General features: G+C 47.8%; 1 long non-coding RNA gene and 2 pseudogenes across 1 annotated transcript; all 3 read left to right on the plus strand.

Moving 5' to 3' along the window:
* Positions 1–8168: 8168 nt before the first annotated feature.
* Positions 8169–9876, plus strand: LOC109945853 (uncharacterized; annotated as a pseudogene).
* A 2627-nt stretch (positions 9877–12503) lies between these two features.
* LOC103655650 (uncharacterized) lies at positions 12504–67608 on the plus strand (annotated as a pseudogene).
* A 12707-nt stretch (positions 67609–80315) lies between these two features.
* LOC103653983 (uncharacterized) lies at positions 80316–80865 on the plus strand. The gene is made up of 2 exons (XR_565847.4): positions 80316–80431; positions 80527–80865. It is a non-coding gene; the product is annotated as an uncharacterized lncRNA (long non-coding RNA).
* The last annotated feature ends 63314 nt before the right edge of the window (positions 80866–144179 follow it).

Consider the following 144179-nt stretch of genomic DNA (forward strand, 5'->3'; position numbering starts at 1 on the left):
GCGCAGAAGTCAGAATCGCCCATACCGGTGCACCGGACATCAAACAGTACATGTCCGGTGTGCACCGGACACCCAGGCGGGCCCACAAGTCAGAAGCTCCAACGGTCGGAATCCAACGGCAATGGTGACGTGGCAGAGGCACCGGACTGTCCGGTGTGCACCGGACTGTCCGGTGCGCCATCGAACAGAGGCTGCCAGCAACGGTCACTTTTGGTGGTTGGGGCTATAAATACCCCAACCACCCCACCATTCATTGCATCCAAGTTTTCCAACTTCTAACCACTTACAAGAGCTAGGCATTCAATTTTAGACACATACAAAGAGATCAAATCCTCTCCAATTCCACTCAAGCCTTTAGTGACTAGCGAGAGAGATTTGCCGTGTTCTTTTGAGCTCTTGCGCTTGGATCGCATTCTTTCTTTCTCTTGTGCTCTTGTGATCAACACTCGATTGTAACCGAGGCAAGAGGCACCAATTGTGTGGTGGCCCTTGCGGGGAAGTTTTGTTCCCGGTTGATTGAGAAGAAGGAAAGCTCACTCGGTCCGAGGGACCGTTTGAGAGAGGGAAGGGTTGAAAGAGACCCGGCCTTTGTGGCCTCCTCAACGGGGAGTAGGTTTGCGAGAACCGAACCTCGGTAAAACAAATCCGCGTGTCACTCTCCTTATTTGCTTGCGATTTGTTTTGCGCCCTCTCTCGCGGACTCGTTGATATTTCTAACGCTAACCCGGCTTGTAGTTGTGATTATTTTTGTAAATTTCAGTTTCGCCCTATTCACCCCCCCTCTAGGCGACTATCAACTGGGACCACAGCTAGCTCTCGCGGGATCTCAGCGCGAGACGCAGGCACAGGGGTGTTGTCATCTTCCGGCATGCCGAGGTGGTTGCCTTCGCCATGATCCCCCTGATCGATGTGGAAACACTTGCGGCTTGGGCCATAACCCTCGTCGTCGAGGCTGTGGTCATCGTCAGAGCAGCCAGAGAGGCAGTAGTCACATGCGGACATGAAGTCTCGCATGGCACTGGGATCACGGAGTCCGGAGAAATCCCAACCGAAGTTGGGGTCGTCGTCTTCCTCGGAACCCGCGGGTCCGGAGGTTGAGACGACCGTCAGTCGGTCCCAAGATGACCACATATGGTACCCTGGAAGGTCAGGATATGCCCTCGTGAAAGCGCTCACCGAAGCGGGGTCGCTTGGTGGATCGAAGCTGAATCTAAAAGGGACAGGGTGGAAAACGGACGGTACCTCTTGGTCGATGGACGGTGGTGAAGTCGCATCGGGGACAGAATGCACCGTTATCTCAGGTACGAGGCAAACACCCAACAAGTCCTTTGCGAGGGTGCTGGCGTCATCAGTCCGCTCGGGGTTGGCGCTTTGCGGGGAAGCGACACCTGTCGTTTTCTCAGGCGCGAGGACAACACCCGACATGTCCCCCGCAGGGGTGCCGGCGTCATCGACTCGCTCTGGCCCGACAGCCGACAAGGTGCCGCCTCCTGCATGGCCATGGTTGCCCCGTCTCCTCCTCCTCCAGCGAGGAGGGTGGCGGGGCAAACCCGGGTGTTCCTCTTCTACCACGGGGGGGAAGTCGTCGTCGAGTTCACCGCCACCGGGCGAGCCGACGACCGTTGTTGCTGTCGCGCTGCGAGGGGAGAAGTACCATGTCGTAGCTGCCGTCGCGGGACATGAACTCGAGACTCCTGAAGCGGAGCACCATCCCGGGCCGAAAAGGTTGCTGAAGGCTACCCATCTAGAACTCAACGGGAAAGTATTCGTTAACACGCAGCGAGCCCCTACCTGGCGTGCCAACTGTCGGCGTTTCGGACCTGCGAGGACCGTCAACCAACCAGTGAATTTGTTGCTGCGTGCCCCTGCCCAGATGGGTTGATGCAAGATGGAACACAAGAGGGGAAATGAGGCTTATGTTATCTTGCACCGGGGTGCTCGTAGTAGGGGTTACAAGCGTCGTGAGGTAGCGAGGGCGAGAGCGAGAGATAGAGAGAGTCCCTGTGTGCGTCCGTCTCTGCCTATCTCGTCTGCCTCTATGTCAACGTCTTTGTGTCAACGTCCCGCCTCCTCTCCTCCTCCTCCTTAGGAAGGCCCTGGACATCACCTTTTATAGATACAAGGAGATGCCCAGCTGTACAATGGGGTGTAGCTATGTGCTAACGTGGCTGGCGGAGAAGCGCCTTGAGCCCTGTACACGAGCTAACGTGGCCGTCGGAGAAGTGCCTTGAGCCCTGTAGAAGCACAACTGTCGGTGCGGAATGGATCCTGCTGACGTTGTCTTGCTTCCGTAGGGAGCTGAGAACCCTCGATGTCATGGATGCACGTGGGGAACCATCATTACCTGCTATCGGAGTAGTTTGATGTGACTCCGGTCTTGTTCCTTCGTAGCAAAGGATGACTAGCTAGCGGTAGGGTAATGATGTATCCCCTGTAGCGTAGTCGGTCCGAGGCCCAGGTTGGGCTAGGTTGAGACTTCTCCTGAGGCCGAGGTTGAGGTCGGACGAGGTTGTGACTCCTCCCGAGGCCGAGGCCTAGGGTTGGGCAAGGCGGAGACCTTCTCCCGAGGCCGAGGCTATGATTCTGAAGGTTCTGCTCTCGTGTACCAAGTGTCAGGGGTTCTCATCTACTTAACCTCTCGCAGAGGGAAGCTGAAGGAGAAAGGTCGCATGCGGCACGCCAGGAGACGAGCAGCTGAAGGACAAAGGTCTCGCATGCAGCTGACGAAGAGACATGCAACTGAAAGGTTTAACCCGGAGTTGAAACTCCCGCGGTTAATGAGTGCTAAAAATTAACACAACCACACCACACCCGCTCGCCTGTCTGTCTATCTGTCTGCCACGCCCGAGCCCGGCCGGCGGCGGCAGCGCGCGCGCGTGTGGCACACCCTTGTCCATTTCTTGACTTATCAAATTAAGTGGAATAATTCCCACCATAGAAGTCAAGCCAAAAGACCCTTAGACTTCCAATATGGTACTATTGGTATTCTCCACCATTACACACCATAGAGTTTATTTAATAAATGGGCCAAGCCCATAAAAGATCCAACAGGAGCGACATATTGGCTGTGGGTTGCGCGACGCGGCATCGTAATGTCGAGGCCTGGCGACGGTTGCGGCTCCTGGTATGGACGAAATGGTGTGCTTTCGAGCTATTGAGACACGAAGTAGCACCAATGTATAAAGAAATTGGTCAAGCTAAGGTGTTGTTTGGCTAGTCTGAAATGTTGTTTCTGTCAAAAAACGAGACAATCAGGCATCTTTTTTTTACTATCATTTTGCGAGACAAGTTTGGGACTTTATTTTTCTAGCTTTTGATATTTCTAGACCTTCTAATATCCACAATATGTTTGGTAATTAGATAGAAGGCTTCAGAAATGACCATAAAGGTCTAGCTCTACTTTGGGCAGCAACCGTATATTAGTCTATCTGCCTAGTTAGAAATGAGTTAATTTTTTAAAACAAATTTTTTTATCTCATTTGTAGGTCATTTTTACTGTAGCCGAGAGGCTTCACATATGTGTTGTGCTACAGAGGCAGGACTCATGCAATTATTTGGTAATGGCTACACAACATTTGACTCAAGTGGTCAAGGAGTTTTTTCCTCGAGAGTATGGTTGGCGGTCTAGTCTTCGGATTAATATGTCGCCAGGCCTCCTCTATTGGGCCATTACCAGGTCTAGTCTTCGGATTCATACACTAGTGTGTGATTCTATTGGGCTGTGTGGTCTTATACGCAGAGGCCGGAAGTGACTTTCAAGGACTTGTACCACCTCGATGTACTGTTCTTGAATGAATAAAACCCTTCCCTTTTCAAATTTTTTTATCACATTTTAGTTTCTAAATTTTCAAATATAGTATTAAAATAAAATTTTAGTTTCGTATTTTGACGATTTATGGCTTCAAATGTAATAAATGGACGATGGTCAAAAAATTGGTCCCTATAAACTAAACACCCGCTAAATATTGTAATTTCATAGTTACAAACTCTGTAGTTGCTCTAAAGGTCAATCTTACGTAACTTTTTGCGAATAAGTTTAGACAAGACATGACATCTTAGAAAACCAAACAAACCTTAAGTTTTATAGCAGCTATTCTAGGACAAAACGATAATGCACACTCTAAGGGGTTGTTTGGTTTCACCTCAGTTTAGTGACTTTTAATTCTTAAAATACCAAACTAGATGATTAAAATGGGTCTTTTAAATAGGATTTTTAGGGAATAAAATTTAGTCTCAAAAGTTTATAAGGGTGTTGAGCACTAAATTGAGCGGCGGACGATCCGGCCCTGAGGCCGGACGGTCCGCGGTCCGGACGGTTCGCACGTGCGCAGATCAGATTAGGGTTCCGAGTTTTGTGCTATGGTTGTTAGCTAGATTCGCGGAATTAGCTCAGAAATTAGTTTGTAAAGGGTCCATCCCCCTCCTCTATAAATAGAGAGGTATACGACCGATTTATATAATCAATCGAATCAATAATACTTCTACCTTGCATTTATTTCCTATGTAATTAGGAGTAGTTCTAGTCTAGTTCTAGTTTAGACTCTTAATCCCCAAATTCTCCGCTTCTCTTCGACTCTACGTCGATTAGAGGAGTCTAGGTCGGCCTGCCCAAACCTAGACAACTTCTAGGATCTCCTCGACGGGGTCTCTCCCGGGAGCGAGATCCAGGCGCCACCGGCGACCTTCCGCCGCCCCTGCGCACGTGCGGACCGTCCGGCCGTTAGGCAGGAAACCCTAGCCTCGCGCCAGGCCGCGGACCGTCCGCCCCTGCGTAGAGAGCACCGCCGCTGGTTCATGTTGCGTGATTGGCGCCCGAAAAAGGTGTCAACATACTTTTTAGCGACTCCGCTGGGGAACACACGTCTAGACCCATCAAATCGGTCCTCAATGGCCGGTTCAAGGGATAGCTCTGAAGTCTCCCCCAGCAACATTATAGAGCCGACTTGGGAAACCTTGCCGGCTGACGAACAGCTCCAGTTCGAGGAGCATAAGGAGCAGCTGATTCAAGAGGCGAGGGCGAAGTTCCTGGCCAACTTCAAGGTGGACAGGAACAATAAAGTCGTCAGACAACGGGCAACGGATCCGGCTTCGCTCCAACCCACACCAGATATCTCTAATGTAAGTAATACAAACGAGCTACAAACTCTTAAAATTATGTAGATGAACAGCGAGAACAAATGCAAAATATCATAGGGGGTATGCAAAACGATTATAGGAGACTAGTACGTGCATTTGATAAATCTAGTATTGCAAATTTTCCTTCGCACGAGGTTGAATTAGGGGGTAACACTGAGAGCACCTAGAGGGGGGTGAATAGGTGATCCTGTAGAAACTAAAAACTTATAGCCACAAAACTTGGTTAAGTGTTAGCACAATGGAATCAAGTGGCTAAGGACCGAGCTCTTGTGAAACACAATGGTCACAAAGAAAACAAGCACAAGAGACGCGGTAATTTATCCTGTGGTTCGGCCAAGTATAACACTTGCCTACTCCACGTTGTGGCGTCCCAATGGACGAGGGTTGCACTCAACCCCTCTCAAGTGATCCAACGATCAACTTGAATACCACAGTTGTTTTCTTTCTTATTCTCTTTCCCATTTGCGAGGAATCTCCACAACGTGGAGTCTCTCGCCCTTACAACAAATATCAAAGTGAAAGCACTAGAGTAAGGGAGGGAAGCAACACACACAAATCCGCAGCAATACGCACACACACAACCAAGACTTGAGCTCGAATGAATCGCAACAAGTTCACCACTAGAACGGAGCTCAAATCACTAAGAAAGTTAATCAAGTGTGCGGAGACGGAGTGTGAAAGATTTAAGGCATGTTTGGTTCGTTTCCTCAATTGCCACACTTTGCCTAACTTTTTTGCCTAAGGTTAGTTATTCAATTTAGATGACTAACCTTAGGCAAAGTGTGGCACATTTAGTCACAAACCAAACATGCCTTTAGAATACTCAAAGTATGCTTGGGTGACTCCTCCATGCGCCTAGGGGTCCCTTTTATAGCCCCAAGGCAGCTAGGAGCCGTTGGAGGCATTCTTGGAAGGCAATTCTTGCCTTCTGTCGGGTGGCGCACCGGACAGTCCGGTGCACCACCGGACATCCACTGTTCATGGTCCGGTGCGGATCTCCTTCCTAAAATGGCACAGCCGACTGTTGCAGAATTGTGGCAGTTGGCACACCGGACACTGTCCGGTGCCCCCTGGCGACCGTTGGTGCGCCCACGCGTCGCGCGCGGATTGCACGGCCGACCGTTGGCGCAGTCGACCGTTGGCTCATCGGACAGTCCGGTGCACCACCGGACAGCCCGGTGATTTTTAGCCGTACGCCGTTGAACATTTCCCGAGAACGATGACTTCGCCGCAGACGACTCATCGGATAGTCCGGTGCACCACCGGACAGTCCGGTGATTTATAGTTGTACGCCGCCGTCGAGTCCCGAGAGCGGACTTGTCGGGGACCATAATTAGGGGTACCCTCAAGGCTCCTAATTCTCAGCTGGTAACCCCCATCAGCATAAAGCTGCAAAGGCCTGATGGGTGCGATTAAGTCAGGATCAGTCCATTCGAGGGACTCGATCACGCCTCGCCCGAGCCTAGCCTCGGACAAGGGCAGCCGACCCCGGAGGATTTCCGTCTCGCCCGAGGCCCCCCTCCAGCGGCGAATATATTTCCGGCTCGCCCGAGGCCCTGTCTTCGCCAAGAAGCAACCCTGACCAAATCGCCGCACTGGACGACCAAATCACAGGAGCATTTAATGCAAAGGTGGCCTGACACCTTTATCCTGACGCGCGCCCCCCAGCCGGCTAAGCCGAAGTGACCGCCGTCACTTCACCGCTCCACTGACCGGCCTGACAGAAAGACAGCGCCGCCTGCGCCACTCCGACTGCGGTGCCACTTGACAGAGTGAGGCTGACAGGCAGTCAAGCATGGCCGCAGGCACCATAGGAAGCTCCGCTTCGCCCGACTCAGGGCTCGGACTCGGGCTAAGCCCCGGAAGACGGCGAACTCCGCTCCGCCCGACCCAGGGCTCGGACTCGGGCTAAGCCCCGGAAGACGGCGAACTCCGCTCCGCCCGACCCAGGGCTCGGACTTGGGCTAAGCCCCAGAAGACGACGAACTCCGCTCCGCCCGACCCAGGGCTCGGACTCGGGCTAAGCCCTGGAAGACGGCGAACTCCGCTCCGCCCGACCCAGGGCTCGGACTTGGGTTCAGCCCCAGAAGACGACGAACTCCGCTCCGCCCAACCCCAGGGCTCGGACTCCGCCCTGGCCTCCGCCGACGGCCTCTGCCTCACCCGAACCAGGGGCTCGGACTCGACCTCGGCCACGGAAGACAGACTCGACCTCGGCTTCGGAGGAGCTTCCACATCGCCCAACCTAGGGCGCAGACCAGCCACGTCAACAGGAAGAGCCATCATCACCCTACCCCGAGCTGACTCGGGCCACGGGGAACAAGACCGGCGTCCCATCTGGCTCGCTCCACCAGATGGGCAATGATGGCGCCCCGCATACTCTGTGACGACGGCGGCTCTCAGCCCCCTTACGGAAGCAAGGGGACGTCAGCAAGGACTCAACAGCTCCGACAGCTGTCCCTCCGCCAGGCTCCAGCACTCCTCTGACGGCCACGACATCACACCAGCTGGGTGCCAAAATCTCTCCGGCTGCCACAACGGCATGTACATAGGGCGCTAGCTCTCCTCCGCTAGACACGTAGCACTCTGCTACACCCTCCATTGTACACCTGGATCCTCTCCTTACGTCTATAAAAGGAAGGACCAGGGCCCTCTTAGGATGTGTTTGGTTGCGGGTCAGGACGGGATGGAACAGGACCATCCCACACACTAGAGTGTTTGGTTGTGAGTCAAGGCTGAGACGGGACCATCCCCACAAAAATACTATCACTAGAATATTGTCCCTATTCATCCCTCTGGATCGGACGGACAATTGCGTCCTCCCTGGGACAAAGCCCCTCACGAGCCCTTCTCATCCTCAGATCCAGCTCCTTCACCCCGCTGGCCGGCGAGCGGTGAACTCCAGGTGCAGAGCGGGACAAGGCCCCTCACGAGCGGTGAGTCCCCTTTCCCCTCTACTCTCCTCTTCCCCTCTGATCTCCTCTTCCTCCTCCATCCCTGGGCGTGGTGGCGACGTACCAGGCACCTGAGTTATGCTCTACTGCGGCGGTGTGGTGATAGCATCCGACGTGGAGAGCACGCCGCAGCTCTGCTTCTTCTTGCTCTGCTTCGCATCCGACGCTGCTTCTTCTGCTCCCTCTGCTCACGTCGCCTCGTGTCCCTCGCCTGAACGGTCGCCCGAACAGGAAAGCAGGCACCTGGAGGTCACGCTGCACCTGGAGTTCCAGATCCCGGGTGCCATGTCCATCCACGCTGCACCTAGAGTTCTAGATCTTGTAGTACTGTAGTCTAATTGATTTTTGGTGCTAGTCTGATTGATTTTTGGTGGACTGATATCACAAGTAGTACTGTAGTCTGTAGGTAGTAGGATTGATTCGCCACAACATTAGTAGTACTGTAGTCTGTAGTGGATTAATTTGCCATGTTATAGGTTCAGAGAATAATGTCTAATCTTCACATGGAAAAATAAGCTCAATTAAGAAGAGCGATATTCCATATCTAAGAAATGAAATCGTAGATTCATGCGTACTATAATGTCTATATAACTAAAAATAGGAAAAGATAAAAATGTATAACAAAAGTATGAAATATATAGGAGTAGATAAATTAAATTATAACAAACTTATATTTTGATAAATGTTCAGTAGAGAAAAAATATATAGGGAAGATAGGTTGTTCCTTTGTTACTGCTTCTTGGCAACTCTCTCATCTTCCTATTACACATATCTCAACTTTCAGACTTATGTACACATAATGCAGATTTATAATAATCCAAATGTAGGATCACAAGAATGATGCTGATTGTTTAAATAAGCCTCTTGAACACTTTGCTGAGATGCAAACAATATTTGGAAACACCATGGCCACAGGTAAGTTTGCAAAGGATTCTAGTGTAGCTTTAGGTGAAGATGATGAAGTTCAAAATGAAGAGGTGATGGCACATGCTTTCACTAAAAGGATGTCCAGTTGTGATGATAATGCCACAACATCTTCTACAAGCAAGACCAGGAAGAAGGCAAAAAACGTGATAGTGAAGAGGAGGGGTTGATTGCTGCATTCAAAAGTGTCGGGGATACCTTATCCAATGTTATTGAGAAGGTTGCCACAGGGGACACTGATGTGCCAGATGATCTTTTTGACAGTTTGATAAACCTTCCAGGTGTGTGTGCTTTATTCTTAACTTCAGATTTTGTAACCTATTTTCTATTGATCTATTTGTCCAATAAAAACTATTGTAACCTAAAACCTGAAAACTATTGTAACATATTTTTTGACAATTTGCAAAACTTTGCAGGTTTTGAGCAAAACCACATATCTCTGTATTTCAATTATCTGGTGGCGCACCCTCACATTGCTAGAACCTTCAACAAGTTGCCATTCGACCACAAGTTAATCTAGGCTCACAATTTCATCAGTGAAAAGTTCCCAGGAGTGTGAGGGCAATTGGTAGGTAGGCTTGGAGGGTTCTTTTGCTTGAACTACATCGAACAATGAATTGTGATCTATGTACGTATGGATTTTGTAGAAGCCTTGAACTTGATATTATGTGTACCCAGGAGTGTGAGGGCAGTTAGTAGATAGGCTTGGGCAGTTCTTTTGCTTGAACCACATCAAACAATGAAATGTGGTCTAAGTACGTGCAGATTTTGTGGAAACCTTAAACTTGGTATTATGTGTAATGCTAGAACACATTATTATGTATTGTGTGGAATTAATAATATGTGTGTTTTGTGGACTTAATATTAGTTGTAACATATCATGAGATGGGGGCAATGGCTGCAAGCATTTTGACTGAATTCTATTTTCTGTGAAGGACAAGTGTAACAGTTATCTCTCAAACCAAACAAAGGACAGGACCAATCCATCCCAGGTTATACCTCTAACCAAACAAAAAACAAGGACCATCTCATCCCTCTGACCAAACAATACCAGGAATCATTCCATCCCCCAACCCAGGGATCATTCTATTCCGTCCTCATTTGTCCCGCAACCAAACGCATCCTTAGAGAGGGTTGGCCGCGCGGGGACGAGGACGATATAGGCGCTCGCGCGAGGCCGCTCGCTCCCTCTCCCGCGTGGACGCTTGTAACCCCCTACTGCAAGCGCACCAGACCTGGGCGCGGGACGAACACGAAGGCCGCGGGATTTCCACCTCTCTCACGCCCATCTCCGGCCACCTCACTTCCCCCCTTCGTGCTCGGCCTCGCGCCGACCCATCTGGGCTGGGGCACGCGGCGACATTTCACACGTCGGCTTAGGGACCCCCCGGTCTCGAAACGTCGACAGGACTGTTCACCGAGACTGGTCCTGGCGCACCGGACACTGTCCGGTGCACCCAAACCGAGCTGCATTTAGCTGTACACAGCCAACTCTTTTCCAACACATTTTCTCCTGTTTCTAGCACTTAGACACAATACATTAGTCTTCAAATCAATGTACTAAGTCTAGAAACATACCTTGTACCTTGATTTGCACTTCTTGAGTCTTTGGCACAAATTAACACTTAAAGCATTTGTGTTGGGCACTTAATCACCAAAATACTCTAGAAATGGCCCAAGGGCACATTTCCCTTTCAAACACGCGTAATACATCGGCTATAGGTTGTCACGGCCAGTCACAACCCCTTTATGGGATGCTGATGGACACATACCCTGAGCAACCGCAAATCGGCAGTAAATCAGCCGATCTGCACATGCCCGGACCGTCTGAGCCAGCAACGGTCGGGCCCATTTTTAATGAGTTACCTAGACATGCACCCGAGCCACAACATATGGCACAAAATCTAAACTACCTAATCGGATGGTCCGCATACAACGACGGACGGTCCGCATATAATCACGGACGGTCCGGGCCAATGTCCGGACAGTCCGCGCATGACTTTTTTGAGGAGGATTGTTACTTGAATCCTCCCCTGTCCCAGCAACACTTCCCATCACACTATGCAATGCATCAGCCCATTAATACAAAATCTAGAGCCTAGGAAAGCTTTCCGGCCCTGCCTAGAAGGCCGGAAAGGAACGATCAATCCTATGAGCCATATAGGGCAAATGTCAATGCACCACATAGCTCAAACCAATCGGGGGGAAGACAACATGCCAATATCCAGCCAACCCCACCTATGTTTGACCAGAGAGTCGGTGGTCTCGCACCGGCTGCCATTGATATAGTGAGGGAGGAAATAGCTGGGGTGTTCCGAGATAAGCTCGGAGTAAGCATGGTCCCTGGGGGGCAATCATATCGGAAACCTTATGACAACCGATTTGATCACCACCCATACCCACAGGGAACCAGGATACCCGAATTCGCAAAATTTTCGGGTGACCAAGGAAAAAACACGTGCGAACACATAGGCCAGTTCTTAGCACAATTAGGAGAATTGGCTGACACAGAAGCATTTCGCGTGCGTTTATTTACATTGTCTTTAACAGGAACCGCGTTCGCATGGTACGCCACTTTACCTCCTAATTCTATTTTGTCATTGGGGGAGTTAGAACAAAAATTCCATGATCACTTCTTTTCCGGTGATTATGAATTAGATCTGGTAGACCTAGTAGCCCTGCGACAGGGGAAGGACGAATCAGTTAATGAATACATCCGGAGGTTCCGGGATACAAGAAATCGATGCTTCCAAATACACTTAGCTGAAAAACAGCTAGCATGATTGGCCTTTAATGGATTGTGATATTATTTAAAAGAAATATTAGAAGGCATCCAATTTTTCATGCTAGCACAATTACACCAGAGAGTTTTGACCTGTGAAAGTCGAAGCAAAGAGACTGCCAAAACCATTTGTCACAATGCCCATATAGTAGAGTGCGACCAAAGTAGCTCGGACGACGAATCAATAGAAGTATATGCTACTAAAATGGTTTAGCCAAAGCAGGCCAAATCTTCGGCTTGTTCCTCCTTGCAGCCGGTTCAAAAGAAACGGCAAGAGGAGGTTAAGTTTACATTTAATGTTGGTAAATGTGATAAAATATTTGATGAGTTACTCAAAAATGGCACCATTAAAATAAATCACACTGTTCCATCCACCGACGAGCTAAAATGTCGTGCATACTGCAAGTGGCATAACTCATTTTCTCATGCCACTAATGATTGTAATGTATTCCGTCGATAGATTCAATCGGCCATTAACAAAGTACGAATGAAATTTCAGGAAATGCAGGTGGACACAGAGCCCTTTCTGATGAACATGATCGATTTTGAGGGCAAGAGGATCCTGGTTCGGCCAAACACAGCCGATAAAGGCAAAGACAAAGAGATAATCATCGGCAACACAAGAGAGGCTGATGGGAATCATAAAATTTCTTGCAGGAAAGTGGTGGCCGAGAAGACTCCCGATGGAGGGGAGACTCTTAAGGCCGATGGGCATCACGACCTCCAGCGCTAGGGGGCAAGCGCAGACCAAGAAGCAGAAGCCCGTGCTACGCATCTCGGACGGTCCGACGCACAGGCGCAGACGGTCCAGGACCACACCGGACGGTCCGGAGTATTCCAGCGGACGGTCCGATCATACTCAAGACCCGCAACGACCGTGTACCTTCAAACCACGACGACCAGAGATAGGTACGTGCAAAACAAATACATTTAAAGCAGCTGGTCGGCTGGTCAAATCCGGCCCGACTTTCGATCAATTATTGTCCAAATATGTGAAAAAGAAGGCCGACCCCAGTGACCGGCCAACAAAGCGACCTCGCTCGCCCATTCGTGAGCAATATCAGGTAAGACCGATTGGACCACCTCACCAATCGGAAAAAATGGAAGGTCATACTGTCCAATTAAGACCTGACATACCTACATGGACACCTCCACCCCCATATCCACATATGCCATATCCATACGCATACATACCTCCACCATATGTACCAAATCAAATGTGGGGCATGCCACCATACCCGTTTGGGATGCCACAGTACCCCTCTTGGGGGCACCCCAAACATCTGTATTCAATAGGTTGGCACCACCAGTACAAGACCGATTGAGCGCCGCTCAATCCGGTCACCAGACATAGGCCCAACAAGATTGCCGAACTACTCGACCTCAAAGACCGACCAATCCGGCAGGGGGGCATATGCCTGCAGCAACTAAAAGAATGACAAAAAAGGACATAATTAAAATAGGTACAGCGGATGTCGTCATACAGAAAGAAAGTGAAGGGCCGATGATTTTTTGGTGAATCGGCCAACACAAACAAAACAGAAGATACGGCTGGCATAAAAATAGCCGATCCAAAATACTTCATGCCTCGATGGTGCCCAACAGGATTGACACGGTCCCAAAAGCAAAAATTACAGCGCCTAAGAGCAAAATAGAGCCAGGAAAAGGAGGCGGAAAAGATATTCAATGACACACATCCACAGTACCCGCCACCGAAAAAGAAATGGAGACCAGAGGCCATTGTGGAAAAGCAAACGGCTACAGAAATAGAAAAAACAACACTTGTGCAGCACCCTGCAGGTATGGCAGACAACCTGGCTAACAAGGCCAGACAATCTACACCAGGCGCGGACCGTCCGACCCCTGAGTCCGGACCGTCCGCACCACACCAGGACGCCTCCGACGATGTGCCAACACCAATGGAGGAGGAGGACCTACTGGGAGAAGACCTGATCGACTACGAAGCTTCTCTAGAGCGCCCAGGTATGGATGTAAATGTTATTACATTTTCCGCCGATTGTACTATAGTCGGCGACGATGAACCTGTTGTTGCCCAGTTTGATTTTGGTCCTAAAGAAGCTGCCTTTACTAAACCAAAGGAATCGGTAAATCATTTAAAGCCGCTCTTCGTGTGCGGTCACATTGATGGGATATCGATTGCTAAAATGTTGGTAGATGGAGGGGCGGTTGTAAATCTAATGCCTTATTCATTGTACAGAAAATTAGGTAAACAAGATGACGAACTTGTCAAGACCAACATTACCCTCAGCGGTGTTGGAACTTATAGTTCGATCAAAGCCAGGGGAGTCACGTCCGTTGAATTAACCATCAGGACTAAGACCCTTGATGTTGCATTCTTCGTCGCTGATGTAGAAGGAAACTACAGTCTAATCCTAGACAGAGATTGGATTCATGCCAACCAATGTATACCTTCTACATCACATCAAATGTTAATACAATGGGTAGGCGATGATATAGAACAAGTACATGCTGATGTATCGGCCTGTATCGCTGTGTCCGATGCCCCTGTACTCTGGACTTATGAGACTGCTACATGTCTCACAGGAGTAGATTTTTCTGATTACCAGTTCATAAGTATAGATAAGAAGGGTTTCATTCTTGTAATGCTAGAGCCGATGGAGAATCGGCTAAATCCTAAATAAAGTTTAAATGATGAGTACACACAAAATTCATGAGTCCTTGGTCACGGACAGTTCGGCTTCTAAGGCCGGATGGTTCGGTCTTTCACAAAACAGTTCATACTTTAAGACCAAACATCTACCACAGCGTAAAGACAATATTACAGATGATCCCGCCCCCGAGACTGGAGAGTCCGCCATCACACAAAGATCATCTGATTCCTCTGTGGGGGACATGATAGAGGAATTCAGAGATCTCGATAAACTAGGACAGTGGTTTACATCGGTCGATCCTTTGGAGGAGATCGACATAGGAGATGGTAAAACTCCAAGGCCGACTTTTGTAAACAAGACCCTAGAGACCGATCCTAGAAATGAGATGATCGGTCTATTGAAGGAATATTCGGATTGCTTTGCTTGGAATTACACTGAGATGCCGGGATTAAGCCGAGAGATCGTAGAGCATCGGCTGCCCATTAAGTCCGGTTTCAGACCTTTCAAGCAGAGAGCTAGAACATTTCGTCCTGATCTTCTCCCACAAATCAAGGACGAAATCCACCGGCTGCTAGAAGCTAATTTTATTAGACCTTGCACATACGCAGAGTGGGTCTCCAATATTGTGTCGGTGGAGAAGGAGCCAGGTAAGCTTAGAGTATGCATTGATTTTCGCAATTTAAATAGAGCAACTCCTAAAGATGAGTATCCCATGCCCATAGCCGACACATTAATCAATAATGCATCAGGAAATAGAATTATTAGCTTTCTTGATGGTAATGTCGGATATAATCATATTTTCATGGCCGAAGAAGATGTGTTTAAAATGGCCTTTATATGTCCAAGCTTCATTGGTTTATTTGAGTGGGTTGTCATGACATTTGGTCTAAAAATGTCGGTGCTACTTATCATAGGGCTATGAATTTGATCTTTCACGAGCTGTTGAGAAACACTGTGGAAGTCTACATTGATGATATTGTAGTAAAATCGGCTGAGTTTAGTTCTCATTTAGCTGATTTGCGCAAAGCCTTTGATAAGATGCGTTGGTATGGTTTGAAAATGAACCCACGTAAATGTGCTTTTGGAGTGTCGACTGGTAAGTTTTTAGGATTTGTCATCCATGAACATGGTATAGAGATAGACCCTGACTGAATCAAGTGAAAGCACTAGAGTAAGGGAGGGAAGCAACACACACAAATCCGCAGTAATACGCACACACAGCCAAGACTTGAGCTCAAATGAATAGCACAAAGTTCACCACTAGAACGGAGCTCAAATCACTAAGAAAGTCAATCGAGTGCGCGAAGATGGAGTGTGATTGACTAAGAATGCTCAAAGTATGCTTGGGTTACTCCTCCATGCGCCTAGGGGTCCCTTTTATAGCCCCAAGGCAGCTAGGAGCCGTTGGAGGCATTCTTGGAAGGCAATTCTGGCCTTCTGTCGGGTGGCACACCGGACATTCCCTGTTCACTGTCCGGTGCAGATCGCCTTCCTAAATTGGCACACCCGATCGTTGAAGACTTGGAGCCGTTGGCGCACCGGACACTGTCTGGTGCACACCGAACAGTCTGGTGCCCCCATCTGACCGTTGGCTCGGCCACGCGTCACGCGCGGATTGCGCGGCCGACCGTTGGCGCGGCCGACCATTGGCTCACCGGACAGTCTGGTGCACCACCGGACAGTCCGGTGAATTTTAGCCGTACGCCGCCGACGAATTTCCGAGAGCGGCCAGTTGACCAGATGCCAGCCTGGCGCACTGGACACTGTCCGATGCACCCAGACTGCGCAGAGTCTTGGCTGCTCCAGCAAAGTCTTTTTCCTTTTGTATTTTCTCTGATTCTAGCACTTAGACAAATATTTTAGTACACAAAAAACAATGTACTAAGTCTAGAATCATACCTTATTGATGATTTGCACTTCATCCACCATTTTGCACAATTTACACTTAAACCATTTGTGTTGGGCACTTAATCACCAAAATACTTAGAAATGGCCCAAGGGCACATTTCCCTTTCAATCTCCCCCTTTTTGGTGATTTATGCCAACACAACAAAAAGCAACTAAAAGAAGTGCAACAGTAATCCAATTTTGAACAAGAATTGTTTTTGATTCAAACTTGGCATATTTGGATCATCCTTTGCCACCACTTGGTTTGTTTTTGCAAATCAACTTTGATTTCCTATCTTTAAGTCAAACACACTTGTTGAGGCATAAAGAGAGGTATTCCAAGAGAAATTGATCAAAGATTCAAAAACTCCCCCTTTTTCCCATAATCAAACATTCTCCCCACAAGAGACCAACTTTTGACAAAAAAGAGACACTTAGAGTATTTTGACTAATCAAAAGTTCTAACTCTACTATTTTCAAAATTCTCAAGTGGTAGCTGATCCATTTGCTTTAGCCTTAATTTCTCCCCCTTTGGCATCAAGCACCAAAACGGGATCATTGTTGGCCCTTAAACCCCATTGCCTCACCAAAATCTTCAATTAAGAGTAAAAGGCAAAAAGAGCATGGAGATGAACTTGGAATAAGTTACTCTCTCCTCGGAGTGCAGTGGAAGTCTTTCATGGTCCAAGTCCACCTTTCCCTTTCAATCCACCTTTGAGACTAATTTAAGTACTCAAGTACACGGTTAGTCTCAAAGGGTCAAGTTGTAGCACATCTCCCCCTAAATATGTGCATTACTCACACATGGACTTTGAGGTCCGGGGATTGTATGCACAACTTGAGCACCATATATAAACAACAAAATGCATAAAAGAACATGATCAAAGGCATAAACACATATATGCTATAGATCAATCCAAGTTCTGCGAATCTAAGACATTTAGCTCACTACGCAGCCTGCAAAAGGTTGACTCATCTAGAGGCTTGGTAAAGATATCGGCTAGCTGGTTCTTGGTGCTAACATAAAACACTTCGATATCTCCCTTTTGCTGGTGGTCTCTCAAAAAGTTATGTCGGATGTCTATGTGCTTAGTGCAGCTGTGTTCAACAGGATTATCCGCCATGCGGATAGCACTCTCATTATCACATAGGAGTGGGACTTTGCTCAGATTGTAGCCAAAGTCCCGGAGGGTTTGCCTCATCCAAAGTAGTTGTGCGCAACACTGTCCTGCTGCAACGTACTCGGCCTCAGCGGTGGATAGGGCAACGAAAGTTTGTTTCTTAGAACTCCAAGACACCAGGGACCTTCCTAAGAATTGGCACGTCCCTGATGTACTCTTCCTATCAACCTTGCATCCAGCATAATCGGAGTCTGAATATCCAATTAAGTCAAAGGTTGACCCCTTTGGATACCAAATCCCGAAGCAAGGTGTAGCAACTAAATATCTAAGTATTCGCTTAACGGCCACAAGGTGACACTCCCTTGGGTTGGATTGAAATCTAGCACACATGCAGACGCTTAGCATGATATCCGGTCTACTAGCACATAAGTAAAGCAAAGAATCTATCATAGACCGGTATGCCTTTTGATCAACGGGCTTACCTCCTTTGTTGAGGTCGACATGTTCGTCGGTTCCCATTGGAGTCTTTGCGGGCTTGCCGTCCTTCATCCCAAACCGCTTGATCAAATCTTGCGTGTACTTTGTTTGAGAGATGAAGGTGCCGTCCTTTATTTGCTTCACTTGGAATCCAAGGAAGTAGTTCAACTCGCCCATCATCGACATCTCAAATTTTTGAGTCATCACTCTGCTAAACTCTTCACAAGACTTTTGGTTAGTAGAACCAAATATTATGTCATCGATATAAATTTGGCACACAAATAAGTCACCATCACAAGTCTTAGTGAATAAAGTTGGATCGGCTTTCCCAACCTTGAAAGCATTAGCAATTAGAAAGTCTCTAAGGTATTCATACCATGCTCTTGGGGCTTGCTTAAGTCCATAGAGCGCCTTAGAGAGCTTACACACGTGGTCGGGGTACCGTTCATCCTCAAAGCCAGAGGGTTGCTCTACGTACACCTCCTCCTTGATTGGCCTGTTGAGGAAAGCGCTCTTCACATCCATTTGGAACAACCTGAAAGAATGGTGAGTGGCATAGGCTAACAAAATACGAATAGACTCTAGCCTAGCCACAGGAGCAAAAGTCTCCTCAAAGTCCAAACCTGCGACTTGGGCATAACCTTTTGCCACAAGTCTAGCCTTGTTCCTTGTCACCACCCCGTGCTCGTCCTGTTTGTTGCGGAACACCCACTTGGTTCCCACAACGTTTTGCTTGAGACGTGGCACTAGTGTCCAAACTTCATTTCGCTTGAAGTTATTAAGCTCTTCCTGCATGGCCAACACCCAGTCCGGATCTAGCAAGGCTTCTTCTACCCTGAAAGGCTCAATAGAAGAGACAAAAGAGTAATGCTCACAAAAATTAGCTAATCTAGAGCGAGTAGTTACTCCCTTGCTTATATCACCCAATATCTGGTCGACGGGATGATTCCTTTGAATCATCGCTCGGACTTGAGTTGGAGGGGCCTGTGGTGCTTCTTCCTCCATAACTTGATCATCTTGTGCTCCCCCTTGATCACACGCCTCTTCTTGATGAACATGTTCATCGTCTTGGGTTGGGGGATGCACCATTGTTGAGGAAGAAGGTTGATCTTGCTCCTTTTGTTCCTGTGGTCGCACATCTCCAATCGCCATGGTGCGTATTGCGGCCGTTGGAACATCATCTTCATCTACATCAATAAGATCAACTTGCTCTCTTGGAGAGCCATTAGTCTCATCAAATACAACGTCACTAGAGACTTCAACCAAACCCGATGATTTGTTGAAGACCCTATACGCCTTTGTATTTGAGTCATAACCTAACAAAAACCCTTCTACAGCTTTGGGAGCAAATTTTGAATTCCTACCTTTCTTCACTAGAATGTAGCATTTACTCCCAAATACACGAAAGTATGACACGTTGGGTTTGTTACCGGTTAGAAGTTCGTACGACGTCTTCTTGAGGAGGCGATGAAGGTAGACCCGGTTTATGGCGTGGCAAGCCATGTTCACAGCTTCCGACCAAAACCGCTCGAGCGTCTTGAATTCTCCAAGCATCATCCTTGCCATGTGTAACATCCCAAAATCCCAACCTAGGTTTGAAACCCTAACCCCCCCTAATCTCCCCCCCTTGGTTTTATTCTTCTCCCTAACCCTACCCCTAGGTCACCCAATCATTTGCATATACTTAAAATGATTTGAAGCACCTCACATAGACCACATTTATCACCAAGTCATTTAGAGAATTTTTGTTAAGAGAAAAATAAACAAAATGACACAAAAAAATAGAAAAGAAAAAGGAAAGAATTAGAAAAAGAAAAGAAAAAGGAAATTCCTCTCCCCTCTCGCGGCTGGGCCGACTTCCAGCCCAGCTCGCGCGCGCCCGCCTCCCTCCCCTCCTTCCGGCCCAGGCGGCCCAAACCGCGCGCCACTCCCGCCCGCTGACAGCCCGACCCCGCCCGTCAGCGCCCCGCCCCTCTCTCTCTCGCGCGGACCTCTCCCGCTGACAGCCCGACCCCACTAGTCAGCTCCTTCTCCCTCGCCCATCCCTCACCGGCGCGATCGCCGCCGAGCACCCCTCGCCTCGTCGCCTCGCCATCAATGCTCGCCAGCCTCCGCGACAACCCCGCCACTGTGCCCGAGCCGTCCCCTCATCCTCAGCCTGCCCGAGCCGTCTCGTCGCCGTTTGCTCCATGCCCGCCATCATGGAAGCTCGTCGGAGCTCGCCGTCCTCTCCATCCCTCTCCCCCTCCCGGGCGCCTATAAAAGGGGCAGCCGAGCCCGAGCACTCCACACCAGCCCCGGCCTTCTCCTCCACCCCTCCCCGAGCTCAATTGAGCTAGCAGCGCCGCCGTGCTTCCCTCCACCGCTCCGGTAAGCTCCCCTCTCCCTCCCTGGCGACCTTCCGTTCAATTAAATAGTGCCAAGAGTTCCGCCACACTTCCACGTTCACGACACGCCACCTCCCCCACTCTATTTCGGCCGGAAAACTCACCGGCGGCTTTGCCGCCGCGGACACCCGCCACCGTGCCGCGGACCGGTCGCCCTAGGCCCCCGCAGGCGAAATTAGCCCCGCCCCTGTGATCCTCATCTACCACTCATGCTCCGCCACCGCTTCCCCGTCGCAAAACCGGACCGACGGCGGAGAACCGCCGCGGATCCCCACCGCCGGTCGAACCCCGGTCGAGCCCCTCCCCCCCTCCGTTGTCGCCAACGCCGTCAGCCCCCTCCTCTCTCCCTGGCTGGTGGGCCCGCGCCTCCACGCTGTCCCCCGCCGTCTCCCCCGCACAGCTGGGCCAGCTGGGCCGCCAGCCTCGCTCGCGCGAGCGCCCGCGCCCAAGTGGGCCGAAAATCCCCCCCCCCGGCCCACAGGGAAAGGAAATCCTTTTTCTTTTTCTTTTCCCATTTTCTTTTTCCCATTTTCCCATATATACTTATATGCTGATATTTTATGCACCAAAAATAATTTAAATAAATTATTAGGGCACAAAAATAATAAAGTATAATAATTTGCACACTCCACAAAGGTCACCATGTTTGATGTATTGTTTTTGGCTATGTTTAATTAGCGGAAGAGGGATCCGATCCTCCGGAACTCTTAGCTCCGGAAGAAGGGCAGGAACCCGACCCCTCCGAGATTAACCTTTTGTGCCAGGAAAGCTTCGACGAAGGCAAGTCCATCCTTCCCTTGATGCATTATTTACCTATTTCTCTCTACCACTGCCTATGCCTGGATTATGGGATGGGAATCGAATTGCATGGTAAGCATGAGAGAGCCCGCATTAACTATTATTTCGATTAAAAGATATGGGGCAAGTAAAAAGGGGTATAAGTGAAATGTTTTCCAAAAAGAGTGCGATGAAGGGTACTCACCCTCATCACCTAGTGAAGTAGGATGATCAGGGACTCCCTGGTTTAGGGGAGGGCCTAAGGTGTTGGCTCAGCTGGTTTAGGCGTGAGCAGAAGGATCGTCCTCTCATATAAGGACCGGTTTGTCATCTTTCATTACCTGTACTCTCAAAAAGTACAACCACTCGAGGCTGTGTGGGCAGCCACTCAATCTGAACTCGTACGGTCCCACCCCAGGGTTATGAAGGTTGGGGTAGCACCGGGAGGATAAGGAAGGGGAATGTTTTGTACGGTTTGGACATGGTGGTGGCCTGACTCCTTCCGGTATAACCATTAAGGTTCGGACGTACAAGGAAGGAAAGAGTTTCGGATTCGGGTCTCATTGGCCATGAGATCGCAGAGCTGGACTAGTGGGTAAAGTGTACCCCTGTGCGCAGAGTCTAAACCTATTCGAATAGTCCGTGTCCACTGGTATGGACGAGTCTGGTATGGTATGACAATTAGTGTTTCTACTACAACTGGGAACAGGGAAATGTGTGTGTATGTTCTGGAAAGAAAGTAGTACCACGGGAGCGGGAAGCTCAGTGGTGGTCAAGCAAGTGTTACTTCTATTGTTTTGGGAAAACCCTAACTATTGAGTACTGCCTTTCTCTAAAAAAGTATGAGTGACTTCAACTCCACCATAATAAGCATGTACAATATAGGTCACTTTCTCTTTACGGGAGCCGGGTGGGCTTGCGGAATACCTAGTGTATTCACCCAGATTTATTTATGTTTTTCAGCCGCTGAAGACTTCTTTTCTGCTATGCTTGATTGATGGGGCTGTGTCTTCACCCAGTTCTGCCTGTGGCCTGGGCTATTTTATCTTCCACTGCGCTTTATTTTGTTTCGGCTCACTTTCGAGCTTGTATCCCCGGTATTGTAATAACATTATTCAGACTCTGTAACTATTTTAAGTAATGAATGTGATTACTAGCCTCCTGGGACTAGTAATTGTATCACATTTGAGTCCCAAAGGATCGGGACGCTTCAGGTGGTATCAGAGCCTATAGGACTGGCCGTAGACCACAGCCCTGACCTTAAAAGTTGCCTTAACAAGAAAACACCTCTTACCTCCAAGAAACACTCTTTCCCCTTTTCCCCGATATTAATAGACCTTTCTTTTCGTCTACCAGATGGAAAACCCCTGGGTGATTAGGACTTCCTATTGCTCAGAGGAGGAAGGCTTTCCTCACCTTCTTCGAAGCTGCGCACTGCGCCTGGGGATCCGCAAGAAGCCCGAATATGTCTGGAAAGAGTACCGTGAAAATGGAATGGAAAAGTGCTCTATGGCGGTCTACTTTGGGGAAAGCCGGAACTACCCAAACCACCCTCCTTTCCAAATTACCTTCATCGGGCACCGCTTCCCAGACACATGCCAGAGCATCGCTCGAAAAGCCCTCAAACAACTGTGCCAAAACTATAGCCGAGAGATCTTTGAGACTCCCCTCCGATATTTCCCACCCAGCAACAAAAACACCCCAACCTGGAAGAAAAGACTCCAGGCTCTGTCAGGAGGAGATCCCATAGAAGATGATCCCACTATCGTCTACATGGCCGGATACCTCCACACCCTCGACAACCACTACGATGAGCTCTCCTCCCATTGTACCCACCTAAACTCCCGAGTGGAAAGCCTAGAGCAGCAAGTCAAAGAGCTTACGCAAGAGAAGGCATCTCTCCAGGAGAGTCTCAGCATAATGGAAGGCGAGGAAGCCAACACCCGTGAGGCCTATCGGACTTTGAAGACAGACTTTGACAAGAAGCTAAAGGCACTCGCCCCCAAAAAGAAGATCCAGAAGAAGACCACTAACCAAGGATGCCAGACAGAGAAGAAGAAGAAGAAGGCCCCTCTAGCCCTACCTCCCCCCAGAATCGATGACTGGTCCGACGAAGAGGATGTATCCCTAGCCAGCCTCGATGATCTTCTCAAGGCATTTGGGGACACCTTAGACAAGGAACTCGCTAGCACCTCGAAGAACGCCCTCGTGTAGTTTTCCCCTGTAGTAGTCTTATGCTTGTAATGTGATGGTGTAATGAATAAAATAACTTGGTTGAGAACAATTTTCATGTGCATAATAGTGACTCTCTTCCCTGGCAGATGGCTTCGGATAAAACCACGCCTACCGCCTCAGGGATTGGAGCAGGTTTCCCCCGAAGAGCTGAAGGGGAAGTCGTTAGAGAGGAAAGTGAAACCCACCTCCCCGCACCTCCACCCCTACCCTTAGACCTAGCCCAAGTTCTAGCCAATCAGACCCGACTCATCGAGGTCCTCACTCGAAATCTGGAAAATCAACGGCCAAATGGTTGAAGACCGCAAGACAGAATGGGGGACTTCCTGAGACTCAAACCTCCCACGTTCGCCGGATCAAGCAACCCCCTCGATGCAGACGATTGGATGCGAACGATCAAAAGGAAGCTGGAAGCCATTGGTTGCCCAGAAAATCAGCGTGTTCAACTGGCTGTCCACCAACTCTCTGGGATGGCCTTAGCCTGGTGGGACACCTTCAACGTCACCATCAGAGATGCTACCTGGGCGGAATTTGAAGCAGCTTTCCGGGAGCACCATGTGCCCCAAGGATTGGTACAGCTTAAGGAGGACGAGTTCCGAGAATTGACTCAAGACGGAAGATCTGTCAGCGAATATGTGCACAAGTTCACGGAGTTAGCCCGCTACGCGCCAGATGATGTCAATACTGAGAGCAAGAAGATGGCCCGTTTCCTCAAGGGACTCAGGCCAGAACTCAAGACAATTCTGGCCAGCCAAGACTTCCTCAACTTCTCTCACCTTTCCAACAAGGCCATGCAAGTTGAAAGAGCTAAAGAGGAAGAAAAAGGACACCTCAAACGGAAGTTCCAGGTTCTCCGGGCACAACAGCAGGACCGGCACCAGAAGACTCGATCATTTGGGTTTCCACCCAAGGGGCCCAACTTCAGTAGGCCAGCTGGACCCACTCCGTCACGATTCAGCCAGCAGAGTCAGAGCTCTTTTCATTCTCCCTCGGTGGCAAGCAACCAACCTCCAGCAACTGCATGTTGGCACTGTGGTGATCCAAGTCACTTCAAGAACAACTGCCCGCAGCTGAAGCCACAGGGACCCGCCTACTCCAACTCGGTGAATGGCCCAAAGAATACCTCGGCACCCGCCCCCAAGGCGCCCTCCGCCGTCAGCCAGCAGAACAAGACTCCGTACCAAGGAAGGGCACGTGTAAATCACGTCGATGCCCAGGAAGCTCAGCAGGCTCCGGGAGTTGTACTCGGTGAGTTCCTTGTTGAATTTACTCCCGCTACCGTACTTTTCGATTCTGGAGCATCCCACTCTTTCATAGCCACTAGCTTTGTGGAAAAATATGGCATTCCCTCTACTCCCCTAGAGATTCCTTTGGTCACCCGAACCCCAGGGTCCGACCTCTTATGCCAGCTGAAATGTTCCCAAGTCAGAATCCTTTTAAGTGGGGTAGTATTCCTGGCAGACTTAACCGTCTTGCCATCCAAGGGAGTTGATGTAATCCTAGGGATGGATTGGCTAACTAAACACAAAGGCATCATCAGTTGCGCAGACAAGACAGTCCTCCTCACCGACCAGCAGGGAAAGTCAGTCTCTTGCCAGGCACAGCCACCCGCCAGTGACCCAATGATGTTCAGTATAACAACAGAAAATATATCAGTAGTAGAAGAATTCATGGATGTGTTTCCCGAAGAATTGCCAGGAATGCCACCAGAAAGAGAAGTGGAGTTCTACATAGATCTAATTCCTGGAACTGCACCCATCGCAAAGAGACCATACCGCATGGCTCCAACTGAGTTAGCAGAACTGAAGCTTCAAATCTCAGATCTTCAGCAAAAAGGGTACATTCGTCCCAGCTCATCACCTTGGGGAGCACCAGTCCTGTTTGTCTCCAAGAAGGATGGAAGCATGAGAATGTGTATTGATTACCGATCGTTAAATGAAGTTACCATCAAGAACAAGTACCCACTTCCTCAGATTGACGACCTCTTCGATCAGCTTCAAGGAGCCAAGTACTTCTCCAAGATAGACCTAAGGTCTGGTTATCACCAATTGAGGATCAAGGAAGCGAACATCCAAAAGACTGCATTTGTCACCCGGTACGGGCAATATGAATTCACGGTAATGCCGTTCGGACTGACAAACGCACCCGCCTTTTTCATGAACCTCATGAATAAAGTGTTTATGGAAGAGCTAGATAAGTTTGTCGTAGTCTTCATCGACGACATCCTTATTTACTCCAAGAACCGCGAAGACCATAAGCGTCACCTTCGGATCGTCCTTGGAAAACTCAGAGCACACCAACTTTATGCCAAACTCAGTAAATGTGAATTCTGGTTGGAAAAGATAGCCTTCCTTGGGAATATCTTAACCGCAGAAGGGATAGAAGTGGACCCTTCCAAAGTAGAAGCAGTGTCAAAATGGAGGCAACCAACCAACGTCAGTGAAGTTCGAAGCTTCCTAGGAATGGCAGGGTATTACCGCCGCTTCATCAAAGGATTCTCCAGCATAGCAAGACCAATGACAGAGCTTCTCAAGAAAGACCATAAATTTGTGTGGACCCCAAGATGTGAAGAAAGTTTCCAAATCATAAAAGAGAAACTCACAACGGCACCCGTTCTATCACTGCCAGATATTCATCAAGATTTTGTCGTCTTCTGTGATGCCTCGAGGCAAGGCTTAGGGTGTGTGCTAATGCAGAACGAGAAAGTCATTGCTTACGCATCACGCCTGCTCAAGCCGCACGAGCAGAATTACCCCACCCATGATTTGGAATTGGCAGCCATAGTGCATGCCTCAAAGATATGGAGGCATTACCTAATCGGAAACAAATGCCACATTTTCACCGATCACAAGAGTCTGAGGTACATATTCACTCAACCTGATCTCAACCTCCGTCAGCGAAGATGGTTAGAGCTGATCAAGGATTATGACCTCGAAATTCACTATCACCCCGGGAAGGCCAATGTGGTAGCCGACGCTCTCAGTCGAAAACCATTCGGAATAAAAGGGACCAACTTTCTAGAAGACTGGAAGGAAGAATCAGCACAACTAAATGCATGTCTGGGAAACAACGACAGTCTCGAAGTCAAGCCAATGCTAGAAGACCTCATCTGCAAGGCTCAACATCTAGACCCAGAGACGGCAAGGCTTGTGGAGAAAGCCCGCAAGGAACAACTCCCGGACCTTAGGACAGATGACCAAGGAGCCCTTTGGTTCAAACACCGTCTGTGTGTACCAAAAGGGGAGGCCCGAGAAGTCCTACTCAAGGAGGCTCACGACTCGGCCTACTCCATCCACCCCGAAACTACCAAGATGTACCTGGACCTCAAGACCAGATACTGGTGGAAGGGGATGAAGAGAGAAATAGCTCAGTATGTGGCCCGATGTGACATCTGCCAACGGACGAAGACCGAACACCAAAAACCTGCTGGCCTATTACAACCCCTCCCGATACCTGAATGGAAGTGGGAAGAAATAGGCATGGACTTCGTAACCGGACTACCCCGGACGCAGAAAGGGAATGATTCCATCTGGGTAATAATAGAACGCCTCACTAAGGTAGCCCATTTCATTCCAGTGAAAACTACCTTTGGAGGAGCCACCCTTGCCCGAATTTACCTCAAGGAGATAGTCAGACTCCATGGCATACCAAGGAAGATAGTATCAGACAGAGGAACCCAGTTCACATCCAAATTCTGGACAAGCCTTCAGAAAGCTATGGGCACCAAGCTAGATTTCAGTACCGCTTATTGTCGGTGTTTTGGGTCCGACCGCACACCCGGGGTTACCCCTCAAGGTGTTTTTAGGAGTAGGACGGTGTCAACGACTGTAGCAAAATGGTTCGTGTCGATCGCACGAGGGACAGTGGGCAAGATTTGCAGGTTCGGGCCGCTTAGAGATGCGTAACACCCTACGTCCTGGTGAGTATTCGAGTGTGGTTACAAGGGGGGCTCTCTGGATTGAAGGCACAGAGAGTTTACGTGGGTGGCTAAGTAAAATAGGGTCGATCCATCTGAAGGGGTGCCCCCTAGGCCTTATATACTCGACCGTGGGGTAGTACACGTGGACATGATAACAACGAGTAGCTGAAAGATAGTGAACCTCTTGAGTTTATCCCTACGTAACCCTTGCCGACTTATCCTCGCATGGCTCTGTTGCATGGGGGCTTCAGCGCGGGAAAGTCGGGTCTCTGTTGCGATTTACTCGTTCGACGTTGTGGGCCGTCTGGGTTTGCTTCAGTCCAGTCTTACGTCTTCTCTGCTTTGTTGGTCGTTTCTCCTCAGGCCCACGAAGGAATGACCTTACGATTTATTGGGCTCTTGGGCCTTTCGTGAGGTCTTTTACTCCTTTAGTGGACCCGGGGGATATCTATCCCCCACAAGCCCCCGATCTTTGGGTTGATTTAGAGGTAATCAACCCAAAGATCCAAGGTCCAAAAAATGACTTCCTGCTGACTTCTCTTGCTCCGATCACTCGTTCGACCGAAGTTTAGTTCTGTGCTTGTGCCTTAGAGGTCGGCATTTTGACTCGTAGGATTCTGAACTTCATTGGGTGCACCGGAGGTGCACCCAATGGGTGTAGCCCCCGAACTTTGAGTAGATTTTGGAAAATAATCTACTCGAAGGTCTTCCCCAGAAATTATCTTCATGTGCGCTCCTGTACCTCGGTTGAGGATTGGTCTTTTCAATCTTGTCCCATGCCTTAGAAGTCGGCACTATATCGGTTTTAGAATGATAATCCATGGGGTGCACCGGAGGTGCACCCAATGGGTGTAGCCCCCGACCTTCAAATGGATTTTTTAAGGATAATCCATTCGAAGGTCTTCCTTTTGCTTGTGAAAATTGACGTGAAGCCATTCGCATTATGCTTTGGAGGTCAGCATTATGTCATCAAAATTTTGCTGCAGAGGTCAGCATATATTTTGTCTTTAGCAGCCGAGTTTGCAATCCCTCCATACCTTGCTAGGTAATGCAATTTATTTGCTTCTGCGACTTGATTGGACGTTTGATGGACGTTCTCTGTCTAGTCCTCACATCGCTTCTGTCGGCCATATCTTGTACTTTGCTGGCTATATTTGGCTTTCCTCTGATCCTTACTGATATCTCATTTTTGTCTTGAGGTATTTACTGCGTGCCCTGCACGGATGTGACCGTTTTGAAAAATATACTGATAATTCCTGGGCGTCCCCCCCCCCCCCAATGGGTGTGGGCAAGGGACGGCTTGGTACGCTGAGTGTTTTAGTCGGCTGCTTCTGAGTAGTAATGTGATGGGACGACTAGTGTAATCATATCCTTTGCGCTGTTTGACTGGAGTCCCAATGGGTGTGGTGTTGCATGAAACGGCGTCTGCCGTCTGACGTGTCTTCAGATGGGTGGGAGTGCTTATTGAATGCTTTGCGACTGTTCAGTGACCGCGGTTGGAAGTGAGCGGTTGCCTTTCCTTTCTATAAATAACGCCCTTGCTCCTCTGGTTTTTGTAGGATTACGGGGAGGCTACGCTAGAGCAAAACAAAATTTTTTCATCCCCATAATACCAAGAACTACTGCGGTTATAGGTCATGGAATTACCACTAGACGCGCAGAGCAGCGGAAGACGTCTCGATGTAGACGAACGCGTCGAGCAGTGCCGTGCAGTCGCCGGCGTCCTTCACGTCCTCCCACGGTTCGTCCAAGTGCTCCAGATGTAGCACCTCCGAGGTATCCACACGTACAGGGAGGAAGCGCCGCGTACCGAACTGCTAGGTTCGCGACGGCGGCTTGGCGAGGGCGAGAGGTGGGCGGCGGCTGTTAGTTCGCTGGTGGCGAATTAGGTTATCCTTAACCGCGCCCCCGCCCCTCATTATATAGGCGTTATGGTGGGCTTCTGACGCCGAGGCCCAACATTAACCCTAAAGCCCAGTCTAATTTCGGATCTAATCCGAATTAGGCTTCCTTCCCCTTAAGTGTGTGACCCTATAGGTTCACGTACAAATAGACATAGGCCGAGTACTCTTACTTGGCCCAATAATTGACAGCGGCCTCTAGCAAGACATGTCAACTCCTATGTGTACGTAAAGATCATATCAGACGAACCATTGCGACATTACGTACATGCTGTTCCCTTTGTCTCACGATATTTGGTCTGGCTCTAAGCTGACCTCTCTTTCTCGATACTGTGAATTGGAATCCTTTCAATGGTTAACTCTTAACCCTAGCACGGCCATGCATTTCTTGATCCAATCACTCGAGGGGCCCAGAGATATCTCTCTCACAAAGAGAGGGACAAATTCCATCTTGACTGACCATGCCTCATAGCATGCTTCCTGACAAACCCAAAACTACCTTTATAACTACCCAGTTACGGGATAGCGTTTGATAGTCCCTAAGTAAGTCAATTCACATCTTGAGAACATGCGACAATCTCAGGTCTAAGGATACAGTATTCATGTTGCAAGAAGAGAACTATATTACAATATCTCACGTGGGTCGGTCCAGCCTCATGTCATACATGCGCCCACATTATTAGTTTAACATCTCCATGTTCATGACTTGTGAAATGTAGTCATCAACTAATACATGTGCTAGTCATCGACTCTGACTAGGGACATCATTTAGAATAACCATATAAGTAAAGAATCTCACAAACAATTCACATAATTGCTAATCAATACAAGGTGCCTTCCATGGATATTCAATTAAGCAATATATATATCATGGATACAAAGAAATATGCTCATCTCTATGATTATCTCTAGGGCATATTTCTAACAGTCTCCCACTTGCACTAGAGTTAATCTAGAAGATATCTAATACCCATAGATGTCACGTGTGCCTCATGCTTAGGTTGTGGAAGAGGTTTTGTCAAAGGATCAGCAACATTCAAATCCGTATGTATTTTGCATATCTTTATCTCACCCCGCCTAATGAATTCCCGTATGAGGTGAAACTTCCGCAGTACGTGTTTGTTTTTCTGGTGGTTCCTTGGCTCCTTAGCTTGCGCAATAGCCCCATTGTTGTCACAGTAGAGGTTCAATGGGCTAGATGCATTAGGAAACACACCAAGCTCGATGAGGAACTTCCTTATCCAAACACCTTCCTTCGCAGATTCAGAAGCTGCAATGTACTCGGCTTCTGTTGTAGAATCAGTCACAGTCTCCTGTTTGGAACTCTTCCAACTAACAGCACCACCATTTATTGTGAACACAAAACCTGATTGCGATTTTAACTCGTCTGGGTCAGTTTGGAAGCTAGCATCGGTGTAACCAGTTACAACGAGCTCCTCCTTACCCCCATATACCAGGAACATATCTTTAGTCCTTCTTAAGTACTTAAGAATGCCTTTTACCGCTGTCCAGTGATCCTCACCTGGATCAGCCTGGTATCTACTCGTAGCACTTATAGCGTATGAAACATCTGGGCGTGTACTTATCATGGCATACATGATTGATCCAATCGCTGAGGCGTATGGTACCTTACTCATGCGCTCTCGCTCATTAGCCGTCGCAGGACATTGCATCTGGCTAAGGTGTTTACCATGTGACATAGGTATGAAACCTTTCTTGGACTGTTCCATGTTGAACCGTTTCAAAACCTTGTCAATGTACGTATCTTGACTTAATCCTATAAGCCTCTTCGACCTATCTCTATAGATCCTTATGCCCAAAATATATGCTGCTTCCCCTAAGTCCTTCATAGAAAAACTCTTTTTCAGTGAAGCCTTGACGGACTCCAGCATAGGAATGTCATTCCCAATCAATAATATGTCATCCACATACAAGATCAGAAATACAACAGCGCTCCCACTTTCCTTCTTGTAAACACAAGCTTCTTCTTCATTCTGATGAAAACCAAGCCCTTTGATCACTTCATCAAAACGAATGTTCCAACTCCGAGATGCTTGCTTCAACCCATAAATGGATTTCTGAAGTTTGCATATCTTTCCAGCATTGATCGGATCGACAAAACCCTCGGGCTGTATCATATACACGTCCTCATCTAGGTTTCCATTAAGGAAAGCTGTTTTGACATCCATCTGCCAAATCTCATAATCGAAATATGCGGCAATAGCTAGAATGATCCGAATAGATTTAAGCATCGCTACTGGCGAGAATGTCTCGTCATAGTCAACTCCTTGAACTTGTCGAAAACCCTTTGCAACAAGTCGAGCCTTATAGATGTGAACATTTCCATCCATGTCTTTCTTCTTCTTATAGATCCATTTGCATTCTATAGGTCTAACACCATCAGGCGGGTCAACCAAGTTCCAAACTTGATTTTCTCCCATGGAATCTATCTCGGATCTCATGGCGACACGCCATTTCTCGGAATCTGGGTCCATCATCGCTTCTGAATATGTTGCAGGTTCGTCGTTGTCTAACAACAACACTTCCCCATTGCCCAACAATAGCACTTCTCCTCGTGCCTCGCGAAGCCTTGCTGACCTTCGTGGTTGTGGTGGTGATTCTCTTGCCATAGACGTCTCAACTTGTTCTGCTACATTAGCATCACTTGTTGAATCTTGTCCCACTGGCTCATCCTGAACTTCTTCAAGATACACCTTTTGTTTACTTTTCTCTCTTTTGAGAAACTCTTTCTCTAAGAACACACCGTTCCGGGCGACAAACACTTTGCCCTCTGACCGGTGGTAAAAGTAATATCCTAAAGTTTCCTTTGGATAACCCATGAACATGCACTTGTCCGATTTTGGAGTGAGTTTATCCGACTGTAGTCGCTTGATGTAAACCTCACAACCCCAAATCTTCAGAAAAGACAAGCTGGGAGTCTTCCCAGTCCACATCTCATATGGTGTCTTAACTACGGACTTAGACGGTACCCTATTTAGTGTGAAAGCTGCTGTTTCTAGAGCGTATCCCCAAAACGACAAAGGTAGGTCCGACTGGCTCATCATTGATCGAACCATATCCAATAAAGTCCGATTACGTCGCTCAGACACGCCATTCCTCTGAGGCGTTCCAGGCGGCGTAAGCTGTGGAACAATTCCACAACTCTTTAGATGATTGCTAAACTCATGACTCAAATATTCACCACCACGATCTGATCGCAGTGCTTTAATTTTCTTGCCACGCTGATTTTCTACTTCATTCTGAAACTCTTTGAACTTTTCTAAGGATTCAGACTTGTGTTTCATTAAGTAGACATACCCATATCTACTAAAATCATCAGTGAAGGTTATGAAGTATTGGAATCCTCCCCTAGCTGTCGTACTCATTGGTCCGCACACATCAGTATGTATGAGTTCCAATAAATCTAACGTCCTCTCCGGTAAACCCGTGAAGGGCGCCTTGGTCATCTTACCAAGTAAGCAAGCTTCACATGTCTCGTATGATTCAAAATCAAACGAAGTTAAAAGCCCATCAGAATGAAGCTTCTTCATGCGATTCTCACTTATATGACCCAAACGACAGTGCCACATGTAGGTAGGACTTAAATCATTAGGCCGAGGCCTTTTAGCACTAATATTACAGATAGGTGCATCATCAAGATTTAAAATGAATAACCCATTCATAATGGATGCAAAAGCCACAAACATGCCATTCTTAGAGATCACACAACCATTGTTTTCACTCGCAAATGAATAACCATCCTTCATCAAACATGAAGGAGACATAATGTTTCGACTCATACTAGGAACTAGATAACAATTATTTAACTCCAAAATAAATCCTGATGGGAGGTGGAGTTGCATCGTCCCGACGGTCAACGCAGCAACTCTTGCATTATTGCCTACCCGGAAATCAACTTCTCCTCTTTTCACGCTTCTAGTTCTTATCATTCCCTGCATCGAATTGCAAATATGGGCAACCGATCCGGTATCAAATACCCAAGAATTAATATAAGAATCAGCAAGAAAAATTTCTGTAATGTGAATAGCAAGTGTACCTGCTGCGGCTGTACCCTTACCGCCGCGATCCTTAATAGAGGCCAAGTACTGCTTGCAATTCCTTTTCCAGTGACCAAGTTCTTTGCAATAAAAGCACTCTGCATCTGCAGCTGGTCCAGCCTTGGGCTTTTGATTGGGCTTGGATACTGTATCCTTTCCCTTGCCCTTCTTCTTTTGAGACTTACCCTTCTTCTTAAAGTTGGGTTTGTTTTGGACCGCCATCACATGGCCGCTGCTGCCAGCACTTTTCTTTATGTCCCCCTCTGCAGTTTTCAGCATGCCACATAGTTCATTGAGGCCCCTCTCCGCCCCATGCATATGGTAGTTCGTGATGAAGTTTCCATAGCTGGGCGGAAGAGATGCCAAAATGAAGTCAGTGGCCAACTCTTGGCTTATTGGGAAGCCTAGCTTCTCCAACCTCTGACTGTAACCAACCATTTTGATTACATGTGGCCCAACTGCTGCGCCTTCTGCTAGCTTGCATTCCAGAAAAGCTTTGGACACATTGAACCTTTCAGTCCTAGCCTGAGTCTGGAACATATCCTTGAGCGCCACGATCATATCGTACACCTCATGGTTTGTCTCAAACTGCATCTGGAGCTCAGGCTCCATGCAAGCAAGCATTAGGCAACTCACTTCAAGATTAGCATCCATTGCTTTCTTGTAAGCGGTTTTAGCTGCAGCAGTTGCATTTTCACCAGGATCCTCTGGCAGTGGGGTGTCTAGAACGTCTTCCTTTTTTTCAGCCCTGAGAACAATTCTCAGGTTACGGATCCAATCCGTATAGTTTGTTCCATTTAACTTATCCTTTTCAAGAATTGATCGCAAAGTAAATGTTGGTGTGCTAGGTGCCATCTACAACAAAATAATGCAAAATACTAAGACAAAAACATCCATGACAGAGTAAATCATATTAAACATTTAATAGTCTACTCCCACTAAAATCAATATCCCTCGATTGATACTTAGTGATTCAGAACCCACAACTAACAAGTCTACTAGTGAGCTTTAGCATCACCGCTAGAAGACAAGGTAGATCGGTAAGCAACTCCTTGCTAATCATATCATATATATGACTCCTGTTGTTGGGTGACATCTCTATGTCTCGGCTCCCAACCTTATGCCTCAAAGTCCTTAACCATTAAGCTGACTTTGTTTAAGTTAACCAACCCTTTCTGCAGTTCGTATCCGATACAAACCTATCTAGTCAAGGAAAACTGGTGGCACCCTAATTTCATAGACCCACCACCAATTGTACAAGACTTATGATAGTGCAAGGTTTGGAGAGGCATTAAAGCTTAAACATTTATGAGGGATCGTCCTACTTATAACATCGCACGCAAGGAATTATATGCAATATAAACAAGTAGAACAATAAGAATGGCATTCACACAACAGTTGTGATTCGGTATGGCTTGCTGTCACATGGTGATCCCCATCTCCAATAATCTGTCCATCACGATGATCTCCATCTCCATGATATAGGTATGCCATCCTCCAGGTGATGAGTCCTTCAAGACCTATCTAACGTATGCTGGTAAACAAATTACATATACGCTTTGGATCATCACATGTTGACACGCAGGTCATTACATTAAATTTGGACAATACATGTGGCTCCAGCCGTATTGCCCTGGTCACGACATGCAGGTCATGAATAATTTATTAACATGCATCACATACACATAATAGCCATACCGATCACATGTCCTGCAAAAACAGGTTAGACAAACACGTTTCTATACGTTCGCCACTGCAGCAGATAGCCACGGCGGTCCCGCCCCCCGCGGGTCTCAGGGCAGCGCCCTGAAAACCTCACAGGATTCCATGCATCGTATGTATGGAAATTCCACTGGAAATCTCATGCGGTTGATCAAATCAACCCAAATCATAACCCACAGGTCGCAGGATCGCAACTTGCCTCTGATACCACTGTAGGATTACGGGGAGGCTACGCTAGCGCAAAACAAAATTTTTTCATCCCCATAATACCAAGAACTACTGCGGTTATAGGTCATGGAATTACCACTAGACGCGCAGAGCAGCGGAAGACGTCTCGATGTAGACGAACGCGTCGAGCAGTGCCGTGCAGTCGCCGGCGTCCTTCACGTCCTCCCACGGTTCGTCCAAGTGCTCCAGATGTAGCACCTCCGAGGTATCCACACGTACAGGGAGGAAGCGCCGCGTACCGAACTGCTAGGTTCGCGACGGCGGCTTGGCGAGGGCGAGAGGTGGGCGGCGGCTGTTAGTTCGCTGGTGGCGAATTAGGTTATCCTTAACCGCGCCCCCGCCCCTCATTATATAGGCGTTATGGTGGGCTTCTGACGCCGAGGCCCAACATTAACCCTAAAGCCCAGTCTAATTTCGGATCTAATCCGAATTAGGCTTCCTTCCCCTTAAGTGTGTGACCCTATAGGTTCACGTACAAATAGACATAGGCCGAGTACTCTTACTTGGCCCAATAATTGACAGCGGCCTCTAGCAAGACATGTCAACTCCTATGTGTACGTAAAGATCATATCAGACGAACCATTGCGACATTACGTACATGCTATTCCCTTTGTCTCACGATATTTGGTCTGGCTCTAAGCTGACCTCTCTTTCTCGATACTGTGAATTGGAATCCTTTCAATGGTTAACTCTTAACCCTAGCACGGCCATGCATTTCTTGATCCAATCACTCGAGGGGCCCAGAGATATCTCTCTCACAAAGAGAGGGACAAATTCCATCTTGACTGACCATGCCTCATAGCATGCTTCCTGACAAACCCAAAACTACCTTTATAACTACCCAGTTACGGGATAGCGTTTGATAGTCCCTAAGTAAGTCAATTCACATCTTGAGAACATGCGACAATCTCAGGTCTAAGGATACAGTATTCATGTTGCAAGAAGAGAACTATATTACAATATCTCACGTGGGTCGGTCCAGCCTCATGTCATACATGCGCCCACATTATTAGTTTAACATCTCCATGTTCATGACTTGTGAAATGTAGTCATCAACTAATACATGTGCTAGTCATCGACTCTGACTAGGGACATCATTTAGAATAACCATATAAGTAAAGAATCTCACAAACAATTCACATAATTGCTAATCAATACAAGGTGCCTTCCATGGATATTCAATTAAGCAATATATATATCATGGATACAAAGAAATATGCTCATCTCTATGATTATCTCTAGGGCATATTTCTAACAGTTTTTTCACATCTCTTCGCTGTTCTTTACTGCGTCCTTCTTCTCCCCTCTGTCTGCTTCCACCATGGGCAAGGATACCAAGCGCAAGCGCGAGCCGACTCCTCCGTCGGAGGATTTCGGTGACTCGGAATACTCGGAGGAGGAGTTCTCCTCCGAGTCCGAGGGATCTCCGGCTCCCGTCTCTCCCCCGGCGTCGTCTGATGATTCAGACGACTCCCAGGGGATTGCCGTGGAGGTCTGGACGTACATCCGGGCCGTCGAGCGCTCCGGGCTCGAGGGCTCGGATGAGTCTGAGTTCTCCTCGGACGAGGAGGACTCGGACGGCGGCGAGGACGAAGATGACGACGATGACGGCGACGACGACGACGGTGGCGACGGCGACGGTGACGGCAGCAACGGCGGCGGGGGCAGCAGCGGCAAGGGCAGCACCAGAGGCGGCAGCAGTACGGGCAGCACCAGAGGCGGCAGCAGCAAGGGCAGCACCAAGGGCGGCGGCGGCAAGGGCAGCAGCAGCAAGGCCAGTGGCTAACCGCCACTGGTCTTTAGATATTAGTATAGTGTAGTTAGAATAATGTAGTAGTAATGTAGAGTAGTATGTGTAGTTTAGTAATAGTAGTAATGTAGAGTAGAAGTAGGGAAGCACCAACTCGCTAAGAGTTGGTTTGTAAACTTATTAACTTCCCCTTAATGAAGAATTGTCGTTGGCCCCTTCTCGATGACTCGCTTTCTCTGATTGTTGAACTGATTCTTTTGATATAGTAGATGAATAACTTGCGCATCGCCTTGACGCTTCCAGAAGTAGCTGCCGAGTAATATTGTAGTCGGTATCGGCGTTTTAGAAGCAACGCCGAGCGATTGGAGGTTGACATCAGCGTTTTAGAAGTAACACCGAGCAATCGAACGCGAGACCAGCGTTTTAGAAGCAACGCCGAGTCAGTGAAGGCTGACATCGGCATTTTAGAAGCGACACCGAGCGATTGAACACTCGATCGGCATTTTAGAGGCCACGCCGAGTGACTGAAGGTCGGCGTCGGCATTTTAGAAATAATGCCGAGCGATAGAATACAAATTCAGCGTTTGGGAGGCAACGCCGAGTGATTGAAGGTCGGCGTCGGCGTTTTAGAAGTAACGTCGAGCGATTGAACACGAGGTCGGCGTGTTAGAGGCCACGCCGAGTGACTGAAGGTCGGCTTCGGCATTTTAGAAGTAATGCCGAGCGATTGAATACGAGTTCAGCGTTTTAGAGGCAACGCCGAGTGATAGAAGGTCGGCGTTGGCATTTTAGAAGTAATGCCGAGCGATTGAATACGGGGTCAGCGTTTTAGAGGCAACGCTGAGTAATAGCCGGCCACGCGAGTTATTTTGAGGATAATAACAGAGTGATGAAGTGGCACGTCGGCTTTTTCGGAAATAACTGCCAGATGTCCACGTGGCATGCTGAGGTTTCAGAAATAACTGCCGGGTGATAACTGGGCACTTTTTGAAACGGTATCTGGCTCAAGAATATCCCATAAGAATTGCGCTTTTAGCCGCCTTTGCTTTCCGTGACCTAGTTCTTGCATTTCCGCATCTGAATCTTCTCTGCCACTCGCCTCCTACTCTGTTCGCCAGTGAGAAGCAAGATGGCGCCCAAGAGGAAAACTGCGAACTCGTCTGCTGTGGTGATCCCCGCAATCGACCCCAACAGTCAGTTACCCTTCGCAGGTAACCATATGTCCGTTATTTCCGAAGTTGAACTTCTCCGCCTCGTCTCCATCGGGGTTCTTCTTCCGCGGGAGCTCTGTTCTTGGCGGATTTGCCACGGGACAACTGTCCCAACAGAGGATACCCACGAGTCTGTAGTTTACGCCCCTTTTCTTCTCCGCGGCCTCGGCCTTCCCATCTCTCCTTTTTTCCGTGGCCTCCTTGACTTCTATCATATCAACTTGACCCATTTGAACCCTAATTCCATTCTCCAAATCTCCATTTTCGTTCACCTATGCGAAGCCTACCTCGGTGTGCTGCCGCATTTCGGTTTATGGAAGTATCTGTATCATTGTCGCCCTGGGATGGCCGGGGGGCAACATCAGCTGGTCGGAGGTGCCAGTTTGGAGATGCGTCGTGGGCGGAAGACCTAGTATCTTGAGATTCCCCTCAAAGATAGCATTAAAGGGTGGCGTCTAGAGTGGTTTATAGTTGATAATTATGGAAATTCTCTCCCCTCCCGGTCAGGAAGACAGCCAGACGTTCGCACTCCGAGTTGGACTGAGTCTCCCATAGATCAGGAAGTGGCCGAGGCAGGCGTGTTGCTTACTGAAGTCGGATTACTGAAAGAGAGAGGTCTGACTGCCGAAGCTGTGGTCACTGATTTTGTTTTCAAGAACATTCAGGCACTGAAAGACAGGGCCTATCCGGCATATCTGTATCGAGGGCTGGCCGACTCAACTCGGGTTACCAATAGGAGAATTCCTTCTGTTGACTTGGTAAGCCGACTTGAAATGATCCTCAGGGGTAAAGTTTCAAATGTTGGTGCTCCAGTGGCATACTCGGCTTGGAACCTACCTCCTCCCAAAGCTTTCACCCTTTTTGTGTCAAATCCGCCTGTGACTGATAGCAATTTGGGCCTTAGAGTGCGACCCTCTGCTGAAGAAGTCAGTACTTTGGTTGCTTCGCTCGGGGCGATTCCTGATGATGAACGGCAGGTTTATTTTGAAGTGCCTCTGAACCCTAGTGATGCAGACATAAATGACATGCTTGATCTGTTAGCTGAGGATTCGTCTGATGCTGCTCCTGATGGTACGTTGGCAGTGGTGCCCCTTCCAGAGGTTGATACAACTTTGGATGTCCCGAAACCTGTCAGTACTCGCCCGAGACGCCCTAGCCGAACCAGTCAGCCCGAGCCTTCTGCTGATGAGCAAAAGAAGAAGAGAAGACGCCTCCGGTGAGTATCCAGTTTTGATGAGGACGCCGGTACCTTAGCTCCTGCTGCTGAAGAAGTGCCTGCAACTGGTCTTACTGACACTGATCCCAATGGGTGTGCCCAAACTGTTGCTGATCCCAATGGGAGTGCTGCTTGCGTTGCCGCTGTGGAGGATGAAGAGGAAGAAGATGAAGCTCCTTTAACTCAGAAAAACAGTCGGCAGTTCATCGCCAGCGGTGGAAGTAGTGGAGTTCCTTCTCCTGCCTTGTCTGCCCTTATTGGTCTGCAAGAACTGTCCATGGCCAACTTTGATCAAACTCTAGAGGATATGGTCCCAGAGGATTTGCTTTCAGAGCCTGTGGATGTTGATGCAATAGAGACTTGTGCTGCCGTGCCCGATGCTGGGTTGAGGTCATCCCGTGCCTCGTCGACCTTAGAGCATGATCTCGAGGGTCGGGATGCTGACTTGGATTGTTCTGGTCCCATGGAAGTAGCTGAAGGCCCATCAACCTTAGAGGTGGTTACGGCAGAGAGCTTGGACCCCTTGAATAGTGCTGACACGTGCCCAGCCCCCGAGGATGTCGCCGGGGAAGACTTAGCTCGGGTGAAAAGTATAAGCCACTGCCCAGCCCCCGGGGGTGTTGCCGGGGATGATCCGGCTCAAGTGGCCAGTGCCAACCGTGACCCAGCCCCCGAGGGTGTCCGAGCAAGGTCTCCTTCCTGCACTTCCATGGATGTTCATGCGGGTTCACCTCCACATTCTGGCGGTATGGTGGTGGCCCAAACTCTGGATCAGGGAGTCGCTTTAGAGGGCAGCATCTCCGCTGGTCTGGCGTTAGGCTCTGTTGAATGTACTGAGCTCGTTCCTGCTGGTCTGTTGCAAGCTGCTTCGGGTGGTGGTCTGGCACCTGGTTATCAGCTGATTTCTCCTGACTTGTTGATCCCTTCGTTCTTTTCCAACCTCCAGGTAATGTGCTGCACTTTAGCTTGATCTTTACGTTGCATGAATTTTTGTCATTATGTTCATCCACTCTTCTCGTCAGGCTTTGGTGGATGGGATGGCCAGCCAGCTGAGATCGCAGGGTGCTTCCATCCCAGAAGTGGCTTCTTCTCTTGAGCGTTGGAATCCGGTGTCGCTTCATCGTCGTGTATCCGAGTTGGAGGCAACTAATGCTGGTTAGTGCCCTTCTTCTTCTTCCTTGCCTTTATTCATGGATTGTTTTACCTTCTGAGCTCATTTCGTTTGATTACCTCTTGATAGGAATGACTCGGCAGATTGCAGTTCTTGAGGAAAAACATTCCCGAGATCAAGCTGAAATGGCTCAACGGTGTGCTGACTTCGAGGAGAAGTATTCTCAGAGCCAGACTGAACTGAATCAGGTCTCCGTTGCTTTGGATGACGCCAACGCTCTGAGTTCTTCTCTTCATGCTCAGCTTGACTCTGAAAAGGTAACTTACAAAACCGTGCCTTGCCTTGCTATGCTCTTATTACTTGCTTGGATTCTGAAGGAGTTGATTTTTGTTTGTAGGAAGAAAAACGTATCCTTGCTGCTTCTCGCGACAATCTGGACAGATTGTATCGAGATTCTAACAACTCGCTGACCATCTTAGAGAGGAGTCACCGCTTCACAATGGAGGAACTGGACAATCAGCGTTGTAGGTTGCAAGAATCTGTGGATGAAGTGACCAGCCTTAGGCGATTGCTATCAGCGAAGGATGCCACCATCAAAGAACTCCGAGCTTCCAAGAAAACCATTGCCCAGGAGTTAGAGGCCGCTCGGCTGACTGCTAAGGTTGCCGAAGAGACTGCAGCTACTCTCAAAGCTCAGCGTGATAAAGCCATGGACAAGGCTATTCGGGCGGGACGAATCTTGATGAGAAGACCCGGCGTGGTTGTCCCTGAAGACATAAAAGCCGATGTGAATGCTGCCCCCGATTCTTCGAATCGCCCTTCTTCGTCAATCGTTCCTGAGAAAGACATTGGAAAATAGAGAAACATTTCGCGTGCTATGAGCGCGCGGTTAGCATGATCAAGTACTCGTTAGGGGTTATCAGCTTATCATTCGAATGATACGATCACTCTCTTATTGTATCAGAATTTATTAATTCGCAAGTTTGTGGTAATGCTGCATGATGATTATGAAGTTTGTTTTCGGGATATGGAAGTCATCCCCTGAATTGCATAAGCGCGAGTATGTTGCATCGGCTTAAGCCATCGCTGACTTTTAGCCGATAGCTCCGTTGGTAGGGCATAGTGGTCGCCCTGGGTTAAGTAAGCGTGAGCATGTTGCACCGGCTTAAGTCGTTGCCGACTTAAGTCGATTGCTCCGTTTGTAGGGCATAGTGGTCACCCCTAGTTAAGTAAGCGTGAGCATGTTGCATCGCCTTAAGTCGTTGCCGACTTAAGTCGATTGCTCCGTTTGTAGGGCATAGTGGTCACCCCGAGTTAAGTAAGCGTGAGCATGTTGCACCGCCTTAAGTCGTTGCCGACTTAAGTCGATTGCCGTTTGTAGGGCATAGTGGTCACCCCGAATTAAGTAAGCGTGAGCATGTTGCACCGCCTTAAGTCGTTGCCGACTTAAGTCGATTGCTCCGTTTGTAGGGCATAGTGGTCACCCCGAGTTAAGTAAGCGTGAGCATGTTGCACCGCCTTAAGTCGTTGCCGACTTAAGTCGATTGCTCCGTTTGTAGGGCATAGTGGTCACCCCGAATTAAGTAAGCGTGAGCATGTTGCACCGCCTTAAGTCGTTGCCGACTTAAGTCGATTGCTCCGTTTGTAGGGCATAGTGGTCACCCCGAGTTAAGTAAGAATGCAAGTCAATCGTAAACGAGCCGAGTATCTTTGAAATCTCTCTTTATTGATGACGTATTTCCATTTTACAAAATACATGGTCGCCCCAGCTGTTTTGAAATACAGCTAGGGGTAAAACTTTCTGAGGTGCTCTATGTTCCAGGAGTTCCCAACTTCTGTGCCATCCATCTGGGTGAGGCGATACGATCCGGGCCGAGTGACCTCTGCTACTATGAAAGGCCCTTCCCATAAGGGTGATAACTTGTGCCGTCCCTCCCCCGTTAGAATTCGGCGGAGGACGAGGTCTCCTATCGAAAAGAAACGTTGCCGCACAGCCTTGTCGTGATAGCGCCTTAGAGTCTGCTGGTACCGTGCTGATTGGATTACTGCATTCAGTCGTTCTTCCTCAAGTATATCAATATCCTCCAGCCTGGTGGCCTCGGCTTCTGCTATGCTTTCAAAGATCAATCTTGGCGCCCCAAACTTGAGATCAGCAGGTAGCACTGCCTCCGACCCATAGACCATGAAGAAAGGAGTGTTTCCATGCAGGGCTCGGCTAGGTTGGGTTCTCAAGCTCCAAACGACATAAGGCAGTTCTCTTATCCATTTTCCTGCGAATTTTTCATTCTTATCGAAGACCCTTTTCCTGAGTGCCTCCAATATCATTCCGTTGGCTCGCTCAACCTGCCCGTTGGCTCTTGGATGTGCTACAGATGCGTACTTGATCTGAATGCTCTTTTGCTCGCAGAAGTCAAAGAATTCTGAACTGGTGAAGTTGGATCCCAAGTCAGTGATGATACTGTTGGGTATCCCGAATCTGAATATTATGCTTTGTATGAATTCCACGGCTTTAGCAGAGGTTAAAGAAGCAACGGGCTGGAACTCTATCCATTTAGTGAATTTGTCAATCGCCACCAATACATGGGTATATCCTCCTTGAGCTTTCTTGAAAGGTCCAATCATATCCAGTCCCCAGCATGCGAAAGGCCAAGTTACTGGTATGGTCTATAGCTGCTGTGCTGGCATGTGCTGTTGCTTTGACAGGTATTGGCAAGCTTCGCATCTCTGAACTAACTCGGCTGCATCGTTCTTCGCCGTCGGCCAATAGAATCCTGACCTGAAAACCTTCCCGACTAGTGTCCTGGATGCTGCATGTACTCCACACTGCCCTGCATGGACTTCCTCCAGAAGTTGCTTCCCGGTGGACGGGAGAACGCACTTCATGAGGACGCCTGACGCGCCCCTCCTGTACAATACCTCCCCAATGAGTGTATAGTGAGCTGATTGTCTGGCAATGCGCTCTGCCGAGTTCTTGTCATCTGGTTCTTCTTCATTCTTTATATACTTAATAATCGGTCGTCTCCAGTCATCAGAGTCTGACTCGGGTTGATCTATGATGTTGCATTCTTCTGTTTGATCCATTGAGATACTCGGCTGGAGAATTTCTTGCACGAAGACCCCGGGCGGGACCTGAGTCCGACCGGATCCGAGCTTGGACAGTACATCGGTCGCCGTGTTCCGATCTCTTTCTATATGATGAAACTCCAGACCCTCGAATTTATCTTCCAGCTTTCGGACGGCAGCGCAGTATTTTCCCATTGAATCACTTGAACAATCCCATTCCTTGTTTATCTGGCTGATGACTACCAGAGAATCTCCATATACCATCAATCTCTTGACGCCCAGTGACGTGGCGATGTTTAATCCGTGTATCAAAGCTTCATACTCGGCTGCATTGTTAGAGGCCGGGAATAGCAACTGGAGAGCATACTTGAGGTGTTCGCCTCCAGGTGCAGTGAAGAGAATCCCTGCTCCTGCTCCCTGCAGCTTCAGCGAGCCATCAAAATACATTCGTCATACTTCTGCCGTTTCTGGATTGTCTGGTACTTGCTGTTCTGTCCATTCTGATACGAAATCAACTAGTGCTTGAGTTTTGATGGCCGTGCGAGGTCGGAACTCGATATCATGGGATCCCAACTCGCAAGCCCACTTGGCTATTCGGCCAATGGCTTCCTTGTTGTGAAGAATGTCCCCTATTGGAAAACCAGTAACTACTATGACTTTGTGGTCGTCAAAGTAGTGACGCAGCTTGCGGGCAGTTAGAAGTACTGCATATAATAGCTTCTGAACCTGAGGATACTTTTTTTCGAGGGGCCTAGAACTTCACTGATGAAGTAAACAGGATGTTGTACTGGGTAGGCATGCCCTTCTTCTACTCGCTCGACTACCAACGCAGTGCTTACCACGTGAGTCGTGCAAGAGATATACAGCAACAAATCTTCAGCCGGTTGAGTCGGCGTAGCTCGCCGGGGTGGTTTCAGTACTGGTGGTGTTGTCAAGAATTTCTTCAGTGCATCTAGAGCGTCTTGTGCTTCTGAAGTCCATTGAAACTTATCCACCTTCTTGAGTAGCTTGTAAAACGGCAAACCTTTTTCTCCCAGCCTGGATATAAATCTGCTCAGAGCTGCCATACATCCAGTGAGTCGTTGAACCTTCTTTTGTGACCGAGGAGCTTCCATCTTCATGATAGCTTCAATTTTATCTGGATTAGCTTCAATTCCCCGGTGGCTGACGATAAACCCGAGCAACTTTCCTGCTGGTACCCCAAAAACACATTTCTCAGGATTGAGCTTCCATCTATATCTTCTCAGGCTGTTGAAAACCAGCTGTAAATCTTCGATGAAATTTTCCGGATTCTCTGTTTTGATCACCACATCATCTACGTAAGCCTCCACACGCTTGCCCCAGTGATCGGCTAAGCATGTTTGAATGGCTCTCTGATAAGTCGCTCCAGCGTTTTTGAGGCCGAACGGCATGGAGGTATAACAGAAAGCACCAAACGGAGTGATGAACGCCGTTTTTTTCCTCGTCTTCCTTTGCCAAACTAATCTGATGATACCCGGAGTAGCAATCTAAGAAAGACAGCACAGAACACCCAGCGGTGGAATCCACCACCTGATCTATCCTCGGGAGCCCGAAGGGATCCTTCGGACAGTGTTTGTTGAGATCAGTATAGTCGACGCACATGCGCCAATCCACTTTATTCTTTTTGAGTACAAGAACAGGGTTGGCTAACCACTCGGGGTGTAATACCTCTCTAATAAATCCAGCCGCGACCAAGCGAGCTAACTCAGCACGGATGGCCTCTCTCTTGTCGGGCGTGAAACGACGTAGCTTTTGCCGGATCGGCCTCGCCTGAGGATAGACCTTCAATTTGTGCTCGGCCAGTTCTCTTGGGACTCCCGGCATATCCGCAGGTTGCCATGCGAATACGTCTCGGTTATCTTGTAGGAACTGGACGAGCGCGCTTTCCTATTTGTCGTTCAAACTGGAGCTGATGATGGCCGTCTTGCGCTCATCAGCAAACCCCAGGTTGATTCGTTTGGTTTCTTCAGTCGGCCGCATAGAGGTCGTGGCCTGAGCTTCGTTTGCCAATACTGCAAGGTCCTCCTCAGGCTTAGAGTTCGCCAGTGTAGAAGGAACCGTTGACGGCTTGGTGGTGAGGGCTGCTTGGATGGCCACTCGGAAACATTCTGCGGCGCCTTGGAAGTCAGCGCGCACAGTTATGATTCCTTGCGGTCCTGGCATCTTCAGTACCATGTATGTATAGTGCGGAATGGCCATGAATTTGGCCAGTCCCGGCCTCCCGATGATGGCGTTGTACCCGCAGTCGAAGTTCGCCACCTCGAACCTCAGGAACTCGGTTATGTAATTCTCCGGAGTTCCGAAGGTGACCGGCATGTAGATGTGGCCCAGCGGGTATTCCCCTTCCGTCGGCACGATGCCAAAGAAAGGAGTGTCTGACTCGTGGAGCTCTTTGAGGTGAACTCCCAAGCCTTGGAGTGTCCAGGGGAAAGTGACGTTGATGCTGCTCCCCCCGTCCACTAGCACCTTCTTTACCCGGCTCTCTCGGATCACCGGATCGACAAGGAGCGGGTATTTGCCTGGATGGTCGAAGTTGAGCCATTGATCCTCCCGAGTGAAAGTAATTGGGTGCTCCGACCACCGGTATGGGGCGGGAGGGCCGGTGGTCGCCACCAGTATCTGGCGATCGTTGAGCTTTTGTTGTCTTTTGTTCTCCTGCGACCCATGTCCGCCGAAGATGACGTTGACCTCCCTATCAACGCGTGGGAAAGCTCCTCCTCCCCCCTCCTCCTGCTGATGGGGCTGTCGTGGTTCATCTGGTCCTCCCCTGGGCGGAGGAGGCGGTAGAGGTTGGAAGGGTCGGCCGTGCCCGACGGAGTGCTTGAAGTCCCGACAGTTACGAAGAGTGTGGCGCATGTCCTTGTGGTACGGGCACTGGGCGTCGAGGATGTCGTCCAGCGTGCGCTCGCCTCCACGAGGTCCTCCTCGGGCGCGAGAGGCGGGTGGTCCGGCGGCGTGTACTTCCTCACGAGGCCTCTTCTCCCAGCGTTTGTCGGATGGTTGGTTCGCGTCACGTCGCAGTGCTGCTGGTGTAGGCTTTGCTCCCCCGATGAGATCCTGGGCCCGCTCGTCGGCGGTGATGTATAGGTCGGCTTCCCGGAACAGCTCCTCGGAGGTAGTCGACGCCTTTTGTAGTATGGCTCGGACGAAAGCCGAGTCATTGGATCCTCTGTAGAAGTCCTCGATCACGGCCGCCTCCGTGACCTCGGGGATACGGTTTCTCATGGTCTGGAACCTTTTGAGGTACGACCGGAGAGTCTCGTCCCCCCAGCGCTTGATGGATTTGAGGTCCCATGGTTGCGCTGGTTTGTCGGAGAGGGACTGGAAGTTGGCGGTGAAACGTCGACTGAAGTCTCCCCAGTCGTCGATGCAGTGTCGGGGTAGATGTCGTAGCCACTGCAGCGCATCTTGCCCAAGGACGATGGGCAGATACGCGGTCATGACGTCCTCAGATGCCCCGGCAGCCCGAGCGGCGGTGGTGTAGACGGCTAGCCAACCCCCTGGATCCTGCTTAGGCTCATATTTATCGACATTGGATACCTTGAAGTTGGGAGGCCATTGGATGGCCCTAAGGCGCGGAGTAAGAGCGGATACTCCGCACGTGTCCTCCTGTCGGCGGGGACGACGTCTGTCCCGGGGAGGGGAGTGGTGGTTGTGGTTCCTCGACCGTCCCCGGGTGGTACCGCCAGTTGAAGCTGTTGCCGACTCAGTCCTGGTGGCCTGGCTTTGAGTCGAGAAACCATGATCTCGGTCATACTCCTCCCGACGGCGAATTTCGTTTTCATGCCGCCGTTCGCGCGAAGCGTTGATAAAGCTTCGCGCGTCTCGGCGACTGTTGATGGCGTGTCGTAGGTCGTTCGGCGGGTGAGCGAGCGGTAGAAGATGGTTGGCCGCCTGAGTGAATAGTCGTCGGTATCCTTCGGCGTCGGGAGTCCGAGGAAGTCCATCAGCTATCCGAGCTAGTACGCCTTCGACTTCGCTTGGCGTGTTCATAGCTCGGGCGAAGTCGGGGTTCAGGTTGCGCCCGAAGAGCGGATTCTCCCGGCGTTGCCTCGCATCTTGCTCGGCTTGCTCCTGAGTCCGTCGGCGATCACGTCGTCGGGAGTTCCTTCGTTCTCTGAAGACGCGTTCCTCCGGAGTTTCTCCTATCTCTGAGACCTCGTCTCGCGAGACAGGCTGCTCCGGATCCCGTTCTCCGGCCGCGTGATGTCGTCGAACGTTTCTGTGTCGGTTCCTCCGTCGGCGGGATTCTCGTTGAGGTGGTTCTTCTCCAGGCACGGTTGGTTCGTCGTCAGAGACGGCGGGCGACTCCACTCTCCCGATGAAGAGGACGTCGGGGTAGAATGGTGCTGCTGTCGCGGCGACTTTCTTTCCGTTCTCCTTTGAGGCCGGAGGAACGGGAAGAACGACTTGCCTTTCCTTGATCTCCTTCTTCCTCGCGATCCGTGTCCATTCTTTCGTCGGGGAAGTAGACAGCGGAGTCTTCCGGGTTAGCGAGCTTCCAGCTCCAGCCTTTCCGGAGACGATCTTCTTCCGAAGAGCTGGAGGTAGCGTCTTTCCAGCATTTTTGGAGTTCGTTGGAGGAGACTTCTTTTCCGGCAGATCTGCGATGCGGTGTAGAATTCCCTCTTCATCCGCTACAGATGAGATTGTCCCGAAGCAGAATACAGATCCGGGACGCACGGTGATCTTGCTGCGGAAGGTGACGGCCATTGAGCTAGCTTGGATCGTCGACACACCCCCTACCTGGCGCGCCAGCTGTCGGTGTTTTGGGTCCGACCGCACACCCGGGGTTACCCCTCAAGGTGTTTTTAGGAGTAGGACGGTGTCAACGACTGTAGCAAAATGGTTCGTGTCGATCGCACGAGGGACAGTGGACAAGATTTGCAGGTTCGGGCCGCTTAGAGATGCGTAACACCCTACGTCCTGGTGAGTATTCGAGTGTGGTTACAAGGGGGGCTCTCTGGATTGAAGGCACAGAGAGTTTACGTGGGTGGCTAAGTAAAATAGGGTCGATCCATCTGAAGGGGTGCCCCCTAGGCCTTATATACTCGACCGTGGGGTAGTACACGTGGACATGATAACAACGAGTAGCTGAAAGATAGTGAACCTCTTGAGTTTATCCCTACGTAACCCTTGCCGACTTATCCTCGCATGGCTCTGTTGCATGGGGGCTTCAGCGCGGGAAAGTCGGGTCTCTGTTGCGATTTACTCGTTCGACGTTGTGGGCCGTCTGGGTTTGCTTCAGTCCAGTCTTACGTCTTCTCTGCTTTGTTGGTCGTTTCTCCTCAGGCCCACGAAGGAATGACCTTACGATTTATTGGGCTCTTGGGCCTTTCGTGAGGTCTTTTACTCCTTTAGTGGACCCGGGGGATATCTATCCCCCACACTTATCACCCTCAGACAGATGGGCAGACAGAGAGAGTCAACAAAGTCCTTGAAGATCTCTTAAGAGCATGTGTGTTAGCTTTTGATAGAAGTTGGGAGTCCAGTCTACCCTACGCAGAGTTCTCCTACAACAATAGCTATCAGTCCAGCATCAAGATGTCACCATTCGAAGCACTGTATGGACGAAAATGCTAGACCCCTCTCATGTGGTCCAACGTGGGGGAAAAAGCACTAGAAGGACCTGCCTTTGTCAAGGAGGCAGAGGAGAAAGTTGCACTAATCCGCAGAAGGTTGCTTGAAGCTCAGAGTCGACAGAAGAGTTACGCGGACAATAGGCAGAGGGAACTCCGATTTGAGGAAGGAGACTTCGTCTACCTTAAGGTTTCTCCAATGCGTGGTGTCAGGAGGTTCCAAGTCAAAGGGAAGCTAGCCCCACGTTTTGTAGGTCCCTATCCCATCATTGGCAAGGTAGGACCCGCCGCATACCGCCTGGAACTACCAGAATCCATGTCCGACATCCACAATGTATTCCACGTGTCCCAGCTCCGCAAATGCCTGCAAGCACCAGAAAGTCACCTCGAGGAAGAGACAGTGCAGATTCAGAAAGACCTTCAATATCGTGAGAAACCAGTGAAGATTCTTGATTCGGCAGTCAGAAAGACCCGCACCTCAGAAGTAAAGCTCTGTAAAGTTCAGTGGAGCAGAGAAGGAGAAGAGGAAGCCACCTGGGAGAGTGAGGACTTCTTGAGGAGGGAATACCCTTACCTTTTCCCAAATCCAGTCTAAATCTCGAGGGTGAGATTCCTTTAAGTGGGGTAGGTTTGTAACATCCCAAAATCCCAACCCAGGTTTGAAACCCTAACCCCCCCTAATCTCCCCCCCTTGGTTTTATTCTTCTCCCTAACCCTACCCCTAGGTCACCCAATCATTTGCATATACTTAAAATGATTTGAAGCACCTCACATAGACCACATTTATCACCAAGTCATTTAGAGAATTTTTGTTAAGAGAAAAAGAAACAAAATGACACAAAAAATAGAAAAGAAAAAGGAAAGAATTAGAAAAAGAAAAGAAAAAGGAAATTCCTCTCCCCTCTCGCGGCTGGGCCGACTTCCAGCCCAGCTCGCGCGCGCCCGCCTCCCTCCCCTCTCCTTCCGGCCCAGGCGGCCCAAACCGCGCGCCACTCCCGCCCGCTGACAGCCCGACCCCGCCCGTCAGCGCCCCGCCCCTCTCTCTCTCGCGCGGACCTCTCCCGCTGACAGCCCGACCCCACTAGTCAGCTCCTTCTCCCTCGCCCATCCCTCACCGGCGCGATCGCCGCCGAGCACCCCTCGCCTTGTCGCCTCGCCATCAATGCTCGCCAGCCTCCGCGACAACCCCGCCACTGTGCCCGAGCCGTCCCCTCATCCTCAGCCTGCCCGAGCCGTCTCGTCGCCGTTTGCTCCATGCCCGCCATCATGGAAGCTCGTCGGAGCTCGCCGTCCTCTCCATCCCTCTCCCCCTCCCAGGCGCCTATAAAAGGGGCAGCCGAGCCCGAGCACTCCACACCAGCCCCGGCCTTCTCCTCCACCCCTCCCCGAGCTCAATTGAGCTAGCAGCGCCGCCGTGCTTCCCTCCACCGCTCCGGTAAGCTCCCCTCTCCCTCCCTGGCGACCTTCCGTTCAATTAAATAGTGCCAAGAGTTCCGCCACACTTCCACGTTCACGACACGCCACCTCCCCCACTCTATTTCGGCTGGAAAACTCACCGGCGGCTTCGCCGCCGCGGACCGGCCGCCCTAGGCCCCTGCAGGCGAAATTAGCCCCGCCCCTGTGATCCTCATCTACCACTCATGCTCCGCCACCGCTTCCCCGTCGCAAAACCGGACCGACGGCGGAGAACCGCCGCGGATCCCCACCGCCGGTCGAACCCCGGTCGAGCCCCTCCCCCCCCCCCTCCATTGTCGCCAACGCCGTCAGCCCCCTCCTCTCTCCCTGGCTGGTGGGCCCGCGCCTCCACGCCGTCCCCCGCCGTCTCCCCCGCACAGCTGGGCCAGCTGGGCCGCCAGCCTCGCTCGCGCGAGCGCCCGCGCCCAAGTGGGCCGAAAATCCCCCCCGGCCCACAGGGAAAGGAAATCCTTTTTCTTTTTCTTTTCCCATTTTCTTTTTCCCATTTTCCCATATATACTTATATGCTGATATTTTATGCACCAAAAATAGTTTAAATAAATTATTAGGGCACAAAAATAATAAAGTATAACAATTTGCACACTCCACAAAGGTCACCATGTTTGATGTATTGTTTTTGGCTATGTTTAATTAGCGGAAGAGGGATCCGATCCTCCGGAACTCTTAGCTCCAGAAGAAGGGCAGGAACCCGACCCCTCCGAGATTAACCTTTTGTGCCAGGAAAGCTTCGACGAAGGCAAGTCCATCCTTCCCTTGATGCATTATTTACCTATTTCTCTCTACCACTGCCTATGCCTGGATTATGGGATGGGAATCGAATTGCATGGTAAGCATGAGAGAGCCCGCATTAACTATTATTTCGATTAAAAGATATGGGGCAAGTAAAAAGGGGTATAAGTGAAATGTTTTCCAAAAAGAGTGCGATGAAGGGTACTCACCCTCATCACCTAGTGAAGTAGGATGATCAGGGACTCCCTGGTTTAGGGGAGGGCCTAAGGTGTTGGCTCAGCTGGTTTAGGCGTGAGCAGAAGGATCGTCCTCTCATATAAGGACCGGTTTGTCATCTTTCATTACTTGTACTCTCAAAAAGTACAACCACTTGAGGCTCTGTGGGCAGCCACTCAATCTGAACTCGTACGGTCCCACCCCAGGGTTATGAAGGCTGGGGTAGCACCGGGAGGATAAGGAAGGGGAATGTTTTGTCCGGTTTGGACATGGTGGTGGCCTGACTCCTTCCGGTATAACCATTAAGGTTCGGACGTACAAGGAAGGAAAGAGTTTCGGATTCGGGTCTCATTGGCCATGAGATCGCAGAGCCGGACTAGTGGGTAAAGTGTACCCCTCTGCGCAAAGTCTAAACCTATTCGAATAGTCCGTGTCCACTAGTATGGACGAGTCTGGTATGGTATGACAATTAGTGTTTCTACTACAACTGGGAACAGGGAAATGTGTGTGTATGTTCTGGAAAGAAAGTAGTACCACGGGAGCGGGAAGCTCAGTGGTGGTCAAGCAAGTGTTACTTCTATTGTTTTGGGAAAACCCTAACTATTGAGTACTGCCTTTCTCTAAAAAAGTATGACTTCAACTCCACCATAATAAGCATGTACAATATAGGTCACTTTCTCTTTACGGGAGCCGGGTGGGCTTGCGGAATACCTAGTGTATTCACCCAGATTTATTTATGTTTTTCAGCCGCTGAAGACTTCTTTTCTGCTATGCTTGATTGATGGGGTTGTGTCTTCACCCAGTTCTGCCTGTGGCCTGGGCTATTTTATCTTCCACTGCGCTTTATTTTGTTTCGGCTCACTTTCGAGCTTGTATCCCCGGTATTGTAATAACATTATTCAGACTCTGTAACTATTTGAAGTAATGAATGTGATTACTAGCCTCCTAGGACTAGTAATTGTATCACATTTGAGTCCCAAAGGATCGGGACGCTTCACCATGTCTATGAGGGTCATGTTCTTCCTCTCTACCACACCATTTTGATGTGGTGTGTAGGGAGCGGAGAACTCGTGCTTGATTCCTTCTTCCTCAAGGTACTCCTCCACTTGAAGGTTCTTGAACTCGGACCCGTTGTCGCTTCTTATCTTTTTCACCTTGAGCTCAAACTCATTTTGAGCTCTCCTTAGGAACGCTTAAGGGTCCCTTGGGTTTCTGTTTTATCCTGCAAAAAGAATACCCAAGTGAAGCGGGAAAAATCATCAACTATAGCAAGACCATACTTACTTCCCCCGATGCTGAGTTAGGCGACGGGTCCGAAGAGGTCCATATGAAGTAGCTCCAGAGGTCTTGATGTGGTCATTACATTCTTGTTGTGATGAGCATTTCCCACTTGTTTACCTGCTTGACAAGCTACACAAGGTCTATCTTTTTCGAAAGTTACATTTGTTAGACCTAACACATGTTCTCCCTTTAGAAGTTTGTGAAGGTTCTTCATCCCCACATGTGCTAGACGGCGATGCCACAGCCAGCCCATGCTAGTCTTAGCGATTAAGCATGCATCTAGATTGGCCTCCTCCTTCGAAAAATCAACTAAATAGAGTTTGCCGTCTAGTACACCCTTAAAAGCTAATGAACCATCACTCCTTCTAAAGATAGACACATCTACATTTGTAAATAAGCAATTGTAACCCATATTACATAATTGACTAACGGACAACAAGTTATACCCAAGCGACTCAACTAGAAACACATTAGATATGGAATGCTCGGATGAAATAGCTATCTTTCCTAGTCCTTTAACCTTGCCTTGATTCCCATCACCGAATATGATTGAATCTTGGGGATCTTTGTTCTTGACGTAGGAGGAGAACATCTTCTTCTCCCCCGTCATGTGGTTTGTGCATCCGCTGTCGATAATCCAGCTTGAGCCTTCGGATGCATAAACCTGCAAGGCAAATTAGGCTTGGGTTTTAGGTACCCAACTCTTGTTGGGTCCTACAAGGTTAGTTATATCGTCTTTGGGACCCAAATGCAAGTCTTGTCTCCCTTGCACTTGGCCCCCAACTTCCTAGCAATCACTTTCTTATTCTTACTACAAATTGCAAAGGAAGCATTACAAGCATGGTAAATTGTAGACGGTTCATTACTTACTTTCCTAGGCATATGAACAACATTTTTCCTAGGCATATTTCTACCATGCACAACGGAGGAACTAGAAGCAGTCATAGCATGTGAATCATAAGCATAGTTCCTATAAGCATTTCTAGAGAATTTTTTATCACTATAAATGAAAGCATGATTCTTTTGACCACTATTAGCCATAGGGGCCTTCCCTTTCTCCTTGGCGGAGATGGGAGCCTAATGACTTGTTAAGTTCTTGGCTTCCCTTCGAAAGCCAAGTCCATCCTTAATAGAGGGGTGTCTACCAATAGTGTAGACACCCTTGCAAATTTTAGTTTATCAAAGTCATTTTTGCTAGTCTTAAGTTGGGCATTAAGACTAGCCACTTCACTATTTAATTTCGCAATAGAAGTAAGGTGCTCAACACATGCATCAACATTAAAGTCCTTACACCTATTACAAATTACTACATGTTCAATACATGAGCTAGATTTATTAGATACTTCTAACTTAGCATTTAAGTCATCATTGATAATCTTTAGACTAGAAATAAACTCATGACAAGTAGATAATTCACATGAAAGCATTTCATTTCTTTTAACTTCTAAAGCAAGAGACTTTTGCACACTTACAAATTTATCATGCTCTTCATATTAAAGATCCTCTTGCTTTTCTAACAATCTATTCTTCTCATTCAAAGCATCAATTAATTCATTGATCTTATCAATTTTAGTTCTATATAAACCTTTGAATAAACTTGTGTAGTCTACTTCATCATCACTAGATTCATCATCACATGAAGAAGCATATGTAATAGTATTTCGAGTGCTTACCTTCTTCTCCTTTGCCATGAGGCAGGTGTGATGCTCGTTGGGCAAGAGAGACGATTTGTTGAAGGCCGTGGCGGCGAGTCCTTCGTCGTCGGAGTCGGACGAAGAACAATCCGAGTCCCACTCTTTTCCAAGGTGTGCCTCGCCCTTAGCCTTCTTGTAAACCTTCTTGTTCTCTCTCTTCCCATTCTTTCCTTGTTCTTGGTCACTATCATTATCGGGACAGTTAGCAATAAAGTGACCAATCTTACCACACTTGAAGCAGGAGCGCTTTCCCTTTGTCTTGCTCTTGTTGGGATGCTCCTTGCGACCTTTGAGCGCCGTTTTGAAGCGCTTGATGATGAGGGTCATTTCATCCTCATTTAGCCTGGCCGCCTCAACTTGCGCCACCTTGCTAGGTAGTGCCTCCCTGCTACTTGTTGCTTTGAGAGCAACGGTTTGAGGCTCGTGGATCGACATTGGGCCATTCAACACCTCATCAACATATCTTGCCTCCTTGATCATCATTCGCCCGCTTACAAACTTTCTGAGTATTTCCGCGGGCGTCATCTTGGTGTACCTAGGATTTTCACGAATAGAGTTTACAAGATGAGGATCAAGGATAGTGAAGGACCTTAGCATAAGCCAGACGACGTCGTGGTCCGTCCATCTCGTGCTTTCATAGCTCCTGATTTTGTTGACCAGGGTCTTGAGCCTGTTTTATGTTTGGGTTGGCTCCTCCCCCCTGATCATTGCGAACCTTCCCAGTTCGCCCTCCACCAACTCCATCTTGGTGATCATGGTGGCATCATTCCCCTCATGCGAGATCTTGAGGGTGTCCCAAATCTGCTTGGCGTTATCCAAGCCGCTCACCTTATGGTACTCTTTCCTGCACAAGGATGCTAATAGAACAGTGGTAGCTTGTGCATTTTTGTGAATTTGTTCATTGATAAACATGGGATTATCTGTACTATCTATTTGCATTCCATTCTCTACTATCTCCCATATACTTGGATGAAGAGAGAACAAGTGGCTACGCATTTTGTGACTCCAAAATCCGTAGTCCTCTCCATCAAAGTGTGGGGGTTTGCCAAGAGGAATGGAAAGCAAATGAGCATTCAAATTATGCGGAATGCGAGAATAATCAAAAGAGAAGTTTGAGTTGATCGTTTTCTTTTTCTCGTCGTCATTGTATCTTTGGGAAGAGGAAGACTCGTCGCTGTTGTAGTAGACTATCTTCTTGATGCGTCTCTTCTTCCCATCCTTCTTCTTTTGACTCGAGCCGGAGTCATTGGCTTTGTCGTCCCTCGGCTCGTTGAAGATGGACTCCTCCTTATCGTTGACCACCATCCCCTTTCCCTTAGGATCCATCTCTTCGGGCGATTAGTCCCTTTTGTGAAGAGAACGACTCTGATACCAATTGAGAGCACCTAGAGGGGGGTGAATAGGTGATCCAGTAAAAACTTAAAACTTAAGGCCACAAAACTTGATTAAGTGTTAGCACAATGAAATCAAGTGGCTAAGGACCGAACTCTTGTGAAACACAATAGACACAGTGAGAACAAACACAAGAGACACGATGATTTATCCCGTGGTTCGGCCAAGTATAACACTTGCCTACTCCATGTTGTGGCGTCCCAATGGACGAGAGTTGCACTCAACTCCTCTCAAGCGATCCAATGATCAACTTGAATACCACGGTGTTCTTCTTTCTTTACTCTTTCCCATTTGCGAGGAATCTCCACAACTTGGAGTCTCTCGCCCTTACAATAAGGATCAAAGTGAAAGCACTAGAGTAAGGGAGGGAAGCAACACACAGAAATCCGCAGTAATACGCACACACACAGCCAAGACTTGAGCTCAAATGAATAGCACAAAGTTCACCACTAGAACGGGGCTCAAATCACTAAGAAAGTCAATCGAGTGCGCGAAGACGGAGTGTGAATGACTAAGAATGCTCAAAGTATGCTTGGGTTACTCCTCCATGCGCCTAGGGGTCCCTTTTATATCCCCAAGGCAGCTAGGAGTCGTTGGAGGCATTCTTGGAAGGCAATTCTTGCCTTCTGTCGAGTGGCGCACCGGACAGTCCGGTGCACCACCGGACATCCCCTGTTCACTGTCCGGTGCAGATCGCCTTCCTAAATTGGCACAGCCGACCGTTGAAGACTTCGAGTCGTTGGCGCACCGAACACAGTCCGGTGCACACCGGACAGTCCGGTGCCCCCATCTGACCGTTGGCTCGGCCACGCGTCACGCACAGATTGCGCGGCCGACCGTTGGCTCACCGGACAGTCCGGTTAATTTTAGTCGTACGCCGCCGACGAATTTCCGAGAGCGGCCAGTTGACCAGATGCCAGCCTGGCGCACCGGACACTGTCCGGTGCACCACCGGACAGTCCGGTGCACCCAGACTGCGCAGAGTCTTGGCTGCTCCAGCCAAGTCTTTTCCCTTTTGTATTTTCTCCGATTCTAGCACTTAGACAAATATGTTAGTACACAAAAAACAATGTATTAAGTCTAGAATCATACCTTATTGATGATTTGCACTTCATCCACCATTTTGCACAATTTACACTTAAACCATTTGTGTTGGGCACTTAATCACCAAAATACTTAGAAATGGCCCAAGGGCACATTTCCCTTTCAGTAGCGGATTTTATTGTAGAACATCGGATTAATGATACTCATAAACTAGACATGTCATACCTCACTATTACTCCTTGGACTTTATATTTTGATGGATCGGTTTGCAATGAAGGGCAAGGAATTAACATCGTACTTGTTTCGCCAAGTGATGTCTCCTTCGACTTCTCTAACCGATTGAAAACTTATTGCACTAACAATCAAGCCTAATATGAGGCCCTTTTGTTCGGCTTGGAACCTTTAAATTGTATGGGAGTAAAACATGTGAAGGCATTTGGTGATTCTCAGCTGGTCGTCCAACAGGTGTTAGAAGAATATCAATGTTTTGATGGTACTCTAAATAGTTACCTTGAAAAATGTTGGGGCATAATTCATTCTTTTGACGAATTCAATATTCGGCATATCTCTAGAGTTGAGAATCATAGAGCTAACAATTTGGCACAAGATGCATCAGGTTATCGGATAAAGCGAGGGAGATTTCACAACACTGAAAAATTGATAACCAGTGCAGGGCCAATTCCCTAGGTTGCAGACCGTCCGAGTAGAGACTCCGGACTGTACGGGGTTACCAAGAAAGTTCTCCTAATTGATTCGGCTGATAATGAAGCTTATGTAAGTGATTAAAGGACGCCCATAACTAATTGTTTACAAAATCCCAATATCAGGACAGATAAGAACATTCGGCGTACAACTTTCAAGTATGTTTTGATGAGTGATGAACTCTACCGCCGAACAGTCAACGACGTCCTGCTTAAGTGCTTGGGCCCAGATGATGCTATATTAGCCATGGCCGAAGTACATGAAGGAATTTGTGGTACCCATCAATCGGCTCCAAAGATGAAGTGGTTGTTGCGAAGGTCTGGTTTTTATTGGCCTAACATGATAGCTGATTGTTTCAAGTACTACAAAGGATGCCAAGTGTGTCCAAAATTCGGCGACCTACAGTTGGTCCCTGCAGCCGAATTACATCCTATCATCAAGCCTTGGCCTTTCAGAGGATGGGGATTAGACTTTATAGGAGAAATTCATCCTTCATCATCAAAGGGGCATCGGTTCGTGTTAGTTGCCACTGACTACTTTACCAAATGGACTGAAGCTGTTGCTTTGAAGAACATGACACACAAGGAGGTAATTGAGTTCATAACTGAGCATATTATTCATAGATTCGGCATTCCCCAGACTTTGACTACAAATCAAGGAACTTCTTTTATGTCAAAAGAGGTACGTGAATTTGCTAAATTATATAGAATTAAGTTGCTTAATTCATCTCCGTATTATGCTCAGGCCAATGGACAGGCCGAGTCTAGTAATAGGACAATTATTAACTTGATAAAAAAGAAAATATCTGATAATCCTAAGCATTGGCATAAGATTTTGTCCGAAGCTTTATTGGCTCACAGAATATCTAAACATAGTGCTACTAAAGTATCTCCTTTTGAGCTTGTCTATGGGCAGGAAGCAGTGTTGCCTGTGGAAATAAGTTTGAATGTTTTAGGTTCGCCAGACAAAATGATCTAACCGTCATTGATTATTATAATTCAATGATGGATAATATTGATGAGGTGACCGACAAGAGGGTGATAGCTTTGGGAGCAATAGAAAAGGACAAGATCATGGTAGCCAGGGCCTACAACAAGAAGGTCAAAGCAAAGTCATTTCAACTAGGGGATCTGGTGTGGAAGACCATCCTGCCTCTAAGGAATAAAGACCGGAAGTTTGGGAAATGGTCGCCAAGCTGGGAGGGTCCTTATAAAGTAAAACAGGTAATGTCTGGTAATGCCTATTTACTACAAACATTACAAGGCAAGGATTTACCCAAGGCTTTGAATGGGTGTTTCCTCAAACAGTACCATCCTAGTATGTGGCAAGATGCCTAAGATAACCGATGTAATCACATCGAGTTAGTTGCTTTTGGTTTGCTCAGCTCCACCAAAAAGACAGGGGGCATATGTTGAGCACTAAATTGAGCGGCGGACGGTCTGGCCCTGAGGCCGTACGGTCCGCGCGTGCACATAGCAGATTGGGGTTCCGAGTTTTGTGCTACGGTTATTAGCTAGATTCGCGGAATTAGCTCGAAAATTAGTTTGTAAAGGGTCCAGCCCCCCTCGTCTATAAATAGAGAGGTATACGACCGATTTATATAATCAATCAAATCAATAATACTTCTATCTCGCATTTATTTCCTGTACAATTAGTAGTAGTTCTAGTCTAGTTCTAGTTTAGCCTCTCAATCCCCAAATTCTCTGCTTCTCTTCGACTCTACGTCGATTAGAGGAGTCTAGGTCGGCCTGCCCGAGCCTAGACAACTCCTAGGATCTCTCTTCCCCGACGGGGTCCCTCCCGGGAGCGAGATCCAGGCGCCACCGGCGACCTTCCGCCGCCCCTGCGCACGTGCGGACCGTCCGGTCGTCAGGCAGGAAACCCTAGCCTCGCGTCAGGCCGCGGATCGTCTGGCCCCGGGCCACGGACCGTTCGTCCCTGCGCAGAGAGCACCGCCGCTAGTTCGTGTTGAGTGATTGGCGCCCGAAAAAGGTGTCAACAAAGGGTGACTAAAGAAACCAAACATCCTGCAAAGTACAAAAATTAAGCTGTCCTGCCACTATTTAGTCATTTTATTTAAAAAGAATTTTTGATACCCTGCTTTCGAAGGTCCATTTGTGGTTTTGCTTCTGCAAAGCAGGGTTGAAAATATCATTCTCCTAAAATGAATAAGGAGATGTTTGTTTGAAATTATAATCTATCCATATTCAAAATTTGTTGGATTATATATTCCAAACAAACATTTTCCTCATTCACTGCTGTTGGAACTTGCTTAATCCGAGGACAGCAAAATCCAATAGGAAGAAAAGAGAGTAGTTTGATGCCTCTGAACACAAGGCATTAGGGCAACAACATTTTTTCTTTCCGTCCCCCCGCATTGACACAGTTCGGGGGTATTTATAGGTAACTGAGGGACCGCCTGACCCTGTCAAGGATAATTAGACCCTCAGTTACCTAGTTTATCACCGGAATATTCCCTCACGGGGTGGTTACTGCATGTTATTATATCATACTTTATTACAGACGTGGCCAACCCACTCTGCACATACGGCGACCTGCGTGCAGGGCCATACAATATGGGCCGGATTGTTAGGGCTGGAAATGAGCCGAGCCGAGCCGGTGCAGCTCGGTGGCTGACCGAGCTCGGCTCGGCTCGGCCATTTCATGAGCTGAGAAACCAAGCTCGGTTCGGCTCGGCTCGAAGGCGGCTCGCGAGCCACACCCTGATATTATATAATTGCATTATATAGTGAATTATTAGTATATAAATATGAAATATAAAGATATCATTCATTAGTATGAGCAATCTAAATTATTAATTATCATATATCTATCACGAAACGCTAAGGAACAAACTGACAATCTATAAAATTAGCCAATATCCATCATTATTCTACATATTAAGTAATTTGACGGAGCTCGCGAGTCGTCTGGGCTCGGCTCGCTACGGGAACGAGCCTAAAAGACAGGCTCGGCTCGGCTCGCTTGAGGCTCGCGAGCCGCTCCGAGCTCGAGCCGGCTCGCGAGCCTCGAGCTTATTTTCCAGCCCTACAGATTGTACATGGGCCCCTTCCTGCTTTAAGGGGGACAAAGCCTTGAGGTCTTCGTGGTTTCGGTCATCCGGTCCCTGCAGTCTTTGATGGTCTTCGCCTCGGCTCGTCAGAGCGAAGAGGGCGCTTGGGCCTTCGCATGGGCGATGTCTGCGGCCCTGGCTAGCAAAGCTTGTTGACGGGGCCTTCGATTTGTGATACGTTGATGTGGAAATCCAGCGAGCGAGGGGGGTGTGTTCGCCTTCGCCCCAACAACTGCCGATTATACTAAAAGGAAGGGAAAACCAAACTAGGAAAAACAACAAAGTTGCAATAACAACGATGACGAAACCATGGATGAGAATATCACATAGTTAGGGCTAGTTTGAGAACTTCATTTTCCCAATGAATTTCTATTTTTCCAAGAAAAAATGAACTAATTTTTTTTTGGGAAAATGAGGTTTTCAAACTAGTTCTTAGAGTTAAAAAAATATACGCGAAGACCATGGTCCCACTCCAAACACATCATAATGTTACATAAGGCCACGCAGGCTGAGTATAAGAACACTACAAAAGCGAACAAAGGAGCAAAGCATGTGCGTTCAACATTCAGCGAATCAACTTTGACTAGAGAAAACCATCGACGGTACAGCGAAAAACCATTGACGGTACAGCGAATTGCATGCATGTGTCGGTATCACAATTCTAGCACACACAAAAAAAAGGCAGCATTCAGTACACCTTGCAACATGGCCAGAGACAGCATTCACACCAACTTCATCATCAAATCCTCTTGTGTAGCATCAGCAAGTAGCCGATTTGTTGTGCTGTACCTGTACGCCACCTAACCTCTCAGGACATAACGACTAACGAGTGCCAGTACTCAGTAACGACAGGGCTTGGTTGGGTTTGAGTCCAGCGGCCAATGCAGCACAAGGGCAATTCCGGTTTTTGTATTAAGTTTGTTGTTTGTAAATTCTGATTATATGAAAGTCGATGTCAATTTCTAGTTAAACGACGAGCGCAAAATGCTGAAGGAATCGTACTCAGTAACGACCAGCTTGGTTAGACAAAAAGGCAGGACGTGCGTCACCGACCCCAACAGACAGAGACGAGATAAACATGCTCTCTAGCGCTAATTAAGCACTGGATTAAAATTGATTTCATATGGTTATGCGATAATGGTGTTCAATAGCCTAGCTCCGTATCAGAGACCAGAGGTACACAGCTCGGTGCTGCACCACCGTTGTGCTGGCCGAACATGGCGGGACTGGACAGTACAGATAAACAATGATTAGTTCCGAAAGGAGACAAATCAGCAATGATCGATCAGAGAGGTGGGACAGGACAGGAGAGGTGACCGACGTGCAGCTGCAGCCGGACCGGGGGAGAAGTGTCCGGTTAGGCTTGTTCGGTTAATCCCGTTACCCATGGATTGGATGAGATTAGAAAAAAATTAAAAAAGGGTTTGACTTAGTTGGGATTTAAATTCACCCAATCTCACTCAATCCATGTGGATTGGGAGCTAACCGAACAAGCCCTTATATGTCCAGCGGTCTTTCTCATTTTATTTTAGTTGTAAATTCCACACCATAAATAATACGACAAATAAAAAACGAAGTAAATATTATCATACATTATAAAATAGTGTAAACAATGCTTTGCATGGTCATGTTGGAATTGATCTCCACTAGTTAACCCAACGGTGAAGTGGGCCCTTGACCTCTCGTACGTACTAATCAGGGGTATTCAGTCCAAGATGAGATTGGTGGGTCTCTATTGTGCAGCCTATAAATAGAGAGATGAGGTTGCAAGCTTATTATCACGAGGTTCGCAGCGCAGACGACATCTTAAGTTCCATTTAAACTCACGATCCGAAGTTGGAGAGTAAACATAGATGCCATCGTCGAACACGAGCTTGATAGGGTTGAGCGCACACAGCTCCCTATTTTTTTATTTTAGTTTTTATATAAAAAAATCCCGTTTAAACTCACACGTGTTGTACTTTTTTTCAATCTTGGGTTTAATGTTGAGGTAATAGGTCTCGCTATCACAAGCAACGGCGTCGAGCTGCATAACATTGCTGAGAGATGTAGCGTCAATATAACAATTAGCTCGTTGTCATAGTTTATGACACCAAACTCAGCGCTACAAGTCATAACACGGAGCTCGATGCTATGATTCATTGTGCCGATCTTAGCTCCAAATTTTGGTGGATTCGGGCTGGAAAAACTGATAATATGGGCTCTGATGGGGCGCCTGGGCCTTCGCATGGGAGATGTCTGCGGCCCTGGCTAGCAAAGCTTGCCGACGGGGCCTTCGATCTATGATACGTTGATGTGGAAATCCAGGCGAGCGAGAGGGGGTGTATTTGCCTTCACCCCAACAACTGTCGATTATACTAAAAGGAAGGGAAAACCAAACTAGAAAAAACAACAAAGTTGCAATAACAACGATGATGAAACAATGGATGAGAATATCACATAGTTAGGGTTAGTTTGAGAACTTCATTTTTTCAATAAATTTCTATTTTTCTAAGAAAAAATGAACTAATTTGTTTTTAGGAAATGAGGTTTTCAAACTAGTTCTTAGAGTTAAAAAAAATATACGCGAAGACCATGGTCCCACTCCCAACACATGATAATGTTACATAAGGCCACGTAGGCTGAGTATAAGAACACTACAAAAGCGAACAAAGGAGCAAAGCATGTGCGTTCAACATTCAGCGAATCAACTTTGACTAGAGAAAACCATTGACGGTACAGCGAAAAACCATTGACGGTACAGCGAATTGCGTGCATGTGTCGGTATCACAATTCTAGCCGACACAAGAAAAAAAAGGCAGCATTCAGTACACCTTGCAACATGACCAGAGACAGCATTCACACCAACTTCATCATCAAATCCTCTTGTGTAGCTTCAGCAAGTAGCCGATTTGTTGTGCTGTACCTGTACGCCACCTAACCTCGCAGGACATAACGACTAACGAGTGCCAGTACTCAGTAACGACAGGGCGCGGTTGGGTTTGAGTCCAGTGGCCAATGCAGCACAAGGGCAATTCCGGTTTTTGTACAAGTCTGTTGTTTTGTAAATTCTGATCATATGAAAGTTGATGTCAGTTTCTCTAGTAGTTAAAACGACGAGCGCAAAACGCTGAAGGAATCGTAGTCGCAAAGGCTTGGTTAGGTTAGACAAAAAGGCAGGACGTGCGTGCGTCACCGACCCCAACAGACAGAGACAAGATAAACATGCTCTCTAGCGCTAATTAAGCACTGGATTAAAATTGATTTCATATGGTTATGCGATAATTGTGCTGGCCGAACAAGGCGGGACTGGGCAGGGCAGTACAGATAAACAATGATTAGTTCCGAAAGGAGACAGATCAGCAATGATCGATCAGAGAGGTGGGACAGGAGAGGAGACCGACGTGCAGCTGCAGCCGGACCGGGGGGAGAAAAGCGTCCGGTTATATTATACTAGGCGAGTGTCCGTGCGTTGCAACGGAAACATATATAATACTAAGATAACTTATGTGCGAATATGTGTTATACTGTTATGAGAAAATGTTTCGTAATCCATTTGTGATCCTAACCAAACATAATTTTTGTTCTTTTAATCTAGTTGTTTCACCACTACATTATAACCATCATACCATGCAGACTTCTATACTTGATTTTAATAATGTCATGTCAATTGCATCATTTAAATGCTAAGACTATCACAATAAATTACAAACTTATACAAATCTTCAGAAAATATCACAAAGTCTTACAACTCAAACGGATACTCATTGATGCTAAGACTATCACAATAAATTACAAACTCATTGATGTCACGGACGCGCCTTACATGGAGAGCCGGGGCGGCGATCTGCGGCGTGGTCGTGGGGTATTCGAGATTCGCGGCTCGGCCACCACGCGCCGTAGATCCTCCAATATGGGTGCGCTTCCGAATTTAGTCAAATTCCCCCGTTGTAGCTATAGGCTTGGCGTTGCTGCTCGATCACGCTCCTGTCTAGATCTAGGGGCAATACCCCTTATCAATTACAACTCTCGCATGTCACTATCAACCATTTTGCACAAGGGAAATTCCACAATCATACTGCAAGAGATTGAGCAGAATGCTACTTACGAACAATGAAACTATTTTACAAGCGATTGGGCAGACTATTACTTTATGAATAATGTATGCACCTCAACACAGCAAGTGAAGCACTTATGAAATACAAGTACTTAGGAAACCTTCATTTTGTAAGTGAAGACATGTTGAAACACAATGTTATTAAGAGCATTTTTCTGCTTGGCTCTTGAACTGAAATAAGAATGCGTATACACAATTTGTTGTAGACACGTTTCGTTTTGAAGCTCGTGTCCCAGGAGCAATTCTATTAATTGTATAGACATGTTTCTTTTTTAAGCTTGTTTTACAGAAGCAACCTTGTTACTATTTCCTAGAAGAAAATATGTGCTTAGGAGATATCTTTTTCTTTGGTTCAAATTTAAATGTCAAGTAAGCTGTTTATTGTAGAAGTGAGTATCCCCATTTAAGAATAAAAAAGTTCGCATTAAGTTCAATGTATATGCTGGTTGACCGAACCAAGCTGAAGATATATAGTTGTCTAATTTAAAAGTAATCAGTCTAGGTAGCTATTGTAGAACCTTGCTTGCTTGTAGCCAACAGACTGAATTACAACAGATCAAGAGATGCACACGTAGACTAATCACCAACATTTGTATGCCAACTAAACACCTGAATTCAGGGCAAACTCCACACATCCACACCAACTGCGGGGACGACACGATATTGCTTTTCTCTCCATTGTTCCATGCAAGGACAATATTGGACTGCTCCTAGTTCTGCTCCAGACCAGCATTATTTCAGTATGTTGGCATCTATAGCCGTCTCCACCCGCCGGCCTCAGTGCCTTCACTCATAAATCAAGCATTTTCTGTTTGGGATCAATTGCCAAGTTCATGTTTGTTTCACAAAGATTGAAAGTTTGAGCATTATGAAGGATGTTGTGCTATGTTTGGTTGGTGCCTTGGTGGTCGTCAAGCCCAATATTGTCCTTTTGTTGCTGAACTAACCATTTTGATTTTTTGGCCCCCTTGTCTCTACCTAGGGAGACCAAACGCATAGGCTGGGGCGCTGGGCACTACTGATATGGTGCAACACTTTCTTTTCTTGTCAAATGTATAAGGAAAGATTAGATACTCAATTTGGTCGTCACATTTTTCTACAGTTCTATATTTGGTGGGAGCTGCTTTTGGCTTGTTTGCAGTATTATTTTGCACATATTTGTGGATACCATTTTTTCTTATATGTAAAAGTAGTACTCTGATGATATGCCTTTTTACCACAAGATCCAATTAAATATTTAGCAAGTGGAACACATGATCTTAATAGAATTCTAACTCTAAAAATGATGGTATTATTAAATTCAAGTCTTTTACAAATATATATTACTCACAGATTGCGTTATAGATTGGGCACGTCCGATGTTATGAGGGAATAAAGTGGCGTTGTAGACATTGTTATTACCATGAACATCATCGATTCCATTAATCAATTGAATTCATTCCTAGACGTGTTGACAAGGCACCTTTCTGGAATTCATTGACCATGTTCACCCAAATTGCAGGACTGGCCTAGGGAGAAGGAACGCTTCCACCACCACTTAAGATGCTTCCTTTAGAACAACCTGAAAGTTTGACATTAGAAATTGCATAACAACATATTTGGGTAGGACAATAACACAACGACAACCTTTTATAGAAGAATACAACAGTGGTAGCTATAGTTGTGGAGTACCATATGCTTCATTTGTTTTTATCACCCAAAAACAAGCCATGTGAAATAAGACCTTCTAGACTTATATTGAACTTACCAAGTATTGTTTCATGACACTTGCAGATGTAACCCGGTGTTCTATCTATGTCATTTTGCCAATTTTTAAGCAAGGGTCATCCTACCAATAAGATCCCTGTTCTAGAGTTAATAGGTTGTTTTGGATCCTTGTACTTCATGTACTCTGCTTCTGCCATCAAAACAAAACATAGTAGTAGAATGAATGTCCAGGAAATATTGGAGTATCTCATGTCTGAAATTTTCTTTGGAATAGTTTGGCCTGATGATCCTGATCCCTGAACCATGAACACAATTCAAGAGGCCCTAAATGAATCATTAGAGATTTGATAATATTAGAGATTTGAGGGTTGTGTTGCTGTGACTCGACCAACTTGGTGCTCTCCTGCCGCGCTCGACTCGCGTCGCCCTCGGACGCGCGCACACAGTCGAGGAGCACGCGCTCCTTGTCACCCCAGGTCGCCGCCCACTCGTCGCCCTCGAGCCTATAGCGGTCGCGCTCGTCGGACGCGGCGTGCAGCGCCGCGCGCAACCGGACGGCCTCCGCGTTGGCGGCCTCTAGCTCGCCCTGCGCCTCGGATAGCTAGGCCTTGACCTGCCTGGCCTCCACGGTCACGTCCGAGAGCGCGGCGGAGAGGTCCAGCGCATTGCGGCTCCTCTCCTCGCCCTGCACCGCCGCCCGAAGCTCCGCTCGCAGGACCATGATCTCCTCGTTCGCGCCGCCGAACATGAGGTCCCTGACGCTCCTTTGCTCCAGCACGCCGCTGCGCCGGGCGGACGCGAGGCTCTTGCTCGCCTGCTGTTGCTACTGTAGCGTGACCATCTCCAGCTTAGCCTCCTCGAGCGACATCTTGGTCTGCTCCAGCTGCTTGGTCTGGTATATCAGCAATAGTGGAGGCGTCGATCTGGGGGCGAGGAGAGCGGGGCGGCGAGGATTACGGCCGCGGGCAAGATCTGGGGGCGAGGAGAGCCGGAGCGGCGGGGATTGCGGCCTCGGCGCAGGGAGAGGAGAGCCGGGGCGGGGGGATTGCTGCGATGTAAGGTGGAGCCGTGGTGAAGCCGTGGTGGACGCCCTCGTTGCGTCCTTATAAAGTAGTAGAGATATGACCGATAGAATATCGTAACGCCATTAAATCTTAAAATAATCTTAGAGAAATACAAGGGTCCCAAATAGATGATCAGATAGTTTTCAACAAAAAAAAAACTTACAAAACATTTGTACCGTCCCACTGAACTACAAAGGCTCAGAATAAAAGAAAAGAGAATAGGACCCTCCCCCACCCAATGTCCGAGACTTGTCGGAGGGTTATCACTTATCAATTCGGTGACGTCTATTTTTCCCGTTTTCGGTAGTAGACGATATGAAAAATCATATATTTCAGTTCCAAAATTTAAAAAAAATATAAATGTCAAACTTTAGTAAAAAACGAAACTGTAAAGTGTAAATCCCACGGCGTCTGATCTTGTATGTATCTTGAAGGAATCAACTTCAAACTTGTCATGATTCGACTCACTGCTTTAACTATTGAATGGGACATCGATACATCGTTGTCATCTTAAGTACGCGCGTACTAATTCTGAAAATGTAATGCTGAAAATGTAGTGGGCAAAATGCACACGGCTTCTCTAGCTGTGTCCATCGCGTCGCACACGTATATTTAACATACTAGTCGATTGTCCGTACGTTGCGACGGCTTACAAACCCACGTAAACTATCCATCAAAAAGATTTCAAGATTTTTTATTGATTGTCTCCGCTTTCCGTATAATATTTTTTGATTTGGCTAACTGATGTTATTGTTTACTCCATGCAATATATCTTGGTACAACACGGCCAATAAAGTGAGCGATTAGAAGATAGTTCACAATGACTGATTGAACAAACAGAGATTATAAAATGACATAATTCCACCATACAGAGACTAAATAAGAGAAAGTTTGTGAGCTCAAGTTTCTAACATAAGTCATATAAACTCAAACTTATAAAAAAGATAGATCAAAATATAGAGTGATTGCTAAAATCAGCCATTAATAAAAATTGGATGCGCTCCATATAAATTATGATACTTCGTAGCAATTACTAACGTTTAAAACCAATAAATAACCTTTCATCTTATTGTTAGTGTGACAAATCATTTTTGCTCCATCCAATTCAGCAACCTCAAATACCGTGGAGCCCATTGCGCCAATGTGGTCTCAGAAACGACCTAATGCTTGCAAGAGCCAAGAACGCTGTGCTGTGCTTGGGCTGTAGACTCGGCCCGTAGTGCTGGCCCGGCCCAACACGATTATTTTTTATTTTATAAAAAACGTATATACATATATACAATTATATTCAATATTAAAAACATCTGAGCGTAATGTTCTACTGGTTAGACAGCTTCACGCAGTGTCTCTCGCCTTTCTTTCATCAGAGCATAGGTTTGAACCCCACCTAATACACCATTTTTAACATTTTACTTTTATTTAATCAAATGGGCCGACGGGCTAACGGACTGGTCCGGCACAATCAGCAGGCCGGCATAACGTGTCTGGGCCAGAGTTGTGGCCCGTGGGCGTCTGGCCCATGCCGGGCCGCCGTTTGGCCATCTATAGCCGTGCAACAGATTAATTTGAAATAGTTGTAAGGGGTTATTTGTAAAAAGATGACGCGTGACGACCGTTGAAACTGGTGCTTTAAATATAGTATAGATATAGATATCCAGCGGTCTTTCTTATTTCGTAAATTCCACCCTATAAATAATAATTCTCGGATATTTATCGCATGTTAGTGTATTTTTAAACTAAACTGTGACAAATAATAATTTTTGGATATTTATCGAAACTTTGGGGGATTCCGTCTGGAAAAACCGATAATATGGGCTCTGATGGGCGCGAGAGGCCCATAGAGTAATCATAGACCTCCTTCCCTCGTTGAGGGCCTTATCTAAAATTCCAACGATAATGGCATCACGGCCCATGCCCATGAGTTCAATAGCAAACAGTTCAGGTATTTCTATATATTAAGCACGGAAGGAAAGATCGCGCCATATTAGTCCACATCATCACTTTTCTTAAGACCGTTGGATCGTTGTCGAACGGACACCGATCAAGCTTTCGACGGCTCCCAGCAACAACGTTTCTAGGCTCTTCTTCCTTCCACGAATCATTTCTAGGCTCTTCTTCCTCCCATAAATTGGCCAGCGCCTCTCTCCCACATTCCCACCGCTCTATGAAATCCTTCAGCTCCCGCCGCCTAGCTCCCGCCTGCTCGCCCATGGTCGCCGCCGAAACTTGTGCCACCCGCTCGTGGTTCCACCTCTTTCCCCTACTTCCTTCTCCCACTGCAACCCACGTCTCTCCAGCCATCCTTGTCTCCACTTTCGATTGTTGTAGATCGCAAACATGTGAGCGCGCGACATCGTCCTGGTGCTCCTCGCCGCCATGCTGCTCCAGGTCCTCATCCCCGTGTCGACAATGGAGAGCCTTGTGTGGCTCGCACGGAAGAAGTAATCCGTTCAATAGATTAATCGCGCCACCACGTGCCGGTCACCGAGGAGGCTGCGCCTCCCCCGTAGTGCATCATCACGTTGGGGGTCTAGATTTCCATGGCTTTTGGCTGGGTCCGGGCGATGCTGGCCGGCGGCACGTCGCCTAGGTGCGTGTGTTCGGTTTGGATGGCTTGCCGCAGTTCCGGGAACTGGAAGCAGCCAGCGTATCGATTGTGGTGAACTTCAGTCAGACTGCTCTGGCTCGGTAAGAAGGGGAGCTCAACGGCTTGGAAGATAGATTTAGTTAAATATATATATATATACATATATATATATCCGTGTCCATTGCAACATTATGCTCCTGGAAATTCGCGGCCATGAATTTGTTGACAAGTTTAAAAGTTATTTCGTGCTTCAGTCTCTCCCGGTAGCTTCTAGACTCAGCTCGACGAATCCCACGCCTCCGCCCTCAAGCACCGCCCGGGTGATTCGTCGACGCACGCCGGCAGGCAGGAACTTCATCCTCCTTCCCCTCACCCCCCATCACCGTCGTATTTACCTCAAACGCTTCCTCGCTTGCTCGAGTGCCCCCCGAGATGTTGCGTCCCTTCGCTGCAACGCGCGCCGCCCGACAGGAACTGCCTCCTCCCCCCTCTTCAGATGTCGCTGCGGTGGTAATGGGCCGCGTCGTCACCACGGGTCGATACTCTTCCAAAAATAAGTTGAACGGGCGCGCAGTCAAAAAGGGGAATCCGGCGAGCCGTCGTCTTCTTGATCCATGGTGCCGACCCTGGTTGCCGTTCGCGCCCCGCTGCCTCTCCTTCCCAGCACGTCCACGCTCCTACCCACGCCATGGATGTCCTCCAGTAAGCAGAAGCGCAGCTGACAACGGGAGAAAGGGGAAGCGTCGTGGTCTCCATAGGCAAGAGCGTCTTGACGGTCCCCACACCGTGCACCCTTCACCTCCGCGTGTTTGCCGGCCCGCAGTCCATCTGCTCTCCTCCCAGCGCTCCCATTCCCAATCATGTCGCTGCCTAACGCAGGCACAAAATCCAACTCCCATCAGCCCATCCCCAAACGCAGATTCCACATTTATGTATCTCCTTGGTGTTAGTGTTGACCTCTACCTTGTCGCTATAGGCGCTCCCACACCATTAGTGCTCAACTGCTCATCGACGACGAGGGACAGTGAGAACACACGCGTTCGCATCGCTCCCTGCCCCCCAATGTATAGTTTACTTCCCACTACAGAGCTTCGTTCTGATAAATTTCTGTAAATCGCTAAGCATCGAGCATGTTGTAGGTTATTGCTTCCCCGTTGCACATATGGAGCACAATTAATTGGTCCGTAATCGTTCGATTTACACCGCCTATCAATGTGCAAATCTGTTTTTTCTTTTCGTTTCCTTCTTCTTCTGTATCTATACGCACAAGACATCAACTTTACAAATCAGTTAACTCATCGTCATTATGTTGCTACTTGCTGCTAACTGAATTGCTCATGAACTACAATATTTTTTGGTTTTATCGTCTAGCGCCTGCAAATGCTATTAAAAAAAGTTTGCATTTTTTAAGTATATGGCCAATTTTGTTTGATGTAATTTCATAAAAAAGAATATCGCTGCAGATGTTCGATGCCGCAAGTCTTTATTCAATAGTTTCTAGATAACATATGTGTGCCAACGCTATTGATCTAAAAAGAACCACTGTGACATGTTCATTGCAACTAATAAAACAAACTTATTCAAAATATATAGTAACTATGTTGAATTGAAAAATGGTCATCATGCATTCACTGATCACCATAAGGTGTTATCTCTTTTAGTGTACATTCATAATATGTTTATGTGCTCTATTTATCTTCTTAACTGTAGGTGCACTTTGTAATTAATCGCATTGTATAATAACATTGTCAACATTTCATATCTCTAAGTTTGACTTGCAAACTTTTGAACAAATAATACTATGTTCTTTGTTTTGACATCAAACCAAATAGGAACAAAGAATAAAAGAAAAAAAAATTCGTACTAATCGTTTCTTTTGTATAAATTTGCATTGTTTCGTTAGTACTGATATATTATCTATTGTTTGCTTTCCCTATTAGTATCATGTTTCAATTTTTATCCAGTTCTATAACTTTCTGTTCGCTGCTTACGTGAATGATTTATGCTATAGAAGTTCTTGAGTGATACCTCTATATTTGTTATATAGATAGTTACACGCGCTCCTCCATGTGTATTTGTATGAGTTTTTTTCTTTTCGGTTGTCTAGCCATATTAGCTATTAATTCATAGGATGACGTGCCTCGAGCTAAAGAAAACCCTGACAAAATTGCCTCTAAAGTTCCTCTCCGCCTTTACTTTAGAAAGAAAATTGTATACCATTTTACATGTATAAATACCTATTAAATCAATTTCTATCACTCATCTAAGTAATTCTATTATTATTTAAAACACAAATAAGAACGCGCGCTAGCGCGCGCCAGTTACTAGTAAGTATATATAACGTTGAACCCGGCCGCAGCTCAGGATAAGCCATACCAGACGTGCCCTAATCTACCTCTCGATCACCGTGTGAGCGAGGAGCTAGTGTTTCTGCCGAGTCACGTTTTCTGGAAATGGAAGTTCCAGCATCTCTAATCCTAAAGCCGCATCCCTTGTGTAGTTCTGTGTGCATGCAATGGCCTCCGGCGCCTTCAGGGCAGTGGCTTCTCGTGCAGTATACACTGTAGGTCACATTTCAGTATCCCATGGCCACCACGTGCCGAAAGAAACACTTACGTGGAGTATAATGCTACTTGTTAGTTTTGCATCAACAAGCTTTGGTCGGACGAACAGCAACCCACCCCAACGAACGAACGGCGGAACGGGCAAACGTGGCGCCACCACCGCGCAGTTGGCCACGCTTCTCCTCCTTTTTTTTGTTGTTGTACGTCCCCGGCTCCGAGAAGGCGTGTCCCCTTCACACGGGGAACGACGACGCGCGCGGTCGTAGGTGAGCGGCGACACGCGCGGTCGTGCCGGGCCGAGAGATCCCGGCCCGGCGCAGCGCCTGGGAAGCCGCGCGACCCCGAGAGAGAGGAACTCCCGTGCGTGACGCGTCGCGAATTCCTCGCGCTCGCCTGCTCCAGCGTTGGGCGCCATGCGTTCCAGCCACTACAGTAAAACTATAAAATTCCGACGGTCGTCTTATGTCCGACGGCCCCGTAGGCAACCGTCGGACATAAGGTTATGTCCGACGGCCAGCAGCGGCCGTCGAAAATAGCAATATATAGCCGACGGCTGTACGACTGGCCGTCGGACAAACGCTTATGTCCGACGGTTCGCCCCCTGGCCGTCGGACATAAGCGTATGTCCGACGGCCTCGTACCGAGCCGTCGGACATAAGCCTTTTTAACGCGCGGATCCGACCCGCGCGGCTTCAGTTTCACCCGACCGCGCGTCTCTGTCTTCTCTGCCGCCGCCGCCGAGCAAGCCTCCGCCGTCCGAGGAGCAAGCCGCCGTCGCCGCCACGCTCGTCGCCGCCACGCTCGTCGCCGTCCCGCCCGGTCGCCGTACCGCCCGCCCCCACTGCTCGTGCTCCGGCCGCCGCCGCCCCACCGCCCCGAGCTCGTGCTCCGGCCACCGCCACGCCCGTGCTCTGGCCACCACCGCCACGCTCGTGCCACCGCCACGCCCGTGCTCCGGCCACCACCGCCCCGAGCTCGTGCTCCGGCCACCGCCACGCCCGTGCTCCGGCCGCCGCCGCCGCCCCGTTCGCCGGTCGCCGCCGCCCCGTGCTCCGGCCAACGGCCCCGTGCGCCCGCCGCCCGCCCGTGCGCCCATCGCCGGCCGGCTCTCCACACCCGCTAAGTGAGTATACTTAATTAGCAATTTTGTTTATTAAAATTGTATGCTTGTATTAATGTATTTGATTAGAATTGTATGTTTGTATTAATGTATTTGATTAGAAGTGTATGTATGAATGTATTTGATTGTTTAGTTTGTTATGTCCGACGGCCAAAATTTGATTACGTAATTAAAGTAGCTTGTTTTAGTTTATTTAGTGGTACTTTAGATAATTTAAATTTTTAATTTCCGAGGGTAATTATTATGCCCTCGGAAATAAGGTCATTTTATATGATTTGTCATTTATAACAATGTTATTTCGTATGTAATATTGTATTGTGGTTTATTAGTGTAATTATTTAATAATGCACGATGATTATAGTTAATCATAGTGTATCGTAGTGTGAACAAATGAAACCTAGGCGTCACCCGTTTCGGCCCAACACACCTTACAAGCGACGCATGTGAGGTATGTTGGGCCGGAATTGTCCCTTTATTGGACAGCCTTGGTGTGACCGACAGAGTCCGTGTTTATGACAAAAGCATGTGCTCCTGCTTAGTTACGGCAGCATAACCTCTCTGTTCTCCAATTGCACCATTTTTAGGCGTGCGATTGGAGAACAGCGGGGTTATGCTGCCGAAATTTCGCACGACCACATGTTTTGTCATAAACACGGCCTCGTCGGTCACTCCTGGGTGGGTTTAGGACCTATCCTTTCCTACAGATGTAGGGGCGTGATTTCTTCGTAAAAACGGATGGTCCGTGCATTACTTATCTAATTAAGTTAACGTCTCGTATCTAGTATGGAGGAGAATCGTCGATGGATGTATGAAGGTTGGAAGAAAAGAGGTGCTCTATCAAGTGAGTGGGTGGCCAAGACTGATGCTTTTCTCGACCATGCTTTTGCTCGGTCAGAGACTGGAACCGATGTTAGGTGCCCTTGTAGCAAGTGTCGGAACATTAATTTCCTTGACAGGAGGTCTATGTCGATACATATTTGCAAGAACGGTTATATGCCAGGCTATGAGGTGTGGGTGCACCACGGTGAGGACCCACCTCCTCGTATTGTATCGGAAGTTCAGTCACATGAAGAGGAGGACTACGATAGGATGGAAGAGATGCTTGACGATGTACGCCATGAGTTTCTAACCGTCGATTCGGAGAACCCCGGTCAACCCACAGAGTTTGAGGATCCAGCTACACCTGAGGTTCAGAAGTTCTTCGAGCTCCTTAAAGCTGCCGAAGAGCCGTTGCATGAGCACACAAAAGTGACCGTCCTTGTATTTGTGACTCGACTTATGGCTATTAAGTCTAAGTTTGCATTCTCAAACAACTGTTACAAGGAACTTTTGAACTTGATAAGTGATGTACTTCCGGAGAATCACAAGATGCCAAAGGACATGTATCAGTCTAAAAAACTGTTATATGGCCTCGGTATGGACTACGAAAAAATCGATGTCTGTGAAAATAATTGTATGCTTTTCTGGAAGGAGACCGCAGGTGAGAAGAAGTGTACTGTATGTGGTGAGCGTAGATTCGTTGAGGTTGAAAACGACGATGGTTTGACCGTGACTACGAAGATTGCACGTAAGCAGCTTCGTTACATGCCTCTCATACCTCGGTTGAAACGTTTGTTCATCTCCAAGAATACAGCCAGACACATGAGGTGGCACAAAGAAGGGGTACGTGAGAATCCAAATGTCATGGTGCACCCAGCTGATACAGATGCATGGAAGGCACTAGATGCTTTTGATTCCAGCTTTGCTGATGAAGTGCGGAATGTCCGCTTCGGTTTGGCAACAGATGGTTTCTCGCCATTCAATGTAACTGCAACGTCGTACTCATGTTGGCCCGTCTTTGCTGTTCCATACAACCTTCCACCAGCTCTTTGCATGAAATATGAATTTATTTTCTTGTGTCTTATAATACCTGGTCCAGATCATCCTGGAACAAAGATCGATGTGATGATGAGACCCCTGATTGAAGAATTGAAAATTTTGTGGGAAGGAGTCGAGGCGTACGATTGTTACAAGAAACAGAAGTTCAACTTGAGAGCCGCGTTTTTATGGTCTATTCATGATTTTATGGCTTATGGTATCTTTGCTGGATGGAGTTGTCATGGGATTTTGACATGTCCTATATGCGTTGAAGACACTTTATGCTTTCGACTAAAGTTTGGTGGAAAGATATGTTACTTCGATTGTCATAGATGTTTTTTGCCAGAGGATCACCCGTTCAGGTTCGATAGGAACGCTTTTAAAAAGGACACGATTGTGACGAGGGGACCACCCAAGCGTCTAAGTGGTCCAGAGATTCTCGCGAGACTTAATGATTTGAAACTAAACGAACATGGAAATCGTTTTGAAGGTTATGGAACCGAGCATAATTGGACTCACAAATGTGGTCTATGGGAACTCCCTTATATGAAAGCCTTGATTCTAATGCATAACATTGATGTCATGCACCAGGAACGAAATATGGGTGAAAGCATTATCAGCACTTGCATGAATATCACCGACAAAACAAAAGACAACCCTAAGGCAAGGAAAGACTTGGCCTTAATCTGTAGAAGACCAACTATGGAGATAGGAGAGAATCAGAAGAAGCCACGTGCTCCTTTCAGTATTAAACCTAAAAGGAAGAAACAATTGATGAAATGGTTGAAAAATTTAAAGTTCCCAGATGGTTACGCCGCGGGCTTTAGAAGGTCTGTGAATTTGAAGACGGGCAAGTTTTCTGGGTTGAAGAGTCATGACTACCACATAATAATGGAAAGACTCCTTCCTGTTATGTTTCGTGGTTTTGTAAAAAATGATGTCTGGAAAGCATTAGCGGAGCTAAGCTACTTTTATAGACATCTTTGTGCCAAAGAAATAAAGAAAGAGATGATGGAGAAGCTTGAGCAAGAAATACCGATTTTGGTATGCAAACTTGAAAAAATATTTCCACCAGGTTTCTTCAATCCGATGCAACATCTACTTGTTCACCTACCATACGAAGCTAAGGTAGGAGGTCCTGTGCAATATAGATGGATGTATCACATCGAAAGGACACTAAAGAAGCTACGTGCAATGGTTGGTAATAAGAGACGAGTTGAAGGGTGCATCGCTGAAGAATTCAAATACAAAGAGATAGCATCGTTCACGGGCCTGTACTTTGCAGAGGAACACAATGTCAATGCCCATACGTTGCGGTATCATGTCGACGAGCCCCCTATTAGTGATATTGAAATTTTTCAATGGAGGGGCAAAACTGTAGGACCCAGCACAACATACTGTTTCACCAACGACGAATGGAAGACTGCTTTACTCTACATGTATAACAACATGGAAGAGATGAGTCAGTTTCTCCTGTAAGTGTAAACTTTATTTTAGTCATTGGCGCTAGAATTTGTGTTGTGATACTAAAAGGTTTGTTTCCTTGTACTAACAGGGAATTTGATTCTCAAAATTGCATCTCTGGTTGTGAACGTGACCAGATTCGTCGAGAGGGAAAAGATGGGGGACTTAATTTCTTGTGTTGGTTTCGAGATTATGTAGATAAAAATGACAATATACACCCGGACCTTCGACAATTATACCTAGGAGCAATAACTGGCAGACGTTATGGTCGGTATGATGTCAATGGTTTTAGATTCCGTTCCACAAGGTTCGAAGATGATCATCCTCTAGCAGCCACGACAAACTCCGGAGTTGTAACTAGAGCTGTCGATGATGAAGGGAAGGTGACTAATTATTATGGAGTCATTAATGATATAATCGAGTACAAGTTTTTTGGAGATAAACAACTCAAAGTGGTGTTCTTCGATTGTGATTGGTTTTCTCCAAATACAACGCGAGAAAATCAATATGGCATGGTGGAAGTCAAACACAACGATAGATTAAAAGGCCACGACACTATAATCCTTGCCCACCAATGCGAGCAGGTGTATTATATGACATATCCATCTAAGAAAAACGGTTTGGTTGATTGGAGGGTAGTGTACAAAGTTAATCCTCATGAACGACTATATGCTCCTGGTGATGCTGGTTATGTTGAAAGTCAAATCGAGCAGGAAGTGGGGGCTGCTGAGATTTTCCAAGACGAAGAACTTACAAGCACGTTTAATGTACAAACTGAAATGTTGGAAGAATCTTTATTAGGCGATCAAAATGATGTAGAGGTTCCTCCAAAAAGAAAACGAGTGACGAGAAAGAAGAAAGCTACTTGGCGTCCATTACATCGACGAAAGCAACTAGATCCTGATTTTGATTACGATTACGATTGACGAGTATGGATCATGATTTTATTGCATATTTTATGAATTTATTGCATATTTTATTATTTTATTGTCGATTTATGTACTAACTTGTTTTTGTTAAAATAGGATGTCAAAGAAAATGAAGTCTTTAGCTCGTAGTTTGCTTGGGTCGAGGAGTAGCTCGAGGAGCAGCTCGAGGGGTGAGGATTCAGTTTTTCAGGGCACAGGTTCTACCATGAGCAGACGGAGAGCGCTGGCAGAACATTTGCCTCCACAAGATGTAAGTTAGTTGTTAAATTACATTATTTGAGTTACTTAATATTGTATGATGTAAGTTATTTGTTTCATAGGATGCTGAAATTGAGGAACCAGTGGTAGAGGATCATGCAAGAGATGATGATGAAGATGATGGTGGAGATAATGTGGGAGATGATGCTGGAGACGACGCTGGTGGAGATTCTGGGGCTGGGGATTCTGGGGCTGGTGGAGATTCTGCAGCTGGGTCTGGAACTTCTCGAGTTAAGAGAACGAGGAAGCTACATTTTGTTGGACCACCTCCAGAGCTTCCACCGGAATCTCGGGTTGTGATAAAGCCTAGTGGAAAGTGAGTGACATATCTTTGCTTAAATGTTATTGAAAGTTATGTTTTAATTTCTACATTGGTTTCTGTTTGCAGGACTTGGATCGACGACTCGTTCACAGGCACAGGACACTACAGGCAGGTGAACATGGTTCTTGGTAATCTTGTTCGTCTGCATTGGCCTGGTCTTGTGACTTTGCCTACTGGCGAGTCTGTCCCCGCCACCACTTGGGAGCATTATCGCTATGGTGTCTGTAGAACGTTTGGCAACACACAAGCACTAGTTTGGGATGCATTCTGGGTATGACTTGTTTATACTATTTTAGTTATTCCATATATGTTTGCTTTTATGATAACACTATGGTTTTTGCAGAAACGGTACAAGTTGCCGGACGATGGATCATATGATATGAACGCTCGTTACGTGTTTGAGTATAACGCGAACGATGTCGTTGCAGATGCAATGTACTATGCACGAATTCAGGCTATAAAGGCATGGTACAGAGCAAATGCTGATGATCGACCGATGCCAAATACAAAGGCCGAGTGGTCATCAATTTACTTGACGGAGGAGCAATACCTAGAGGTAAACAGGTTGTTGCCTCTCATATCGCACGAAGCCATGTATTTGCTTGCTTTATTTAAAAAATTTCATGTAGGTGTCGGTGCCATGGATGGCCACCCGATCAGACGGTTATCGGGCATTGTGCAGATGGTGGGGTTCCCCTGATTTTCGTGCCATTTCCGAAAGGAACAGGGGAAACCGTGGAACTGAGTCGTTCCACAACTACGGTGGTGATGGTCATGTGCGCTTGGCTAAGCGAATGGTAAGTCTCAGTTTGTCGTAACTTTGAATTACATAGAAATGTGTCAATATAACTTTTATGTACAGGAAGTCAAATCCGGCCGTACGCCCACGGATGTTGAGGTGTATATGCAAGGCCATAGGGGTTCTGATCCTCAGAATCCTGATGTGTTATGCACTCAGACGGCCACCGACCGTCTAGTGAGTTTTTGATACTCTATTATGTGTTTGATATTGTTTGCAATGGCATAGGGGTTATGCACTTATATTTGATATTGTTTGCCTCCAGGCTTCGTATGGGCAGGAGATGGTTCAACGCCATGGGGAGGAGTACGATTGGAGGAGCCAGCCAATCGACCCTCAGGCAGCATATGCTAGTGCAGGAGGACAAGCCCATGGACGGTGAGATTATTTGATTTGGTTTTCAAAATTGTCATCATATGCTTGCGATTCAACTAAGGCATGAGTTACTATACTAAGTGCATGGTTCACTCTTGTAGGTTGGGTATTTTTGATTCTACGATTGATTCCAGAGAGCTGAGACGCCGTGGACGACAATCCACATCGTCGTCTTCACAGTCGTCCCGTTCACGATCAGCAGCCCATGAGATAGAGCTTGCAGTGTTGCGTCAACAGGCAGAGTACCATCAATCAGTCTTGAGGGATCAATTGGAGTACCAGAGGCAACAATCTGAATACCAGAGACAACAAGCCGAGTACCAGAAGAAGAGGGACGAGTATTATGCAAGCCTCCAGGCCCAAAATCAAGCTCTTCTCTCGGTAAGTTGAACTAACATTTTGTAGCTTATTTTGCAAAACACTTGATGTGTATCTTGTTTGCTCAACAATGACTTGTATATAATTTGTAGCAACTAGCCCAACAAGCGGGCGTCCCGATGCCGACATATGGGATGCCGCCTCCGGACTTTGCACTGCCAATGCCAATGTTGGCGCCTCCACCACCGCCTCCGCCTCCGTCACAATTCCCTATGGTATGTACACATATGCGTGTGTGACATGTTCATAGATGTCTTATGTGTTTAAATGAACAACTGAGTGGTTACTATTTCATGTGCTTGTGTTATAGGGATTTCAGACACCACCCGCTTCAGTTGCCGCACCTGGAGATGGGTCTGGTCAGGACGACACAACACATTCGTGGGTGAACAATCTTTTCAGCACGCATAGTCCAGCCGGAGGAGGTGGCGATGGATATGAGTGATACTGATGTAAAACACTTGTTGAAACCTTTCATGTGAAAGCCTACCCGTCGAAATAATGTTCATTTTGGAGTTTGGACAACTATGTTTATGTAAACACTTATTGCAACCATTTGGAACTATGTTGTTATGTTAAATTTTGTGAATGTGAATGCTTATGTGATTATATTTGTGAATGTGTATACTTATGTGAGTATATTTGTTAATGTGAATGTGTATATGTGTATGAATTCTGTTTTGTATTTGAAAATGTCAGATTTTTTAAAATTCAGATTTTTGTGCAATTTCTGAAAAACGTTATGTCTGACGGCATAGCGCAGGCCGTCGGACATAAGTTTTGTGTTATGTCCGACGGCTTAAAGCCGTCGGACATAACATATAGAATATGTCCGACGGCTTTAAGCCGTCGGACGTAGTATTTGTGGGCCCAGGCAACGGTTAAAACGGTTACTCCGTCTTATCTCCGACGGTTGGATAGGGCCGTCGGACATATCTTATGTCCGACGGCAGCCGTCGGACATAACGCTATTTCCGACGCGTTAACTCCGACGGCTTAAAACCGTCGGAGATAAGTTAATGCCGTCGGACATAGCTTATCTCCGACGGCTTAGTTCTTATGTCCGACGGTTTTAGCCGTCGGAAATGTCCTCGTTTACTGTAGTGAGCGTCGCGGCACCTGCCCGTCGCCGTCTCGCGAGCAAGCGAGCGGCCGACCACGCATGCTGGCTGGTGCGGGCGCGACGACGACCGTGGTGGCCTGGCCCTGCCTCCCCCGTAGTGCATCATCACGTTGGGGGTCTCAATTTCCATGGCTTTTGGCTGGGTCCGGGCGATGCTGGCCGGCGGCACGTCGCCTAGGTGCGTGTGTTCGGTTTGGATGGCTTGCCGCAGTTCCGGGAACTGGAAGCAGCCAGCGTATCGATTGTGGTGAACTTCAGTCAGACTGCTCTGGCTCGGTAAGAAGGGGAGCTCAACGGCTTGGAAGATAGATTTAGTTAAATATATATATACATATATATATCCGTGTCCATTGCAACATTATGCTCCTGGAAATTCGCGGCCATGAATTTGTTGACAAGTTTAAAAGTTATTTCGTGCTTCAGTCTCTCCCGGTAGCTTCTAGACTCAGCTCGACGAATCCCACGCCTCCGCCCTCAAGCACCGCCCGGGTGATTCGTCGACGCACGCCGGCAGGCAGGAACTTCATCCTCCTTCCCCTCACCCCCCATCACAGTCGTATTTACCTCAAACGCTTCCTCGCTTGCTCGAGTGCCCCCCGAGATGTTGCGTCCCTTCGCTGCAACGCGCGCCGCCCGACAGGAACTGCCTCCTCCCCCCTCTTCAGATGTCGCTGCGGTGGTAATGGGCCGCGTCGTCACCACGGGTCGATACTCTTCCAAAAATAAGTTGAACGGGCGCGCAGTCAAAAAGGGGTATCCGGCGAGCCGTCGTCTTCTTGATCCATGGTGCCGACCCTGGTTGCCGTTCGCGCCCCGCTGCCTCTCCTTCCCAGCACGTCCACGCTCCTACCCACGCCATGGATGTCCTCCAGTAAGCAGAAGCGCAGCTGACAACGGGAGAAAGGGGAAGCGTCGTGGTCTCCATAGGCAAGAGCGTCTTGACGGTCCCCACACCGTGCACCCTTCACCTCCGCGTGTTTGCCGGCCCGCAGTCCATCTGCTCTCCTCCCAGCGCTCCCATTCCCAATCATGTCGCTGCCTAACGCAGGCACAAAATCCAACTCCCATCAGCCCATCCCCAAACGCAGATTCCACATTTATGTATCTCCTTGGTGTTAGTGTTGACCTCTACCTTGTCGCTATAGGCGCTCCCACACCATTAGTGCTCAACTGCTCATCGACGACGAGGGACAGTGAGAACACACGCGTTCGCATCGCTCCCTGCCCCCCAATGTATAGTTTACTTCCCACTACAGAGCTTCGTTCTGATAAATTTCCGTAAATCGCTAAGCATCGAGCATGTTGTAGGTTATTGCTTCCCCGTTGCACATATGGAGCACAATTAATTGGTCCGTAATCGTTCGATTTACACCGCCTATCAATGTGCAAATCTGTTTTTTCTTTTCGTTTCCTTCTTCTTCTGTATCTATACGCACAAGACATCAACTTTACAAATCAGTTAACTCATCGTCATTATGTTGCTACTTGCTGCTAACTGAATTGCTCATGAACTACAATATTTTTTGGTTTTATCGTCTAGCGCCTGCAAATGCTATTAAAAAAAGTTTGCATTTTTTAAGTATATGGCCAATTTTGTTTGATGTAATTTCATAAAAAAGAATATCGCTGCAGATGTTCGATGCCGCAAGTCTTTATTCAATAGTTTCTAGATAACATATGTGTGCCAACGCTATTGATCTAAAAAGAACCACTGTGACATGTTCATTGCAACTAATAAAACAAACTTATTCAAAATATATAGTAACTATGTTGAATTGAAAAATGGTCATCATGCATTCACTGATCACCATAAGGTGTTATCTCTTTTAGTGTACATTCATAATATGTTTATGTGCTCTATTTATCTTCTTAACTGTAGGTGCACTTTGTAATTAATCGCATTGTATAATAACATTGTCAACATTTCATATCTCTAAGTTTGACTTGCAAACTTTTGAACAAATAATACTATGTTCTTTGTTTTGACATCAAACCAAATAGGAACAAAGAATAAAAGAAAAAAAATTCGTACTAATCGTTTCTTTTGTATAAATTTGCATTGTTTCGTTAGTACTGATATATTATCTATTGTTTGCTTTCCCTATTAGTATCATGTTTCAATTTTTATCCAGTTCTATAACTTTCTGTTCGCTGCTTACGTGAATGATTTATGCTATAGAAGTTCTTGAGTGATACCTCTATATTTGTTATATAGATAGTTACACGCGCTCCTCCATGTGTATTTGTATGAGTTTTTTTCTTTTCGGTTGTCTAGCCATATTAGCTATTAATTCATAGGATGACGTGCCTCGAGCTAAAGAAAACCCTGACAAAATTGCCTCTAAAGTTCCTCTCCGCCTTTACTTTAGAAAGAAAATTGTATACCATTTTACATGTATAAATACCTATTAAATCAATTTCTATCACTCATCTAAGTAATTCTATTATTATTTAAAACACAAATAAGAACGCGCGCTAGCGCGTGCCAGTTACTAGTAAGTATATATAACGTTGAACCCGGCCGCAGCTCAGGATAAGCCATACCAGACGTGCCCTAATCTACCTCTCGATCACCGTGTGAGCGAGGAGCTAGTGTTTCTGCCGAGTCACGTTTTCTGGAAATGGAAGTTCCAGCATCTCTAATCCTAAAGCCGCATCCCTTGTGTAGTTCTGTGTGCATGCAATGGCCTCCGGCGCCTTCAGGGCAGTGGCTTCTCGTGCAGTATACACTGTAGGTCACATTTCAGTATCCCATGGCCACCACGTGCCGAAAGAAACACTTACGTGGAGTATAATGCTACTTGTTAGTTTTGCATCAACAAGCTTTGGTCGGACGAACAGCAACCCACCCCAACGAACGAACGGCGGAACGGGCAAACGTGGCGCCACCACCGCGCAGTTGGCCACGCTTCTCCTCCTTTTTTTGTTGTTGTACGTCCCCGGCTCCGAGAAGGTGTGTCCCCTTCACACGGGGAACGACGACGCGCGCGGTCGTAGGTGAGCGGCGACACGCGCGGTCGTGCCGGGCCGAGAGATCCCGGCCCGGCGCAGCGCCTGGGAAGCCGCGCGACCCCGAGAGAGAGGAACTCCCGTGCGTGACGCGTCGCGAATTCCTCGCGCTCGCCTGCTCCAGCGTTGGGCGCCATGCGTTCCAGCGTCGCGGCACCTGCCCGTCGCCGTCTCGCGAGCAAGCGAGCGGCCGGCCACGCATGCTGGCTGGTGCGGGCGCGACGACGACCGTGGTGGCCTGGCCCTGCCGTCACCTCACTGTTAGTAAAGAGACGGTGGAAGATGGGCCAAGACATGAGATAACAGATGGGCCAAGGCGCAGTAAAAGGGCTCGAGCTGAGAATGTTCGTCTGAAAGGTCCAGAGTGGATGTCGTAGGCTGTAGCTGCCTAGCTTGGGTATGTAACGCTGTGAGAATCAGAGAGGGGACATGAACATTGTAATAACTGAATTCTTCTGTCTCAAGTAACACCGCCGCCTGGCTGCCGCTGCTGCCGGGCTCCTCCTCGTATCCAGTTCCTAGCCTGTTCTTCTACTTCTCTACCCCTTCCTAGCTATTCTGTTAACATCTGGTATCAGATTCACCGATCCTCAAGGGCATCTTCGATCTGGCGACGGATCCACCGCACGACTACTACACCCGCCTCCAGCGACATCGCGGAGCGATGGACGCCAACACCAAGCTGATCCTCGACGAATTCGAGAAAAAGTTCGGCGCCATGGACGCCAAGTGGGAGTCCAAGTTTGCGGATCTGCAAGTAGCCAAGGAGGAGCGTCTCCTCGCGCTCGAGCAAGGTCAAGCGGACCTCGGATCATGGCGTCCTCGATTGGAATCGGCCATGGAAGACATCAAGTTGGAGCTTTCTATATATTAAGCACGGAAGGAAAGATCGCGCCATATTAGTCCACATCATCACTTTTCTTAAGACCGTTGGATCGTTGTCGAACGGACACCGATCAAGCTTTCGACGGCTCCCAGCAACAACGTTTCTAGGCTCTTCTTCCTTCCACGAATCATTTCTAGGCTCTTCTTCCTCCCATAAATTGGCCAGCGCCTCTCTCCCACATTCCCACCGCTCTATGAAATCCTTTAGCTCCCGCTGCCTAGCTCCCGCCTGCTCGCCCATGGTCGTCGCCGAAACTTGTGCCACCCGCTCGTGGTTCCACCTCTTTCCCCTACTTCCTTCTCCCACTGCAACCCACGTCTCTCCAGCCATCCTTGTCTCCACTTTCGATTGTTGTAGATCGCAAACATGTGAGCGCGCGACATCGTCCTGGTGCTCCTCGCCGCCATGCTGCTCCAGGTCCTCATCCCCGTGTCGACAATGGAGAGCCTTGTGTGGCTCGCACGGAAGAAGTAATCCGTTCAATAGATTAATCGCGCCACCACGTGCCGGTCACCGAGGAGGCTGCGCCTCCCCCGTAGTGCATCATCACGTTGGGGGTCTCAATTTCCATGGCTTTTGGCTGGGTCCGGGCGATGCTGGCCGGCGGCACGTCGCCTAGGTGCGTGTGTTCGGTTTGGATGGCTTGCCGCAGTTCCGGGAACTGGAAGCAGCCAGCGTATCGATTGTGGTGAACTTCAGTCAGACTGCTCTGGCTCGGTAAGAAGGGGAGCTCAACGGCTTGGAAGATAGATTTAGTTAAATATATATATACATATATATATCCGTGTCCATTGCAACATTATGCTCCTGGAAATTCGCGGCCATGAATTTGTTGACAAGTTTAAAAGTTATTTCGTGCTTCAGTCTCTCCCGGTAGCTTCTAGACTCAGCTCGACGAATCCCACGCCTCCGCCCTCAAGCACCGCCCGGGTGATTCGTCGACGCACGCCGGCAGGCAGGAACTTCATCCTCCTTCCCCTCACCCCCCATCACCGTCGTATTTACCTCAAACGCTTCCTCGCTTGCTCGAGTGCCCCCCGAGATGTTGCGTCCCTTCGCTGCAACGCGCGCCGCCCGACAGGAACTGCCTCCTCCCCCCTCTTCAGATGTCGCTGCGGTGGTAATGGGCCGCGTCGTCACCACGGGTCGATACTCTTCCAAAAATAAGTTGAACGGGCGCGCAGTCAAAAAGGGGAATCCGGCGAGCCGTCGTCTTCTTGATCCATGGTGCCGACCCTGGTTGCCGTTCGCGCCCCGCTGCCTCTCCTTCCCAGCACGTCCACGCTCCTACCCACGCCATGGATGTCCTCCAGTAAGCAGAAGCGCAGCTGACAACGGGAGAAAGGGGAAGCGTCGTGGTCTCCATAGGCAAGAGCGTCTTGACGGTCCCCACACCGTGCACCCTTCACCTCCGCGTGTTTGCCGGCCCGCAGTCCATCTGCTCTCCTCCCAGCGCTCCCATTCCCAATCATGTCGCTGCCTAACGCAGGCACAAAATCCAACTCCCATCAGCCCATCCCCAAACGCAGATTCCACATTTATGTATCTCCTTGGTGTTAGTGTTGACCTCTACCTTGTCGCTATAGGCGCTCCCACACCATTAGTGCTCAACTGCTCATCGACGACGAGGGACAGTGAGAACACACGCGTTCGCATCGCTCCCTGCCCCCCAATGTATAGTTTACTTCCCACTACAGAGCTTCGTTCTGATAAATTTCCGTAAATCGCTAAGCATCGAGCATGTTGTAGGTTATTGCTTCCCCGTTGCACATATGGAGCACAATTAATTGGTCCGTAATCGTTCGATTTACACCGCCTATCAATGTGCAAATCTGTTTTTTCTTTTCGTTTCCTTCTTCTTCTGTATCTATACGCACAAGACATCAACTTTACAAATCAGTTAACTCATCATCATTATGTTGCTACTTGCTGCTAACTGAATTGCTCATGAACTACAATATTTTTTGGTTTTATCGTCTAGCGCCTGCAAATGCTATTAAAAAAAGTTTGCATTTTTTAAGTATATGGCCAATTTTGTTTGATGTAATTTCATAAAAAAGAATATCGCTGCAGATGTTCGATGCCACAAGTCTTTATTCAATAGTTTCTAGATAACATATGTGTGCCAACGCTATTGATCTAAAAAGAACCACTGTGACATGTTCATTGCAACTAATAAAACAAACTTATTCAAAATATATAGTAACTATGTTGAATTGAAAAATGGTCATCATGCATTCACTGATCACCATAAGGTGTTATCTCTTTTAGTGTACATTCATAATATGTTTATGTGCTCTATTTATCTTCTTAACTGTAGGTGCACTTTGTAATTAATCGCATTGTATAATAACATTGTCAACATTTCATATCTCTAAGTTTGACTTGCAAACTTTTGAACAAATAATACTATGTTCTTTGTTTTGACATCAAACCAAATAGGAACAAAGAATAAAAGAAAAAAAATTCGTACTAATCGTTTCTTTTGTATAAATTTGCATTGTTTCGTTAGTACTGATATATTATCTATTGTTTGCTTTCCCTATTAGTATCATGTTTCAATTTTTATCCAGTTCTATAACTTTCTGTTCGCTGCTTACGTGAATGATTTATGCTATAGAAGTTCTTGAGTGATACCTCTATATTTGTTATATAGATAGTTACACGTGCTCCTCCATGTGTATTTGTATGAGTTTTTTTCTTTTCGGTTGTCTAGCCATATTAGCTATTAATTCATAGGATGACGTGCCTCGAGCTAAAGAAAACCCTGACAAAATTGCCTCTAAAGTTCCTCTCCGCCTTTACTTTAGAAAGAAAATTGTATACCATTTTACATGTATAAATACCTATTAAATCAATTTCTATCACTCATCTAAGTAATTCTATTATTATTTAAAACACAAATAAGAACGCGCGCTAGCGCGCGCCAGTTACTAGTAAGTATATATAACGTTGAACCCGGCCGCAGCTCAGGATAAGCCATACCAGACGTGCCCTAATCTACCTCTCGATCACCGTGTGAGCGAGGAGCTAGTGTTTCTGCCGAGTCACGTTTTCTGGAAATGGAAGTTCCAGCATCTCTAATCCTAAAGCCGCATCCCTTGTGTAGTTCTGTGTGCATGCAATGGCCTCCGGCGCCTTCAGGGCAGTGGCTTCTCGTGCAGTATACACTGTAGGTCACATTTCAGTATCCCATGGCCACCACGTGCCGAAAGAAACACTTACGTGGAGTATAATGCTACTTGTTAGTTTTGCATCAACAAGCTTTGGTCGGACGAACAGCAACCCACCCCAATGAACGAACGGCGGAACGGGCAAACGTGGCGCCACCACCGCGCAGTTGGCCACGCTTCTCCTTCTTTTTTTTTGTTGTTGTACGTCCCCGGCTCCGAGAAGGCGTGTCCCCTTCACACGGGGAACGACGACGCGCGCGGTCGTAGGTGAGCGGCGACACGCGCGGTCGTGCCGGGCCGAGAGATCCCAGCCCGGCGCAGCGCCTGGGAAGCCGCGCGACCCCGAGAGAGAGGAACTCCCGTGCGTGACGCATCGCGAATTCCTCGCGCTCGCCTGCTCCAGCGTTGGGCGCCATGCGTTCCAGCGTCGCGGCACCTGCCCGTCGCCGTCTCGCGAGCAAGCGAGCGGCCGGCCACGCATGCTGGCTGGTGCGGGCGCGACGACGACCGTGGTGGCCTGGCCCTGCCGTCACCTCACTGTTAGTAAAGAGACGGTGGAAGATGGGCCAAGACATGAGATAACAGATGGGCCAAGGCGCAGTAAAAGGGCTCGAGCTGAGAATGTTCGTCTGAAAGGTCTAGAGTGGATGTCGTAGGCTGTAGCTGCCTAGCTTGGGTATGTAACGCTGTGAGAATCAGAGAGGGGACATGAACATTGTAATAACTGAATTCTTCTGTCTCAAGTAACACCGCCGCCTGGCTGCCGCTGCTGCCGGGCTCCTCCTCGTATCCAGTTCCTAGCCTGTTCTTCTACTTCTCTACCCCTTCCTAGCTATTCTGTTAACATCTGGTATCAGATTCACCGATCCTCAAGGGCATCTTCGATCTGGCGACGGATCCACCGCACGACTACTACACCCGCCTCCAGCGACATCGCGGAGCGATGGACGCCAACACCAAGCTGATCCTCGACGAATTCGAGAAAAAGTTCGGCGCCATGGACGCCAAGTGGGAGTCCAAGTTTGCGGATCTGCAAGTAGCCAAGGAGGAGCGTCTCCTCGCGCTCGAGCAAGGTCAAGCGGACCTCGGATCATGGCGTCCTCGATTGGAATCGGCCATGGAAGACATCAAGTTGGAGCTCCGCAAGTTGAACAAGCAGTGGGACCGATCGTCTCTCGAGCTCGCTGGATCCGATGCAGGGCTGCTCCAGCGACCTGAACCCGGTGTTCCTCGTGCACCGATTGGTCCACTACCTGCTGGCCCAATGGGGCACCGCGTGGATTCTCATCCCCGGGATCAGGGTTATGGGTCGGTCATGACCTACCTCCCTGACCCGGTCAAGGGTACGCACTCAATTCCCCATCCTTCGGATGCTCTTAAGTATTCAGGGTCATTGTTTGATTCTCATCAGCACCACGCACCATGCTCTGAATTTCAGTCTAGGCTATTTGGCAAACTCCCAAAGTTGGATTTCCCAGCCTTTGATGGCGAAAATCCGAAATTATGGATTTCTCGCTGTGAAACGTACTTTGACATGTATCAAGTAGACCCGGAGGTGTGGGTGTGAATTGCGTCGATGCACTTGTCTCCCACTATCGCCTGCTGGTTTCAGTCAGTAGAGCGCAAGTTTCCTACTCTGCACTGGCCTCTTCTCTGTCAGTTGCTAGTTGAGCGCTATGGCAAGGATCAATATCAATCCCTGTTGCGTCAACTGTTTCGTATTCGGCAAACTAGTTCTGTATCAGAATATGTAGACCGCTTTTCGACCCTGGTTGACCGTCTTGCTGCTTATGGAACTATCACTGATCCTCTGTATTTTACTACTCGATTTGTGGATGGCTTGCGTGCTGATATTAGAGCAGTCATTCTTATTCAGCGTCCACTCGATCTCGATTCTGCCTGCTCCCTTGCATTGTTACAGGAAGAGGTCATGGAGCCGATGCATCGTAAGGAATATCGTAAGGCGGAATTCGTTCCCTGGAGTTCTGCGGCATCGACAAATCCACATCTGTTGCTGCATTCCCCGTCTCCAGCCAAAGGGGCACTCCCTACTGTCCCTATCGAAGCGAAGCCAGTACCAGTGGCCTGAACTCCTACCGACTGCATGGGTGCCTTGCGTGCATATCGCCGTGCTCGTGGCCTATGTGATCGTTGTGTAGAGAAATGGCACCGTGGGCATACCTGTGCTGCCACGGTTCAGCTTCACGCCATCCAAGAGGTGTGGGAGTTGTTTCCTGCTGATGACTCAATGCCAGTGGAGGATGCAATTTCACCAGCTGAAGAGCAGCTATTCTTGGCCCTATCGACTGCAGCCTTACTGGGAACACAGTCAAAGCGAACTATGCAATTTGTGGGGGTGTATGCAACAGCAGGATATGCTCATTCTGGTTGATTCGGGCAGCACTCACTCTTTTATCAGTCAACAATTTGTCTCTAAACTGACTAAGGTTACTTTGGTGTCAGTTAGTGTTCAGGTGCAAGTGGGTAATGGCAACATTATGCCATGTTCCTAGGCCTTGTCTCAAGCAACTTGGCAGATTCAAGGGTACCAGTTCTCTCAAGACCTCAAGTTGCTGCCTCTCCAACATTATGATTTGATTCTGGGTATTGATTGGCTAGAGCAGTTCAGCCCCATGCACATCCATTGGAAACAAAAGTGGATGGTTATACCATATCAAAAAGTGCCAGTCGTCTTGCATGGTATTAACTCGGAGCCTCCGGATGATATCCTTATACAATTATCTTCTGTATCTGTGGCAGACAATAGCTCTGAGGCTCCTGTGATTCCAGAAATTCAAGTCCTCCTTGACAGGTTTCAACACTTGTTCGCTACCCAGTTGTCCTTGCCACCTGCTCGACCTTGTGACCACAGTATTCCTTTGGTTCCCGGCGCTCAACCTGTGCAAGTGCGTCCCTATCGCTATCCCCCATTACTGAAGGATGAAATTGAAAGACAAGTAACCGACATGCTGAAACTAGGAATTATCAGGCCAAGTGCATCGCCATTTAGCTCACCTGTGCTGCTAGTTAAAAAGAAAGATGGAACCTTCCGGTTTTGTGTGGATTATAGATACCTCAATGCCCTCACCCTCAAAACCAAGTTTCCAATTCCTGTGTTTGACCAGCTGTCGGTGTTTTGGGTCCGACCGCACACCCGGGGTTGCCCCTCGAGGTGTTTTTAGGAGTAGGGTGGTGTCGCCGAGTGCAGCAAAATGGTTCGTGCCAGATGCACGAGAGATAAGATGCAATGTTTACAGGTTCGGGCCGCTTAGAGATGCATAACACCCTACGTCCTGGCGAAGATGCTTTGTGTAATGGATTACAAGGTGATTCTCTAGGGCGAGGATGTGGAAAGTGTAGGTAGATGGCTGGATAGTGTGTTCGATCGTTCTGAAGGGGAGCCCCCTGGGCCTTATATATTCGGCCGTGGGGCGATACATGTGGATATGATGACAACATGCGCCTAAAGGATAGTGAACTGTTTGAGTCTATCTCCCTATGATTCAGCCGACCTATCCTCGCCTGGTTCTACTGCATGGTGCTCCAGCGCGGGAAAGTCGGATCTTCTGTTGTGATTTCTCGCTCAACGCTGTGGGGCCTATCTGGACTTGCGTCGATCTGGCTTTACATCGGTTTGCTTTGCTGATTGTCCTCCCCTCAGGCCCATGAAGAAATGACCTTACGATTTATTGGGCCCTTGGGCCTTTCGTGAGGTCTTTTACTCTGCTAGTGGACCCGGGGGATATCTGTCCCCCACAAGCCCCCGATCTTTGGGTTGATTTTGGGATAATCGGCCTAAAGATCCTAGGCCCAACTTGCAGGTTTTGTTTACAAGAAATGCTTCTCGGACAGTCTGGTGAAAATGATTTCTTACTGTCTTCTTCTGCTTTGCTTCACTCGAAATCTGTAGTTTTGCCTCACACTTGTGCCTTAGAGGTCGGCTTCTCATTTTGTAAAACCTTGAATTTCATTGGGTGCACCAGAGGTGCACCCAATGGGTGTAGCCCCCGAGCTTCGAGTAGATTTTAGAAGATAATCTACTCGAAGGTCTTCATCAGAAATCGTTTTTGTTTTCTTCTCGTGTTCTGGTTGAGGTCCAGCCTTGTCTTTTAATCTTGTCTTATGCCTTAGAAGTCGGCACTACCTTGGCTTTGAAATGGTGATCCATGGGGTGCACTGAAGGTGCACCCAATGGGTGTAGCCCCTGAGCTTTGAGTGGATTTTTGAAAATAATCCTCTCAAAGGTCTTTACCTTGTGTCCTTTTACCGAGAGCCATACTTTCTCTCCTTTTTCGTTTTTTGGATGCCTTAGAAGTCGACATTATGTCATCCATATTATGCTTTAGAGGTCAGCATTATGTCATCACTATTATGCATCTGAGGTCAGCATGTATTTTGTCTTTTGCAGCCGAGTTCGAGATCTGCCCATATCTTGCTAAGTGGTGCAATTTATTTGCTCTGTGACTGATTGGACATTTGATGGACGTTCCCTGGCTAGTCTTCACGTCGCTTCCATCGGTCCGATTTTGTACTTCACCGGCTATATTTGGCTTTCCTCTGATCCTTACTGATATCTCATTTTTGTCTTGGGATGTTCATTGCACGCCCTGCACGGATGTGACAGTTTTTTGAAAAATATACTGATAATTCCTAGGCGCCCCCCCCCCCAATGGGTGTGGGTAAGAGACGGCTTGGTACGCTGAGTGTTTTTGAAAGGGAAATGTGCCCTTGGGCCATTTCTAAGTGTTTTGGTGATTTAGTGTCCAACACAAGTGTCTAAGTGTAAAAAGGTGGACAAAGTACAAATCAAGGATAAAGGTATGTTTCTCAGACTTAGTACATTGTTTTGTGGACTAATGTATTGTCTAAGTGCTGGAAACAGGAAAAATCCGATTGGAAATGTCTTGGCTCGAGCAGCCAAGAATCTGCTGAGTCTGGGTGCACCAGGCTGGCTCGAGCGAAGTGGCCGCTCTCGGGAATTCACCGGCGACGTACGGCTAAAATTCACCGGACTGTCCGGTGTGCACCGGACTGTCCGGTGAGCCAACGGTCGGCCGGGCCAACGGTCGGCCGCGCAATCTGCGCGAGACACGTGGCTGAGCCAACGGCTAGAAGATGACACCGGACTGTCCGGTGTGCACCGAACATGTCCGGTGCACCAACGGCTCCAAGTCTGCCAACGGTCGGCTTCGCTAATTAAGGAAGGAAATCGGGCACCGGACAGTGTCCGGTGTGCACCGGACTGTCCGGTGCCCCCGACGACAGAAGGCAAGAATGGCCTTCCAGATTTGTGCTCAACGGCTCCTAGCTGCCTTGGGGCTATAAAAGGGACCCCTAGGCGCATGGAGGAGCGGACCAAGCATCCTTTGAGCATCATTGATCACTCACACTTCATTCTTGCGCACTTGTTCGACATTCTAGTGATTTGAGCTCCGTTCTAGTGTGCTAGTCTCTTGAGCTCAAGTCTGGGTTTTGCGTGTGCGTATTCGCTGTGATCTTTGTGTCGTGTGTGAGTTGCTAATCCCTCCCTTGCTCTGTGATTCTTCGTGAACATCTTGTGTAAGGGCGAGAGGCTCCAAGCTGTGGAGATTCCTCGCAAACGGGATTAAGAGAAGCAAAGCAACACCGTGGTATTCAAGTTGGTCTTTGGACCGCTTGAGAGGGGTTGATTGCAACCCTCGTCCGTTGGGACGCCACAACGTGGAGTAGGCAAGCGTTGGTCTTGGCCGAACCACGGGATAACCACTGTGCCATCTCTGTGATTGATATCTCTTGGTTATTGTGTTGTGTTGAGATCCTTCTCTAGCCACTTGGCAAATTACTGTGCTAACAAGTAACCAAGTTTTGTGGCTTAAGTTTTTGAAGTGTTACAGGATCACCTATTCACCCCCCCTCTAGGTGCTCTCAATTGGTATCGGAGCCATTCTCTTCAAGAAAGGGACTAACCGCCCGAAGAGATGGATCCTAAGGGCAAGGGGATGGTGATCAACGACAAGGAGAAGGAGACCTTCGTCAACGAGCCCAATGATGACAGGCCCACCGACTCAGGCTCGGGCCACAAAAGAAAAGACGGGAGGAAGAAGAAGACAAGGCGCATCAAGGAAATTGTCTACTACGACAGCGACGAATCTTCCTCCTCCCAAAAGGACGACGACGACCACGATAGACAAAAGACGGTTAACTCAAACTTTTCTTTCGATTATTCGCGCATCCCGCATAGTTCAAATGCTCAATTGCTCCCCATTCCACTTGGCAAGCCCCCTCACTTTGATGGAGAGGACTACGGATTTTGGAGCCACAAAATGCGTACTCACCTGTTTTCTCTCCATCCAAGCATTTGGGAGATTGTGGAAAGTGGAATGAAATTTGATAGCTCGGATAGCCCTATGTTTATTAATGAATAGATTCATAAAAATGCACAAGCTACTACTGTGTTGCTAGCCTCTTTGTGCAGGGACGAGTATCACAAGGTGAGCGGCTTGGACAATGCCAAGCAGATCTGGGACACCCTCAAGATCTCTCATGAGGGTAACGACGTCACCTTGCTCACCAAAATGGAGTTGGTGGAAGGCGAGCTTGGACGGTTTGCGATGATAAGGGGCGAGGAGCCGACACAAACATACAACCGGCTCAAGACCCTTATCAACAAAATAAGGAGCTACGGGAGCACGCGATGGACGGACCACGACGTCGTCCGCCTAATGCTAAGGTCATTTACCGTTCTTGATCCTCATTTGGTGAACAATATTCGTGAAAATCCCAGGTACACCAAGATGTCGCCCGAAGAAGTTCTTGGGAAATTCGTTAGCGGGCGAATGATGATCAAGGAGGCGAGGTACGTGGACGACGCCTTGAATGGTCCGATCAACGAGCCGCAACCCCTTGCTCTCAAGGCAACACGAAGCAAGGAGGCGCTACCTAGCAAGGTGGCACAGATTGAGGCGGCCGGACTAAATGATGAAGAGATGGCTCTCATCATCAAAAGATTCAAGACGGTGCTTAAAGGTCGCAAGGGACAGCCAAGCAAGACCAAAGCCAAGGGGAAGCGCTCATGCTTCAAGTGCGGTAAGCTTGGTCATTTTATTGCTAACTGTCCCGACAATGATAGTGATCAGGATCAAGGGAACAAGAGGGAGAAAAAGAAGAACTATAAGAAGGCAAAGGGCGAGGCTCATCTTGGCAAGGAGTGGGATTCGGACTGCTCCTCGTCCGACTCCGACAATGAGGGACTCGCCGCCACTGCCTTCAACAAGTCATCCCTCTTCCCCAACGAGCGTCACACTTGCCTCATGGCAAGAGAGAAGAAAGTAAGCACCCCTAATACTAGTACTTATGCTTCTTCAAGTGAGGATGAGTCTAGTGATGATGAGATAGATTACTCATGCTTATTCAAGGGATTAGATAGAACTAAGGTAGACAAAATTAATGAATTGATTGATGCCTTGAATGATAGGAATATACTTTTAGAAAAGCAAGAGGATTTATTGTATGAAGAACATGATAAATTTGTAGAAGCTCAGAAATCTCTTGCTCTAGAAATTAAGAGGAATGAAATGCTCTCTAGTGAATTATCTTCTTGTCATGAAACTATTGCTAAGTTAAAAAGTTTTAATGATGATTTAAATGCTAAACTAGAAGTAGCTAGTAAATCCAATTCTTGTGTAGAAATTGTTGAAACTTGTAATAGGTGTAAAGATATTGACATTGATGCTTGTAATGATCATTTAGCTTCAATTTCTAAATTAAATGAGGAATTAGCTAGTCTTAATGCCCAACTTAAGACTAGCAAGAATGAATTTGACAAGCTAAAATTTGCAAGGGATGCCTACACGATTGGTAGCCACCCCTCAATTAAGGATGGACTTGGCTACAAAAGGGAAGCCAAGAACTTGACAAGCCATAAGGCTCCCATCTCCGCCAAGGAAAAAGGGAAGGCCCCTATGGCTAGTAGTGTGCAAAAGAACCATGCTTTTATGTACCATGATAGGAGACAATCTAGAAATGCTTATAGGAGTTGTAATGTGTCTAATGCCTTTGATTCTCATGCCATGTTTGCTTCTAGTTCTTCTTATGTGCATGATAGAAATGTTGGTAGGAGAAATGCTGTTCATAATGTTCCTAGGAAAGTAAATGAACCGTCTACAATATATCATGCTTTAAATGCTTCTTTTGCTATTTGTAGAAAGGATAGGAAGATAGTTGCTAGCAAATTAGGGGCAAGATGCAAGGGAGACAAAACTTGCATTTAGGTCCCTAAGGATATTTGTGCTAACCTTGCAGGACCCAACATGAGTTGGGTACCTAAGACCCAAGCCTAAATTTGCCTTGCAGGTTTATGCATCCGGGGGTTCAAGCTGGATTATTGACAGCGGATGCACAAACCATATGACGGGGGAGAAGAAGATGTTCACCTCCTACGTCAAGAATAAAGATTCCCAAGATTCAATAATATTCGGTGATGGAAATCAAGGCAAGGTAAAAGGGTTAGGTAAAATTGCAATCTCAAATGAGCACTCTATCTCTAATGTGTTTTTAGTAGAGTCTCTTGGATATAATTTGCTATCTGTTAGTCAATTATGCAATATGGGATATAACTGTTTGTTTACAAATGTTGATGTGTCTGTCTTTAGAAGATGTGATGGTTCACTAGCTTTTAAGGGTGTACTAGACGGCAAGCTTTACTTAGTTGATTTTGCAAAAGAAGAGGCCGGTCTAGATGCATGCTTAATGGCTAAGACTTGCATGGGCTGGCTGTGGCATCGCCGCTTAGCACATGTGGGGATGAAGAACCTCCACAAGCTTCTAAAGGGAGAACACGTGATAGGTCTAACCAATGTTCATTTCGAAAAAGATAGACCTTGTGCAGCTTGTCAAGCAGGGAAACAGGTGGGAGGCTCTCATCACACCAAAAATGTGATGACAACATCAAGACCCCTGGAGCTGCTACATATGGACCTCTTCGGACCCGTCGCCTATCTGAGCATAGGAGGTGTTGGGGACTTGTTCTCAAATGCTATGAGTTAAGAACAAGGCAACACAGAAAATGTTAATTTATAATGTCCTTCGTCCTTCGGAACATTATTTCCCTTAGGATATAATGACTTTTGAACGAAGGTTATGAAGGACATACCTTCATAAACATAGCAAACGATGATGAAGAATGGATTATAAGGAATATAAATGATAACATAGACAATTATATATTATTATTGTGAGGAAACAGAAATAACATTGAATTACAAATGTACCTTCGGCTTGGGAGTATATAAAAGTACAGGTGTGACGCAAAAGCAAATGCCAGATCAGCGTGAACAGTACGGGGGTACTGTTCACCTATTTATAGGCACAGGACACAGCCCATACAAAATTACATTTATGCCCTTTACATTTGATAATAATTCTATAGTAATCTATCTAGGTCTGAATAGCCTTTTCATCTTTAAGTCGGTTTCACTTTTTGCTACCACGCCGAAGCTTTCCTGCTCACACCTTCGGCGCTGTATCAACCTTCGTACTATTCTGGTCTGCTGTGATACCGACTTGAGTCCGAAGATACCTGTTCACACATTATACTCCAGAAATACTGTCAAATCCTGTTTTTGAGGACCTTCGTAAGCCGAAGGCCCCCAACAGTAGCCCCTCGCAATATCAATTTGTTTAAAATAATAAATTTAGATTGCGACATGGACGAAGGCTTTACGCCGAAGGTCCGAAAAAACACCTTCCCTTTGCTAGAATAGCAACATTCTCTGACAAGTGGGGTCTTTCAATTTTCAACGCACTCGGCGTATAAATACAGTCATACCGCAAACTCATTTGGCACGCTCTCTTGCCATCTGCTCCCGCTCACTCAATTTTTAGCTCTTGCGCACTAAAATTTGCTGAGCGTTTAGTTTTAAAGCTTCGGCTTTGAAAACAGTTTTTTAGCGTTTCCGAAGATGTCTGAAGAGAAGAAAGCTGCTGCTGAGATGAAGCTGAGTCTCAACGAAGAGAAGAACTTGGGGTTTCTTATAGCGATGTCGAAGACCAATACAGAAAAAATCACCAAGGAGATTCTGGAAGGTTTGTCTGAAGATACTGGTGACAGTGACAGTTATGATGTGGACAGTGGTGGTGAAGACTCCGAAGATCGCCCTTGGCGACCATGCCATGCGGTTTTCGGCAAATCAACTATCAAAGAAAATCATCTTGTCAACATGAGAGGAAGGTATTTCCGGGATTTGTCCATTGTGAGGGCCGACGAAGGGGAAAAAACTTGTCCACACCCTGAAGAGAATGAAGTCGTAGTGTACCGAAGCTTTTTGAAAGCTGGACTACGATTTCCCCTGAGCGAGTTTGTTGTAGAGGTGCTGAAAATATTTGAAGTCTATCTTCACCAACTTACCCCCGAGGCAATCATAATGCTGAATATCTTCGTGTGGGCCGTGAGAAGCCAAGGTCTGAAGCCTGATGCAAAAAGTTTCTGCACTATACACGAATTATCATACGAAACAAAACCTTGGGGCAAAGAACAGTACCATAATAATTTTGGCTGCTACAGTTTCGTTTCTCGATGCGGGTCAAGTTGTCCCGCGCCAATGTTTCGGAAGAGATGGCCCGACGACTGGATGACAGAATGGTTTTATGTGAAGAATGACCTGACAGTACGAGAAGATATCAAAGGTATAATTATGCGCCCTATTTGGCAAAGCTTCGGCCTTCGGAGGCCGAAGGTTGAAATGAATGAAGCTGCCGAAGAATGCCAGAGAGCTTTCGGCGTTATCTGTTCTTTTATTGGAACGAGAGATTTAGTACAAGAGCATATTGCCTTCAGGGTATGGCCGCTCGCGGAGAAATGGAAAATGCCGCAAGAAACCATAAAAGAAACCGACGAAGGTGGACTTATGAGGCTGAAATATACTTTTAAGTTCAGAGATAAATTCGTTGAGCCAGACGATGTCTGGTTAAAAAGTATTGAAAATTTAAGTGATGAACTGCTTGGGGCTTATTCGAAGGCCGAAGATACTGCACTGTCAGCAGCCTTCGGAGGCCGAAAAAAGAAGAGGCTGAATCGGGTGTTTGATGCGATCGGGTTCGTCTACCCTGACTATCGTTATCCCATTCGAGGGCAGAAAAGAAAAAACACAACCTCTGCGAAAGAAGAAGCTGCAACTGCTCCTAGCGAGCCCGAGCCGAAAAGAAAGAGGATAAAGGTCCTTACACATTGGCCGCGCTATATTGAACCAGCTTCGGTGCCTGAGTTCACCGGAAAAACTTCTTCGGCCACCGAAGCTGAAAAGCCAACCAAACTGACCTTGCTGCCAGAAGCCGCAGAAATGGCCGAAACGCCAACAAGGATAGAATTGGAAGAACCGAAGATTTTGTTACCAGAAACAAAAGAGATGGCCGAAGCGCCATCCACAGAAAAAATGGAAGAAGTAAAAAACCAACTGAGGAAAAAACATCAGAAGTTTTGAGTCCTGTAGCAAATGTTGAGACAGTAAAAAGTCAAAAGGTGCCAGCAGTGACTCCGAAGAGAAAGAGAATGGCTAATGTGCTAGATGTTCTGGAAACAATTAAATCTTCAAGCACACCTCCGAAGAAAACTGTTGCCATTCCCGAAGCGAAAACTGAAATTTCTGATATTAAAGTTCCAGAGCAAGAAACTGAAGCCGAAGCTGGGTCCTCAGAGCCTACGAAGATTAAATCCTTGGAAACCGAGGAAGAAAAAATAACAAAGCCAACTTTTGTTGAAGAAATCAGTATCATTGCCCCCGAAGCATCCCCTAAAGACTCTGATTATATTGTTCGTCATGCTTCGGGGAAAAAATTATCAGAAAAAGAAAAGCAAGAGGCCCAATGCTACGCCCAAAAACTGAAGTATCCAAAGGGGGCGCTAATATTCAATGGCAGTGGAGAAGAAGACTTTTTGTATTGTCTCCCTGACAGCAAGGAGATTTCTGTCTGTCGGGAGATGAGCAAGAGCTTCGGATTCCCAACATTAGAAGACGGGCTCTCGGTGCTGTCGAAGAATGATCTGGCCGACAGCCTGGCATATAATAGCTTAAAGGTGCAACAAATGGGATCTTTGTATTTTTTGCTGAGACCAAAATTTTTCGTTTGCTTAAATCTAATGACATACACATATTCTTCTTTGCAGGGCCTCATACTTAGCAATGCCCTCAGGGCCCAAAAAGATGCTGAAGACGAAGGGTGTGCCATAGCCCTGAGCAACCTTCGTTCCGAAGTAATTGAACTGAGGAACGAAGGTCTCGAAAAAGATAAGATATTACATTCATTAATAAATAGAATAAAGGAAGACGAAGCTACTTTTAAAGGTCAAGCTGAAGCTCAGAAGCGCGAAATTGAAGATCTTCAAAAACAACTGGCTAGAGCCAAAGAGGAACGCATGCTTGAAGAAACGAAGCGAGAACTCAGCGACCAATGGGCAAATCATTTAGAGGGAACTGTTGAAGAGCTTCGTTCATCCAAGAAAAGATGTTATAACAAATCTATAGAATGTGTCAAGAAGTTGAAAGCTAGCTTCGCCAGTGTCGGCGCTTTTTCGAGCGAAGAAAACTTTACAAGAGGCAACCCCGAAGATCCCCTTGAATGGATTAATCAGGAAGCTGAAGCCTTCGAAGAAATTTTAAATAGCCGCGGAGACATATGTGCTTTCTCGGGGGCCAGGGGGATTGCCACTATTTTGGAGAAGAAGGGCTGCAATCACGTAAAGATTTTAGCACAATCCGAAGCTAGCTTATCCTTCGAAGATGCAAGAGATCCATCGGTTGAAGCTAGCATGGTTGGTGGAAAATTTTTCACCGACGTCTGGGATAATGGTGGCCGGGAAATGGCTCGAGAAATTATTCGAAAAAGCGAAAAGGGCATTCACGATGCTAGAGAAGTAGCTGAGGCTGCTGAGAAGAGCGCAGAGCCCGAAGGGCAACTAGGTATTAACTAATGGTTTTTATTGTGTTGTAATTTTTGGGTTTTAAACTTCATTTTCAGTTTGTAATAGCAATGTAGTCGTATCCTGTCCTCCTTCAGATCCTGCTAAAGCGTCTCCGGGCTCTCAGCCGAAAGGAGACGACGAAATTAAAAAGATGGCTGAAGCTATTATGGACGAAGTTGTCAATCGGCTCCTGAATGAGGCTGCAGAAGTTGTTCTAAGAGAAGATTAAATACTATTGTAAAAAAAACTTCTGAAATGTAAAATGTGTGACATCTTGCAGTCCTGAATGTAATATACCTGCTTTTATTGTTTAATTCTTTACGATGCATGAAATTTTACATACGTACCGTTTTTGCGTCTTTGACGAAAAAAACACCTTCCCTTCTTTTCATGCTTCGTGAAGAATGATTTTCATTTGTCACAACAATATTCGTAGTGTTCTGATGAACAATATCCAAGCTTCGTGAAGATGTTCTCCGAAGCTATACTTCCGAAGATCAATAGTGTATCTGCTTGCAAATTAGCATGATTTTCCCCTTTCAAAACATTTTTCCGAAGATCGATGTCATGTCCTCTTCTTGTGCCATATGCAACATGATGTATGATGCTTATGCTATGCGAAATGATGCGATGATGTTATGTTGTGTAAGATGGTGTTTATTTCGAAGATACACACACATTCCTGCGATAAAACACATAGTCTCAGCGTTGTCTTATAAGCCTCCCTTAGGAGCTTCTTCGCTTTTTACTTCAACGGAATCAGCGTTTATTTTTCGCTGTAAGCCTCCCTTAGGAGCTTCTTCGCCTTTTACTTTCAGCGGTATTCGCGTTGACTTTTCGCGCTTCGCCTTTTACTTAGGCGGTATCAGCGTTGACTTTTCGCTGTATGCTCTGCATTCCCTTTAGAACGACTTTGGAGCAGAAAACTTACACTGCGCTCCCTTTGGAACGACTTTTTGTGACTTCGGCAAACTTACTCTGCGTTCCTTAGAACGACTTTTTGTTATTTCGAAGAATTTTCGATAATTCGAAGGTCCTCTTTGTTATCACAAATCCTTAAACTTCAACAACTTAAGCCTGTGAAGAAAATATATTTTCTTTGTGGGAATCAACGAAACTATTTACATGAAACCTAAACAATGTCCTTTATTACAGAAAATAAAACTGAAATGAAAAAAAACTGCTATTAAGGTAGGATATTTGTCAATAGATGTGCTTTGACTCTGGCACAGTGCTGTTGACTGTGCGAGCTTCGGACTGTTCTCTGAAGTCCCTTTGGTGTGGAGCATATTGGCTCCCTTCTGGCTGCTGGCCTTGTTGCAACGGTGGTGGAGGCGGAGGCTGTTGCCAGGAAGCTTGAGGTTGGCTTGCCGAAGCAACAGAAGCTGCAGGGTGATTGCCTACATACTCTGGGATGTAAGGCGAATGATACGAAGCAGTGTGCATGACCTGCTTCGGCTGAGCCTGTTGTGCTGCAGCTTCGGCTATTTCCTTTTGCTTCTGGATGGTAACATGGCACATCCTGGTGGTATGACCTTTGTTCTCACCACAGAACAAGCAAAAAATTCTTCTTGGCTGATCGCCAAATCTTCCGCCGAAGCCCCTGGCACCTCTGCCCCTCGGAGCTGGTGGTCGGAAGGAGCCTTGCTGTTGCCCCGAAGCCTGTGAGGAACACTGTGGCCTTTGCTGTTGGCTCCCTCTATCATCATTTTGGGTAGAGTTATGAATTGATCTAACGTGCCTCGGATAGAACCTCCCTCCGAAGCCCCTGGTCATTTCAGAAAACCTGAAAGCCTCCTCCCTTCTTTGGCGAAAATCATTATCGGCCCGAATGTACTCGTCCATCTTCTGGAGCAGCTTCTCCAAAGTTTGAGGAGGCTTCCTAGCAAAGTACTGAGCTGACGGTCCTGGCCGAAGCCCCTTGATCATGGCCTCAATGACAATTTCGTTGGGCACTGTTGGTGCCTGTGCCCTCAAACGCAAGAACCTCCGGACGTACGCCTGAAGGTACTCTTCATGATCCTGGGTGCACTGGAATAGGGCTTGAGCCGTGACCGGCTTCGTCTGGAACCCTTGGAAGCTGGTTAACAACAAGTCCTTCAGCTTTTGCCACGAAGTGATCGTTCCTGGTCGAAGGGAAGAGTACCAGGTTTGAGCAACACTCCTGACAGCCATAACAAAAGATTTTGCCATGACCACAGCATTGCCACCATATGAAGATACTGTTGCTTCGTAGCTCATCAAAAACTGCTTCGGGTCTGAGTGACCATCAAATACGGGAAGCTCAGCGGACAGAGGAGAAGCATCATCAAAAACAAAATTCCCATGATGGAAATTGTCATACCAGTCATCTTCATTGAGGAAACCCTCCTGATGAAGGTCTTGGTGCTGAGGCCTTCGGTGTTGCTCCTCCTGGGTAAGATGACGAACTTCCTCAGAGGCTTCGTCTATCTGCCTTTGCAGTTCAGCTAGCCTGGCCATCTTTTCCTTTTTCCTTTGCACCTGTTGATGAAGGATCTCCATGTCTATGATTTCTTGGTCTATCTCATCCTCTGGCGGTGTCGGACTAACAACCTTCCTTTTCTGGCTTCGGGCCTCCCGAAGAGAGATAGTCTCCTGATTGTGGTCCAGCGGTTGGAGAGCTGCAGTGCCAGCTGCTGAAGCTTTCTTCGGAGCCATAGCGAAGGTTTACGATCGCCGAAGGTGTTCAAAAACTCAAAGAGTGGTAGTGAGTTCACCCATGGTGGGCGCCAATGTTGGGGACTTGTTCTCAAATGCTATGAGTTAAGAACAAGGCAACACCGAAAATGTTAATTTATAATGTCCTTCGTCCTTCGGAACATTATTTCCCTTAGGATATAATGACTTTTGAACGAAGGTTATGAAGGACATACCTTCATAAACATAGCAAACGATGATGAAGAATGGATTATAAGGAATATAAATGATAACATAGACAATTATATATTATTATTGTGAGGAAACAGAAATAACATTGAATTACAAATGTACCTTCGGCTTGGGAGTATATAAAAGTACATGTGTGACGCAAAAGCAAATGCCAGATCAGCGTGAACAGTACGGGGGTACTGTTCACCTATTTATAGGCACAGGACACAGCCCATACAAAATTACATTTATGCCCTTTACATTTGATAATAATTCTATAGTAATCTATCGAGGTCTGAATAGCCTTTTCATCTTTAAGTCGGTTTCACTTTTTGCTACCACGCCGAAGCTTTCCTGCTCACACCTTCGGCGCTGTATCAACCTTCGTACTATTCTGGTCTGCTGTGATACCGACTTGAGTCCGAAGATACCTGTTCACACATTATACTCCAGAAATACTGTCAAATCCTGTTTTTGAGGACCTTCGTAAGCCGAAGGCCCCCAACAGGAGGAAGTAAGTATGGTCTAGTTATCGTTGATGACTTTTCCCGCTTCACTTGGGTGTTCTTTTTATAGGATAAGTCTGAAACCCAAGGGACCCTCAAGCGCTTCCTAAGGAGAGCTCAAAATGAGTTTGAGCTCAAGGTGAAGAAGATAAGGAGCAACAACGGGTCCGAATTCAAGAACCTTCAAGTGGAGGAGTTTCTTGAGGAGGAGGGGATCAAGCACGAGTTCTCCGCTCCCTACACACCTCAGCAAAATGGTGTGGTAGAGAGGAAGAACAGGACGCTCATAGATATGGCAAGGACTATGCTTGGAGAATTCAAGACCCCCGAGTGCTTTTGGTCGGAAGCCGTGAACACGGCTTGCCACGCCATCAACAGGGTCTACCTTCACCGTCTCCTCAAGAAGACGTCATATGAGCTGCTAACCGGTAACAAACCTAATGTATCGTATTTTCGTGTTTTTGGGAGTAAATGCTACATTCTAGTGAAGAAGGGTAGGAATTCCAAATTTGCTCCCAAAGCCGTAGAAGGTTTTTTATTAGGTTATGATTCAAATACAAAGGCGTATAGGGTCTTCAACAAATCATCGGGTTTGGTTGAAGTCTCTAGCGACGTTGTATTTGATGAGACTAATGGCTCTCCAAGAGAGCAAGTTGTTGATCTTGATGATGTAGATGAAGAAGACGTTCCAACGGCCGCGATTCGCACCATGGCAATTGGAGATGTACGACCTCAAGAACATTTGGAGCAAGATCAACCGTCTTCCTCAACTATGGTGCATCCCCCAACCCAAGGTGACGAACAGGTACCTCAAGTGGAGGCGCATGATCAAGGGGGAGCACAGGATGTTCAAGTTGAAGAGGAAGAAGCACTTCAGGCACCTCTAACCCAAGTTCGAGCGACGATTCAAAGGGATCATCCCGTCGACCAAATATTGGGTGATATTAGCAAGGGAGTAACTACTCGCTCGAGATTAGTTAATTTTTGTGAGCATTACTCTTTTGTCTCTTCTATTGAGCCTTTCAGGGTAGAAGAGGCCTTGCTAGATCCGGACTGGGTGTTGGCCATGCAGGAGGAACTCAACAACTTCAAGCGCAATGAAGTTTGGACACTGGTGCCTCGTCCCAAGCAAAATGTTGTGGGAACCAAGTGGGTGTTCCGCAACAAACAGGACGAACACGGGGTGGTGACGAGGAACAAGGCTCGACTTGTGGCAAAAGGTTATGCCCAAGTCGAAGGTTTGGACTTTGAGGAGACTTTTGCTCCTGTGGCTAGGCTAGAGTCAATTCGCATCTTGCTAGCATATGCCGCTCACCATTCTTTCAGGTTGTACCAAATGGATGTGAAGAGCGCTTTCCTCAACGGGCCGATCAAGGAGGAGGTGTACGTGGAGCAACCCCCTGGCTTCGAGGATGAACGGTACCCCGACCACGTGTGTAAGCTCTCTAAGGCGCTCTATGGACTTAAGCAAGCCCCAAGAGCATGGTATGAATGCCTTAGAGACTTTTTAATTGCTAATGCTTTCAAGGTTGGGAAAGCTGATCCAACTCTTTTTACTAAGACTTGCGATGGTGATCTTTTTGTGTGCCAAATTTATGTCGACGACATAATATTTGGTTCTACTAACCAAAAGTCTTGTGAAGAGTTTAGCAGGGTGATGACGCAGAAATTCGAGATGTCGATGATGGGCGAGTTGACCTGCTTCCTTGGGTTCCAAGTGAAGCAACTCAAGGACGGCACCTTCATCTCTCAAACGAAGTACACACAAGATTTGCTAAAGAGGTTTGGGATGAAGGACGCCAAGCCCGCAAAGACGCCGATGGGAACCGACGGACACACCGACCTCAACAAAGGAGGTAAGTCCGTTGATCAAAAAGCATACCGGTCCATGATAGGTTCTTTGCTTTATTTATGTGCTAGTAGACCGGATATTATGCTTAGCGTATGCATGTGTGCTAGATTTCAATCCGATCCGAAGGAATGTCACTTAGTGGCTGTGAAGTGAATTCTTCGATATTTAGTCGCTACGCCTTGCTTCGGGATCTGGTATCCAAAGGGGTCTAACTTTGACTTGATTGGGTACTCAGATTCCGACTATGCTGGATGTAAGGTCGATAGGAAGAGTACATCGGGGACGTGCCAATTCTTAGGAAGGTCCCTGGTGTCATGGAACTCTAAGAAACAAACCTCCGTTGCCCTATCCACCGCTGAGGCCGAGTACGTTGCCGCAGGACAGTGTTGCGCGCAACTACTTTGGATGAGGCAAACCCTCATGGACTTTGGCTACAATCTGAGCAAAGTCCCACTCCTATGTGATAATGAGAGTGCTATCCGAATAGCGGAAAATCCTGTTGAGCACAGCCGCACAAAGCACATTGACATCCGGCATCACTTTTTGAGAGACCACCAGCAAAAGGGGGATATCGAAGTGTTTCATGTTAGCACCGAGAACCAGCTAGCCGATATCTTTACCAAGCCTCTAGATGAGAAGACCTTTTGCAGGCTGCGAAGTGAGCTAAATATCTTAGATTCGCGGAACTTGGATTGAAATGTAGCATACATGTGTTTATGCTTTTGATCATGTTCATTCTGCATTTTGTTGCTTATTGTGGTGCTCAAGTTGTACAAACACTCCCTGGACCTCACAAGTCCTGTTTGCAAGTGATGCACATATTGAGGGGGAGCTGTGCTACAACTTGACCCTTTGAGACTAACCATGTACTTGAGTTTGGTTGTTTTAGTCTCCAAGGAGAATTGAAAGGGAAAATGGTGGACTTGGACCATGCAAGACTTCCACTGCACTCCGATGAAAATAGTAACTCTTCCAAGTTCATCTTTATACTCTTATTGCCTATTTGCTCTTAGTTGAAGATTTTGGTGAGGCAATGGGGTTAAAGGGCCAAGATTGATCCCGTTTTGGTGCTTGATGCCAAAGGGGGAGAAAATAAAGGCCAAAGCAATAAATGGATCAGCTACCACTTGAGAAATTTTGAAAATAGTAGATTAGAGCTTGTGGTTTGTCAAAACTCTTTTATTGTCTTTTATGTCAAAAGTTGGCCTCTTGTGGGGAGAAGTCTTGTTTATGGGAGTTTATGGGAAAAAGGGGGAGTTTTTGAAATCCTTGATCAAATTTCCTTGGAAAACCTCTCTTTATGTCTCTACAAGTGGTTTTGACTTAGAGATAGGAATTTGAGTTTGATTTGCAAAAACAAACCAAGTGGTGGCATAGAGTGATCCATATATGTCAAATTGAATCAAAACAATTTTGAATTCTCTTGTGAATTGTTTTTGTACTTGTTCTACTTGCTTTATGTTGTGTTGGCATAAATCACCAAAAAGGGGGAGATTGAAAGGGAAATGTGCCCTTGGGCCATTTCTAAGTGTTTTGGTGATTTAGTGTCCAACACAAGTGTCTAAGTGTAAAAAGGTGAACAAAGTACAAATCAAGGATAAAGGTATGTTTCTCAGACTTAGTACATTGTTTTATGGACTAATGTATTGTGTCTAAGTGCTGGAAACAGGAAAAATCCGATTGGAAATGTCTTGGCTTGAGCAGCCAAGAATCTGCTGAGTCTGGGAGCACCGGATTGTCCGGTGGTGCACCGGACAGTGTCCGGTGCACCAGGCTGGCTCGAGCGAAGTGGCCGCTCTCGGGAATTCACCGGCGACGTACGGCTAAAATTCACCGGACTGTCCGGTGAGCCAACGGTCGGCCGGGCCAACGGTCAGCCGCGCAATCTGCGCGAGACACGTGGCTGAGCCAACGGCTAGAAGATGGCACCGGACTGTCCGGTGTGCACCGGACATGTCCGGTGCACCAACGGCTCCAAGTCTGCCAACGGTCGGCTTCGCTAATTAAGGAAGGAAATCAGGCACCAGACAGTGTCCGGTGTGCACCGGACTGTCCGGTGCCCCCGACGGCAGAAGGCAAGAATGGCCTTCCAGATTTGTGCTCAACGGCTCCTAGCTGCCTTGGGGCTATAAAAGGGACCCCTAGGCGCATGGAGGAGCAGACCAAGCATCCTTTGAGCATCATTGATCACTCACACTTCATTCTTGCGCACTTGTTCGACATTCTAGTGATTTGAGCTCCGTTCTAGTGTGCTAGTCTCTTGAGCTCAAGTCTGGGTTTTGCGTGTGCGTATTCGCTGTGATCTTTGTGTCGTGTGTGAGTTGCTAATCCCTCCCTTGCTCTGTGATTCTTCGTGAACATCTTGTGTAAGGGCGAGAGGCTCCAAGCTGTGGAGATTCCTCGCAAACGGGATTAAGAGAAGCAAAGCAACACCGTGGTATTCAAGTTGGTCTTTGGACCGCTTGAGAGGGGTTGATTGCAACCCTCGTCCGTTGGGACGCCACAACGTGGAGTAGGCAAGCGTTGGTCTTGGCCGAACCACGGGATAACCACTGTGCCATCTCTGTGATTGATATCTCTTGGTTATTGTGTTGTGTTGAGATCCTTCTCTAGCCACTTGGCAAATTACTGTGCTAACAAGTAACCAAGTTTTGTGGCTTAAGTTTTTGAAGTGTTACAGGATCACCTATTCACCCCCCCTCTAGGTGCTCTCAGTTTTAACCGGCTGTTTCTGAGTAGTAATGTGATGTGATGGCGGGTGTAATCATATCTTCTGTGTTGTTTGACTGGAGTCCCAATGGGTGTTGCATTGCGTGAAACGGCGTCAGCCGCGCGTCTTCAGACGGGTTGAAGTGTGTATTAAATGCTTCGCGACTGTTCAGTGACCACGGTTGGAGGTGAGCGGTTGCCTTCTTTTCCTATAAATAGTGTCTTTGCCTGTCTGGTTTTTTCACATCTCTCGCTGTTCTCCACTGCTCGCTTTCTTTCTTCTACCTGCATTTCCACCATGGGCAAGAAACGCAAGCGCGAGCCAACTCCTCCGTCTGAGGACTTTGGTGACTTGGAGTATTCAGAGGAGGAGTTCTCCTCTGAATCCGAGGGGTCTCCGGCTCCCATCCCTCTGCGTGAGTCGTCTGATGATTCAGACGACTCCCAGGGGCTCGCAGCGGAGGTCTGGACTTACATCCGGGCCGTCGAGCGCTCCGGGCTCACGGGCTCGGATGAGTCGGAGGACGGCGGCGACGATGGCGAGGGCGACGACGACGAAGACGACGGAGACGGTGGTGGCGACGACGACGACGGTGACTGCGGCGGCAGGGGCGGCAGCGGCAGCAGCAGGGGCGGCAGGGGCAGCAACGGCAGCAGCAGGGGCGGCAGCAAGGCCAGTGGCTAAATGCCACTGGTTTTTAAATATTAGTATAGATTAGAAGTAGTATAGTAAAATAATGTAGTAGTATTAGTAATGCTAAGTAGTATAGTGTAGCGTAGTAGTAGTAGTAGCAGTAGGGAAGTTATCAACTCATAATGAGTTGATTTGTAAGTATGAAAACTCCCTTAATGAAGAACAGTTTCGTCCCTTCTGTGCGGATTTTGAGTTCTTAATCAACTAAATTGTCGATTATGAACAACGCCGAGTTTTTGAGTCCTTCCTCCGCCTGCTTTATTTACGAAGTTAACTCCTTTGTCGATTATGAACCATGCCGACGTTTTGTGATGGCCGAGCTGTTGTTGTCACCATTTGCGCTTTTAAAATAGCGTCCGAGTGATTATGAAACTGTGTCAGCGATGGAATGACCGAAAACTGCGTCGGCGTTTTAGAGGTAACTGCCGAGTGACCGAAGACGTTGTTGACGCCTTAGAGATAGCTGCCAAGCGAATGAAGACATCGTCGACGCTTTAGAGGCAAATGCCGAGCCATTGATGATAACGTCAGCGTCTTAGAAATGATAGCCGAGTTAGAACGGGTCGCGTCGGCCACTTTTGAGGATAATAGCCGAGTGATGATGTGGCACATCGGGGTTTTAGAGGTAACCGCCGAGTGATGATGTGGCACACCGGTGTTTTAGAAGTAACCGCCGGGTGCTGACTGGGCGCTTTTGGAAACGGCATCCAGCTCAGGAATATCCCGCTTATACAGTGCTTTCAGCCGCCTCTGCTTTCCGTGCCCTAGTTCTTGTTTTTCTGCCTCCAAATCCTCTCTGCAATTCAGCTCTCGCTCTATTCGCTAGTAGATTCGAGATGGCGCCCAAGAGAAAGGCCTCGAGTTCATCTGCTGCGGTAATTCCCCCTATCGACCCCAACAGCCAATTGCCTTTCGCGGGTAATCACATGTCTGTTGTCTCCGAGTCTGATCTCCTCCACCTCGTGTCCATCAGGGTTCTTCCCCCGAAGGAGCTTTGTTCTTGGCGGATTTGCCATGGGGTCACCGTCCCGACAGAGGATACCCATGAATCCGTGATTTACATTCCTTTTCTTCTCCGCGGTCTCGCTCTCCCCATTTCACCTTTCTTCCGCGGCCTCCTTGATTTCTACCACCTTAACTTGACCCACCTGAATCCCAATTCCATACTTCAAATTTCTATTTTTGTTCATTTGTGCGAAGCTTTCCTGGGAGTGCTACCACATTTTGGGTTGTGGAAGTACTTGTATCATTGCCGCCCTGGGATGGCCGGGGGTCAGCATCAGCTGGTCGGGGGTGCTAGTTTGGAGATGCGCCGTGGGAGGAAAGCTGAGTATCTTGAAATTCCTCTCAAAGACAGTATCAAGGGATGGCGCTTGGAATGGTTTATTGTTGAGAACCATGGAAATTCCCTCCCTCCACGGTCGGGAAGACAGCCGGATTTTCGCACTCCGAGTTGGACTGAGTCTCCCACAGATTAGGAGGTAGCTGAAGCGAGGGCTTTGCTAGCTGAAGTTGGACTGCTGAAAGAAAGGGGTCTGACTGCTGAAGCTGTGGTTGCTGATTTCGTTTTCAAGAATGTTCAGCCGTTGAAGGACAGAGCATACCCGACTTATCTGTATAGAGGCCTGGCTGATCCGACTCGGGTTACCAACAGGAGAATTCCCTCTGTAGACTTGGTGAGCCGACTTGAGATGATCCTTAGAGGCAAGGTATCAAATATTGGCGCCCCAATGGCATATTCAGCATGGAACCTGCCTTCTCCCAAGTCCTTCACTCTTTTTGTGTCGAATCCACCTGTCACTGATGGCGGTTTGGGCCTTAGAGTGCGACCCTCTGTCGACGAGGTTAATACTTTGGTTGCTTCGCTCGGGGAAATTCCTGACGACGAACGACAAGTCCACTTTGAGGTGCCTTTGGATCCTAGTGACGCAGAAATAAGTGCTATGCTTGATTTGCTGGCTGAGGAGCCTCCTGATGCTGCTCCTGCCGGGACGTTGGTAGCGGCGCCTCTCCCAGAAGCCAGTACAATTTTGGGTGTTCAGAAGCCTGCTTGTGCTCGCCCGAGACGCCCTTGCCGAGCCAATCAACCTGATCCTTCTGCTGATGAGCAGAAAAAGAAAAAGAGACGTCTCCGGCAAGTGTCTAGTTTGGATCGGGGTGCTGGTTCCTCGGCTCCTGTTGCTGAGGAGGTTCTCGTGCCTGATTTCACTGACGCCGACCCCAATGGGTGTGCTCCATCTGCTGCTGATCCCAATGGGTGTGCTGCTTATGTTGTTGATGAAAATGACAGGGACGAAGAAGATGAGGTCCCTCTGACCCGGAAGAACAGTCGACGGTATATTACCAGTGGGGAGAGTAGTGGGGTTCCTTCTCCTGCTTTGTCAGCCCTCGTTGGTCTACAGGAGTTATCTCTGGCAAACTTTGATCAGATCCTGGAGGATATGGTTCCAGAAGACCTTTTGTTAGAGCCAGCGGATGATGATGTGATGGAGGTTTGCGCTGATGTGCTTGATGCTGGGTTGAGGTCATCCCGCACCTCATCGACCTTAGAGCGCGGTCTTGAGGCCCAGGAGACTGATTTGGATCGTCTCGGTCCCATGGAAGCAACTGATGGGCCTTCAGCCTTGGAGGTGGCCACCGCAAAGAACTCGGCTCTCAAGGATGGTGTTGACGCTTACCCAGCCCCCGAGGGTGTTGCCGAGGGTGACTCGGCTCGGGTGGAAAGTGCAAGCCACTGTCAAGCCCCCGAGGGTACTGCCGGAGATGATCCAGCTCATGTGGGTAGTGAAAACTACGACCCAGCCCCCGAGGGTGTCCCAACAAGGTCCCCCTCTTGTACTTCCATGGACGTTCATGCGGGATCGCCCCCGCACTCCGGCTGTGTGGTGGTCGCCCAAGCTTCGAACCAGGGAGTCGCTTTGGAGGGCAGCGTCCCCGCTGGCCAAGTCTTGAGCCCTGTTGATGGCACTGAGTTGGTTTCTGCTGGCTTGTTGCCAACTGCTTCGGGTGGTGACCTTATGCCGGGCCATCAATTGATCTCTCATGATCTGGGAGCCCCTTCGTTCTTTTCCAATCTTCAGGTATTGTAATACATCTTGTCTTGACTTTCGCGATGTGTGAACTGCTGTCATTACACTCATCTGTTCTTCTTATCAGGCTTTGGTAGACGGAATGGCTAGTCAGCTGAGGTTGCAGGGCGCTTCTGTTCCAGAAGGAGCTTTGTCTCTTGCACGTTGGAATCCGGTGATACTTCAACAACGTGTTTCTGACTTGGAGGTGACCAACACTGGTTAGTGCCTTTCTGCTTCTCTTTGTTCTGCATTACTGAACTGCTTTATATCCTGATCCTTTTTGTTTGATTATTTCCTGCTAGATATGACTCGGCAAATTTCCACTCTTGAAGAAAAACATTCCCGAGATCTAGCTGAGTTGGTCCAGTGGTGCTCTGACTTTGAAGAAAAGTATTCTCAAAGCCAGACCGAACTAGCTCAGGTTTCTGCTGCCTTAGATGACGCCAATACACTGAGCTCTTTTCTGCGCACTCAGCTTGATTCTGAAAAGGTGACTTGTGAAGCTGAACCTTGCATTGTTGTGTTCCTATTGTTTGTTTGATGTTTGAAAGGAGCTGATTCTTGTTTGTAGGAAGAGAAACGTGCCCTTGCTACATCTCGCGATAATCTTGACAGACTGTATCGCGATTCTAGCAACTCGCTGACCATCCTGGAGAGGAGTCATCACTTTTCCATGGAGGAGTTGGATAATCTTCGCTACAGACTGCAGGAATCCACAGATGACGTGATTCGTCTCCGACAGTTGATATCGGCTAAGGATGCTACTATCAAAGAACTTCGTGCTTCCAAGAAATCCATCATGCAAGAGCTAGAAAACGCTCGATTAGCTGCCAAGGTTGCTGAACAAACTTCCACTACTCTGAGAGCCCAGCGCGACAGGGCCATGGATAAGGCCATACGAGCGGGACGAATCTTGATGAGGAGACCTGGTGTAGTTGTTCCTGAAGACATAAGGGCTGATGTGAATGCTGCGCCTGATTCCTCAAGTCGCCCTTCCTCGTCGGTGGCTCCTAAGAAAGACATCATGAAATAGAGAAATGTTTCGCGTGCTTTGAGCGCGCGGTTAGCACGATCATATATTTAGAGGACACCAGTTTAGCATTTGAATGATATTGCTATTCTCCTACTGTTTTAGAGTTCAACAGTGCATAAATTTGTAGCAGTAAAAAGGCTGTGTGATGGTTTTTGAGACTTGTTTGCGGGATATAGAAGTCATCCCTCGAGTTACGTAAGCGCGAGTATGTTGCATTGCCTTAAGTCGTTGCCAACTTAAGCCGATTGCTTCGTCAGTAGGGCATAGTGGTCACCCCGAGCTATGTAAGCGTGAGCATGTTGCACCGTCTTAAATCTTTGCCGACTTAAGCCGATTGCTCCGTTAGCAGGGCATAGTGGTCACCCCGAGTTATGTAAGCGTGAGCATGTTGCACCGTCTTAAGTCTTTGCCGACTTAAGCCGATTGCTCCGTTAGCAGGGCATAGTGGTCACCCCGAGTTAAGTAAGAGCGCTAGTCAATCATGAACAAATTGAGTATCTTTGAAGTCTTCTTTATTGATGACATATCTCCCGTTTTACAGAGTACATTGTCGTCCCGATAGCTTTTGAAATTCAGCTAGGGGTAAAACTTCCTGAGGTGTTCTATATTCCAGGAGTTCCCAATTTCTGTGCCGTCCGTCTGGGTTAGACGATATGATCCGGGCCGAGTGACTTCCGCTACTATGAATGGTCCTTCCCATAAGGGCGATAACTTGTGCCGTCCCTCCCCCGTTAGAATTCGGCGGAGGACGAGATCTCCTACTGAAAAGGATCATTGTCGCACGGCTTTGTCGTGATAGCGTCTCAGAGACTGCTGGTACCGTGCTGATTGAATTACTGCGTTCAGGCGTTCTTCTTTGAGTACATCAATGTCCTCCAGCCTAGTAGCTTCAGCTTCTGCTATGTTTTCAAAGACCAACCTCGGCGCCCCGAATTTGAGATCGGCGTGTAATACTGCTTCTGATCAATAGACCATGAAGAAGGGAGTGTTTCCATGCAGAGCTCGGCTAGGTTGAGTTCTTAGGCTCCAGACGACATAGGGCAATTCGCGTATCCACTTTCCTGCGAACTTTTCATTCTTTTCGAAGACCCTTTTCCTGAGTGCCTCCAGTATCATCCCGTTAGCTCGCTCAACCTGCCCATTGGCCCTCGGGTGTGCTACCGAAGCGTACTTGATTTGAATGCCCTTTTGCTCGCAGAAGTCGAAGAATTCTGAACTTGTAAAGTTGGATCCCAAGTCAGTTATGATATTGTTTGGTATTCCGAATCTGAATATTATGTCTTGTATGAATTCCACGACCTTGGCTGAGGTTAAGGAAGCAATGGGTTTGAATTCTATCCATTTGGTGAACTTGTCGATTGCTACCAGTACATGAGTGTATCCTCCTTGAGCCTTCTTAAAAGGTCCAATCATATCCAGTCCCCAGCATGCAAAGGGACAAGTTACTGGTATGGTCTGCAATTGCTGTGCTGGTAAATGGTGTTGCTTTGACAAGTACTGGCAAGCTTCACACCTCTGAACTAACTTAGCTGCATCGCTTTTCGCTGTTGGCCAATAGAATCCTGACCTGAAGACTTTCCTGACTAGTGTCTTGGACGCTGCGTGTATTCCGCATTGCCCAGCATGGACCTCATCTAGAAGTTGCTTCCCAGTAGATGAGAGAATGCACTTCATGAGGACGCCTGATGCACCCCTTCTGTATAACGTTTCCCCAATGAGTGTGTAGTGGGCTGACTGTCTGGCGATGCGCTCGGCTGTGTTTTTGTCATCTGGTTCCTCTTCATTCTTTATGTATCTGATGATCGGCCTTCTCCAGTTGTCAGAGTCTGACTCGGGTTGATCCACGATATTACATTCTTCTGCTTGATCTGTTGTGATGCTCGGTTGTGGTATTTCTTGCACGAAGACTCCGGATGGGACCTGAGTTCGGCTGGATCCTAACTTGGACAATACATCAGCTGCCGTGTTTCGATCCCTCTCTACATGATGAAATTCTAGTCCTTCAAACTTATCTTCTAGCTTCCGGACGGCAGTGCAGTATTTTCCCATCGAATCCTTTGAACAGTCCCATTCTTTGTTTATCTGACTTATGACCACCAGAGAATCTCCGTATACCATTAATCTCTTGATGCCCAATGATACGGTGATGTTTAGTCCATGGATCAGAGCTTCATACTCGGTTGCATTGTTAGAGGCTGGAAATAACAGTTGGAGGGCATATTTGAGGTGTTCGCCTCCAGGCGCGATGAAGAGAATTCCTGCGCCTGCTCCCTGCAGCTTCAGCGAGCCATCAAAATACATCCTCCATACTTCTGCAGTTTCTGGGTTCTCTGGTATTTGTTGTTCAGTCCATTCTGATATGAAGTCAACCAATGCTTGGGACTTAATGGCAGTACGAGGTCGAAATTCGATGTCGTGAGATCCCAGTTCACAGGCCCACTTGGCTATTCGGCCAATGGCTTCCTTGTTGTGGAGAATGTCTCCTATCGGGAAACCGGTGACTACTATGACTTTGTGGTCATCAAAGTAGTGACGCAGCTTGCGGGCAGTTAGAAGTACTGCGTATAACAGCTTCTGCACTTGAGGATACTTTTTCTTCGAGGGGCCCAGAACTTCGCTGATGAAATAAACGGGGTGTTGCACAGGGTAGGCATGTCCTTCTTCTGCTCGCTCGACTACCAACGTGGTGCTTACCACGTGAGTCGTGCAAGAGATATATAGCAGCAGATCTTCAGCTGGTTGAGCTGACGTGGCTCGCCGTGGTGGTTTCAGTACTGGTGGGATTGTCAAGAATTTTTTCAGTGCGTCCAAGGCTTCCTGCGCTTCTGAAGTCCACTGAAACTTGTCCACCTTCTTGAGTAGCTCGTAAAACGGTAAACCTTTTTCTCCCAGCCTGGATATAAATCTGCTCAGAGCTGCCATACATCCGGTAAGTCGTTGAACCTTCTTTTGTGATCGTGGAGCTTCCATTTTCATGATAGCTTCAATCTTTTCCGGATTAGCTTCAATTCCCCGGTGGCTTACAATAAACCCGAGTAGCTTCCCTGTTGGTACCCCAAAAACACATTTTTCGGGATTAAGCTTCCACCGATACCGCCGTAGACTGTTGAAAACCAGCTGCAAGTCTTCGATGAAGTTTTCCGAGTTCTCCGTTTTGATTACCACTTCGTCCACGTAGGCTTCCACACGTTTGCCCTAGTGATCGGCTAAGCATGTTTGGATGGCTCTCTGATAAGTCGCTCCAGCGTTCTTGAGGCCGAACGGCATGGAGGTATAACAGAAAGCACCAAACAGAGTGATGAACGCCGTTTTTTCCTCGTCTTCCTTTGCCAAGCTGATCTGATGGTATCCGGAATAGCAATCCAGAAAAGATAGCACGGAACATCCAGCGGTAGAGTCTACCACCTGATCTATCCTTGGGAGCCCGAAGGGATCCTTCGGACAATGTTTGTTGAGATCGGTATAGTCGACGCACATGCGCCAATCCACTTTATTCTTTTTGAGTACAAGAACAGGGTTGGCTAACCACTCGGGATGTAACACTTCTCTAATGAACCCAGCCGCAACCAAGCGGGCCAGCTCAGCGCGAATGGCCTCTCTCTTGTCGGGCGTGAAACGACGCAGCTTTTGCCGGATTGGTCTTGCTTGGGGGTAGACCTTCAGTTTGTGCTCGGCCAGCTCTCTCGGGACTCCCGGCATATCCGCAGGTTGCCATGCGAATACGTCTCGGTTGTCTTGCAGAAACTGGACGAGCGCGCTTTCCTATTTATCATCCAGGCTAGAGCTGATGATAGCAGTTTTACGTTCATCAGCAAACCCCAGATTGATCCTTTTAGTTTCTTCAGTCGGCCGCATAGAGGTCGTAGCTTGAGCTTCTTTCGCCGGTGCTGTGTGGTCTTCCTCAGGCTTAGAGTTTGCCTGGGTCGAAGAAGTCACCGACGGTTTGGTGGTGAGGGCCGCCTAGATGGCCACTCGAAAACATTCTGCGGCGCCTTGGAGGTCGGCACGCACAGTTATGATTCCTTGCGGTCCTGGCATCTTCAATATCATGTACGTGTAATGCGGAATGGCCATGAATTTTGCCAATCCCGGCCTCCTGATGATGGCGTTGTACCCACAGTCGAAGTTCGCCACTTCAAACCTCAGGAACTCGGTTCTGTAGTTCTCCGGAGTCCCGAAGGTGACGGGCATATAGATGTGGCCCAGCGGGTATTCTCCCTCAGTTGGCACGATGCCAAAGAAGGGAGTGTCTGACTCGTGGAGTTCTTTGAGGTGAACTCCCAAGCCTCGGAGTGTCCGGGGGAAGGTGACGTTGATGCTGCTCCCTCCGTCCACTAACACCTTCTTCACCCTGCTTTCTCGGATCACCGGATCGACGAGGAGCGGGTATTTGCCCGGGTGGTCGAAGTTGAGCCATTGATCTGCCCGAGTGAAGGTGATTGGGTGCTCTGACCATCGCTATGGAGCGGGTGGACCGGTGGTCGCCACTAGTATCTGGCGATCGTTGAGCTTTTGCTGTCTTTTATTCTCCTGCGATCCGTGTCCGCTGAAGATGACGTTGACCTCCCTGTCAACGCGCGGGAAAGCTCCTCCTCCTCCCTCCTCCTACTGCTGGGGTTGTCGTGGTTCTTCTGGTCCTCCCCGCGGTGGAGGAGGAGGCAGAGGTTGGAAGGGTCGGCCGTGCCCAATGGAATGCTTGAAGTCCCGGCAGTTCCGAAGGGTGTGGCGCATGTCCTTGTGGTATGGGCACTGGGCGTCGAGGATGTCGTCCAGCGTGCGTTCGCCTCCGCGAGGTCCTCCCCGGGCGCGAGAGGCAGGTGGTCCAGCGGCATGCACCTCTTCACGCGGTCTCTTCTCCCAGCGTTTGTCAGGTTGCTGGTTCGTGTCGCGTCGTGGTGCTGCTGGGACGGGCTTTGCTCCTCCGATGAGGTCCTGGGCTCGCTCGTCGGCGGTGATGTAGAGGTCGGCTTCCCGAAACAGCTCCTCGGAGGTAGTTGGCGCCTTCTGTAGTATGGCTCGGACGAAGGCCGAGTCATTGGATCCTCTGTAGAAGTCCTCGATCACGGCCACCTCTGTGACCTCGGGGATACGATTTCTCATGGTCTGGAACCTTTTGAGGTACGATCGGAGAGTTTCGTCCCCCCGTCGCTTGATGGATTTGAGGTCCCATGGTTGCACCGGTTTGTCGGAGAGGGACTGAAAATTTGCAGTGAAGCGCCGACTGAAGTCGCTCCAGTCGTCGATGCAGTGTCGAGGTAGATGTCGTAGCCATTGCAGTGCGTCTTGCCCGAGGACAATGGGTAAGTATGCAGTCATCACGTCCTCGGATGCTCCGGCGGCTCGAGCGGCGGTGGTGTAGACGGCCAGCCAGCCTCCTGGGTCCTACTTAGGTTCATATTTATCGACATTGGATACCTTGAAGTTAGGGGGCCATTGAATGGCCCTAAGGCGTGGAGTAAGGGCAGACACTCCACATGTGTCCTCCTGTCATCGGGGATGATGTCTGTCCCGGGGAGGGGAGTAGTTGTTGTGGTTCCTCGACCGTCCCCGGGCAGTTCCGCCAGTCGAGGCCGTCGTTGATTCGGCTCTGGTGGCTTGACTCCGAGTGGGGATGCCATGATCCCTGTCGTATTCCTCCCGGCGGCGTATCTCGTTCTCATGCCGTCGTTCACGCGAAGCGTTGATGGAACTCCGCGCGTCTCGGTGACTGTTGATGGCGTGTCGCAAGTCATTCGGTGGGTGAGCGAGAGGTAGAAGATGGTTGGCTGCCTGGGTGAGCAGGCGTCGATAGCCCTCGGCATCAGGAGTCCGAGGGAGTTCATTAGCTATCCGAGCTAGTACTCCTCCGACTTCGCTCGGTGTGTTCATGGCTCGGGCGAAGTCGGGGTTCAGGTTGCGACTGAAGAGCGGATTTTCCCGGCGCTGCCTCGCGTCTTGCTCGGCTTGTTCCTGAGCTCGTCGACGATCGCGTCGCCGGGAGTTCCTTCGTTCTCTGAAGACGCGTTCTTCCAGAGTTTCTCCCATCTCCGAGACCTCGTCTCGCGAGACAGGCTGCTCCGGATCCCGTTCTCCGGCTTGGTGATGTCTCCGGACGTTTCGACGCCGATTTCTTCGTTGGCGGGATTCCCGCTGAGGTGGTTCTTCCCCAGGCGCAGTTGGCTCGTCGTCAGAGACAGGAGGCGATTCCACTCTCTCGATGAAAAGAACGTCGGGGTAGAATGGCGTGGCTGTCGCGGCAATCTTCTTTTGGAGAGCCGGAGATTGCGCTTTTCCGGTTTTTTCAGAGTTTGTTGGAGGAAGCCTCTTTCTCGGCGGATCAGCAACGCGGTGTAGAGTTCCCTCTTCGTCGGCTATGGACAAGATCGTCCCAAAGCAGAACATGGACCCGGGACGGAAGGTGATCTTGCTGTGGATGGTGACGGCCTTTAAGCTAACTTAGATCGTTGACACCCCCCTACCTGGCGCGCCAGCTGTCGGTGTTTTGGGTCCGACCGCACACCCGGGGTTGCCCCTCGAGGTGTTTTTAGGAGTAGGGTGGTGTCGCCAACTGCAGCAAAATGGTTCGTGCCAGATGCACGAGAGATAAGAGGCAATGTTTACAGGTTCGGGCGGCTTAGAGATGCGTAACACCCTACGTCCTGGCAAAGATGCTTTGTGTAATGGATTACAAGGTGATTCTCTAGGGCAAGGATGTGGAAAGTGTAGGTAGATGGCTGGATAGTGTGTTCGATCGTTCTGAAGGGGTGCCCCTGGGCCTTATATATTCGGCCGTGGGGCGATACATGTGGATATGATGACAACGTGCGCCTAAAGGATAGTGAACTGTTTGAGTCTATCTCCCTATGATTCAGCCGACCTATCCTCGCCTGGTTCTACTGCATGGAGCTCCAGCGCGGGAAAGTCGGATCTTCTATTGTGATTTCTCGCTCAACGCTGTGGGGCCTATCTGGACTTGCGTTGATCTGGCTTTACATCGGTTTGCTTTGTTGATTGTCCTCCCCCCAGACCCATGAAGAAATGACCTTACGATTTATTGGGCCCTTGGGCCTTTCGTGAGGTCTTTTACTCTGCTAGTGGACCCGGGGGATATCTGTCCCCCACACCCGCTCATGGATGAATTAGCTGGATCCAGTTGGTTTACCACACTAGACTTGTTATCAGGATACCACCAAATCAAATTGCAGCCTGGAGAAGAGTATAAAACAGCTTTTCAAACTCATCATGGATCATTTGAGTTTGTGGTAATGGCCTTTGGACTATCTGGGGCTCCAAATACTTTCCAAAGCGCCATGAATACAACACTAGCACCGCTGCTTCGGAAATGTGTCATAGTCTTCTTCGATGACATACTGGTGTACAACAAGTCTTTGGCATACCATCTGTCTCATTTGGAGCAAGTTTTTTGTTTGCTGCACCAAGACACTTGGGTTATCAAATTATCTAAATGCAAATTTGCCCAACGTTCTATCACTTATTTGGGACATCTCATTAGTGCTGATGGGGTTGCTACGGATTTGTCTAAGGTGGAAGCTATTTTGCACTGGCCACAACCGCACAACATTAAGGATCTTCACAGTTTCCTAGGCCAAGGGGTATTACCGAAAATTTGTCAAGCACTTTGCCATTATTGCTAAGCCCCTCACTGCATTGCTGAAGAAAGGAGCTATATTTGTATGGACACAGGATCGGGAATTATCTTTTGCAGCCGTTAAACAGTCATTGAGCTCAGCCCCGGTGTTGCCCTTTTTGACTTTTCTAAGCAATTATGTATTGAAACTGACGCCTGCAACAACAGTGTGGGTGTTGTGCTTCTCCAAGACGGACATCCCCTAGCCTTCATCAGTAAATCATTGGGCATCAAGACACAAGGTCTCTCTACATATGAGAAGGAATATCTAGCTATATTACTTGCTGTCGAGCAATGGAGATCATATCTTCTTCAGGGTGAGTTCGTCATATTTACCGACCAAAAAAGTCTTGTGCATTTGAATGAGCAGTGTTTGAATACTCCTTGGCAAAAAAAAGTTTTTACCAAACTTTTGGGATTGCAGTACAAGATTGTTTATAAGCCTGACACTGATAATCGGGTGGCTGACGCACTATCAAGACGTGCTCATTCAGAAACTGTGTTGTTTTCAATTTCGGTGGCCACACCACAATGGTGCCAATCTATCATTGACAGTTACTCATCTGATGCACACGCCCAACAGATTTTGGCGAAGCTAGCAGTAGATGGTGCTTCTGTGCCGAACTTCTCTCTGTAGGATGGCATTGAAAGGGAATTAGGCTTACACCTATTTTCTAATTGATTTTGGTGGTTGAATTGCCCAACACAAATAATTGGACTAAATAGTTTGCTCTAGTCTATAAGTTCTACAGGTGCCAAAGGTTCACAAAAAGTCAATAAAAAGACCAAGAACGGGTTCAAACAAAGAGAGTAAGGGACAACCGAAGGCTACCCTGGTCTGGCGCACTAGACTGTCTGGTGTGCCACCGGACAGTGTCCGGTGCACCAGGGGACTCCAAGCTGAACTCTTCACCTTCAGGAAATCTTAGGGGCGCTCCGCTATAATTCACCGGACTGTCCGGTGCACCACCAGACAGTGTCCGGTGCCCCAGGGGACAGCGACCCTGAACTCGCCAACTTCGGGAATCCGCTCCGCTAAAAATCACCGGACTGTCTGGTGTAACACCAGACTGTCCGGTGAGCCAGCGGAGCAATGGCTACTTCGCGCGCAACGGTCGACTGCAACGCATTAAATGCGCGCCAGCGCGCGCAGAGGAGCAGAGCATGCGTGGGTGGTACACCGGACAGCCTATAGGGCCTGTCCAGTGCACCACCGGACAGCCAGGTGGGCCCACAAGACAGAGCTCCAACGGTCGGAACCCAACGGCCAGGTGACGTGGCTGGTGCACCGGACAGTGTCCGGTGGCGCACCGGACTGTCCGGTACGCCATGCGACAGACAGTCTCCCAACGGCCACTTTTGGTGGTTAGGGTTATAAATACCCCCAACCACCCCACATTCAAGTCATCCAAGTTTTCCACCTTCCAACTACTTACAAGAGCTCTAGCATTCAATTCTAGACACACCAAAGAGATCAAATCCTCTCCCAATTCCACTCAAAGCTTTAGCGATTAGAGAGAGTGATTGTTGTGTTCATTTGAGCTCTTGCGCTTGGATTGCTTCTTTCTCTCATTCTTTCTTGCGATCATCTCAACTGTAATCAAGGCAAGAGACACCAATTGTGTGGTGATCCTTGCGGGGAAGTTTGGTTCTCGGTTGATTGAGAAGAGAAGCTCACTCGGTCCGAGGGACCGTTTGAGAGAGGGAAAGGGTTGAAAGAGACCCAGTCTTTGTGACCACCTCAACGGGGAGTAGGTTTGAGAGAACTGAACCTCGGTAAAACAAATCCTTGTGTCTCACTTCTTTATTCGCTTGCGATTTGTTTTTACGCCCTCTCTTGGACTCGCATTATATTTCTAACGCTAACCCGGCTTGTAGTTGTGATTAACTTTGCAAATTTCAGTTTCGCCCTATTCACCCCCCCTCTAGGCGACTTTCAATTGGTATCAGAGCCCGGTGCTTCATTAGAGCCTAACCGCTCGAAGTGATGTCGGGAGATCACGCTAAGAGGGAGATGGAGACCGGCGACAAGCCCACTACAAGCCACGAGAAGGCTTCATCGGAAGTGTCCCACAACAAAGGGAAGGGGAAGGAGAGGAAATCCTATTCCCACAAGTCGCATCGGAGTGGCGACAAGAAAAAGAAGATGAGGAAGGTGGTCTACTACGAGACCGATTCTTCATCACCTTCCACCTTCGGCTCCGACGCGCCGTCCATTACTTCTAAGCGCCATGAGCGCAAGAAGTATAGTAAGATTCCCCTACGCTACCCCCGTATTTCAAAGCATACTCCTTTACTCTTTGTTCCATTAGGCAAACCACCGGTTTTTTATGGTGAAGATTATAACATGTGGAGTGACAAAATGAGGCATCATCTAACCTCACTCCACACAAGCATTTGGAATGTTGTTGAGTTTGGTGTACAGGTACCATCCATAGGGGATGAGGATTACGACTCCGACGAAGTGGCCCAAATCCACCACTTTAACTCCCAAACTACCACTATACTCCTCGCCTCTCTAAGTCGAGAGGAGTATAATAAGGTGCAAGGGTTAAAGAGTGCGAAGGAAATTTGGGACGTACTCAAGACCGCGCACGAAGGAGACGAGGTGACCAAAATCACCAAGCGGGAGACGATCGAGGGGGAGCTCGGTCGGTTCCGACTCAACCAAGGCGAGGACCCTCAAGCTATGTACAACCGCTTGAAGACCTTGGTGAACCAAGTGCGCAACCTCGGGAGCACCAAATGGGATGACCATGAGATGGTCAAGGTTATTCTAAGATCCCTCGTTTTTCTTAACCCTACGCAAGTTCAATTAATTCGAGGAAATCCTAGATATACCCAAATGACTCCCGAGGAAGTAATAGGTAATTTTGTGAGCTTTGAGTTGATGATCAAATGCTCAAAGAAAATTATCGAGCTTGATGGCCCCTCCACGTCCGAAGCACAACAGGTCGCATTCAAGGCAACGGAGGAGAAAAAGGAGGAGTCTACATCAAGTAGACAACCCATCGACGCCTCCAAGCTCGACAACGAGGAAATGGCGCTCATCATCAAGATTTTTCGCCAAATCCTCAAGCAAAGGAGGGGGAAGGATTACAAGCCCCGCTCCAAAAAGGTTTGCTACAAGTGTGGTAAGCTCGGTCACTTTATTGCCAAATGTCCTATTTCTAGTGATAGTGACAGGGGCGACGACAAGAAGGGGAGAAGAAAGGAGAAGAAAAGATATCACAAGAAGAAGGGTGGTGATGCCCATGTGTGCCGCGAGTGGGACTCCGACGAGAGCTCCACCGACTCCTCCTCCGACGAGGACGCCGCCAACATCGCCGTCACCAAGGGACTTCTCTTCCCCAACGTCGGCCACAAGTGCCTCATGGCAAAGGACGGCAAAAGGAAGAAGGTAAAATCAAAATCCTCCACTAAATATGAAACCTCTAGTGATGAGGATAATGCTAATGATGAGGAGAACAATTTGCGCATCCTTTTTGCCAACCTAAACATGCAACAAAAGGAAAAACTAAATGAACTAATTAGTGCTATTCATGAGAAGGATGATCTCTTGGACTCCCAAGAGGACTTCCTAATTAAAGAAAATAAGAAGCATGTTAAGGTTAAAAATGCTTATGCTCTAGAAGTAGAAAAGTGTGAAAAAATATCTAGTGAGCTAAGCACATGCCATGATATTATCACCAACCTTAGAAATGAGAATGCTAGTTTAATTGCTAAGGTTGATTCAAATGTTTGTGATGCTTCAATTTCCAATCTTAGAGATGATAATGTTGAATTACTTGCTAAGATTGAAAAATTAAATGTTTCTCTTGGTAGCCTTAGAAATGAAAATAAAAACTTGATTGCTAAGGCTAAAGAATTAGATGTTTGCAATGCTTCCATTTCCGATCTTAGAGATAACAATGATATTTTGCGTGCTAAGATTGTTGAACTTAATTCTTGCAAACCCTCTACATCTACCATTGATCATGTTTCCATTTGCACTAGATGTAGAGACATTAATGTTGATGCTATTCATGATCACCTAGCCTTAATTAAGAAACAAAATGATCACATAGCTCAACTTAATGCTAAGATTAATGAGCATGACTTATAAAATGAAAAGTTTAAATTTGCTAGAAGCATGCTCTATAGTGGGAGACGCCCAGGCATCAAGGATGGCATTGGCTTCCAAAAAGGGGACAATTTCAAACTTAATGCCCCTCCTAAAAGACTGTCAAATTTTGTTAAGGGCAAGGCTCCCATGCCTCAGGATAACGAGGGTTACATTTTGTACCCTGCCGGTTATCCCGAGAGCAAAATTAGGAGAATTCATTCTAGGAAGTCTCACTCTGGCCCTAATCATGCTTTTATGTATAAGGGTGAGACATCTAGCTCTAGGCAATCAACCCGTGCTAAATTGCCTAAGAGGAAAGCTCCTATTGCATCAAATGATCACAATATTTCATTTAAAACTTTTGATGCATCTTATGTTTTGACTAACAAATCTGGCAAAGTAGTTGCCAAGTATGTTGGGGGCAAACACAAGGGATCAAAGGCTTGTGTTTGGGTACCCTAAGTTCTTGTGTCTAATGTCAAAGGACCCAAAACTGTTTGGGTACCTAAAATCAAGAACTAAACTTGTTTTGTAGGTTTATGCATCCGGGGCTCAAGTTGGATCATCGATAGCGGGTGCACAAACCACATGATAGGGGAGAAGAAGATGTTCTCCTCCTATGAGAAAAATCAAGATCCCCAACGAGCTATCACATTCGGGGATGGAACTCAAGGTTTGGTCAAAGGTTTGGGTAAAATTGCTATTTCACCTGACCATTCCATTTCCAACATTTTTCTTGTAGATTCTTTAGATTATAACTTGCTTTTCGTTTTCCAATTATGTCAAATGGGCTACAACTGTCTATTTACTGATGTAGGTGTTACTGTCTTTAGAAGAAGTGATGATTCAATAGCATTTAAGGGAGTGTTAGAGGGTCAGCTATACTTGGTAGATTTTGATAGAGCTGAACTCGACACTTGCTTAATTGCTAAGACTAACATGGGCTGGCTCTAGCATCGCCGACTAGCACATGTTGGAATGAAGAATCTTCACAAGCTTTTAAAAGGTGAACACATTTTAGGACTAACCAATGTTAATTTTGAGAAAGACAGGATTTGTAGCGCATGCCAAGCTGGGAAGCAAGTTGGTGCCCATCATCCACATAAGAACATCTTGACGACTGACAGGCCACTCGAGCTCCTCCATATGGACCTATTCGGCCTGATCACTTACATAAGCATCGGCGGGAGTAAGTACTGTCTTGTTATTGTGGATGACTATTCTCGCTTCACTTGGGTATTCTTTTTGCAGGAAAAATCTCAAACCCAAGAGACCTTAAAGGGATTCTTGAGACGGGCTCAAAATGAGTTCGGCTTAAGGATCAAGAAAATAAGAAGGGACAACGGGACGGAGTTCAGGAACTCTCAAATTGAAGGCTTCCTTGAGGAGGAGGGCATCAAGCATGAGTTCTCTTCTCCCTACACGCCACAACAAAATGGTGTAGTGGAGAGGAAAAATAGAACTCTATTGGACATGGCAAGGACCATGCTTGATGAGTACAAGACTTCGGATCGGTTTTGGGCCGAGGCGGTCAACACCGCCTGCTACGCCATCAACCGGTTGTATCTACACCGAATCCTCAAGAAGACATCATATGAACTCCTAACCGGTAAAAAGCCCAACATTTCATATTTTAGAGTCTTTGGTAGCAAATGCTTTATTCTTGTTAAAGGAGGTAGAAAATCTAAATTTGCTCCTAAGACTGTAGAAGTCTTTTTACTAGGATATGATTCAAACACAAGGGCATATAGAGTCTTTAACAAGTCCTCAGGACTATTTGAAGTTTCTTGTGACGTTGTGTTTGATGAAACTAATGGCTCTCAAGTAGAGCAAGTTGATCTTGATGAATTAGATGAAGAGGCTCCATGCATCGCACTAAGGAACATGTCCATTGGGGATGTGTGTCCTAAGGAATCCGAAGAGCCCATTCAAGCACAAGATCAACCATCCTCCTCCACGCAAGCATCTCCAACAACCCAAAATGAGGATGAGGCTCAAGTTGATGAAGGAGAAGATCAAAAGGATGAGCCACCTCAAGATGACGGCAATGATCAAGGGGGAGATGCAAATGATCAAGACAAGGAGGATGAAGAACCAAGACCGCCACACCCAAGAGTCCACCAAGCAATCCAACGAGATCACCCCATCGACACCATCCTAAGCGACATTCATAAGGGGGTAACCACTAGATCTCGTGTTGCACATTTTTGTGAGCATTACTCTTTTGTTTCCTCTATTGAGCCACACAGGGTAGAGGAAGCACTTCAAGATTCGGATTGGGTGGTGGCAATGCAAGAGGAGCTCAACAACTTCACTAGGAACGAGGTATGACATTTAGTTCCACATCCTAATCAAAATGTTGTAGGAACCAAATGGGTCTTCCGCAACAAGCAAGATGAGCATGGTGTGGTGACAAGGAACAAAGCTCGACTTGTGGCCAAGGGATACTCCCAAGTCGAAGGTTTGGATTTTGGTGAAACCTATGCACCCGTAGCTAGGCTTGAGTCAATTCGTATATTATTAGCCTATGCTACTTACCATGGCTTCAAGCTTTACCAAATGGACGTGAAGAGTGCCTTCCTCAATGGACCAATCAAGGAAGAGGTCTATGTTGAGCAACCTCCCGGCTTTGAAGACAGTGAGTACCCTAACCATGTCTATAGGCTCTCTAAGGCGCTTTATGGGCTCAAGCAAGCCCCAAGAGCATGGTATGAATGCCTAAGAGATTTCCTTATTGCTAATGGCTTCAAAGTCGGAAAGGCCGATCCTACTCTATTCACTAAAACTCTGGACAATGATTTGTTTGTATGCCAAATTTATGTTGATGATATTATATTTGGGTCTACTAACGAATCTACATGTGAAGAATTTAGTAGGATCATGACAAAAAATTCGAGATGTCAATGATGGGGGAGTTGAAGTATTTCTTAGGATTTCAAGTGAAGCAACTCCAAGAAGGCACCTTCATTAGCCAAACGAAGTATACTCAAGACATTCTAAACAAGTTTGGGATGAAGGATGCCAAGCCCATCAAGACACCCATGGGAACCAATGGGCATCTCGACCTAGACACGAAGGTAAATCCGTAGATCAAAAGGTATATCGGTCGATGATAGGTTCATTACTCTATTTATGTGCATCTCGACCGGACATTATGCTTTCCGTATGCATGTGTGCAAGATTCCAAGCCGACCCTAATGAAGCTCACCTTACGGCCGTAAAACGAATCTTGAGATATTTGACTTATACTCCTAAGTTTGGGCTTTGGAATCCTAGGGGATCCACATTTGATTTAATTGGTTATTCGGATGCCGATTGGGCAGGGTGTAAAATTAATAGAAAGAGCACATTGGGGACTTACTGAGAGCACCTAGAGGGGGGTGAATAGGTGATCTTGTAAAACTTAAAGACTTATAGCCACAAAAACTTGATTAGGAGTTAGCACAGTAATGCCAAGTGGCTAGAGAGGAGTCTCAGCAAAACACAATAACCACAAGAAGATCAACACAGATAGACATAGTGGTTTATCCCGTGGTTCGGCCAAGTCCAACGCTTGCCTACTCCACGTTGTGGCATCCCAACGGACGAGGGTTGCAATCAACCCCTCTCAAGCGGTCCAAAGACCTACTTGAATACCACGGTGTTTTGCTTTGCTTTACTTTATCCTGCTTATGAGGAATCTCCACAACTTGGAGTCTCTCGCCCTTACAAAGATGTTCACAAAGAAGCGCGGAGTAAGGGAGGGATGAGCAACTCACACAAGACACAAAGATCACAGCAAATACGCACACACAAGACCCAGACTTGAGCTCAAGAGACTATCACGATTTTCTCACTAGAACGAAGCTCAAATCACTAAGAATGACGAACAAGTGCGCAAGAACGAAGTGTGAGTGATCAACTATGCTCAAAGAATGCTTGGATATCTTCTCCATGCGCCAAGGGGTCCCTTTTATAGCCACAAGGCAGCTAGGAGCCGTTGAGAGCATTGTAGGAAGGCAATTCTTGCCTTCTGTCGACTGGCGCACCGGACAGTCCGGTGCACCACCGGACACTGTCCGGTGCGGATTTCTTTCCTTATTTGGCGAAGCCGACCGTTGCAGATCCAGAGCCGTTGGTGCACCGGACACTGTCCGGTGCATACCGGACAGTCCGGTGCCACCTTGTGATCGTTGGCTCGGCCACGCGTCATGCGCGGAATCCTCGGCCGACCGTTGCCCCGGCTGACCGTTGGCTCACCGGACAGTCCGGTGCCTCACCGGACAGTCCGATGAATTATAGCCGTACGCCGTTGATGGCTTCCCGAGACCGACGACTTTGCCTGTGAACGGCTCACCGGACAGTCCGGTGCACCACCGGACAGTCCGGTGATTTATACCGTACACCGCCGTCGAAGTCCCGAGAGCAGCAAGTTCGTTAGAGCCAACCTGGCGCACCGGACACTGTCCGGTGCACCACCGGACAGTCCGGTGCACCCAGACTGCGCAGACTTTGGCTGAACAAAGCCATCTCTTTTCCAATTCGATTTCTCCTGTTTCCAGCACTTAGACACAATACATTAGTCCATAAAACAATGTACTAAGTCTAGAAACATACCTTTTGACTTGATTTGCACTTTGTCCACCACTTTTCATAGATTAACACAAAAGCACTTGTGTTGGCACTCAATCACCAAAATACTTAGAAATGGCCCAAGGGCACATTTCCCTTTCAATCTCCCCCTTTTTGGTGATTTATGCCAACACAACAAAGAGCAACTAAAAGAAGTGCAATATCAATGCAAATGAGAACTCAAAAAGGTTTTGATTCAAATTTGGTATATATGGATCATACTTCGCCACCACTTGGTTTGTTTTTGCAAATCAACCTCAATTTCCTATCTCTAAGTCAAACACACTTGAAGAGACATAAAGAGAGTTGTTCCAATAGAAATTGATCACAGTATCAAAAACTCCCCCTATTTCCCATAATCAACCATTCTCCCCACAAGAGACCAACTTTTGACAAAAAGAGCCAATAAGAGTATTTTGACAAAACAAAAGCTCTATTCTATTATTTTCAAAATTCTCAAGTGGTAGCTGATCCATTTATTGCTTTGGCCTTATTTTCTCCCCCTTTGGCATCAAGCACCAAAACGGGATCAATCTTGGCCCTTAAACCTCATTGCCTCACCAAAATCTTCACATAAGAGTACAAAGGCAATAAGGACATGAAGATGAACTTGGAATTAGTTACCCTCTCATCGGAGTGCAGTGGAAGTCTTGCATGGTCCAAGTCCACCTTTTCCCTTTCAAGCTACCTTTGAGACTAAATCAAGCAAACTCAAGCACACAGTTAGTCTCAAAGGGTTAAGTTATAGCACATCTCCCCCTAAATATGTGCATCACTTGCACAAGGACGTGTGAGGTCCGGGGAGTGTTTGTACAACTTGAGCACCACAAGTAAACAACAAAATGCATAAGGAACATGATGAAAGGCATAAACACATGTATGCTATAAATCAATCCAAGTTCCGCGAATCTAAGACATTTAGCTCACTACGCAGCCTGCAAAAGGTCTTCTCATCTAGAGGCTTGGTAAAGATATCGGCTAGCTGGTTCTCGGTGCTAATATAGAACACTTCAATATCTCCCTTTTGCTGGTGGTTGTTGGAACTTGCACACGGGCACAAGTCGATCCAACAGTAGGGGGAATGTGGGCACAAACAGGGTTTTAGCACGTGATGGCAAAAGCACTGTTCATCTGGCCTCTCACGGGCACTGTACAGGGGTATTTATAGGTACCTGAGTGCACAGCGCCTTGAGCTAAGGACGCATGTGCCCTCAGCTACCTAGATTATCCCCAGAATATTCCCATAAAGCGGGGTTACAGACCGTAATTACAGGGATGTCTTTACAAATTAGGCTCGTGCCGCACGGTGGCCGCGCGGGGCCCGTAACGATGGGCCAGATTACACGTGGGCCTCTGAGCTGGACGAGGCTGCGCTGTGGGATGCCCTTCGCCGCCAGTCTTCGTCTGGTGCGGTACATGCGAAGGGTGTCCCTGCTTGTTTTGTCTCTGTTAGCTCAGCTGCTGCAGCGAGGACTTCGAGCGAAGGGTGGCGCCTTTGCCTTCGCCCCAACATTTGCCCTCCGAGGGATCAGTTCGACAAAGTCACCTGGTGCCGAAGACGTCGCTAGATGGCGGAGACGCTGCCCTCGCTCGAAGTGGTTCCGCGGGGGTCTTTGATATGACCGTTGATTGACGGCGCACTGTTGGATTGCGGGTTTCCCGAAGCGCCGCGCCCTGTTGGATTGCGGGTTTCCCGAAGAGCCGCGCCCAGCCTATAAAAGGGGGCGGGGGACGGCGCTTTTTGAACTTCACCTTCCGCGCCCCGCGAAAACCCTAGCCGCCCTTTCCGCCGCCTTGCTGCTCGTCTGCCCGCCGTGCCCTCGTTCGCCGGAGATCTGGCTCGAGTGAAGCAGACCGCCCGCCGCCGTCGACGGTACGTAGCGATGCCGTCCTCGTCTTCTTCCGCTGCCGCTTCGCCGCCGGCCGGTCCCTCGCCGTCGGCCGCCGCCTCGTCTGAAGGGACGCAGGGCGGTTTGATGGCGGAGGATTTGCGCGCCGGCGATTCTGTTGATTTTGGCGTGTCGCGGATGTCGTCGGTCCGCGTGCTGGATATGCAGCGGTTGGGGTACTTTGGCGGCGGAGTTGCTCGAGTCCCGGGGACGAAGGAAGTCCCCGAGCCAGAGGGCGAGTTGGTTGTTTTTGAGGCGTTCTTTGCCGCCGGACTCCGCCTGCCTGCGCACCGATTTGTTGGCGAAGTCCTGCGCAGATTCAACGTTCAAATACATCAGCTGACACCGAATGTCATGGTGGCTCTGTCAAAGTATGTCTGGGCGACAACTTCGTACGGCGGGCAGCCATCGGTTGAAGTGTTTGCGAAGCATTATTGTTTGCACTGGCAGAAGAAGATGATTGGAGACGAAGTCGCCCAGTTCGGGTCCTGCACATTCACGCCGAAGACTGGCAAGACCACGATGCCGGTGGTCGAGTTGGTTCCTTGCGCCCGCAACAAGTGGGGCAACTGGAATGAATATTGGTTTTACGTTGCTGAGGGTACCGTCGAAGGCCATGAGGGACTCCCCGTGTCCGAGATATGCTCTCATTTTTACTCAGCGTACCCGCCCTTTGAAGTGGCGGAGGGGGATGTGGACGAGGGGGCCCTTCGGTGCGCCGCCGGACTGAGCAGTGGGCGCGATTTGGTTGAAGAATTTGTGGCGTACGGGGTATGGCCCTTGGCGCATGGCTGGGCGTTGGGCGAAGTGTGCCCTCGCCAGATGCCTTCCCATGATGGGAAGATGGTGCGAAGTCCTGCCTTCGCACTGAGTCTGCAAAACCGCGACTCGGCCGCCTTTGTGCGTGAGGCGGAGGATGGGGCGGTGCGGCTTGTTGGACGCTACGTGCCGAGGACGGAGGGCCAGCGCAGCTGGGATATCCGCGGGTCGAATGACCGTTTGAACAGGGTTTTTGAACTGAACCAATTGCCATATGACGGCTACCCTGGTCAAGACGGTGCGGACCGCCGTGGGAAGAAACCGGCGGTGGAGACTGGAGACGACCCTGCGCCGGCGGCCGCCCCATCCTCCAAAAAGAAGAAAATTAGGTACTGCTATGGGAGGACTTGGGGTTTCTGATGGTTTTGCTAGAGATTTGATGAGGACGTGCGCGGCCCCGGGGGAAAGGATGTCTTCGCCCGAGCTCCGGGAGTCTTCGGCTCGGATGCTGAGGGTTACCGGGGGTTGTTGGCCTAGGAATGTTCCTATCCCCCCCGCGGCCGACGAAGACTCTTTTACATCTCGCATGGTTCGTAAGTGGAGGGTTTTTCCTTACGGGCGGAATATTGCTGCTGTTGTGTCGGCAGTGATGGACAAGGATCGCCAAGGAGGTGCACAAAAGCGGCAGGCGGCCATCAGGCTCGTTGAAGCCAGGCCGAAGAGGCAGCGGGGGGGTGCGAAGGCTGCGGCCTCCAGCGGAGGCAAGCCGCTGCTGCCGTCGGGCGCCCCTGCATCTAGCAAGGTGCCGGAGGCAACGGCAGGTGCTGGAGGCTCCAAATCGACAAAGGTGGTGCCGCCTGCCGGCGGAGTGGCGGAGGCCGCGAAGGCGGCCCAAGCGTTGCCGTTGTCGGGCAAACGCGTCGCCGACTTCGCCACCAATATTAGTGTGGACGACTATCTTGGTGGTAAGTCGTTGGCTTCGCTCTCTTTTTTTTAATATATATATATACAATTTATTTGTTGGCAGGGTCGGACGAAGGCCAACTTGCTATAGCTGGGCCTGCCGCGGCGACCACGACGACTGTCGTGGTGCCGAAGGCGAAGGGGGGGCCCTTAGTGCCGGAGGCGAGGCGTCGGCCTTCGCGATGGTCAGGGATGAGGTGGGCGCTGCGTCCCGCCGGCTGGCGGAGGTGACGGAGGCGCTGAGTCAGGCGTCCCGCCAGCTGAAGGAGGTGTGTTTTTTTTAGGTCTTAGGCCGCAGCCTTGTGTTCTGCAGGTGGCTGACTTCGCCAACCGTACAGCGTTTGGGGCCCTCACGGCGGTTGTGTCTGCCGAAGTCGAGAGACTTCGGACTCAACACGCTGACACCGTCCGTGAGAAATCAGCCACCGACAGCAAGTGCCGTAAGCTGACGGACAAGGTGGCCGTACTGGAGAAGGAGAAGGCTGACCTCCGGTGCCAACTGGCGGGGGAGAGGAGGGAAACCAACGAGGCCCTCGCCAAGGAGAAGGCTGCGCAGGCGGAGGCCAAACTGGCGCGGGCGGAGGGCAATATCGCCAGGGAGCGCGCCGAGCAACTGCAGGAGCGGCTCACTGCCCTGGAGAGCCGCGTGGAGAGGGCCGAGGCCGCGGCGCGTGCGGAGGCAGAGCGGACGCGCAAACAGCTCATGGAAACATACCGTGAGCTGGGCGCGGGGACCGGTGAGTTCGAAGTGCCGGACCGAGAGGCCGGACTTTGCTGCCTGGAGTGGGTGCAGGAGGAATTGCAAGCGCTCCCCACTGTTGTGGAGGGGTTTATGTCGTATGCCTCCCTGATCACCTGCGAGGGGGCGATGAACGCTCTCTCCCGTGAAGGGTGCCGGCACTTCGAGGTCTTCGACCAAGCCGATGAAGATTTCGAGCGAGATATCTTTAAGGTTGAGGACCCCGTAGTGAAGGAATCCGCCGGAGCCCTCTACGACCGGATGTGGGGTGTGTACGGTCGCGAGGTGGTCAGGGAGCGGGCCAAGACGGCGAGGGCTCAGGTAACGTGTTCGCTTGTTTGGCGTTCGTTGGTTGTGGACTGTGCGTGTGTGTGGTGATTTTTTGTGTGTTTTGTCTTAGGCGGCGCGTGGCGAGAGAGTGGATGACTTCGGGGCGTTGAACGACGTGCCGCCTGTTGGGTCTATGCTTCGTCGCCGAAGGTCTTCAAGGGAGAAGTGGCTTAAAATGTGTGAGCAGGTATCTTCGGACTCGTATCAGAAAGGGAAAAGCTACAAAGGTTGACACAGCGCCGAAGCTGTGAAGCAGGAAAGCTTCGGCATGTTCGCAGAAAAGGGAACCGACTTAAAGATGAAAAGGCCATTTAGACCTCGATAGAGTGCTATAGAATTATCACCAAATGTAAAGGGCATGTATGTAATTTTGTATGGGTTGTACCCCGTGCCTATAAATAGGTGAACAGTACCCCCGTACTGTTCACGTTAACTTGGCGTTTGCTTTTGCGTCACACTTGTATTTTCATCTCCTTCCAAGCCGAAGGTACATTTATAATTCGATATTGTTTCTATTTCTCTATGATGATATAATAAAGTTAAATGGTTAATGTTATATGATTATTCATGCTATCTTTTATGTTTCATATGCTTCGTCTTTCATTAATGTATACTGTGATGATGAAGGTTCGTCCTTCATGACCTTCGTCCGAAGATCGTTATATCCTAAGGGAAATAATGCTTCAAAGGACGAAGGACTTTATCGTTTAACATTCTATGTGTTGCCTTGTTCTTAACTCATAGCATTTGAGAACAAGTCCACAACATTGGCGCCCACCTCCGGTGAACTCGCTTCCACTTTTTGAGCTGATGGCTTCGTTCAACGACCAAGCTGGAGCTGCTTCGGACCCGAAGCTGGTGCTCCCGATCACAGGTGGCTCGTCCTCAGAGCCAGCTAACAAGAAACAGAAGAAGGAAGCACAGAGAAGGGTACAGCATGTTGGGGTGCAAGGACCCTTCATCAAGTCAAGATGGTCTCACATTCCTATTACCTTCTCCCAAGAGGACCTTCAGCTCAAAGATTACCCACACAACGATGCCATGGTTATCTCTTGTGTTATCAAAGGATTTCTGGTCCACAATGTCTTGGTTGACACAGGCAGTGCAGCTGACATCATATTTGCTAAGGCCTTCAGACAAATGCAAGAGCCAGAAGATAAGATTCATGATGCTACACATCCTCTCTGTGGCTTCGGAGGAAGACAGATTGTAGCATTGGGCAAGATCACCATGTCAGTGACCTTCGGATTCATCAACAACACTAGAACTGAGCAAGTTGTGTTTGACATTGTTGACATGGAATACCCTTACAATGCAATTATTGGTCGTGGCACCCTCAATGCTTTCGAAGCAATTCTTCATCCCGCCTATCTTTGCATGAAGATACCTTCGGATCAGGGACCCATCGCTATCCATGGAAGTCAGGAAGCTGCAAGAAAGGCCGAAGGTAATTGGACTGACTCAAAAGCAATCCATAACATAGATGGAGCTGAAGCTTGTGAACAGCACAAATTTAGAAGGGAGAAAGCAGCTTCAGCAGATCAGCCGAAGCCTATGCTCTTATGTGAGGACATAGCAGAGCAGAAGGTGCTGTTAGGCTCTCAGTTATCCGAAGAGCAGGAGAAAACCTTGATAAGGTTTTTGTTCAATAACAAGGATGTTTTTGCATGGTCAGCCAATGATCTCTGCGGAGTTAATAGAGATGTTATCGAGCACTCACTCAATGTCGATCCATCCTTCAGACCCAGAAAGCAAAGGCTTCGGAAAATGTCAGATGATAAGGCCGAAGGTGCTCGCAATGAAGTCAAAAGACTCCTCAGTGCAGGAGTTATCAGAGAAGTGAAGTACCCAGAATGGCTGGCTAACACTGTTATGGTAAAAAAGGCCAATGGCAAGTGGCGAATGTGCATCGATTTTACAGACCTTAACAAAGCTTGCCCGAAGGATGAATTCCCACTACCAAGGATAGATTCTTTAGTTGATGCAACAGCTTCTTCAGAGCTCATGAGTCTGTTAGACTGTTATTCAGGCTATCACCAAATTTGGATGAAGCAGGAAGATGAGCCGAAGACTAGCTTCATAACTCCAAGTGGCACATATTGCTATCTTCGGATGCCTGAGGGGCTCAAAAACGCTGGAGGAAGTTTCAGCCGAATGACTGCGAAGGTTCTCCAATCTCAAATAGGCAGAAACGTGCTAACTTATGTTGATGACATCATTGTCAAAAGCACGAAGCAGGAGAATCATATTGCTGATCTGCAGGAGACCTTCGCCAGTTTCAGGCAAGCTGGCTTAAAGTTAAATCCAGAAAAATGCGTCTTCGGAGTGAAGAAGGGGAAATTTCTTGGATGCTTGGTTTCAACAAAGGGGATTGAAGCTAATCCAAGTAAAATTGAAGCTATACTTCGGATGGAGCCACCAACTACAAAAAAGGGGGCTCAAAGATTGACAGGAAGATTGGCATCTCTCAATAGATTCATATCCAGGTCAGCAGAGAGAAACTTACCATTCTTCGAAGTACTGAAGTCAGCCGAAGTCTTTCAATGGGGATCAATCCAACAGAAGGCCTTTGAAGAGCTAAAACAGTATTTAATAGATCTAACAACATTGACTCCACCAATGCCAGGGGCTCCTTTGTTATTATATGTGGCGGCTTCGCACTCAGCGGTAAGTGCAGCGCTTGTCCAGGAGAAGCTTGATGGTCAAGTCAAGAGGCAGGCCCCAATATATTTTGTATCCGAGGTTCTTAGTTTGTCAAAGAAAAATTATACAGAGCTGGAGAAGGTATTGTATGCTGTCTTGATGGCCTCCAGGAAGCTTCGGCACTATTTCCAAGCTTACAACATAATTGTTCCTTCATCACAACCTCTGAAGGATATTATGAGGAATCGAGAAGCTACTGGAAGGATTGGAAAATGGGCTGCAGAGCTCAATGAATTTTGTATTGAATATGTTCATAGATCTTCGATTCAGTCACAGGCGCTGGCAGACTTTATTGCTGATTGGACGCCAGGGACTCAGGAGGAGGAAACGAATAAAGACAACGAAGCCTGGACAGTGTTTTGTGATGGATCTTGGGGAACCTTCGGAGCAGGAGCGGCTGCTGTGTTGGTTTCACCTTCCAAAGTCAAAATTTGTTATGCGGCAAAGCTTGATTTTAACTGCACAAATAACATTGCTGAGTACGAAGCATTGGTTCTAGGTCTTCGGAAGTTAAAAGCAATGGGAATCAGAAGGGCCATACTTAAAACTGATTCCCAGGTTGTTTCGGGTCATATTGACAAAAGTTGTAAGGCTAAGGATCCGAAGCTTGAAAAATATCTGGATATGGTTCGAAGAGTCGAAGCTTCCTTCGAAGGGTTTTCTGTCAAGAATATCCCTCGAGGGCAAAATGAGCATGCTGATCTGCTAGCTAAGTCAGCAGCACAGGGGCTGCCTTTACCTTCGGATGTGTTCTTCGAAACAATAAAAGCACCTTCGGTGGAACTTCTTGAAAGAGCAGTTCTTAATATATCTCCTGTTTTTAGCGAAGATTGGAGAACTGAGATTATCTCTTACCTTCAGGGTAAATTTCTTTCAGATGACGAAGCTTATAACAAGAGGATAGAGGCAAGAGCTCGTCCATATGTCATGATAGAAGGGGAGTTGTACAAACATGGAGTTTGTGCTCCGCTGCTCAAATGTTTATCCAGAACCGAAGGTATAGAGTTAATGAAAGAAATACATGCAGGCCTGTGTGGATCTCACATCGGATCTAGGCCGTTACTTGGAAAAGTTTTCCGTCAAGGGTTTTACTGGCCGAAGGCAGCTTCGGATGCAGCAGAATTGGTTCAAAAGTGCGAAGGTTGTCAGAAATGTGCAAGAGATCAAAAACAACCTTCGTCCTTAACACAGCTCATACAACCCACTTGGCCATTGCAAAGGTGGGGCCTTGACTTGTTAGGTCCGTTACCACCGGCCCAAGGGAACCTGAGGTATGTTGTAGTAGCTGTGGAATATTTTTCTAAATGGATTGAGGCGAAGCCTTTAGCCACAATAACTTCGGCTACCGTCCAAAAGTTTTTCTGGCAAAATATTGTTTGTCGTTTCGGGGTGCCAAAGGCTATCACTGTGGACAATGGAACACAGTTTGACTCCGAAGCTTTCAGGGATTTCTGTGACCAAATTGGTACGAAGATCCATTTTGCATCAGTTAGGCACCCGGAGTCAAATGGACTCGTTGAAAGAGCCAACGGCATTATAATGACAGGAATAATGAAGTTAATCTTCAATCAACCCAGAGGAAAATGGCCAGATCAGTTAATCAAAGTGGTGTGGAGCCACAACACGACAACATCAAGGTCTACAGGCTTCACTCCATTCAAGTTGTTATTCGGTGACGAAGCAATAACTCCAGAGGAAGCTAAAACCGGATCAATAAGGATAGTAGCTTCGGCAGAATCAGATTCCGAAGCTGCTTATTCTATAGAAAAAGATGCTTTAGAAGGGATCAGACTGCAAGCCGTGGAGAATATCAATAAGTATCAAGCTGAAACAGTTAAATGGCAGGATAGAAAGGTTCGGCTAAAAAATATTGAGCCAGGGCACTTGGTGCTTCGGAGGGTGGCCAACCCGGAAACAGTGGGCAAATTGCAGTTGAAATGGGACGGGCCTTTCTTAGTAGCATCTTCGTCAAGACCCGGTTCATACAGATTGAAAGATATGGACGGCAATGACATTCCTAGATCTTGGAATGCGGATGAGCTTCGGCGATATTATGTATAATTCGATGTAATTTTTCATATTTTTTATTTTTTATTTCTTCTTTCATGGCACCCTTTTCCTTTCCGAAGGGGGAGAAAGGTTTTTAATGGGGCCATCACGTGTAATTTTCTTTTTTAGTTCTATAAGAGCAAAATCCCCCAAAGAATGTAAATGTAAAAGCTGAGAATGCACCATCGAGTGCCAAAAAGAAAAAAAAGAAGCTCCAAAGACGTTCCTAAGGGAATGCAGAGCTTACAGCGAAAAGTCAACGCTGATTCCGCCAAAAGTAAAGGCGAAGAAGCTCCAAAGACGTTCCTAAGGGAATGCAGAGCTTACAGCGAAAAGTCAACGCTGATTCCGCCAAAAGTAAAGGCGAAGAAGCTCCAAAGTCGTTCCTAAGGGAATGCAGAGCTGAGTTGTGATTGTTTTTAAGAAAATAATGGCTATGAATATGGCTTCGGATACGTGTTTGGCCATTCATTTGCACATCACATTACATCATAGCATTTGCATTCATAAACATTCATCTAGGCATATGTAGGATAATCATCTTCATCGCATAAAACGGTTGCTTCGGCAAGAAGAGAAAAAAGAAAGGGAAAAATTTCTATGAAGGAGAGCTTCGGAGAAAAGGAAAATGTTGTTTTCTATGAAGGAGAGCTTCGGAAAAAAGGAAAATGTTGTTTTCTATGCTTCGTTGCGTACGAAAAGAAGGGAAGGTGTTTTTTTCGCCCTCGGCTCAAAAAAGGAAATTTCGTCCACATCAAAGCATTTCTCATACATCAGTGAAAGGTTAAGGATATATTACAAGGTATGAACAGCATACATTAAAAACAAGTTTTTGTTTACATTTACAAAAGTTATCTCAAAAGTTTTTTCAAGTACTGTCTGCAGTCTACTATCTAAATCTCCAAGGAGCTTCGGCTTCGGTGTTATTTTTGATCATCAGCTTCGGCTTCGTCATCCTACATGAATAAGGTCGTTGGAAGTCAGAATCAAGTTTACAGGAAAAGGTAAGCACAAGGTATGATTTCTTACTGGATCAAGGTGGCTACGAGCTTCGTCTCCAGCTTTCTCTCGACCACCTTTTGTCCATATCATTTTTACAAATCGATTCGAGATGCTTCGGGCGAGATCAGGGATGTCATCCAGGATTGATGGTGACAAAGTAAAATTTGGCCTATTGACAATTTTCCCATGATCACAGCCAGCCTTCATGAAGGCTGCAGCAGTCCCTCGAGAAGCCACCCAGGCACAGAAGTCACCATGCCCAGCTATGACTTCGTCGAGCTCGTCAATCTCCCCTTCAATGTGTTCGAAGGTTTTTGGTAGATCTTCAGCTGAGGGGGTAAAATTTTCGCTGCTAGCTCCAACCGAGTAAAAAATCCTTCTTAGTCGTTGAATGCACTTGTTGCTAAATTCCAGGCATTTTTCTTGAAGATTTGTCAGTAGTTTTCTCAAATCCGAATTTTGCTGAGCTTCGGCTTCAAGTTTTGCATTGAGATCTTGTTTTTCCCGTTCAAACTGCTCAGACTGGCGGAGAAGCTTTGTGTTCAGTTCTGATATTTTTGCTTCAGCTTCCGCCAGTAAACCTTCGGCTGCCTGGAGCTCAAAGTTCTTTTTCTCAAAAGCATCTGATTGCTCCTTTATTTTGTTTTCCAAATTTCCGATTATAATTTCATGCTTTTTATCTTCAAGATCTTGCTGCATTTGCAAGGCTTTGCTCAATAACATACTCTACACAAACACAACCTTCGTCAGACATGTTTTTATTAGAAGCAATAAAGGTTAAGGGACAAGTCATTCACCTTGAAGTTGGAGTAAAATAAACTACCAACGACATGTTGTCGTCGGTAGCGGCTGATGTCTGTTTCTAGCTTCGGGAATCCAATACTCCTGGACAGAGTACTGATAACTTTGGCCCCTGTTTGGTCCCGAATACACTCTAATTTCTCGTCATCAACACCTCCGAAGAGGAGTGCCCTAGGTTTGTATCCACAGGATTGGGCATACTCTTTAAGCTCTTCTATTTCAGCTTTTGATAGATGTTCTCCAACCAAGTTTTGGAACGCGAAGGCTTCGTTTTCTGAAGCTTCATCAGCAATTTCTTTTCCTTTCTTTGACGCTGCGGTCACAGTCTCTTCGGCAGCAGTGGCAGCTTCTTCTGCAGCCATGTCTAGCAGCATTTGGTCAATATGTTCAATTGTGCTCTCTAAATTAAAATCTTCAGCTGAGGTAACTTCGGCGGCTGCGGCCTCCGAAGGTGCAATTTCAATATCTGCCCCCTCTGCAGCTGCTCGTGTTTTTTGGGCCGAAGCTCTTGGCGGCGTTTTGTCAATTACCTCTGTCACGGTAATGATTCTTTGTTTCCTTGCCTTGATTGTTTTCTTCGATTTCTCGGGCTCCTTGTCCTTCTGAAAAAACTTTGTCAGTTGAGGACCCAGTGGACTTAGCTTCGCAGGTAAGGATTCAGTCATTACCTTCAGAATTTCCTCAACAACAGCAGCAGAAGGTGATGCGGGAGTTTCTTCTGCTTCGGATATTTGTTGCTTCGGAGAAGAAGTTTTCCTTTTCTTCGGAATTTTCTTCGTTACTGGCTCTTTTTCACCTTCATCTAAGGCTTCAGTTACCCTTTTCCTTTTTTGGCCTCCGGCACCTTTGTTCAAATTTTCGTAGTCTGGGTATTCGAAACCCAAGGCGTCCAACACTCGATTTAGCCTTCGTTTCGGACGAGTGCCGAAGGCTGCGGTCATCAATTGATCTTCTTTTTTGGAATAATTGCCAAGTATTTCATTACACATTGCTTCAATCGTATCTAGCCACTCTTGGCAGGGTGCTTTAAAGTACTTTTTAAACTTGAAATAGTAAGGTAAACGTACGAGTTCACCTTCTTTCTTTTCCCCCTGTAGCTTCGGCATTTCCCATTCTCTCAAACTGGGGAAAACTTTCGAGCGAGATATCTTTAAGGTTGAGGACCCCGTAGTGAAGGAATCCGCCGGAGCCCTCTACGACCGGATGTGGGGTGTGTACGGTCGCGAGGTGGTCAGGGAGCGGGCCAAGACGGCGAGGGCTCAGGTAACGTGTTCGCTTGTTTGGCGTTCGTTGGTTGTGGACTGTGCGTGTGTGTGGTGATTTTTTGTGTGTTTTGTCTTAGGCGGCGCGTGGCGAGAGAGTGGACGACTTCGGGGCGTTGAACGACGTGCCGCCTGTTGGGTCTATGCTTCGTCGCCGAAGGTCTTCAAGGGAGAAGTGGCTTAAAATGTGTGAGCAGGTATCTTCGGACTCGTATCAGAAAGGGAAAAGCTACAAAGGTTGACACAGCGCCGAAGCTGTGAAGCAGGAAAGCTTCGGCATGTTCGCAGAAAAGGGAACCGACTTAAAGATGAAAAGGCCATTTAGACCTCGATAGAGTGCTATAGAATTATCACCAAATGTAAAGGGCATGTATGTAATTTTGTATGGGTTGTACCCCGTGCCTATAAATAGGTGAACAGTACCCCCGTACTGTTCACGTTAACTTGGCGTTTGCTTTTGCGTCACACTTGTATTTTCATCTCCTTCCAAGCCGAAGGTACATTTATAATTCGATATTGTTTCTATTTCTCTATGATGATATAATAAAGTTAAATGGTTAATGTTATATGATTATTCATGCTATCTTTTATGTTTCATATGCTTCGTCTTTCATTAATGTATACTGTGATGATGAAGGTTCGTCCTTCATGACCTTCGTCCGAAGATCGTTATATCCTAAGGGAAATAATGCTTCAAAGGACGAAGGACTTTATCGTTTAACATTCTATGTGTTGCCTTGTTCTTAACTCATAGCATTTGAGAACAAGTCCACAACACCGCCTGACCCGGAGCCGACCCCGGCGAAGGCCGTGCCTGGGGTCGCCCTGGAGCCGACCCCGGAGACTGCGGAAGGCGCACCGGACGCCTCCGCATCCGCTGCGGCCGGCGAAGACCTGCCCCCAGAGGTCGCCGAAGGCGCGCCCGATGCCCTCGCAGCTGCTGCGCCGAGTGCTGAAGATCCCATGGCGGTGGCAGAAACGACAGCGGAGGCAACAGCGGAGCCAGCGGCGGAGGCTCCCGCAACGTCAGGGCCTTCGCAGGTGGCGTAGTGGGTGTAGAGGGTTGGGGAACTTTGTATATGTTGCTGAATTTTGGTTGCTGCGCAGGTTCAAGATTTTGGGCCTGCGCACGCAACCGGTACTACTAAATTTTTGGCGGCTTCGACCGCGGAAGGTGGTAATGAATGTGGTGGATCTGCCACTGAGTCTTTTGATTTCGCTGACTCTGGGAGCTCGGTTGAGTG

The sequence above is a fragment of the Zea mays genome, chromosome 4 (assembly GCF_902167145.1).
Source record: "Zea mays cultivar B73 chromosome 4, Zm-B73-REFERENCE-NAM-5.0, whole genome shotgun sequence".
Taxonomy (NCBI): Eukaryota; Viridiplantae; Streptophyta; class Magnoliopsida; order Poales; family Poaceae; genus Zea; species Zea mays.